Source organism: Oncorhynchus kisutch, linkage group LG17 (assembly GCF_002021735.2).
Source record: "Oncorhynchus kisutch isolate 150728-3 linkage group LG17, Okis_V2, whole genome shotgun sequence".
In the NCBI taxonomy this organism is placed as follows: Eukaryota; Metazoa; Chordata; class Actinopteri; order Salmoniformes; family Salmonidae; genus Oncorhynchus; species Oncorhynchus kisutch.
The window spans coordinates 29,638,581-29,777,379 of NC_034190.2; the positions used below are offsets into that span (position 1 = coordinate 29,638,581).

The following is a 138,799-nucleotide window of genomic DNA, read 5'->3' on the forward strand; positions in this document are numbered from 1 at the left end:
CCACTCCCATTTGAAATGCCTTTCAATTCTTCCCTGGGTAAACAGTGAGTATTTCTGTTTGTCTGGACTTATTTCATGAAGGGAATGTTTCCAAAGAATTGTGTTTATCCTTGTTCAGTTTTTAGGGCAGGGGAAGTTTTAACATCCAAGGCAGGGATTCAATCCGATCGTGGATTTAGACAATGCACCATTTAAATGTTATTTCCAATTGAGCAGACATATATAGAGTGGAACATGAATGTGGTCTCTGCGAATGCGGGAACATTGCTTTTAAAACGTGCATTGCAGACAAAGCGCAATCGGATTGAATCCCGGCCCAAGTATATATGCTTATTTATCGTGGACTCTAGAAAATCAATGTCTGTCATATCTGCAGCAAGGTTTTCTCTTAACTCAAAGCTACTCCATCCCCTATTTATTGATGGATATGGACTCTCTCCGTGTGAGATAAAGGCACTCAAGTAGTTATTGGGGTGTTTGGTTGCAACAAATTCTCAATCTTATGGTAACTTATGTCATTTTTTACAGTTAATTGACACTGATAATTTGAGAAATATTCACAACCAAATCTCACCCAAAGGGAAGACTTTTCTTGATGGGCAGCCCCATTTTCCTTTGATTTGCTTTAACCCTCCTGCTGTGTTCCGGTCGAATTGGACCGATTAACAAGTTTTCTCTCTGAAAAATGTAGTTCATTTAATCTGATTGTCATAAGGTTCCAATACTTTGTCCACACAGGGCATCTGAACCCACAAAATACATTTAGATGATTTTCATTACATTTTGGGTGTTTTATTTAACTTTTGTACACCTGTGGTGTTCCCAGTAAAAAATGACCGGCCATTAGTAATGAATGGATGAGACTACAACTAGTGTATAAAATTGAGTTCAGGCACATGCCCATTCTTCAGATAGACACACTTCCGCTCCCAGACTCCCAAATGTACTGTATGTGTGTTTGAGCACACACCTCACTCCACTTCTTGGCTTCCATGCCAACCCCCACGGGAACCTTTCCCCCATGGGAACCACACCTGTTGGCATTCTTACAAACAATCGCAACATTGTCTCAATAATATATAGAACTTTTCTCATAGCTCTGGTATATAAAACTTTTTTGAGGCCTTGCTCACAATTCATTCTGTGGCAGCACAATGACCAAACGATATACTGTATGTGAGGCTCTTGATCATATCTTTGACCATGACACTGGTGAGGAGAGGCCAGGAAACTGACAGTACAGATGCATTAGAGGAGGAAGTGTCAGATGTTGAAGACAACACAGAATATGATCCAGACCAAGAGACAACCGATGTGGAACAATCCAGTGATGGAGTGCCCTGCTGAGGTTGTTACATTCCGGTCAAAGAATGGGAATTTGTCCTGGTCTTCATCCCTACGAGAGGAGAGGTCAGCTGTCGGCTGAAAATGTTATCAGGATGATCTCAGGGCCAACGAGATACGCCATATCCCGGGTTGAGGACATCAAATTGTGCCACTATTTAATTTTTTAAAAATGGTTTCAAAACAAATGTTCGTTAAAACTTTGACACAAAGTAGTCTGTGATAAATGTTTGTTATAGTGTTTGTGTTTGTTATAGTCAAATGAATCCATTATGCTTTTTTAAAACAAGTTGTATGAGCTCAGGTCAATGAGGCTTACAAGCCATAAATAGCAAATAGAAGTTCAAAACTTGTAATGTTCACAAGAACTTAAGTTAAGATCTAACACAATCAGCTATAATGAATTAATAGGGGGGTTAAGGGTCACATTCTGTGCAAGGCATTAGGGCTCTACTCAATCCTCAGTTCTGAGCCTTTAGTTCTGATAGTCCCAATATTATGTTCATACTATCACAATAGTAGTTTGTGATTAAATGTGCCCAACTGTGGCTTGGCACTATTATTGCTTGGCTATACCGTGTAATGATTGTCATGTACCACATGATTTAGTGCAACTTTTTATTTATAGAAAACAGTCTCATACAAAAAAAATAATGTCCATTTACAATATGCACAAAATATAAAAGATGCATTGCATTCTCAGAGATCAATTTTACAACATTTATTCAGCTTAGGCATCCCACAGTGAAACGCTTTAAGAAACCCAAATATATTGTCAATATTATTTTCACACAAGGTGCATTTCCTCAATGTCTTATGCACAAAATACACCCGTTTGTCTTGTGATTCAGCCCTCATTTGAAATACAAAACTATTTGAGCCCTTGCTGTTGTGATACCACAACAATATATCGGTAGTTGAGTTGGAGACACACCCAACAAAACACGGGAGAAACAAATCTAAACCATGAGATCTCCTGTAGGAGGAGGTCAGAGCAAATTGAATACCTTAGTAGACACTGAATATAGGACTCTGCATGATTGTCCTTGGGAAGATATATTCAACATGTCCTAACATTGCTTGCTTTTATTTTAGAAGAAAGAATTAGGAAAAAATATGCTTCCTCAGATGAAATCCCACATTTGTGAAATACAGGAATTATATGGAATGACTAAACACCATGAAGAACACACCCAACAAGCAAAGAGCTTATTCATGATCAGTCAGGGACTTGTCAACAAATGCTTGGCCCCAGTGGGAAACTCATGGAGATCACATGGTTTATAGAAGGACTATAAGATCCCTCTTAATTTCTTAACATTCATCTCTTACGTATTCAGAACATACTAAGAACATTGAGGGTATTGGAAGGAGCAGCTTATTCACACCAAGACGTCGCAAACCATGAAGTCTGCAGTGTCATGCTCAGGTGCAGAAACCTGAACAGCAACAGTCCAGGAGGAAACAGAACCAGATCCGCTTAGGTGGTGCTGCAAAGATGGCCGACAGCGCCAGCACAAGAAAGGCCTCTTGCCCTTCACATCCTCGATGCAGGACCGGCTCCGATACGAGACACCACATCACTTCCCAAAGTCAGTCCAACACTAGTTTGGATATTCTGCTCCTTTTCAAGTGAGCTAAGTGCCAGAAGTGGCCCTTGTACAGTGGACCAGAGTTCTGGAAGCGCTGAGGTATTTCAGCAGACCTGCAGCATGCGAGTGTTGCCATTGAACTCCTCATCAACCTGAAACCGGCGAGAGACACTTGTGTTAGATCACCTGCGCATCAATTCAATCACAACGAACTAGTACCATCATGGAGATAGTTTATCTGCATTTATTTTCAAGACACTCACCTCAGAGTAGGCAGGCAGGGGTGGAAACTGGAAGGCTGAGGAGTGCATGAAGATGGGGCTGTCGTCGCCATCGTAGTCATTCAGCAGTGGCGTGAGGGGCTGATCCAGGCGGCAGTCGCGGGTGACATCGCAGTAGCTGGGGGGAGCAGAGGGCATGCGAAGGGACACCCAGCTGGCTGAGGCATTGCTGACCGAGCCGTCTGTGCTGCTCACGCTGTTGGTGCGGCTGCCCAGGCCGGCTGTGCCGATGACCAGTGGCAGCTCCAGGATCAGCTTCTCACTGCCTGGGATGTGCATGTAGATCTGGAGGAGAGGATAACAGTTAGAAACCAGACGTGCTGAGTGGCCATTTCAAACGGCTGCATGTCTAACTAGTGCGGACACTTGGCTCATCCTCTTATCTAATTGAAGTGGTGTCGGATTTAGAGTAATGAACATACTATTATAAGCACGTCTATGATAATAGCGACGAGTTAGTTTGAAGGTTGATAAACACTTCATTTCACCAATGAAAGGCCATTGCTACTAGAAATGGCTGCTTACCACAAACCCATTAGCACTATCATATTATGCTAATTTGAGGGGATCAAGATGCTCACCATGAGGGCGTACTCCACACGGATGATGTTGCAGCCCAGCATGGAGGGCTTGATCTTGGGCACACGGATGGTCTTGCCCTGCCAGGCGTCGCACATACCGGAGATGATGTGGTTGCCACGCACAGAGGAGAGCTTCTGACGGAAGACCTTTGTCCTGCCATTGGCCTGGTAGGTGTGCTTGGAGATGATGGCTGCCTTGGGCACCACAATACGTGAGCAGGTGTTCTCAAACTTCGCACAGATGCAGATGTCTTCGCCCTCACAGAACCCCTTGCGATCGATCTTGGCGTTGAGGGACACCTGGCCGTCGGGAATGAACATGCAGGTGACCTTCTTCTCCTTCATGCCGCCTGTAGGAGACTGAAGAGGGAGAGAAAGGAACTGGTTACACATGGGCTCACTTTAACAGATGTTTAACCATGCTTTTGAGATCTCTAATTCAATACATCTATTCCTTCATGTTCACAAATGCCAAGTTTTCTAAATTGTTTAAAGACTTCTAGGACCTATGACTTGAATTGCATGAGGTCAAATCTGTCCATGCTTTACAAGGAAGACTGCTGAGCAGGATGAGGCACAGGTGCCCAACCTGAAGCATCACATCTGGGCATGTCACAACTGTCATTCTAAAGGCTGGTTGAAGTTAACGCTCAAGGGAAACACCTGATACAGACTGCTCACTCTTAATGCTTTCAGATTGTCATCTGTTGTGTATCAGAAATACCATTAAAAGGTGAGTTTCCACAGAGTTCAGGTGGCTAGTTGGCTTGCACCTCAGCTATTTTTACTTTTGCAGTTCAGGCTTTGTGATAAGTGAGAGATGAACTCACCAGCAGATCTGGGGTGTTCACATCCAGGGGCTCCTCCACCTCAAAGTGCTTCTTGCACTCCAGGGCAGGCTGGGCAGGCCTCTCCATCAAGGCCTTGACAAAGTACTGGACATAGCCAAACTTGCCCTTGTAGGAAGACACAATCTGCCTGTGGGGAAACAAAAAGATAAGGCAGAGCCACATACAGAGGAAGCTTTATATTGTATTGACATACTAAAATACAGGCCAATACAAAGAGACTTACCCTTGCTGGGGGAGCTCAAATCCAAACATGTACTCGTACTTGTTTCCAGGTCTTAGGACAACTGATCCATCATGATCTGAAATTGTTAATAAAGTGTTTTAATAATGGTTTTTGCCGTATTAGTCGAAACTGCAAGATACAAGGTTGCTTAAAAAAAAAAAAAAAAAAAAAAAAAGACTATCAGCTATGTTAATTTCTAAAGCCTAGTGTTGGAGGTTTGCCAAGAACACCATGCTACCCTCAGCCTAGTACTGTGAAACATAGATGTTTTTGACACCGCAGAATGGGATTCCCTGTATACACTCCACATATACTGCTCAGCCACTGCTGCCAGCAGCTTTTGCATAGGCCAGTCATTCATTCCATGGAATTAAACTCTGAAGTCAATGACTACTGAAGTAGGAGACACTTTCAGTTAAAACAGCTCATAACTGCTAGGTAAACTAACTTGATACTTCACATGAATCTGTAATTCGAAACTTACAGCGACAGTCACATTTGAAATGCATGTAATAATCACAAACTGATCGTCTACTATGCGTATCTACATGGCTAACGTTACACTTGAAAATAAGTTATCATATTGATTTTACGGAATAATTCAATGAGGATCTTACCAGCTGGGTGGTCAACAAGCTGAACAACTTCTTCGTATCTCAAGTACTCATTCTGCTCTCTGCATTTCTGCTTTCCTTTGGCATATTCCACTTTGGCGCATCCAACTCCGAGTACCCTCATAGCCGAGACTCTGGTCACCTCCCCTACTTCCACCACGATCCTCCCGGCTACTTTGTCTCCACTGCAGTAGAAAGCCTTGCTAGCATCGCTGAAAATGACCTCGAAAGTCTTCACTCTCTTCGGCATAGCAACCATGTTTGCTATTTAGTCGATATCCAAGTCTAATAGTTACACTGCAAGAAGTTCAGAGTTATTCCAACTCCAAATCAATGTTTTGTTGTTCAATAAGACGGCCAATATAATTAATTGATTGAGGTTTAATGAACTACGACTGTGAAGCAGCGCAAAAAGATTGCTTTGGTGTAAGCCTATCCACAAGTATCTCCAACCTACTGTCAAGTTAACTTTAGGAGCTACAAACAAAGGAGGAAGGCGCAGCTTTTATATGAGGAGGCCAGCCAGTGATTCACCAGCGTTGTTGATCACTTCAGCTGAGCATGTGGAAGCAGAATGCACAGCATGGCTCAGCGCATGAACATCGATGTTTGTGTCGTCTGCAACCAATCAGCGCCCGGGAACGGCGCGTGGACACCTCGTGGCTGAGAGGATAGAGCGAGTGCTCAGCAGCTGTCACAGAGGAAGGGCTTATGGAGGAGTGGCTAGATTCTTGTTTGTAGCTTTTTACAGTCTGTGGTCTTTTGGAGAGCGAAATTAACTTCACAAGCCTGGGACAGGAAGGATAACTCTTAAATATATTAATTAGTAAAAAAAATTCAGCCCCGTCGAGGTACATTTTGTTCAGATTTGACTCTCCTGGGAGTGGATAAAGAAGTGTCATGGCACTACAAACTACACTGAGTGTACAAACAATTAGGAACACCTGCTCTTTCCATGACATAGACCAGTGGTTCCCATCTTTTTTCAGTTATTGTACCACCAACGGAATTCTGCTCTGCCCAGAGTACCCCTGAAGTATCCCCTCATGTGCATTTTACCAGTAGGCCTATGGTCTCATGAGTCTTCTCAAGTACGCCCTGTGGATAGACTAAGTACCCCTGGTTGGGAAACATTGACATAGACTGACCAAGTGAAGGCTATGATCCCTTAATGATGTCACCTGTTATTAAATCCACCTCAAGCAGTGTAGATGAATGGAGGAGAGAGGTTAAAGATGGATTTTTAAGCCTTGAGAGGAAACAAAATCAAATATTATAGGTCGCATACACGTTTAGCATTAGTTATTAATGGTGTTGCGATATGCTTGTGTTCCTAGCTCCGACATGTTGACAACTGCTCGGCAAACACATCATTCCAAAATGATGGGCATTAATATGGAGTTGGCCTCTCTTTTGCTGCTATAACAGCCTCCACTAGATGTTGGAACTTTGCTACTGGGACTTGCTTCCATTCAACCACAAAGAGCATTACGCCTCGATCACACCGAAAGTGTCATTGCATGTTGGTACACCAGAAGTGTTTTCATTTTCATTGGAACGCTGTGTTTGCATTGCAGCCATGCTTTGCAGAGGCAGTTGCAGTGCGTTCTTTGTGGTGCATGCATTGGATTTATCGAACGTATGTATCAAACTGTATGTGTAGACTGCTTGACAGAAATGGTAGCAGAAGGTGAATGTTGAACTTTTGTTGCACACATGTCCAGATGATGATGCAAACCATTTTGCGCAATGACGCTGTCGGTGTGATCAAGGTGTTTGTGAGGTCGGGCACTGATGTTGGGCAATTAGGAATGGCTCACCCCAAAGGTGTTCGATGGGGTTGAGGTCAGGGCTCTGTGCAGGCCAGTCAAGTTCTTCACACCGATCTCAACCACCCATTTCTGTATGGACCTCACTTTGTGCACAAGGGGCATTGTCATGCTGAAACAGGAAAGGGCCTTCCCCAAACTGTTGCCACAAAGTAGAAACACAACATTGTCTAGAATGTCATTGTATGCTGTAGTGTTAAGATTTCCCTTCACTGGAGCTAAGGGGCCTAGTCCGAACCATGAAAAACAGCCACAGACCATTATTCCTCCTCCACCAAACTTTACAGTTGGCATTATGCATTCAGGCAGAGAGCGTTCTCCTGGGATCCACCAAGCCCAGGTTCGTCAGTCAGACTGCCAGCTGGTGAAACATGATTCATCACTCCAGAGAATGTGTTTCTGCTGCTCCAGAGTCCAATGGTGGCAAGCTTTACACCACTCCATCCAATGCTTGGCATTGCGCATTGTGATCTTAGGCTTGTGTGCGGCTACTGGCCATGGAAACCCATTTCATGAAGCTCTCGACGAACAGTTCTTGTGCTGACATTGCTTCCAGAGGCAGTTTGAAACACAGTGGTGAATGTTGCAACTGAGGACAGATGATCTTTACGCACTACTCTCTTCAGCACTAAATGGTCCTGTTCTGTGAGCTTGTGTGGCCTACCACTTTGCAGCTGAGCCATTATTGCTCCTAGACGTTTCCACTTCACAATAACAGCACTTACAGTTGACCAGGGAAGCTCTAGCAGGGCAGAAGTTGGACTTGTTGGAAAGATGGCATCCTATGAAGGTGCTACGTTGAAAGTCAATAAGCTCTTTTCAGTTAGGCCATTCTAGTGGCAATGTTTGTCTATGGAGATTGCATGGCTGTGTGCTCGATTTTATACACCTGTCAACAACGAGTGTGGCTGAAATAGCCGAATCCACTAATTTCAAGGGATGTCCACATACTTTTGTATATAAAGTCTATGTACATCAATAGTTGAATTGCATAGCCTTGACTAGAATACACTATATACATATGAAGTAGGTAAAACAGTAAGTAAACATTATTAAAGTGACCAGTGTTCCATGTCTACTGTATGTACATAGGGCAGCAGCCTCTAAGGTGCATGGATGAGTAACTTGGTGGTAGCCAGCTAGTGACAGTGACTAAGTTCAGGAAAGGGGACTGGGTGAAGGCTGGCTAGTGATGGCTATTTAACAGTCTGATGGCCTTGAGATTGAAGTTGTTTTTCAGTCTCTCGGTCCCAGCTTTGATGCACCTGCTCTGACCTCGCCTTCTGGATGATAACGTTGTGAACGGGCCGTGGCTTGGGTCCTTGATGATCTTCTTTGCCTTCCTGTGACACCGGGTGCTTTAGATGTCCTGAATGAGACATGGATTGTGTATGTGTGCCATTCAGAGGGTGAATGAGCATGACAAAATATTTAAGTGACTTTGAACAGGGTATGGTAGTAGGTGCCAGGTGTCAAGAACTGCAACACTGCTGGGTTTTTCACGCTAAACAGTTTCCCGTGTGTATCAACAATGGTCCACCACCCAAAGGACATCCAGCCAACTTGACACAACTGAGGGAAGCATTGGAGTCAAATGGGCCAGCATTCCTGTCGAATGCTTTCGACACCATGTAGAGTCCATGCCCCAATGAATTAAAGCTGTTCTGAGGGCAAAATGAAGCTGTTCCTAAAGTTTTGTACACTCAGTGTATGTCAGACGTGTTGGGCAAACCAAAAGTTGTTTGCGGGTAAGCTTGATTTTGAAATATTTTTTGTTAAACCATTTGGTCATGTTTCTACGTAGGCTTGCCCATGCCTACAGTTAGTGGACTAAACTCCACTCCATGTTGATACTTCAAAACATTTATGAAAACGCCCAGCTTGTATCTATGTTTGTCCTCTGTAGTTGTGTGCCTTTCTTTGTTTGCTGGAATCCATACCTTTTCAATAAACGTTAATGAAATACCACCAACGACTGTTTCCTTGTTGAGATTCAATTGGAACATCCACATTTGCACGGAGCTGCCATCTTAGAGCAACAGCAACGAGTAAACAGTCGGTGGTTGTATTTTATTAATGTTTTTGGAAAACTCTATCAGATACTAGGTGCACCCTCTAGTGAGATACCGTAGCATGACATAAAAAAAAAAAGTTAAACACCAAACATGAGTCTAACTAATGTTGGGTTGAAGACAGACTTGGTAAACAATTTCAGGATAAAGAAGGGTCACACACATAGCTCATTCTTGAACTTTTTTGGAATATCCATTGCAAAACCACAGCTGGTTTCGTGCCAATTACATAATGTGTGAGTAAAGTTTGAAGAGACGTCGACTGCTGATGCTTTTGCTTTGACAGCGGTTGTTTATGAATATGCCAGGTGCTTTCTTGGAAGTAGGAAAACAGCAGACTCAAGCAATGTCAAAGTTTGACTGCTGGCTTCCTATAGGTAATACTCATACTGTAAGTTTGACCTATTAATTAATATGACCCACAATATAGAGTTCCAAATAGTTATGGATTCTTAAGTTATAAAATGTATATAACTGGGCTTTACCTACATACCTTGCTTTCATTTAAATGCTAAAAAGTTATCAAGACTTCAAGTGTTCCCCGTCTGCCCTAAAATCTGAGACATTAGATTGTTTGATTAGATGTCATTACTCATATTGTACCCAGATAGCACACATATTTCTCACCAACGTTAGCATGATGTTTACATGATACATCGGGAAGATGTAGTATGGAGAGCGTTTGGTAATTGGCAAGATCTCAGTGAGACGTATGTGTGCTATCTGGGTATTGAATGGTCTAAATTGGTCAAATTGCACCAGATAATCTGCTTCACCCACATTTTACTGGTGGTTGAACTTGAAGGTGAATCAGAAGTGCAGAGAAAGTTGTTTCCCATGTTGTTTCCCCTGTCACCACTAAAACTGTGATCACATTGCACCATCTAGAGGCAAAAGTGAGCCTGCTATATCTTATGTCAAACCCTGCATTTTATTTTATTTATTTTACCTTTATTTAACCAGGTAGGCAAGTTGAGAACAAGTTCTCATTTACAATTGCGACCTGGCATACCAACTGGTCAAAAGCATAGTTTATACCTGCGGTATATTCATTACGTCTTGCAACAGAAAACACTTCCCATTTAATAACCTAACAGAAACAAACAGAGCAAATGGAATGAAGGGACCTACCTGTTCAATAGAAACTCTTGTTTTCGTTGCAAAATATTTTCCGTTTATACACCCCTGGTTCTAACATGGATCCTGTGTCCTGATCTTACCCATATTCTGATTGTGCCCACATTTTCAGGCGTGTCTGTACGTGGTATTTTATTTCCAGCCACTGTCTCATCTCATTCTTCACATTGTGACCAGATTTCCTGGTCCTGTATGACGCATATTGAAGCCCTAAGTCAATGTTGTCAGCTGTAAATGATTTTAGAGGGCGGTATAATGATGATTTAAATCAAATAGTATTTTATTTGTCACATGCGCCAAATACAGTTGAAGACTTCACTGTGAAAAGCTTACTTACCAGCCCTTTCCCAACAATGCTGAGTTAAAAAGTACGAAAGACTTGTAACACAATAAAAAAACAATAAGGAAGTGCATGTGAAGAATGTGGGAGTGTGAAATTATGTCTATGTGTGAGTGTGTGTGGCGTCAATATGCATGTGTGTGTGTTTTGTTTGTGTTAGAGTATGTAGTGTGTGTATGTGCGTGTTGGTGTGTCACAGGACCAGTGTTATGGGCGGGCCTTACGAGGCCTGGCCCACCCTACCACTCCTCGCCCATCCAAATAAAATGTTGAAATATTGATCATTTATTTGACCGAGACCCACGCTGACAGAAAGACGAGTTAATCTCAGAACGAGCTAAACAGTGCCCCGTTGTCTTAGTAGGTGTAGACCATGTGTCTGATGCTGTCTGGACAAAAAGTGTATAGCATCTCATACTATTTCTGGAGAGACAGCATCAGATACAGGACTACATATAGTAAGACAAAGGGGTGCTGTTTCGCTCATCAGATGCTTTCTCTGGTGAGAGAGATTCTGCAGAGAGAAAGAGGCGAAGCGAAAGCGCTTACTCTCGCCATAGTCTGTCCAGAATAAGCCCGATGCATTTATATGGGCATAATATGCAGACTTAAGCTTGAGCTTAAGCTCGACCTACTGTCGTGCCTTTGGGACAATAACTCACATTGTTAGGGCGGAGACATGAGCATCTCCTCATTATTTACAGAACTCTGATTTCAGCCTCTGGCAAATCGGAAAGGAATGTTGGCTGGCGTGTGCACAGTGCACTATTAGGATGGTGGCTTCCCCTAACGTATACAATGCACTCCCCCGACCTCCTTTCGGTAAATCTGACCACGACTCCATTTTGTTCCTCCTGACCTTATAGGCAGAAACTCAAACAAGATGTACCTGTGACAAGAACTATTCAGCGCTGGTCTGAATCCATGTGTCAAGATTGGTTTGATCACACGGACTGGGATATGTTAAGGGTAGCCTCAGAGAATAATACTGATGTATACTCTGATTGGGTGAGAGAGTTTATAAGGAAGTGCATTGGAGATGTTGTACCCACTGTGACTATTAAAACCTACTGTCGTGTCTTTACTATCATTAATTAAATGAGGACTTTTAGTTTTTATGAAAGATTCCCTGTAATTATTATTACGCGATTAAACTGATTAATCATGTAACTGTAATGCAAGTGGGAACACTCGGAGTGTGGTGTCAGGAAAACAACCTCTCACTCAATGTCAACAAAACAAAGGAGATGATCGGGGACTTCAAGAAACAGCAGAGGGAACACCCCCTTATCCACATTAACGGACAGCTGTGGAGAAGGTGGAAAGTTTTAAGTTCCTCGGCGTACACATCAGGGACAAACTGAAATGATCCACCCACACAGACAGTGTGGTGAAGAAGGCGCAACAGCGCAACAGCGCCTCTTCAACCTCAGGAGGCTGAAGAAATTTGTCTTGTCACCTAAAACCCTCCCAAACCTTTACAGATGCACAATTGAGAACAACCTGTCGGCTGTATCACTGCCTGGAATGGCAACTGCACCGCCCACAACCAAAGGGTTTGAGGGTGGTGCGGTCTGCACAACGCATCACTGGGGGAAAACTACCTGCCCTCTAGGACACCTACAGCACCTGTTGTCACAGAGAGGCCAAAAAGATCATCAAGGACAACAACCACCCGCTACCATCCAGAAGGCGAGGTCAGTACAGGTGCATCAAAACTGGAACCGAGAGACAGAAGTTACTTTTCAATCTAAATGCCATCAGACTGTTAAACAGCTGTCGCTAACACAGAGGCTGCTGCCTACATAAGACTTGAAATCATTGGCCACTTTAATACTGCTACTTTAATAATGTTTACATATCTTGCATTACTCATCCCATATGTACTGTATTTTTATACCATCTATTGCATCTTGCCTATGCCACTCGAACATTGCTCAGCCATATGTTTATATGTATATATTCTTATTCCATCCCTTTACTTAGATTTGTGTGTATTAGGTAGTTGTTGTGGAATTGTTAGACTACTTGTTAGATATTACTGCACTGTCAGAACTACAAGCCCAAGCATTTTGCTACACTCGCAATAACATCTGCTAACCATGTGTATGTGACCAACACAATTTGTTTTGAGATATTCATATGTTAGTCACAGATACAGTTGAAGTCAGAAGTTTACATACACCTTAGCCAAATACATTTAAACTCAGTTTTTCACAATTCCTGACATTCCTAGTAAAAATGGTCTTAGGTCAGTTAGGATCACCACTTTATTTTAAGAATGTGAACTGTCAGAATAATAGTAGAGAGAATGATTTATTTTAGATTTTATTTCTTTCATCACATTCCCAGTGGGTCAGAAGGTTACATACACTCAATTAGTATTTGGTAGCATTGCCTTGAAATTGAGTCAAACGTTTCGGGTAGCCTTCCACAAGCTTCCCACAATAAGTTGGGTGAATTTTGGCCCATTCCTCCTGACAAAGCTGGTATAACTGAGTCAGGTTTGTAGGACTCCTAGCTCGCACACAATTTTTCAGTTCTGCCCACACATTTTCTATAGGATTGAGGTCAGGGCTTTGTGATGGCCACTCCAATACCTTTACTTTGTTGTCCTTAAGCCATTTGCCACAACTTTGGAAGTATGCTTGGGGTCATTGTCCATTTGCGACCAAGATTTAACTTCCTGACTGATGCCTTGATATGTTGCTTCAATATATCCACATAATTTTCCTCCCTCATGATGCCATCTATTTTGTGAAGTGCACCAGTCCCTCCTGCAGCAAAGCACCTCCATAACATGATGCTGCCACCCCTTGCTTCACGGTTAGGATGGTGTTCTTTGGCTTGCAAGCCTCCCCCTTTCCCTCCAAACATAAGGATGGTCCTTATGGCCTAACAGTTCTATTTTTATTTCATCAGACCAGAGGACATTTCTCCAAAAAGTACGATATTTCTCCCCATGTGCAGTTGCAAACCGTAGTCTGGCTTTTGTATGGCGGTTTTGGAGCAGTGGCTTCTTCCTTGCTGAGTGGCCTTTCAGGTTGTGTCTATATAGGACTCGTTTTACTGTGGATATAGATACTTTTGTACCTTTTTCCTCCAGAATCTTCACAAGGTCATTTGCTGTTGTTCTGGGATTGATTTGCACATTTTGCACCAAAGTACGTTCATGTCTAGGAGACATAATGCGTCTCCTTCCTGAGCGGTATGGCGGCTGCATGGTCCCATGTTGTTTATACTTGCGTACTATTGTTTGTACAGATGAACGTGGTACCTTCAGGCGTGCGGAAATTGCTCCCAAGGATGAACCAGACTTTTTTTTCTGAGGTCTTGGCTGATTTCTTTTGATTTTCCCATGATGTCAAGCAAAGAGGCACTGAGTTTGAAGGTAGGCCTTGAAATACATCCACAGGTACACCTCAAATTGACTCAAATGATTTCAAGTAGCCTATCAGAAGCTTCTAAAACCATGACATAATTTTCTGGAATTTTCCAAGCTGTTTAAAGGCACAGTGTCACGCCCTGACCATAGAGAGCTGTTTATTCTCTGTTGGTTGGGGTGTGATAGTGACTAGGGTGGGTCATCTAGGTGATTAATGGTTTATGTTGGCCTGGTATGGTTCCCAATCAGAGACAGCTGTTTATCATTGTCTCTGATAGGGGATCAGATTTAGGCAGCCATTTCCCCTTTGTGGGATCTTGTCTACAGATAGTTGCCTGTGTGCACACCAGTGGCTTCACATTTAGTTTGTGCTTGTTTGTTTGTTTGTTTTGCTTGGTGAGTTTCTATTTATTCAAATATGTGGAACTCTATGCACGCTGTGCCTTGGTCCAATCATTTTGATGAGCGTGACACACAGTCAACTTAGTGTATGTAAACTTCTGGAATTGTGATACAGTGAATTTTAAGTGGAATAATCTGTCTAAACAGCTGTTGGAAATATTACTTGTCATGCACAAAGTAAATGTCCTATCCGACTTGCCAAAACTATAGTTTGTTAACAAGAAATTTGTGGAGTGGTTGAAGAACAAGTTTTAATGACTCCAACTTAAGTGTATGTGAACTTCCGACTTCCAACTGTACCTTTAAAAGGTAGGAGCGTGGATCAGAAAACCAGTCCGTATCTGGTGTGACCACCATTTTCCTCATGCAGAGTTCCATGTCTCCTTCACATAGAGTTGTATCAGTGTCACGTTCGTTATAATGAGTGGACCAAAGCGCAGCGTGAGTAGAGTTCCACAGGTGAAACTTCAAACAACAAATAAATAAATTAATGTGCAGTTTGTAGCGCACATAGCACTAAACAAAAACAATATCCCACCACGCAGGTGGGAAAAGGACCACACTAGGTATGATCCCCAATTAGAGGCAATGATCATCAGCTTCCTCCAATTGGGAACCATACTCACACCGACATAGAAATTAAAGACTAGAACACCCCCTAGTCACACCCTGACCTAAATCACCATAGAGAACCCCGAGGGCTCTCTATGGTCAGAGTGTGACAATCAGGCTGTTGATTGTGGCCTGTGGAATGTTCTCCCACTCCTCTTCAATGACTGTGCAAAGTTGCTGAATATTGGCGGGAACTGGAAAACGCTGTTGTCCCCGGCGATCCAGAGCATCCAAAACATGCTCAATTAGTGACATGTCTGGTGAATGTGAAGGCCATGGAAGAACAGGGAAATTTTCAGCTTCCAGTAATTGTGTACAGATCCTTGAGTCATGCATTATCATGCTGAAACATGAGGTGATAGCGGCGGGTGAATGGCACGATAATAGACCTCAGGATCTCATCACGGTACCTCTGTGGATTGAAATTTCCATCGATAAAATGCAATTGTGTTCCTTGTTCCGTAACTTATGCCTGCCCGTACCATAACCCCACCTCCACCATGGGGCACTGTGTACGCTGACATCAGCAAACTGCTTGCATACACAATGCCATTCATGCTGTCTGCCATCTGCCTGGTACAGTTGAAACCAGGATTCATCCGTGAAGAGCACACTTCTCTTATTTCAGCTCATGAAACATAGGAACAACAATTTACGTGTTACATTTTTTGTTCAGTATAAATGTAAGTTTTGCCAAAATTATATAATTACACCTGTCTAAATAAAAATAATCTAAATACTTCACCAGAGAGCATGACTTAGCCACAGATGATCATTGGCCCAGATCATTAGCTCAGCAGCCACAAGAGGCTGCTTAGGGGAGAACAGATACATGATAATGGCCGCAATGGCGCAAATGGAATGTCATCAAACACCTGGAAACCATGTGTTTGATGTATTTTATACCATTCCACTCATTACCACGTGCCCATTCTCCCCAATTAATGTGCCACCATCCTCCTGTGGTGTAGGCTTATGCCTATTTAGGAATCCTGCAATTTGGGCAGCACGCTTATAGCTGATTGAGTTGCGGCTGTCAGTGAAATCTAAAATGTGTGTGTCTTGAGTATAATTGAAAAAGTTCCAACCAAAAGAAGAGGAGGGGTGGGTAGCTATGATGAGGCGTGTAGAGGAGACCGGGGATGGGTGTAACACATTTCACCTTTTCATTAGTTTCTCAGAGATCGTTTATGGTAGTGTATTCAAAACTTGATACAAACAACCTACATCTGTCCTTTACAACTTGGTGTCGTTACTATATATGTAAATCAAACTGCAAATGCACGGTGTTGTCTTAAATACAAGGAGTGAAGTGTAACAATTTACCCCATAGTCTGGGTTAGTTGTAACAGTGCTTGTGGTGAATTGTAACAGAATGAAAAAAGTGAGTAAATCATGACATTCAACTAATTATTGAACACCTTAATTGAGACCATGGGAGCCGACCGGCGTACATGATGAGACGGTCCTGAAGGTTCGACCTCGGGGCAGGGATTTCCAGTACCTGGTTGAGTGGGAGGGTTATGGCCTGGAGGAGAGGATCATCTCTGAGTTCCAATGCTGACACCCTCCCAGGACAACCAGGTGGCGTCCCTAGAGGAGGGGGGGGGGGGGCCCTGATCTGTTTCACCTGTCTTTGTGATTGTCTCCATCCCCCTCAAGGTGTCACCCATCTTCCCCATTATCCCCTGTGTATTTATACCTGTGTTCTCTGTTTGTCTGCTGCCAGTATGTCTTCTTTGTCCAGTCAACCAGCATTTTGTCTCAGCTCCTGCTTTTCCCCAGTCTCTCTTTTTCTCGCCCTCCTGTGTAAATGTAGCCAATGAACCTTATGCATATGTTGGGTTGGCGAGATCTAGTATTATGGTTTACATGCAACCACTCAGTAAAAAAAACAATATATATATATATATATATATATATATATATATTTGGATGTTTATTACCATGCAATTGGTTTCTCACAGGCTTCCACATAGGTCTGTCTCGATGATCCTCATAAAAATAACAATTATAAAATGCCTTATAAACTCAGCCTTGGGTTAAGTTAACCCTTCATCATGACAAATATTGTACAATTGAACAGTGGATTCAGTGGTGTGTAATGTGACGTCAACTGTGAGTCTGAAACCTTTATGATGCTCAGTTTAAGTCTAAGAGTAGGATTTGACACTTTTCAAACATATGTATTTAATTTTCCCTTATACACAGTCATGTACCTTAGGATTTCACGATCCTAATTCCTTAAAAGTAGCTTTCATTCATCATTTTATATAATAATAATAAATACAAGCTTTTATGTTGTCAAACAATCTTAAACTCTTGACTTGACCAACCTGTAAGGTCGTTGTGGGGGCTAAAGACAGAAAGTGCCCCACATTAAAGTAAATGTACCTTAAAACACACACACACACAACCATACACACACACACAAGATACAGCGAAGGCACAGGTGATGTTGTGTATCTGCACAGATGCTGTGCTAGGCTCAGTCACACCCTGATGTGCATCTGCTTGCGGTAGAACTCATAGTCCTCTGGTACAGTATCTGATGGAAAAAGATAGAAAGAAATATTATAACGTAGCCAGGTTAAATTCAAATTCAAGAAAATGATATTCTGAGAGCGTTGACGTACCGTTGCAGCGATAGCCCAGGTTGGACCAGATGATTTGCTCCTGGGAGAAGCAGAAGACGCCCAGCCTCCCGCCCCTCATTGAGGTGTCCACCACCACGCCAGAGTCTGCCACCAATGTCATGCCTTCATACAGCCTCACCCTGTGACATGGGTATACACAATGATCTCTCTATACACTGAGTGTACAAACCACCTGCTCTTTCCCTGATATAGGTTGACCAGGTGAATCTAGGTGAAAGCTATGATCCCTTATTGATGTCATCTTTTAGAGGGTGAATGATCAAGACAAAAGATTGCCTTTGAAACGGTTATGGTAGTAGGTGCCAGACGCACTGGTTTGAGTATGTCAAGAACTGCAACGCTGCTGGGTTTTTCACTCTCAACAGTTTCCTGTGTGTATCAAGGATGGTTCACCACCCAAAGGACATCCAGGCAACGACAAGTCATTTATTAAAGAGGACAAAGGAGGCTGACACAAATTGTGCAATAGACGGGCTACAGTCCAGTATAACATTGGTGCCCAAAGACCCATTAAAGAATTTGTCGTACCTTGACACGAATGGTGTATGGCAACCAACGACCTTACAGAGTTCCACTTCTTTCAGAAAAAGACAATAAACTGCGGTTGCAGTGGGCTAAGGAACAAAAACACTGGACAATGGAGAATCCCAGTTCCTGTTGTTTCACGCTGATGGACTAGGGCTAGGACTAGGACTAGGGTATGGAGAAAACCAGTACATGTTTCCATCATGGCTCGTGTCAACATTGCAGGCTGGTGGTGGTAATGTGGTTGTGTGGGGTGTGTTTTCATGGCACACATTGGGCCCCTAGATACAAGTGGAGCAACATTTGAATGCCACATGATATCTGAACATCCTTGACCATCAGATTCATCCCTTAATAGCAGGAGAGTGTCCATCTGTGAATGGATTTCTTTAGCAGGATAATGTCCCATGCCACAAGGATAGGATTGTCCAGAAATAGTTCCACAAAGGTGACAGTGAATTCAGCTTACTGCAGTGGCCTGCCCAGTCACCAGATCTCTGTGGGATGAGATGGATCAAGATATTCGGAGTAGAGATCCAGCCAGCTTGACACAACTGTGGGAAGCATTGGAGTCAACATGGGCCAGTATCCCTGTGGAACGCTTTCGGCACCTTGTAAAGTCCATGCCCCGACGAATAGAGGCTGTTCTGATGGGAAAGGGGGTGCAACTCAATATGAGGATAGATATGAGGATAGTGTTCCTAATGCTTTGTACATTCAGTGCATAATCTGAATTATATACAGATAGCCATAAAGAGCTATAGATCTATCTCTATACAGAAAACGTCTCAATTAAACAGTGATGAACATTTGTGATGATGAAGTGCATTGGCAGGAGAATACAACTAGGAGTAGAGCATTTGTGGCTGTAATGCCCTTTGATGTTTTGCTCACCTGATGTAGCCCACCTGCGGGCGGTGGCTGAGGTGCCAACGGTAAGATGTCTTGTCCCTCCAGCCCACATTCCTGGCGTCCTTCCACAGCAGTGTGACTTCACCCGGGGTGTCGCCCGTGTGCCACAGGGCATTGCGGAGGTATTCACCGGGACCCGTACGTGACTTAACTGCCTGTAGAGCAGAACGAGTAAAGTCAAGTGTTTGGCTGTGGTAATCTAATATCTATTACATTTGAAGTTGAGGCATGTAGCTGGAACAACACAACATGATGGAGGTGGGATGTGTACTCCTATTGATATAAGACAACTTTGAAGGTCTGAAAACATCTGACACACGTTTGATGTTGGAGTGTAATGTCCCTTTAAAGCCAACAGATGCAATTTTCTGTGTCCCCCACCTTCAGTTGCAGGCCTGGCTGGGCCATGGCCCTAAAAGGCAGTGACTGCCAGTAGGTCTGCTCCATCTGTTTCCACATGACCACGTAGAAGCTGGACGAGTCCTGGTAGCTGAAGATGAAGCCCACATAGTCATCGTCCGTGGCCGTGTTGATGTGGAACGTCCCCTCAAAGTCTACCCCGTTAAAGGCTGTGACGCCTGGTGGGGATCAGGTGGAGGGAGAGAGAGATACTTGACTTGTCATGCTCTTTATTGATACAGCTTCATTTAAAACTGAGAGAAAGTGGGATAAAGACAGGGGGAGGAAAGAAAGACAGACATAAAGATACACAGAGCGACAGAAGGAGGTTTACAGACTTACCTATGGCCAAACCAGGGTCGCTGTTCATGGTTTGAACAATTTCCATACCCTAAAACAAAATTCCAGAACAATTCTTAATGAATTAAAGTACATACAATGTAATGTTTGTTTTCTATCTAGGAATATTCCAAATGGTCACCCGATTGAGCACTATCCAGTTGGGGTCGATTTGGGCTTCGCCCTCCTGGTCCAGGATGACCGTCTGATAGGCTCTGAAGTCGGTCATTGTGACCTCAGCGCTCTCTGGACACACGTCAATCAAGTCTATCACTGAGTCATTATCAAAGTCATTCTCGCACATGTCACCAATGCCATTTCCTGATTGGACAAGGGGGACAGAGGGAGAGATCAAAACACAAAATATACCACTCTGAGAACACCGATGGGGATGGGAGTATAGAGAGAAATAGGTTACTCTGGTATGACATGCAGTATATTTTAGGACAAACATACATAGGTCCCTGTGGTACCTTGTCAGCAGGCCAATAAAATTCCAAAACATTTAAAACAGAATATGAAATTCTAATCTAACTTTAATTTCCAGTAAAAAGTGCCCCCCTCTCTCTGCCTGTCTGGAAAGTAAAGTAACAGATTGGGCCTTTAATCCTGTTAAGACTGGGCTACAAAGCATTTATTTCACCGTGACTCCTTCCATACTGTCAGTGTCTGTCTGGCTGGGGTTGGGGATGAGCCGGCAGTTATCCGGCCCGGGAGGTCCAGTATCTGGAATGCCATCGTTGTCGTCGTCATCGTCGCATTCGTCGCCGATGCCGTCGTTGTCTGAGTCCAGCTGAGAGCTGTTAGGGACGTCTGGACAGTTGTCCCTGGAGTCCTGGTGGCCGTCCCCATCCCTTGACACATGAGGACAAGACAGGGACATTAGAAACAGGCTCATTGACCTAGCAGGCAAGACTGGTTGAAATGATGTCAGCCTGACGTATTTTTCAACGTCATGGTCTTTCTTTTTCCCAACACAGTTAAACCAAAACCACGCCCCGTTATTCAGAGGGGCGTTCTACTACACTCCCATTGGCTAGCTAGCATTGTCTCACTCACAGGCGATCAACGCAGAGACAGTGACCTTCCAAGGGAAGGAAAGTGTAATTGAAAAATTAGCTGCCTACCGTAATGCAGGCCTATTATTATCATGTTTGGTAACATTTGCCAATGTATTTATTTTCAGAGTTTCAATGAGTTGTAAAAATGTCTCAATTGAAGGTAAGCTAAGTTAACCTAGGCTACTTAACGTTACTAGCTCTGTATTTGAAGTTGTTACATGATTAGTAGTAGTCTATTATCAGGTAAAAGCATATGCTTATTGTTCATAATTTCTCAAATATTTATTAGCTAATCATTCTGTCGAATACGCTATGCTACAGCCATTGAATCTGTCATGGAGCGTTAAGGGACGTCAGTGGCTAGCTCGGTCCCATGACATTATCTTATTAGATTTTTCAATCTTGAAGTGCACGGGCAAATGTTATTAATCAGTGACTGAAATTTTGCGCTACGTGATATTCACTTCCAGACTTGGAGACTTGGAGAGAGCTCAAAGCGTTGTAGAACGCCCCTCTGAATAACGGGGTGTGGTTTAGGCTTAACTGCATTGAGAAGAAGAAAGACGCGTCATGGTCAGTTTATATACTTGTAAAATGATGTATTTTATACATATCTTTTTAATGACAACAAAAATACAGCTTTACCTGGTTCAGCCTGGTTGTCATCTGGAGATATAACCAGATAACAACCAGGTAAAGGGGTCATTTTTGGGTTGTTATCTGGTTCTGAAGCCCCCTAAACCAGAAAACTAGTAGGATCACTCACATATCCTGGTTGGTGTCACACACATCTCCCACCAGGTCATTGTCCATGTCAGACTGAATGGAGAAAAGACATTTCAAAGATTTCCTCAATAAACTATATTTTTTATTTCAGCTCTAAGAACTGTATTCTTGACCTCTGACCTGCAAGGGGTCGTTGACTTCTGGGCAGCTGTCACATGCGTCTCCCACTCCATCCCCGTCACGGTCCGTCTGCATAGGGTTGGGCATCTTGGGACAGTTGTCCAGCACGTTTGGGATACCTGGCGAGAGGATGAGAAGGAGGAAGGTGAGCGATTGAATTGCGGTCTTGGGTCCGTATTCACAAAGCGTCTCAGAGTAAAAGTGCTGATGATCTAGGATTAAATCCTCCCTGTTCATATACTCTTATTCATTATGATCTGAAAGACAAATGTCACGTTCTGACCTTTATTTCCTTTGTTTCGTATTCATTATTTAGTATGGTCAGGGCGTGAGTTGGGGTGGGCAGTCTATGTTTGATTTTCTATTATTTGGGGATTTCTATGTTTCGGCCTAGTATGGTTCTCAATCAGAGGCAGGTGTCATTAGTTGTCTCTGATTGAGAATCATACTTAGGTAGCCTGGGTTGCACTGTTTGTTTGTGGGTGATTGTCTATGTTGATTGCTTGTTTCAGCACAGTTCTTATTAGCTTCACGGTTGTTATTTTGTTTATTGTTTTTGTATAGTGTTTCAGTGTTCAGTGTTTTCTTTATTAAAATTAATGATGAACACATACCACGCCGCATTTTGGTCCTCCGATCCTTCTCGCCTCTCCTCTTCAGATGAAGAAGAGGACGACCGTGACAACAAAAGTGATCCTATATTAGCAATGCTACCCTGGAGGACTGAAACACTTAGGTTTTCCATTCTCTCCCTCTAATCAGGAACTAAATCAGACAAGGAACACAATCAATACAATGAATCAATCAATTAACTACCAGGTGGGGGGGAAAAACAGCAGTAATTTGGTCCTTGTGGGACAGTAATTGAATAGCCCTGTCATAAGCGATCCATAGCCTACCATCCCCATCAATGTCATTGTCACAGGTGTCTCCAGCCCCGTTTCCGTCGGTGTCCTTCTGGCTGCCATTGGGAACATTGGGGCAGTTGTCACACGCATCCCCATATGAGTCTGTATCAGAGTTCTGTTGGTCCTTGTTGGGGACCAGACGGCAGTTGTCCTAGAAAAACAAAGAGGAAACACAAAATGGTGGGAAGTGGAGTCAGGGAGATTCCGTTTTGCTTAGTGAACATTACCCCACACTGACAGAATACAAGGCTAGACTGACCTCCACGTTCTGGATTCCATCTCCGTCCGCATCTTCGTCACACTGGTCACCTATACCGTCTCCGTCTGCGTCTTCCTGGCCAGAGTTGGGTGTGTTCACACAATTGTCCTGCACAGGGAACACAACACATCATTTTTAGGGCAAGTAAGACATTTTGTGTGTGTGTGTGTGTGTGTGTGTGTGTGTGTGTTTGGAACAGGCTTACAGCTCGACAGTGATAGTCATTGTCTATGCAGGGGAGAGGCTGGTCGGGGTAGCCATCGCTGTCTGTGTCTGGACCACACGTATACCCATTTCCTGCCCAGCCCACATTACACTGGAAGAGATATTCAGAGAGAATATACTAAGTAGTAAAAAAATGGAACATGATTTCTTAATGATGTGATACTGTATAGCCAGATTACAACCAACTGGTTTCTGTTACAATCAGATAAAGACGTCTTTTCCATGACAGTGCATTTAGGGAAATATGTCATATTTTGGTGATTTGTCTAGTTGCTAAAAAGATATTGAAGAGATAGTTCACTCAAATAAAAAAATGGTATTTTGGTTTCCTTACCCTTTAAACAGTGTATGGACAAGGTATGACAGCAATCCATGCTTTGGTTTAGTTTCCCTGGTACTAAAACATTAGCATGTGGAAACAGTGCTAGGGAACTAAACCAAAGCATACACTATCCATACACTTACAGGGTAAGGAAACCAATGTGTCATTTTGTAATTTGGGTGAACTATCGCTTCAACAACTTCCTTTTTTTTTGCCTATTGAGATGTGCTATATGTGTCTTACCTTGCAGGAGACCTTGGCAGCACCCTTTATGACACAGTGGCCGTTGACGTCGCAGGGGTTGAAGCCCAGTGTGGCGCAGGACCTCCGCAGGAAACAGCCCACCGTCTGGTTGCCCACAAAGCTCTCCTTACACAGACCACACCTGAACGAGCCCTGAGGGGGGAGAGGGACAGGAGGGTAAAGGGGGGAGGGAGAGAGAGGAAGGGTGAGAGGGAGAGATGGAGGAGGGAGTTGGGGGAGACAGAAGGGGAGAGAGAGGGAGACAGAGAAAGACACAAAGAGAGAGAGAGGCAGAGAGAGAGAAAATTGTGTATTTCTTTAAGTGGTAAATCTTTACTTTAGAAACCTCTGACTCCCTTTCCTCTACTGACCTCTGTGTTGATGCAGACTGAGTTGGGGACGCAGGTGTTGGAGAGGTCAGCACACTCATCCACATCTGTGCACTCCTACAGAGACAGACAAAACACAACAATTTAAGGACAATACATCATGGCCATAAAGGCAATCACTTTGGCACGGTGCACATCCATACAGTGGGTGAGAAGAGGTGTCAATAGTGATGCTGTGTGTGCATGGCATGCATGTGCAAGGCTCCCGTGTGTGTGTATGTGTGTGTGTGTGTGTGTGTGTGCGCACAATGTTTACATTTGTATGTGGGTGTGTGTGAGAAGCAGGGGGTCTTATGTTGGTCAGACCTGCTTGTGGCTCTTGGCAAACTCCACCCCAACCCCACTGAGGAGGGATCCTGAGAAGCCGACGGGACAGGATTCACAGGTGAAGCCCTTGGCCGTGTTTACGCACCCCTCGGGCGAGAAACAGGGCCGGGCTACGGCACACTTAGACATAGAGACAGAGAGAAACAGAACGTAACAATACAAATGTCATTGTATTTGTGTTATTTTCGCACTGCAAAGTGCTTCACTTAATGAAGGCTGGCCGCCAAACATCAATTTACTAATTGTTATTCTCTTGCAACTGGGTTGTCGAGAGAAATCATGTGCCACCTTAGCTACAAAGTTTTTGGGAATCTAACCCAAGAATGTTAAGGAAATATCATGCTATCATTTTTTGGTGCTCAAGAAATAGAACCCTTAGAATACCTCGTCAATGTCCTGGCAGTGGGTGCCATTCCCCGTCATGCCTTCTGGGCAGGCACCACAACGGTAGCCTGGGTACTCCCGGGTCTCTGTACAGGGAACGCCCTTATAGCAGAGGTTGGGCTCGCAGCGAGAGTGGGGCTCGTGGAAGCCTGGTTAACAAAGTCATAGAACATACCAGACCAGCCTTCAAAATAGGATTAGACATTTTTCAGCATGCCTTCGAGCCTGCACAGAGTGCCATACGGGCAGGGTTTTCATTTTTTTTTACGTATAAATGAATGATTATGTACCCATTGATTCTTGAAGAATAGCCCTTATAAATGCCTCGTAAGCTTAGTTCAACTGTCGTATTCCATCAGAACCCATAAGCTTGTGTTACTCCAATGTTTGTAAACAAAGTAAATGTTTAAAAAAACTGTAGCCTCAAAATATAATTAAAACTATAATTTTGACATCATGGATGGTCAGTCCTTCCATCCATAGCTCTGTCTATGAATTTGAGAGTGGTTACATTTCTCCAGCCCCATCGCTCAGCTTATTACTGAAACAGTGGCGGGGAGCTCTCCTTTTTTACAGTTAATTTTTACAGTGAACTTTTCCATTGGTCTTGCCTGGCGCAATGCAACCAATCAAACACAGCTAAAGTATTTCATAGATTTCAATATAGCTCTCTGTTGATTTCCTGTGCTTCTCGTCTATTTTTGTTGACCCTTTCTTGACTTTATCCCCTCTGTTTCATACACTAAGTCCCAGCCTTAGTATAGTGCTGCTCTTCAAGCACTCACCACACGCTTGGCACTCCAGAATGGTGTTCCTAATCAGAGACATCTCCTTCACCTGTGAAGATCACAAACATACATCAGTCACCAGAAATGTCTCATTTTTTAAACTGTATTTGTACGTATACTGTAGTTACTCTGGAGAACAAGGGTATTTGTCCATTTTTATTTATTTATTTTTCAGTGGAAAATGTCACGTTTATTTAATGAATAAAGCAAATATTTTTTTATGACATACCTACAGTAGAAAAGGGGATAATGCAGTATCTTTTTTCTAATAATGTAAACTTTATTTCTCAACTCCTAATATTGACCAATTACACTTAATGGGGTATCTGACTTAGGCTTTGATAAACTATCTAGCAAATCTATTCATTTTAAAATGTTGATTACTTTCCCTTGCCATTATCATTCACCTGATGATAAGACAATACGTGAATCACTGTCACTTCCTCCTGTCCCCCCCCCCCCCCCCCCCCCCTCACTCTCTTACCTGTTCCCTGATGTCCTCTCGGAGTTCACCCAGGATCTGGTTGAAGATGATCAGCTGGCCAATCAAAGCCTTGGTATGGTCACCTGACACAGAGATGTCCAACCATTAGAACATAAGCACAGGGAAGCATTTAAAGTAAATTATAGCATTATACCGGTAGCTATAACTGTTACTTAGTATTTGGGTAGGGGAAGGTTGATAAACCAGAATTTTTCTGATTGATACTCACCCAGAATGGCATTGACATCGGCACCAGCTATGGAGACAGAAAAGTCCACTTTAATCACAACACAACACAGTCTAGTTATCTTGATATGCTATTCCTAACAATGCCTCTCACATACATGAACTACTACCTGTAAACATCCCTGGCATTCAAATGGTCATGCTGAAAATACACCAACTTGTAATGAGATGACAAAAGAACAACCAGTATGACATTTCTATGTTATTTATGTTGCCTCACCACTAGAGGGGGTTAAAGTGATAAGAATACAGGTTCTATTAATCCAATGAGTCCGTACGGTTCGCACGTTTCGGAAACATACTGTGGGACATTGTGTGTTTGAGCTACAGACTTCTGGGGTGGATCCCAAAGGGGACCGGGACCTGGATCTTTTATAAAAAAGTCTGAATGGTTTGAGCTACAAACTATTAAAAGCTATTTATGAAAATCTGAGACTCTCACGAACACGTACGTTCTGCTCTATGACGCCCACAAACTACACACGAGTCATTAGAAGGTAAGGGGTTCTTCTACATAAGAAGATCATTGGAAATTCCAGGACATAGTGTCTATAATACTGTAATAAGCTTACATAGTTGCTGTCACAAACTCAAAACACACAGTTGTCACTGACTAGTTGAATATTAATTTCCCAGTGAGCAAACAAGTTCTGTACTGACAGCATTTGTATACATTTATTTTGATCAGGTTTTTGCTTTGGCAAACCTTATTTCTTTATTGACATGTCAATAAAACTCATGAATGCAACTGTTTATGTCAAATGTCGTGTTCTACTTTATTGTGAGCTTTTCAGATAAATGAAAAGCCTATTTTTGCTGGGCTCTCCGGACTGACAGAGTTAACTGACCAACCACCTAAGGAGGATGTGGATGGGCATATATATCAGCAGATATCAAAGGTAACAGTCTCTCTATATAGATGGGTTGCCTCCCAAAATGTACCGATGTTCCAGCTTACACATCTGTAAGTAATACATGTCAATTTGGCAGAGAGGAAAGGGCAGAGTTGGGACTTCTGGCTTTCCTACATCACTGCCTTATGTACCTGTTGCCCTAGCTTGAACATCCCCCGGACACAAAGTAGTACAGTAGCTAGCAAGATAGAGATCACGGAGGTCATTTTTTATGAGTGCATTTCCCAAGTGCCTCATCTGAAACAACTACCTTCAATAAAACCACTACAAAGGTTTTGCCTGCAAACGTCTTCCTTGGGATTTGTTTGGAGAGTTGTCTGTCTGAAGAGGACCTTCCCCGGAACATTTTTTACCCCTTTTCAAATCCGTCATTAATCCCAGACCTAGTGCTGTTGCTCCTAGGTCTGCGTTTCCGAGGCTGAAGTGAACACAACATTATTTTTTATTTATTTAACCTTTATTTAACCAGGTAGGCTAGTTGAGAACAAGTTTTCATTTGCAACTACGACCTGGCCAAGATAAAGCGTAGCAATTCGACACATACAACAACACAGAGTTACACATGGAATAAACAAAACACAGTCAATAATACAGTAGAACAAAATAAAACAAAAAGTCTATATACAGTGGCATTATATACATTATAATAAATTTGTATGAGGATCATTTGCATGTGTTTATGGTTGTATACCTTAAACACATGGAGTGGCAGGTAGCCTAGTGGTTAGAGAGTTGGACTAGTAACCGGAATGTTAGAAGATCAAATCCCTGAGCTGACAAGGTGAAAATATTTTGTTCTGCCCCTGAACAAGGCAGCTAACCCACTGTTCCTAGGGTGTCATTGAAAATAATAATTTGTTCTTAACTGACTTACCTAGGCAAAATAAAGGTATATTGTACCTGAATTTTGAAAATATGTATCACCCTGAAATGGACAATCGGTCAAGATTCCTGCTTTGGCTATGGAGCCACCCAGAGCCATTTTCAGAGAGTCCACTGAGCCCTGAAACACACACATGCACACAGTGCAGTTAAAGATGCACTATAGAAAACTCATTTAATGGTTGTTAAAATTCTATTAGTTTGCCTTATTTCAGTTTATGTGACAAAACAAGCAAGTATAGTGTAAGTATAGTTGTACCATCTAAACCGCTGTGAAATACATTTTCCATAACTAAAAATATTGTATTTTAAGCTGTTTGAACACAGATAGAACAATGAGCAAGATATTTCTTCCAGTGGAGGCTGCTGACGGGAGGATGGCTCATAATAAGGGCTGGAACAGTGTTTGATACCATTCCACCTATTCGCTCCAGCCATAACCATGAGCCTGTTCTCCCCAATGATGGTGCCACCAACCTCCTGTGATTTCACAGGATGTATAAATGTGAAGCATCAGGTTGGAGTTTCCGCTCACTACCAAATATGGTGACGAGACGAAGCCCAATGACTGGCAGTGGCATATTGTTCTGCCCAACAGGATTAGTTGCACATGCAAACCGGCACATGATTCATTTGCTCCCATTGGAAACGACAGTCTCTGGTCTGTCTTGGGTTAGTTATCAAAATCTTTGGTGCGCGTGTGCAATAACTCAATTCGCCCTTGAACTCCTCCTAAACAATGCAAAATGTTTTACTTTGGCAAAGGGTAAAGTCTACATAACGCAGTCCACTCTGTTTCAGATTCTAGTTTTGGAAACAGAAAATTGAATATTCTGTACAGACCAAATGTTAAATTGATGAGAAAATTTGCAGAAAGTCAAAATCCATCTTGCTTCATCTTCTCACAGTGCCGGTGTTGTGCCGAAAATCCCCCCCTGACAGAATCCCCCCCCCCCCCTTTGCATTCTTCATGCTGCGACTTGCTTGCTAGTTAAGATTTCTGCTCTTCACTCCTTTGTCAGTTAAGCCTACATTGATTTACTGATTTTAGTAACAGAAAGCATTTTTGTTTTCGGTTTGCGGTTTGGCTATTTGTTTCAAGTGTAGCTTGTATGGCACCCTGGGTGAACCCCCCCCTTCAGTGGGGGGGCGGTGAATGCCGCCATGGGCAGCTGGCCATGTCGCCCGTACCTAAATCTGCTATTGATTTTTGTATCATCTACCTATGATGAAAATTACAGGCCTCTCTCATCTTTTTAAGTGGGAGAACTTGCACAATTGGTGGCTGACTAAATACTTTTTTTGCCCCACTGTATATAGCACAAATAGAACAGATCTACCACTACTTAGACTTGCTTTCAATGAGAATGACAGATCTATATCTCACATGTTAATGTGAATTTGGTTGGGTTGCCAAGAAAGTTACATATTGCAGCTTTAAATTGTGTGCGCAGTCTTATTGAACTCTCTCACACACAAAGCGGCATGGTAAGTGGAAATTCATGCTAATTTGTATTTGGAGTGAACTACCACTTTAAATCAATGTCTAGGCCTAAGACTATGATTATGCAACCAACCCAGGCAATGTTCTCTACAGATCCCCTGACTGCAGCTCCTCCAAGACTAAAAGTGTCTGCTAAATGGCATATACTGCCGCAAAGAAGAAATACCAGCCTGTTCAGAGAAGCACAAGATTGAACTTCACTTTTTAGAGTTTTCCCCCGTTAGTTAACACTATCAACATTTCCATCTACTGTGGGAATTGTGATCGAATCAACGTCACATTAGCCCCTTTCAATGCAACATGACAATCACGGTCGGGAGTACATGCGCTTGTTTTGAGATCAAGGCTAGAGCTGTATCCATATGTGTACATTTGTTTATCTTCTTTGCTAGTTAGTGTGTTATTTAGCCCAGTTATAGCAAATGTCTTGTCTGAAATGGGAGAGTGATTACTTCCTACAAGAGCACAAAATGTGTACATTTCTAGCCATCTTTGAAAAATGAGTCAGGTAAAGAGCTTTTTTATGTCTTAAAGCGGCATTGTTGTATTTTGAGACAGGCTTGAATAATCAAATAAGTAGCCAATAGGCAGAGGGTAGAATACATTTTTGTCTGATTCTCTTTAATAATAATAATGCATTTGATTTTGTAAAGTGTTTTTTTGCATCAAACACAATATAACATGTTCTGTCACCTCCTTGTCTGAAGTTGGCTGCTACTGTAGGCTGAATGATACAACAGCTATTTCCATGTTAAAATGTTATGGGATGCATTTTCTCCCCAAAATTGCTTATGGTAGGCCACTCCGGTACAGTAGGTCTACATTATGATCAAATAGACATTGTAGCCTACCTGGCCACTTTTAAAATTGTAACTTAAAGATGGTACAGCCTCAGTGTTCACAGTAAACACATGAAGGAAGTTCAGCAGACCTGTAATTTGCTCAGTGTCCGAAAACAATTAGAGGGAGCAATGACTCCAGGTCTTACTTAGACATATTGAGGCACATGCTCTGGGTTGTGTTCAGTGGGGCACACTGTGGCAAAAAAATTATCAAAACGTTGTGAGACGGAAAACAACTGTTTCTTATTGGACAAGTTCTGATAGTACCTCCCCTGTTTCACTCCCCTTCCGACAGTTCCTTCTGTTTTATGGCTAGTGAACATGATCCTGGTCAGAAGCCGTGTACACTTGCATGCATATCACCTGAGTGGCCCATTCAAGATAAGAGACACAAGCTAGGAACAATAGCTGCAGTGTACCCTCTCCTTTTAGATCTTTCCTTCCTCCCTCCCTTTCTCTCTCTTTCATCCATCCCGACACAGCCCTCTCTTTGTCCACAGCGAGTGTGGCACCTATCAGACAGATAGTCATACATGTTGACAGCACCACATGGTTACAGCTAACTAGTTCTCCATTTAAGCTTCGGCATGAGCCATAGACATGTAGCTGGTAGATAGGATGTGCAGCTCAGCTCTGTTCCATGTAATGGATGAAAAGGTGCTCATAGGAAAGTAGACATTTAACTGCTCACAAAACTTGAAGTTGCCTGTGAAAGCTAATGTCTACAACATCATATTAGCCATGCAAAATCTATGCAATTTGCTCAAGTGGCATAGATGTCAGCTGTGGATAGAAGATTAGGCATGTAAAACAACTATAAATGAGCAACACTCGTAAAATGAAGAATTTGTCTATCATCGTGGGCAGGCTGGGTTTGTCTTTCATGTACGGTATAGCCAAATGAATGACCTAATCACATGATTTCTATGGGGATCCGGAATACTCCCTGTATTTGCTTTAGTCTTAAAGTAGGGTAGTAAAAATGGTTACGTTAGGAAGTACGATTAGAGACATTCTGAGTCTGAGAGCATTCTCTGAAACGTGCTCTGAAGAAATAGAGGTAGACTAAGCAATATGACAATTTGCAGCCGTGTCGCTTTCTGCTTCACAAAAACTATTGGCTCTTCCCAATTATTGCAGGCATGCCCACATTGAGGCATGCCCACATTGGGACGAGCCAATAGTGGAAAACATAGGGCAGATTAAAATGTTGTTGTTGTTGCTTTCTGTTTGCAGGATACCGCACTGTGTATGATAACTTCTTATTTCTGAGTCTACCTTTAACTTCAGTCTAGGACTGCTGGGAATTTAGGAAAAAAGAAAATTGTGTTTTATCACCTGTAGCCTGGCATAGGCCTTCTGCCCATTTCGTATCTCCACAGACTCCGCCTCTGATGGAAGCTGGACAAATGACGGCAGGACCTGTGCTGAGTCGGCCAATCGGCAGTTAACATAGAGTTCCATGTGGAGGTGGTTTCGTCGGAGCCCACCCACGTGGAGGATGAGTGACTGGGTGCGTCCGTCGGAGAGGCCGGGGTTCTGGAGGTTCACTGTGTGGAGTTTACCATCCTCACGTACATAGCGCACCAGAACTGAGAAATATAAAGGATAAAAAAATCTGGTAATCTCTTGTCAACAGATCCACGGAATTATACCTGGTACCATAGAATTTGTCTGGAAGTAATGGAATGTGAGGGATAAAGAGCAGCAGTAGTTCCTGTGTTCGGATTTTTCGTTATTTGGACAAATCACGATTTCGCAGGTGTTAGCATCTTTCGAATTTTGGAAGTGGAGGGGACATTTGGCAAATAGACTTTCCCCTAATATCTATTGGACAGTAGTTGCTAGTTTTGGGTTTTCATGTTCCATAGCCACAAAGTCAAAATTGGCTGTACTGTAAAAATTTATGAAAACAAAAAAAGAGATTTTTGCTCAAGATTAACACGGTTGAAATTAGCAGAAGGGAGGGGTTTGGCAGAGAGTTTCTGTTTGAAAGGGGGAGGAGACTTCGCTTTCTACAAAGGCAATCACAATTGTTAACTATTGTTAATGGAATCCCCCCCATTTTTGTTACAAACTTTCGAGAGATAATTTGACTTCTAGGTAACTGAGATGAACTTGCCCGTAAATTGCAAAGAAATAGGGTGGAGCTCCATGTTCCGGTTCCACTCCTCGTTCTAAGATATCTTAATCCCTTCCCTTAACATGTATGGACCCAGAATTTAGAGATCGGGCAACCCCGAGCATCATTGAAGCTAGCCTACATAGAACAGTTTGTAGAACGAGAGCACCATATGAAAAAACAACAACATGCATATTGGTCATTGTTTTCCAAGTGTCAATGGGGTATGGCTAGGGGTCGATTGGGGAATCCCACTATTGGGATTGGGTGACGGTGTCTTAGGTATAGGCCTTGAAGAAAATCAATTTAGGCTACACCAAAATATCTATCTACCACACTTCCCTCCCAATCCCCTCTACTGACAATGCCCTACCTTTGTTGACCTTGCCCATGAGGGCCACCTCCAGGTACTTCCTGTTGTCGTCTTTGTTGTAGACGCCCAGCAGCACTCCTCCCAGTTTGGGCGGCAGTCGCAGAGTGGACACCAGGTACAAATCCGACACGAAGCCCAGAGCCCCCGACATCTTCCCCACCGCGGACGCACTCTGCTTGGCGTCGTGCAGCTCCAGCATGTCAATCACTGAAAGATGGTGGTCCAGTTTGAATACTTTGGAAATGTATCCGTCGACCCCTTTTCTGCAGTCAAATTACCATGGCCTCATAGGTGGAAAAGCCACAGAAAATCCAGTGTTTCTATATCAAAGGTTTTTGTTAAATTTTAGTCTTCTGTGATGTATGTAAAGTATAATATTGGGATGCAAACTCAAAATTGAATACTCAGCTCTATATCTGACATGTTACAGGTGTCTTCTTTTTCGAAAGCCTGTAACCATGTTTGTGAGGTGTATACTTTTGTTTCAAAGTAGATTTGTTTCAGACTACTAAGAAACACTGTGTGACCCTGATTTAGCCCACTTAAGTGGGCACATGTGTAGGGTGTGAAAAAAAGGAGGGATGGATAGTGATGTAAAGGGTAGAACAATAGGGATATTGCAATAGAGAGAAAATAGGCATACACAAGAGAAAGAAGGCGAAAACAGGCGACGCAACAAAAAAAAATTGATATGGGAGAGAGTCAGAGAGATGCAGAGAGAGAAGAAGAGAAAGGATTCATTTTTTGACCGTGGGGGATTCATCCTTTTGAGTTTAATGCCACTTTGGAAGGTTTATTGTCTTCATCGTTCTGGTCTATTGCCCCTGCCACAAAATTAACACATCTCACAGAAAATACCAGCCTTTGCAGTCACTGTCGGTAGCAGAATTTATGTCTGTCGGTGAACCGGGTGCTGCTGGAATCTTTTCTTTACGAGATGTTTCTCCATTTAGGGTGACATTTATTGGTCTTATAAACATATGTTAATGGCCAGGGTTTAGCAATCACGCCTGATGTGGGGCTGCAATATACAGTACGTTCCTTTGCTCCTTCTAGGTGTCTGAACGCAGTGGAAACACTTTGAGAGGTTAGAAATACTGTAGGGAGAAACCAACTGGAGTGCAGATGACAGGGAAAGTCTTAAAATGCTTGTAGCTTCATGAGTTGCAAATGTGTGCAGCAAACAAAAACTGAAATGTATAAGTTCTCACTTGTAAAGTAACAAGTGCTGTATGTACAAGGCCTAGATAAATGAGAAACTTTCCCCTATGAGTGTTTTGCCTGTTCTCTCGTCCAGGTGTGTGTGTGTGTGTGTGTGTGTGTGTGTGTGTGTGTGTGTGTGTGTGTGTGTGTGTGTGTGTGTGTGTGTGTGTGTGTGTGTGTGTGTGTGTGTGTGTGTGTGTGTGTGTGAGTGAGATGAAAGAGATGGCAGAATAATCCGACAGACATACCAGCCTCTTTCTAATCGTTGTCTTGCCTCCCTAGTGGCTGCAAATTCAGCACTCTGCATGACACTAAAGCCATAGACATCAGGGGTGCCTCTAACCACCAATTCTCCCCTTGTGGGTGCCGTTCTCTGCATACCTTCCCTGCTTATAGTACAGGTCAACACTGTAAGACTTTTACGTAATTTCAACAGTAAAACACTAGAATACACAGTAAAATACCTTAAATGTGTTTTACAGAATTAATGCTGTAGTTTGCACTGCATTATGGGTAAAATGCTGAAAAATACTGCTATTAACTGTAATTGTAAGCCTCCTGTTGAAATTACTCTAACTTAATGTTTTTCTTTACAGTAGTACCCGAACACTACTGTAGTTGGCAGCGCCAAACGGTCTGTGGTGTGTGTGTGTGAGAGCGAGAAAGAGAGCTGTATCTCATACTTCTCAGTGCAGGTCTGCCAGTATTGACTAGCAGAAGTTAGCAGGTTCCGACAATTAATGCAGCGGATTACGATAATTAGGCTAAAGTTAGGGAACGCAAAAAATGCTAACAATGTCCCCATCATGACTCGAACCTATCTACAACCAGGCCTGCCCTGAGAACAGAATTGATTTCCACTAATGCGATGCTCCGCGCCAAATGGTTAAAGTCAGAGGTTTACATACACTTAGGTTGGAGTCATTAAAACTTGTTTTTTAACCACTCCACAAATTTCTTGTTAACAAACTATAGTTTTGGCAAGTCGGTTCGGACATCTACTTTCTGCATGACACAAGTCATTTTGTCTAAATATGGATCCCAATCAGAGACAACGATAAGCACCTGCCTCTGATTGAGAATCACTCCAGACAGCCATAGACTTTGCTAGAAAACCCCACTAGCTACAATCCCAAATATATACACACCAAAACCCCAAGACAAAACACACCACAATACAAAAACTCCATGCCACACCCTGGCCTGACCCAATACATGAAGAAAAAACACAAAATACTTAGACCAGGGCGTGACAATAATTCACTGTATCACAATTCCAGTGGGCTTACTAAGTTGACTGTGCCTTTAAACAGCGTGGAAAATTCCAGAAAATGATGACATGGCTTTAGAAGCTTCTGATAGGCTATTTGATATCTTTTGAGTCAATCGGAGGTGTACCTGTGGATGTATTTCAAGGCCTACCTTCAAACTCAGCGCCTCTTTGCTTGACATCATGGGGAAATCTTAAAAATCAGCCTTGGTAGCAATTTCCAAATGCCTGAAGGTGCCACATTCATCTGTACAAACAATAGTACGCAAGTTTAAACACCACGGGACCACGCAGCCGTCATACCGCTCAGGAAGGAGACGCGTTCTGTCTCCTAGAGATGAACGTACTTTGGTGCGAAAAGTACAAATCAATCCCAGAACAACAGCAAAGGACCTTGTGAAGATGCTGGAGGAAACAGGTACAAAAGTATTTATATCCACAGTAAAATGAGTCCTATATCGACAGCAAGGAAGAAGCCACTGCTCCAAAACCGCCATAAAAAAAAGCCAGACTACGGTTTGCGACTGCACATGGGGACAAAGATCGTATTTTTTGGAGAAATGTCCTCTGGTCTGATTAAATAAAAATATAACTGTTTGGCCATAATGACAATCGTTATGTTTGGAGGAAATAGGGGGAGGCTTGCAAGCCGAAGAACACCCTGCCAACTGTGAAGCACAGGGGTGGGATCATCATGTTATGGGGGTGCTTTGCTGCAGGAGGGACTGGTGCACTTCACAAAATAGATGGCATCATGAGGGAGGAAAATGATGTGGATATTTTGAAGCAACATCTCAAGACATCAGTCAGGAAGTTAAAGCTTGGTCGCAAATGGGTCTTTCAGATGGACAATGACCCCAAGCATACTTCCAAAGTTGTGGCAAAAGTCCTGACCTCAAACCTATCGAAAATGTGTGGGCAGAACTGAAAAAACTTGTGCAAGCAAGGAGGCCGACAAACCTGACTCAGTTACACCAGTTCTGTCAGGAGGAATGGGCCAAAATTCACCAACTTATTGCGGGAAACTTGTGGAAGGCTACCCGAGATGTTCGACCCAAGATAAACAATTTAAAGGCAATACTACCAAATACTAATTGGGTGTATGTAAACTTCTGACCTACTGGGAATGTGATGAAAGAAATAAAAGCTGAAATAAATAATTGTCTCTACTATTATTCTGACATTTCATGTTCTTAAAATAAAGTGGTGAGCCTAACTGATCTAAGACAGGGAATTTTTGCTAGGATTAAATGTCAGAAATTGTGAAAAACTGTGTTTAAATGTATTTGGCTAAGGTGTATGTAAACTTCCAACTTCAACTGTATGTACTAATACTTCTATATACCTACTGCAGGTTTCCTTAACTAATCTACTAACTAGCTAGCTAACGTTAGCTTGTTTGGATTGTGTTCGCTAACAGTATAGCCAAGATGACATGTCGTTCTGTTGCGTTGATCTTCCTTGCTGGTAAAATAATCTGTGATATTGTAGCTATAGAGCAAATAATTTTAGTATTAACAACGTGCAGAAATCCATATGTGTGTTTCTTTGGATAGGCTACTTAACCGGTGGGTGCATGACATGGGTGACAGGGTGCTAACGCTATGGTATTAGTGCAAAGTGGTCGTAGGCTTCACCAGACAAAAATACAGTTCGTCTAGGGAGGGAGCGAGAGTTTAGCTATGTCGAAATACACATTTAGTTTGTCAGCAGGCACAGATTGACATTTTGCCTTGGGATGTATACTTTTTGGGTGATTCTGTAGTTGCAATGAGAGGAATGGAACTCTCAGATGAAAGGGGAATGGTGCTTGCTAACGTTAGCTATAGCTAGGAGATGGCGAACTCCATTGGACACCTTTCTCTAAATATCTCTGGTTAAAGTTAGCTCTATTCAGTCTCGGGGTGCGTGTGATTTAGCAAAAGTGTAGTGGAATATTCCGCCTATGCTTTTGTTATCCTTATTAGTCCATTAAATTAATAAATTCAGCAACAACAGGCACAGACTGATATTTTACCCTGCAGGATATTAAAGTTATCTTTTATTTTCTTCAGATTGTGTGGTTAGCTTGCTAGCATTATTCAGGGCGATGGTCGTAGCATTTTTTCCACGTGAGTTGAGTTATCCTCGTGCTTCGCTAATCTTTCAGAAGTGATCCTTATCAACCATTAATTAGGCAACGTTAAATGAATGATATCGGAAACATCAGGCACAGACTGATATTTGATTTAGCCTTGTAGTCTATAATTATTTTGTTTAGATTGTGTGGTTGGCATAAATTGCATATTAATATATAGCTTGATAGCTCTTTTGGTGTGTGCATGCAATTTGGTGGCTGCGGGGTAGTGTAATTTTTATATTGCAGGCTGACTGGTAGCTGGAAGTAGGTTTATTGGGAATGTTCAGGTATAAATCCTGCAATTTCTGTTTCCTAAATATTAAAGCATTCATTAAACATGCAAAAAAACATAGAAATGTCGTGAACGACAGTTTTGCTCGTGGGGTAGAGTGCCCTTCCATCACTACTTGTTACACTACCCCGACCTCATCCTGCAATTTGGGCGACTCATTCTTTTGTGGGCCCCCGAGGTTTGAGAGCAAGCTCTCCTACTTCAAGGAGTGTGCCAGAAAACTTGTCTGAGAGCCACCAGTTACTCCAAGCAGCAGCCAATTGTCATGGAAGAAAATGATGACGGACACACATTTGGAAAGATCTCACTGATTCTGGTCACAGAATCACAGGTCCTTTTAATTGTTGGGGTGAATCAGTCTGTGTCACCGGTCGATCTCGGGGTTCATTTTATACCAGATTCTCGGATGAATTATGTGTGTGTTATTAAAGATAGATTGAGGCATTATTACCCACTACCAGTTTATGAAGTGTCAAGTTTCTATGTTGTTTCCCTGCATCACTCAGTGTGTTCTCCTTAAACCAGTGTAGGCATGGAGGGTCTTCAAGATGCAATTCAACACCAATTGCCCGAGTTGGAGACCGAGATGGTGAGATCTTTGTTGGAGCATCTGAGGGCAAATGTCAGCGTGGAGAATATTAACGACCTTGAATATGTTCAGCCGGAGGACATAAAATACCATTTGACACCAATATAGTGCTGGGAATAGCTTCAGTCCTTCAACCAAAGATGTGAGATCTTGATTGATAAATGTAACATATGTATGTAATTGTTATGAAAAAAGGTGCTATCTAGAACCTAAAATGGTTATTTGGCTGTCCCCATAGGATAACCCTTTGAAGATCCCTTTTTGATTCCAGGTACATGTATAACCCTTTTGGTTCCAGGTAGAACTCTTCTGGGTTCCATGTAGAACCCTTTCCACAGATGGTTCTACATGGAACCCAAAAGGGTTCTACCTGGAACCAAACAGGGTTCTCCTATGGGGACAGCCAAAGAACCCTTTCGGAACCCTTTTTCTCAGAGTGTAAACACAGACACATACAGTTAAAAAGGTTCTGTAAATAATTTGTTTGTTTGCCAGCAAAATAAATGGTTTATGCTATGATGGAGCGAGGCATATGCAATAAAAGGGACGGAAATGACAAAAATACATAAAAGTACACAAATATACAAATGTTTCTGTAAATTGTTTGTTTGTCCTCTTGTGCTGGTATGGAGTGCAGCTTTTCTTTGTATTTTTTTTGGAAGAAAATTAAGAATGGATAGGATCTGTAACAATGGATATGACACTTGTCCTCCTCCAAGCCTCAGTGACCTCCAGGAACACTGACCTTTCCTTTTCACCAAGTTATTGCTCTGCGGCCACTTCACTACCCTCACTGGCATCGTGATTGACAGTTGCCTGACTCAAACTCTCCTGAACAAGGGTAAGAGAATGGTCAACTTTTTCAAAAGCCAAAAGACCAGGTTGAGAAGAGAGATCCAGTGCCTGCTGAATGAAATCGACGATTACATCAAAGGCAGTGGCGATCTAACAGCCACTGCTCCCATTCTTTTGACCCACTTCAGAGAGAAGGACAAATCTCTGCTTCTCTTGGCAGATGTAAGGAATAGTGTTTTTAGACTTATAACGTTTATATGATTAATGGTGTTTATACTGTACTATTACGCATGATTTTAATATTTTTATGTATGCTTAGTGATTTTAGGTCACGGCAACTCTGGTTGATGTTGAGACGCAAATTCCTTGGTCAGACACACCAAGGCTGATCATGCTTGGTAATACATTTATTTGATTTAAGGTGGAACAGAAATATATAGTATTGTGGTAGCTATCTAGAGATGTCTAGTAAGTATACACTAACACCCTTACTTTTGTGTATTTCAGGAAACACTCTATTGGGTTCCTCAAAATGGATGGTGTCTATCGAGGGGAGAGTGGTCTGTGTTATGGACAGTGAGTCTAACTTTGCTGCTGCCCTCTCTGTGCTCTTCAGCACTTCACCAGGAGTCGACCTCTGCAGCCTTGGAGCTGATACAGAGGTAAGCATTGAACATTCATTGATCCAACACCTACATTTAGCATTTGTTAGTTCCATTTCAATTATATTTCTTATTGTTATTTTTTCAATGCCTCAACTGATTAAATATGTTTTATGTTGGGTTGTGCATGTTCCTGGTTCGAATAAACCCTGAAGGAAACAAATGCACAGCGAAAGCAGAAGTGAGCCGCAAGACCGGAAAGGTCGTTCAGAGGAAGCCAATGCCAATTGACCTACATGTTACACGCTTTCTCACAGACCTGAAGGAGTTTGAGTGGAAAAACTCCAACATGTAAGTACACAAACAGACACACCTGATGACCATACACTTTATTTGTCAGTTGTCATCTGCCTTTTTACCCAGCGAGTAATAGTAGTAGTAGTAGTAGTCATAGCATTAGTTATAGTAATAGTAGTAGTAGTAGTAGTAGTAGTAGTAGTAGTAGTAGTAGTAGTAGCATTAGTTATAGTAATATTAGTAGTAGTAGTAGTAGTAGTAGTAGTAGTAGTAGTAGTAGTAGTAGTAGCATTAGTTATAGTAATAGTAGTAGTAGTAGTAGTAGCATTAGTTATAGTAATAGTAGTAGTAGTAGTAGTAGAAGTAGTAGTAGTAGTAGCATTAGTTATAGTAATAGTAGTAGTAGTAGTAGTAGTAGTAGTAGCATTAGTTATAGTAATAGTAGTAGTAGTAGTCATAGCATTAGTTATAGTAATAGTAGTAGTAGTAACATTAGTTATAGTAGTAGTAGTCATAGCATTAGTTATAGTAATAGTAGTAGTAGTAGTAGTAGTAGTAGTAGTAGTAGTAGTAGTAGTAGTCATAGCATTAGTTATTGTAATAGTAGTAGTAGTAGTAGTAGTAGTCATAGCATTAGTTATAGTAATAGTAGTAGTAGTAGTAGTAGTAGTAGTCATAGCATTAGTTATAGTAATAGTAGTAGTAGTAGTAGTCATAGCATTAGTTATAGTAATAGTAGTAGTAGTAGTAGTAGTCATAGCATTAGTTATAGTAATAGTAGTAGTAGTAGTAGTCATAGCATTAGTTATAGTAATAGTAGTAGTAGTCATAGCATTAGTTATAGTAGTAGTAGTAGTAGTAGTCATAGCATTAGTTATAGTAATAGTAGTAGTAGTAGTAGTAGTAGTCATAGCATTAGTTATAGTAGTAGTAGTAGTAGTCATAGCATTAGTTATAGTAATAGTAGTAGTAGTAGTCATAGCATTAGTTATAGTAATAGTAGTAGTAGTAGTAGTAGTAGTAGTAGTAGTCATAGCATTAGTTATAGTAGTAGTAGTAGTAGTAGTCATAGCATTAGTTATAGTAATAGTAGTAGTAGTAGTAGTAGTCATAGCATTAGTTATAGTAATAGTAGTAGTAGTAGTAGTCATAGCAATAGTTATAGTAATAGTAGTAGTAGTAGTAGTAGTAGTAGTAGTAGTAGTAGTAGTAGTAGTCATAGCATTAGTTATAGTAATAGTAGTAGTAGTAGTAGTCATAGCATTAGTTATAGTAATAGTAGTAGTAGTAGTCATAGCATTAGTTATAGTAATAGTAGTAGTAGTAGTAGTAGTCATAGCATTAGTTATAGTAATAGTAATAGTAGTAGTAGTCATAGCATTAGTTATAGTAATAGTAGTAGTAGTAGTAGTCATAGCATTAGTTATAGTAATAGTAGTAGTAGTAGTAGTAGTAGTCATAGCATTAGTTATAGTAATAGTAGTAGTAGTAGTAGTCATAGCATTAGTTATAGTAATAGTAGTAGTAGTAGTAGTAGTAGTAGTCATAGCATTAGTTATCAAATAAAATAAAATAAAATAAAAAAATTATTTGTCACATACACATGGTTAGCAGATGTTAATGCGAGTGTAGCGAAATGCTTGTGCTTCTAGTTCCGACAATGCAGTAATAACCAACAAGTAATCTAGCTAACAATTCCAAAACTACTACCTTATAGACACAAGTGTAAGGGGATAAAGAATATGTACATAAAGATATATGAGTGAGTGATGGTACAGAGCGGCATAGGCAAGATACAGTAGATGGTATTGAGTGCAGTATATACATATGAGATGAGTATGTAAACAAAGTGGCATAGTTAAAGTGGCTAGTGATACATGTATTACATAAAGATGCAGTAGATGATATAGAGTACAGTATATACATATACATATGAGATGAATAATGTAGGGTATGTAAACATTATATTAGGTAGCATTGTTTAATGTGGCTAGTGATATACTAGTAGTAGTAGTAGTAGTAGTAGTCATAGCATTAGTTATAGTAGTAGTAGTAGTAGTAGTCATAGCATTAGTTATAGTAATAGTAGTAGTAGTAGTAGTAGTAGTCATAACATTAGTTATAGTAATAGTAGTAGTAGTAGTAGTAGTCATAGCATTAGTTATAGTAGTAGTAGTAGTAGTCATAGCATTAGTTATAGTAATAGTAGTAGTAGTAGTAGTAGTAGTCATAACATTAGTTATAGTAATAGTAGTAGTAGTAGTAGTCATAACATTAGTTATAGTAATAGTAGTAGTAGTAGTAGTAGTCATAGCATTAGTTATAGTAGTAGTAGTAGTAGTAGTCATAGCATTAGTTATAGTAATAGTAGTAGTAGTAGTAGTAGTAGTCATAACATTAGTTATAGTAATAGTAGTAGTAGTAGTAGTAGTAGTCATAACATTAGTTATAGTAGTAGTAGTAGTAGTCATAGCATTAGTTATAGTAATAGTAGTAGTAGTAGTCATAGCATTAGTTATAGTAATAGTAGTAGTAGTAGTAGTAGTCATAGCATTAGTTATAGTAATAGTAGTAGTAGTAGTAGTAGTAGTAGTAGTAGTAGTAGTAGTCATATCATTAGTTATAGTAATAGTAGTAGTAGTAGTAGTAGTAGTCATAGCAATAGTTATAGTAATAGTAGTAGTAGTAGTCATAGCATTAGTTATAGTAATAGTAGTAGTAGTAGTAGTAGTAGTAGTCATAGCATTAGTTATAGTAATAGTAGTAGTAGTAGTAGTAGTCATAGCATTAGTTATAGTAATAGTAGTAGTAGTAGTCATAGCATTAGTTATAGTAATAGTAGTAGTAGTAGTAGTAGTAGTCATAGCATTAGTTATAGTAATAGTAATAGTAATAGTAGTAGTAGTCATAGCATTAGTTATAGTAATAGTAGTAGTAGTAGTAGTAGTAGTCATAGCATTAGCTATAGTAATAGTAGTAGTAGTAGTAGTAGTAGTAGTAGTAGTCATAGCATTAGTTATCAAATCAAATCAAATCAAATTTTTATTTGTCACATACACATGGTTAGCAGATGTTAATGCGAGTGTAGCGAAATGCTTGTGCTTCTAGTTCCGACAATGCAGTAATAACCAACAAGTAATCTAGCTAACAATTCCAAAACTACTACCTTATAGACACAAGTGTACGGGGATAAAGAATATGTACATAAAAATATATGAGTGAGTGATGGTACAGAGCAGCATAGGCAAGATACAGTAGATGGTATTGAGTGCAGTATATACATATGAGATGAGTATGTAAACAAAGTGGCATAGTTAAAGTGGCTAGTGATACATGTATTACATAAAGATGCAGTAGATGATATAGAGTACAGTATATACATATACATATGAGATGAATAATGTAGGGTATGTAAACATTATATTAGGTAGCATTGTTTAAAGTGGCTAGTGATATACTAGTAGTAGTAGTAGTAGTAGTAGTCATAGTCATAATCATAGTAATAGTTGTAGTAGTACAACTATTAATAGTAGTAGTAGTCATAGCATTAGTTATAGTAATAGTAGTAGTAATAGTAGTAGTAGTAGTAGTAGTACTAGCATTAGTTATAGTAATAGTAGTAGTAGTAGTAGTAGTCATAGCATTAGTTATAGTAATAGTAGTAGTAGTAGTAGTAGTAGCAATAGTCATAGCATTAGTTATAGTAATAGTAGTAGTAGTAGTAGTAGTAGTAGTAGTAGTAGTAGTAGTAGTCATAGTCATAGTCATAATCATAGTAATAGTTGTAGTAGTAGTAGTAGTCATAGTCATAGTCATAATCATAGTAATAGTAGTAGTAGTAGTAGTAGTCATAGCATTAGTTATAGTAATAGTAGTAGTAGTAGTAGTAGTAATAGTCATAGCATTAGTTATAGTAATAGTAGTAGTAGTAGTAGTAGTAGTAGTAGTAGTAGTAGTAGTAGTCATAGTCATAATCATAGTAATAGTTGTAGTAGTAGTAGTAGTAGTAGTAGTCATAGTCATAATCATAGTAATAGTTGTAGTAGTAGTAGTCATAGTCATAATCATAGTAATAGTAGTAGTAGTAGTAGTAGTCATAGTCATAATCATAGTAATAGTTGTAGTAGTAGTAGTAGTCATAGTCATAATCCTAGTAATAGTTGTAGTAGTAGTAGTAGTAGTAGTAGTAGTAGTAGTCATAGTCATAATCATAGTAATAGTTGTAGTAGTAGTAGTAGTAGTAGTAGTAGTAGTAGTCATAGTCATAATCATAGTAATAGTTGTAGTAGTAGTAGTAGTAGTAGTAGTCATAGTCATAATCATAGTAATAGTTGTAGTAGTAGTAGTAGTCATAGTAATAGCAATTTCTTTCTTTCTATTCTTTCTATTTCCATGTTTGTCCTAGTTGACGTATCAGAGCTAAGGAGGATCAGAGTTTCAAAGATTGGGGTGATAATCTGCATACCACCGAGATTTATTCGAGACTTTATTCGAGCATCACTCATTCTCTCAGAAATCCTGCCCAACGAAATCCTGCCATGACGGTTGGGTCAACAAATGATCTGCTTGCTCCATCCCGGAGCCTGTTTTGACTTGCGGTAGCGTGCTTCTCTGGCTCCAGTCTATCCCTGCTTGCTTCTCTCTATCATCCTTCTCTCTCAGCCCCTTTCTCTCTCGTTCTCTCTCATTTCTCTCTCAAAGACAGGCAGGCAAGCAGTTCTTGCTATAGTTTTTTGGAAAAATGTCTCCCTTTTGTTTTCCTATTTTTCATTGATCTGTTTAGATTAGATTTTTTCTTACATGATCCTGTATTTTCAAGAATGACCTATTCTGATGTTTTGGTTTGTGTATGGTGAAGTACATTATTGGCCAGTGTTTGTCAATGTTCTTATCACTGTATCTCTCTCTCTCTCTCTCTCTCTCTCTCTTTCTCTCCCCTACTATCTGGAGTTGTAATGTTGCTCTATTCAAATGGTGTTCTTTATGGTTAAATTGCAATTCATGTGAAATTAATGTTATGAATTTGAATAAATATATTTGTACACGTATTTGTTTTTCTTACAATATTACATTTCAGGGATGTGTCTTCTAAAGACAACCTGCAATGCTTTTAGTATTGTAAAATAATTGTATATTACTGTAGGTATTTCCCTGTAAATTTACAGCATTATACAGACACCACAGTTGCCAGTTTAATACTGTAATTTTGCTTTACAGCAGTGATGCTGTAATATAGTTTACAGTATGATTTTTACTTACTGTAAAACCTATTACAGCATCCCTGCTGTAAATTTACAAACCCAGTTCTTCTGTGCACCAGAAGAATAGCCAACTAAGCTAAAACATTCAGGTGTCAGGCAGTTACAGTACTTATCTCTGCATGGTTTACCAAATCAACAGTTAGTAATGATGATTCCTAGGCTTTAGTTCAGCGGGTTAACACAGTGTCGTGGTGTGTAGGAGAACCGGGTTCTAAAAAAATATGTATATAAACCCTGGATTACTGGTACTATGTATTGGCCAATGAGAGGCTTTGAAGCCACCAGTCATTCATATTGGCACTCCTCAGAAGAAGCAGTCCTCCATATGAATGAATGGAATTCGACAGTATTTCAATTAAATGTTACAAGGACAAAAATACACGTATTTCAGTAGTTTGTTGTTGTAGTGGGGGCAGTAACATTAGAACTTTCAATAAAAAATACTTGGATGTATTTTTTATCTTTATGTTTAGCTCACATAATATACAGTGCATTCGGAAAGTATTCAGATCACATTTTGTTGTTACAGCCTTAGTCAAAAATGGATTAAATGTTTCTCATCAATCTACACAATACCCCATTATGACAAAGCAAAAACTGGTTTTTAGACATTTTTACAAATATATAAAATAAAAAACAGTAATAGCTTATTAAGTACTCAGATAAGGTGATTGCGCGCGGGTGCATCCTGTTTCAATTTATCATCTTTGAGATGTTTCTACAACTTGATTGGATTCCACCTGTGTTATATTCAATTGACATGACTTGGAAAGGCACACACCTGTCTATATAAGGTCCCATAGTTGACATTGCAAGTCAGAGCAAAAACCAAGCCATGAGATCGAAGGAATTGTCTGCAGAGCTCCGAGACGGGATTGTGTCAAGGCACAGATCTGGGAAAGGGTACCCAAACATTTCTGCAAGAACACAGTGGCCTCCATCATTCTTAAATGGAAGAAGTTTTGAGCCACCAAGACTCTTTCTATAGCTGGCCACCTGTCCAAACTGAGCAATCGGGAGAAGGGCCTTGGTCAGGGAGGTGATCAAGAACTCCAGAGCAAAGCTGTCATCAAGGCAAAGGGTGGCTACTTTGAAGAATCTTAAAATATATATATAATATTTGTTTAACTCTTTTTTAGTTACTACATGATTCCATATGTGTTATTTCATAGTTTTGATGGCTTCACTATTATTCTACAATGTAGAACATTGTAAAAAATAAAATAAAAACTTGACTGGTAATGTATATATATATATATATATATATATATATATATATATATATATATTCTTTTTTTAATCATCCTCTACATTGTGATCCTTACCAAAAGATCTCCTTCTGGACACCCTCTTCATTCCCCTATCCCCAACTTTAAGAACACTGTTAAATAACTGCTACTGAGTGGGGTGGGCTTGATTAGTAGACCAGAATGCTGAGCACTGCAGATAGAAATGCACCGTATAGTACAGATTCTCAATTGTATAGGTGAAGAGTGAGTCCAGTCTATATAGAGTGAGTAGTCTATACCTACCATTTCTAGCTACATCATTCTGAATGTTCAGTCCCACTGAAAGCAGCCCTTGTGAATGGAAAGGCAGAGCAGCAATGACCCTAGGGGTTAAGAATGTGTGAGCTGGTTCTTCTCTTTAAAATGACTGTTGTATGGGCCAGTACCCATTAGAAATCAGTATGATGGACAGGTGTATTTAGAATATCTCAACTATCTCCTCACTCTCAGTGGGTCATAGTTGACGTTTACACAGACACACACACATTTCTTGAGAGGGCATCCATTCGATCGCTGCATCATCATTGTGGGCAGGTCCTTGTGAAAAATTATGCCCATCATCTATTGTTTGGCTCCATTGCACCATATGGTTCAGCAACCACCTACTAGTGGGAGGTGGACCCATGAGTGCTTATTGTTTCACTGGTGGAATCTTATTGCTATCTTAACAGCAATTAGCAGACATCTGGTCATCTATTTTGTCTTGTATAGAGACAGCAGCCATTGTATCCTAAATTAAGTTTAAAAAAATAATAGGCTATAGTTGTTTACCATTTCAAGTTTAGGAGCTCTTTATAAAGCAAATGTATGCTTAATATGTGTCATTTACAGTGCAATCATAAAGTATTCAGACCCCTTGACTTTTCCCACATTTCATTGCGTTACAGCATTATTCTAAAATGGATTAAATTGTTAGATTTAACGGTGTGTAGATTGATGAGGGAAAAAAATAAATGTTATTCATTTTAGAAAAAGGCTGTGAGGTAACCAAATGTGGAAAAGTCAAGATGTCTGAATACTTTCTGAATGCACTGTGTTATTCACATGACATTGCAATGTAAAATGATAGAGATTATCTAGGACGCAAAAAGCAACTGGGGCGTTTTTGTGGTGTGGTCCTTCAATTTGCATGACCCCAAATATTGAACGAGGTGATGAGCGATTGCAAGCAGTTCAGAAAAGCGCACATTTCGCGTCCGGCACAGAAGTGTCAATTTGGGGATTTTTTACACTCGAGTCTATAATTTGGACAATTGAATGTAGCCTAATTAGAATGCCTCAACACCGCTTTCATTCAAAATTCTAGTGAATTTGATAGGAATTACAGCAGTAATCATGAACCTTTTTTTTACTATTGAATTATTCTACAGAAGTTGTGGAACACAGTCAGTGAACGATGCAGAGGGGCTTCACTAACATTGCAATGAAAACTAACATCAGAATAATACTTTGTCAAAGCATGCGTAATATTTTTTAATTACCTTGCATTTCTGAAGACCTGCTGAAGCCCAAGAGAAGCGACGCGCTCACAAGTAGAACATTTTGCATAAGCCTCCCCATATCCATCGTAAAGGCACAACCTTCATGAACGTTCCCCAAATAACCTAATATCTAACTTTTCAACTGTGACTCCACCGAAGTAAAGAAACGCGAGTGGAACTGTGTGAAGACTCCTCGACCGGCACGCTGACCAGCGCGGATGGGTTGTCAAGAAATGTTGTCTCGCACGGTCGCACTCCGCGCGCCAGGCAAAAGAATGCTTCGGGTGAAGGTGAACGATGTCAGCGGGTCTCACTCGTGATCCGAGCAGCTTGGGGTGTGCTGCGCCGAACACTTTCCTCATCTCCCAAATGAGAAACATGAGATGGGCTGCGAGCTATTACAGACAGTGAACAGGGCAATATAACGATGCTTGTCAATCAAATAAAAGTTTTACTACCTCTGTGCGCTCACTGTCTCCAGCTTGCATAGCCTAATGATAAACTGACAATTATAAGACTGCTTACTTGTACATGACTGCAATCACACTGCATTATTTATTATGGTGCAATGAGTCAGTTTCATTTGTGTGCCTAAGACTTGTTTCCTTCCCTTACCAAAAAAATATGTTTTGAAACTGCAGTAAAAGTGCAGTAATTTTCAGTGGACTCTGCAGTGGTATTTTGGACATACTGCATTCTAACTGCAGTTATACTGCACTCTGACTGCAATCTTTTTTGTAAGGGTTAAGCTCTCATAAATAAGGGATATTCATTTAACAACAGCACCATTTTATAAAAAAAGATTCCCACAGGATTGAATTGACAATCCTACTAGACCAGAGCTAACAGCCACATTTGACCCTTGACAACATCTGGTATGACCTGCCAGCGTCTTCCAGAATGATCTTATGTATTTATGAACGTTTGTTTTTATTGTCTCTTGGCCTAAGTACCACTGCTGAGATTATGTCATGGCTTTGGGTTTATGCCTTCAGATTATACTTTTCTTTTCTGAAATAAAGTGGTTGCAGATTGATTCTTGAGAGACTGTTTAACCTAAAGTATAATTAGTGTGATTGATCTAATCCATATATGTCTCATTGGCAATGTTTTGGCCTGCATTGTACAACATGGCAACACAGACAGGTCAGAAGGTTCCTGTCGAGACAAAACATATGGTGGAAATAATATCCCGCTCCTCGTAGTAGTTGCCTCAAATGTAGATCATCATAGAACACACAAACATTGTTGGCAGTTGGAGACATTTATCAGCATATTATTGAGTGTATGTATTTCATTGTTTATATGCAACCTCAGAAGAGCAAGAACCAGGGCTTGTTCAGGAGAGTGTAACGTAACATAACATAACATTCAGATAGAAATGTTTTGTGGAGACAATATATGATTGTCTGCCCTGTAGACTATGACGCATTGTGTCTGATGCTCTATTTATGACTTTTCTATACTACATGAACAAAAGTATGTGGACAACTGCTCGTCGAACATCTCATTCCAAAATCATGGGCATTAATTAGTGAGGTCGGGCATTAATATGGAGTTAGTCCCCCCTTTGCCTCCACTCTTCTGGGAAGGCTTTTTTTAGATGTTGGAACATTGCTGTGGGGACTTGCTTCCATTCAGCCACAAGAGCATCGATCTTGACAAACCTTTTCTGTACGGACCTCACTTTGTTCACTGGGGCATGGTCATGCTGAACCAGGAAAGGGCGTTCCCCAAATTGTTCCCACAAAGTTGGAAGCACAGAATTGTCTAGCATGTCATTGTATGCTGTGTGTAAAGATTACCCTTCACTGGAACTAAGAAGCCTGAACCTTGAAAAACAGCTCCAGACCATTATTCCCCCTCCACCAAATTTTACAGTTGGCCCTATGCATTCTGGAAGGTAGCGTTCTCCTGGCATCCGCCAAACCCGATTGGTCCTTTGGACTGCCAGATGGTGAAGCGTGACTCATCACTCCAGAGAGCGCGTTTCCACTGCTCCAGAGTCCAATGGCGGCAAACTTTACACCACTCCAGCTGACGCTTGGCATTGCACATGATGATCTTAGGCTTGTGTGTGTGCGGCTGCTCGGCCATGGAAACCCATTTCATGAAGCTCCTGACAAACAGTTCTTGTGCTGGCCTTGCTTCCAGAGGCAGTTTGGAACTTGGTAGTGAGTGATGCAACCGAGGACAGACCATGTTTATACGCTACGCGTTTCAACACTCAGCGGTCCCGTTCTGTGAGCTTGTGTGGCCTACCACTTAGCAGCTGAGCTGTTGTTGCTCCGAGATGTTTCCACTTCACAAGAACAGCACTTACAGTTGACTGGGGCAGCTCTAGCAGGGCAGACATTTGACAAATTGACTTGTTGGAAAGGTGGAATCCTGAGCTCTTCAGTCATGCAATTCTACTGCCAATGTTTTCCTATGGAGATTGCAAGGATGTGTGCTCGACCTGTCAGGAACGGGTGTGGCTGTAATAGCCAAATCCACTCATTTGAAGGGTGTCCACATACTTTTGTTGTGTAGTGTATCTATAATAGATGCGTAAAAGAGTTCAATTGAACACAGACTGTGGGTTATAGAAGGACGCCAGATTGGCGCACACTGAACAAATCTGATCTAACAAAGTGAATATTCATCAAATCCGTCATGATTTATGTATTGTAACAGGCCCACATTGTGTATACTAAAGTCAGATTTTGATATATTTGGATGTTTTCGCTGCATAACATTAATAGAAGTAGTCCCTTTTCAGGTTTAGAAGAAGTGACTGCTAAATGCTAACTCCCGTTCATATAAACTGGTAGCATAGCTAGCATAGACAAATCGGTGATGGTATTCAAAGTCGTTTTTAACTGTAATGCAGTTGTTTGGTCATGATGACATGAACATATATTGGGGTTGACATCCATACAAGCATTGTACTTCGATTTTTACCTCAACATAGTGCAATATACCATAAACAATAGCCTAAATGTAGGCTAATTTTGCTGGGGGCAATGAGGAGATTTGGGATCTTTACCCCACGGCATCTTTCCCCCATGTTTTTCCATGGCATTTCCATTGTTTTGATGCGTTCTATTGACCTCTTTACCACATCTATGTTCTGTACGTTTTATGCCACTGAAAACTCAGAGTGATCCGTTCTCACAGAAAGGAGAATTCTGACAAGAATTCTGACATGATTGTTGAGTGGTAAAGAAAGACTAGCATGGGTGCCGCAAAAGAGCATATATATATATATTTGTTTTAAATCACAGGAAAGGAAGAGGGACAGCATTCTGTTCCACTCAGTGCTCTTCCATCTTACAGTCTACTAGTTAATTCCATAGTGCTGGGAAGCAGAGCTGTACAGCATCATCATTTCTCAATACCAAACCGTATGCATGTTTTCTATAAGTCACCTTTCTTTGGGTGATCGATAAAAATAATACTGCGTTCGTGAGACAGAAAATTCTCTGTGTTACCTTAAAGTCCCCTTGGAAAGATCTCAAACAATAACTTCCAGGTAATATATCTGCTCTACTGCATAATTCTGTTGAATATGTTTTCCATTGTGATTTTAGGGGTTAAAAAAGGAAAGGCATAGTTTCTTCATAATTCTTCAATTATATTAAAACTCACTTGAAGATTCTGAGACAAGAAAAGGTATGCCTTCCTGGGATGTCAAGAAAACAAAAATCAAGCCCCAATAAAGGAGACAGCCCAACTTGGCATGTTAGTGGATGCCAAGAGGGGTCTGGCCTGACAAAGGATTATCGTGAATTGTGGGGGATTGAGATTTTTGAGGAATGTAATCCCAGTTCCCTTATTGCAGTACACAGAATAAATCAGAGAATGTCCATTTTCCCTTCACAACGTCTCCTTGCCCCTAGTCCCATACAGAGCCAGTACTGCTCATTCCTCTTCTTCCTCCTTGATGTGGTGGGGTCCCACTAGCGCTGCCTGCGGTCAGACGTGCTGGATGCTGACGATCCCCATCAAAATGGCATAGCCCAGCATGGAGCCCATGGCGAACAGGATTTGGTTGCGTTGTTTATGGGGCTCGTTGTCAAAGTCACTACCATCAGAATAGACTGACACCTGGGATGAGTGTCAAAAGAGAAGAAAGCATGAAGTCTCTGCACATAGCGTATCATAACAAAACCAGTTTTTGCAATTGATTGTTAATACAGTTAGAGTTTTCAGTGTTTTGGAGTTGAGTATCACACTGCTAGACTAGGTACTCAAGATCAGTACGTCTCAACTCTGGTTCTCGAGTATCCCAAACAGTCCAGCTTTTTGATACAACCAGTCAACCAATCACCCACTTGACAAGTTAAAATCAGGTGTGTTTGCCCTGTGCTACAACAAAAGTGACTGTACTGTTGGGGATACTACTCAAAGAACGGAGTTGAGAAATAATACTCCAGGGAACTTACCTCCGCCCTCTGAGGGGAAATAGAGGACCAGGCCGTTGGTGCAGTAGTGCCGCAGGTTGTCCTGGGAGTTGAGGTGTTGGTGGAGTTTCCCATTAGGCAGCTTCACCTTCAGCAGGGGGGTAGGCTTCCAAAGAGGATGGGCTGGGGAGACAATGCACAAGGTTGCTCCATCACGGCAGTATGGCTTTTGAACTTAGCCGAAGTTCACATAATTTGCTTCGCATGCAATTTAGCAAAAACATTTAACATAATTTGCATTTTCTGCACAGCAGCCACTTACGAATCCCTAAAGAAGAACTTGTGTAAGCCCAGGCGGTGAGAGAGCAGGTTCATGCACTCCAGCACATCATGGTAAAGCTGTGGAGGGGATCCAAAGCACCCAGACAACCGTCAGCATGGACATACAGAAGCATTCTCAGCCTGAACAGCTGTATTTGCATTTATGAAAAAGGTCATCAGCAAGCAAGTGCACATGGAGCTTATTTATGACCCATCCCTCAATGAAGCCAGAACATGGTTATGTGTACAGTTAGTTAAACCAGGGATGGGCAACTCCGGTTCCCCCGAAGGACCGGAGTTGCCCATCCCCCAGTTACAAACCGAGTCAATGCACATGTTGATATAGCATAACAAATCAAATCAAAAATATTTTAGGGTGGGATCTTTGAGAACAATACCCTTTTATTATTAACCCCCCCCCCCCAGAACTACCTCACAAATTATTCCTGAACGTGGTTTCCATGGAGATGAACCGCCTGACCCAATTACCACGTGTTGTGAAAACACAGACTGTTTTGGCTTTTTTCAATTACCATGAACTACCCTCTCCACGTCAGGGTACCAAAGAGGCAATCCAGGGGCCTCTCTCTGGTAATCGCTAGCTGCTATTTACAATGTGGACTACTTTGATGATAGTCCATCCATAGACTTGGCCGTATAACCCTTATCATTTCACATCTTATTATCATCTCATGTTTCACCTCCTTTCTCTGTGCTTCTCAAGACACTCTTTCATCACTCCCCTCCATCTCTTATTTCTCACTGTCTGAATGATCAACTCTTTGTTCCTCTCTTTTGCATCACCCTCCTCTTCTTTACCTTTCATCTCCTCCCTCCACCTGTTACCTGGCCATTTGCCAAATCAAATTGTGTCAATTCACACTCAGTCTTATCTTCTCCAACAATATGTATTTTACACCCTCAACCGTCCCTTCTCACCTTCTCCAGCTGATGCCCAGGCTCCAGTGTGGGGTCTCTCCTCACCAGCCTCAGCCTCTCCAGTTGCTGGTTGTGAATGTGGTTGGGCAGCAGAAAGTTGTGGGAAGGTGATGTTCTAGCGTTCCAGCGCCGCGTCACATCCACTGCTCCCAATTTGTTAATCTAGGTCCAAAAGGCTCCATAAAAGCTTCTACCCCCAAGCTTAAGATTGCTGAACAATTAATACAATGACCACCCGGACTATTTGCATTGACAACCCCCCCCCCCCCCAGTGGTTTAGTATCTATGCATAGTCACTTTACCCCTACCTACATGTACAAATTACCTCGACTAACACATGCCTCTGCACATTGGCTCGGTACCGGTACCCCAGGTATATAGCCCCGTTAATGTTATTTTATTTTTTAACTTTTTTAAAATTTAGTTTATTTAGTAAATATTTTCATAATTATATTTTCTTTAAACCGCATTGTTGTTTAAGGGCTTGTAAGTAAGCATTTCACAGTAAGGTGTTGTATTCGGTGCATGTGACAAATTAAATTTGATTTGATTCCAGCAGACACTGGGAGATGAATTCACCTTTCAGCAGGACAACAACCTAAAACACAAGGCCAAATCCACACTGGAGTCGCTTACCAAGAAGATAGTGAATATTCTTGACTGGGCAAGTTACAGTTTTGACTTAAATCTGCTTGAAAGTCTATGACAAGACTTAAAAATAGTTGTCTAACAACAGTAAACAACCAATTTGACAGATATTGAAAGAATTTGGAAAATAATAAAACAGGCAAATGTTGTTGAATCCAGGTGTGCAAAGCTCTTAGATACATACCCAGAAAGACTCATATTTTTATTTATTTGAACTTTTACCCCCTTTTCTCAGTCTTGTCCCATCGCTGCAACTCCCCTATGGACTTGATCGAGAGCCATGCATCCTAAACACAACCGTGCCTAGCCGCACTGCTTCTTTAACCCGGAAGTCAGCCACACCAATGTGTCAGCTTGCAGACCCCCAGCCCGCCACAACGATTCATTAGAGTGCGATGGGACAAGGAAAGCACGCCTGGCCAAACCGTTCTCTATCCCGGACAACGCTGGGATAATTGTGTGCCGCCTCATGGGTCTCCCGATCACGGCCAGCTGTGACACATCGAACCCAGGATCGAACCAGGTCTCTATGCAAGCACAATTGCTTGCACTGTGATGCAGTGCCTTAGACCGCTGTGCCACACGGGAGGCTCTATGCTTTTAATTTTCAATACATTTGTAAAAAAATCTAAAATATGTTTTCACTTTGTCATTATTGTGTGTAGATGGGTGACAATTTTTTTTAATCCATTTTGAATTCAGGCTGTAACAACAAACTGTAGAATAAGTCAAGGGATATGAATACTTTATGAAGGCACTTTAGATGGATGGAGGGGAATAGAGGGGGAATACAGTACTCGCTTGAGCAGTGGTCACCAACTGGTGATCACGATCGATTGGTCGATCACCAAGGCATTTTCTATTTCTTATTTGTTTCGGGTGAGAGGCAGCCTCACTGCTGCTCCCTCCCTCCCCCCAGACTGACCATCAGATGCAGGCCATCAGTCAAGTAAAACAAATAAGTTAATTATTATGCTCACTTAGCTGTGCCTCAATTAATACAAAAAATGATCTATTACCAGTGTGATCATATGCCACAATTGTTGAACTATAATTTCAACATTGACAGGTAATTCAAGCACAACCAATATGCTAATAGGCTAATAGGCTAATTGTGTGCCGCCTCATGGGTCTCCCGATCACGGCCGATATAATGTATTGGGCCTATAAGAAAATCTGTGCGGTAGATCTCAGCTTGCATTTTGACTCAGAAAGTGATCTTGACTCAGAAAAGGTTGGTGACCACTGGCTAGAGCAACTAGATACAACAAATGATGATCAAAAGGCACTTCATAGATCCAACACAACAATGAAGGTCAAATGCACCTTTTTTCGAACCATGCCTTTGAATTAAGAGGACAAGACCACCCTGACTCTCCAACAGTTGATCCTTTTGTTGAAAATAACTTTAATTGCTAGGACTGCTCTTTTGAAATCGAGATGTTTGACGACATGATGCATGCAATTGAACTAGGGGCACAACAGTATTTAACCTGACCATCTTGGGGTCCCATTTCCCTAATCGTAAGGCCATACTGTTGCTTTATTCCCAGAGGCTCGGTGCAGATGCAAGGGGTCACCCCAGGTGTCGTCAAAGATACCTGAGACTCTTCTGCTTGTTTCTAGATGCAACTCTATCCACCCTGAGACACAATGTCTGTCGCCCGTTTCATTACTGCCCTCTTTTACACAGGATGCCAGATGCTTTTATACACGAAATGCGGCACAGGTTGGTCATGGTAAACTTATGAGGATTCTCCACCGGGCCCAAAGAGAAAACACAGGCAAGCCATGTCCGTCCCTGAGCCTTGTTCCAATGTTCATACTAGCCTACTTCTAAGAATACATGCCCGATATATTGCTGCACACTAAGTGCTATGCTAGAATGGAAATTGGAACATGGCCAGTAAGCTTGGTACTATAGCTGCTAATCAATGCTCAATTAAGCATCAAAAGTTTTGAAGGCTTCAAAGGCTTTGACGATGAATGCCTACTTCCCCTTTAACCTTAAGCTAAGTAGAAGTCAAATATTTCACAGTTCTAAAGAATATTTCACAATAGCTTACTTTTCTTGTAATGTTGAGAGAGAAACTGCATTACCAAGACAGAACCTAGCGTTTAACCTTGCCCATGGAAGGTCATGCCAGGCGAAAGCATTTAGAATGCATATCTATTAGGAGTGGGTCAGACAGAGTTTCTTTTAGCTTTTTCAATGACTTGAAAGCGTTCCTGAATCCACAGGGGTATCTGATCCGACTCCTCCCCCTGGCACAGACTAAAAGAGCAGAAACCTTTGATATTTTTTTAAATCATCAACCTCCACCGAAAGGCGATAATGGGAATGTTAAAATGTGGGGATGTTTTTTATGTGTCTGTGTGTGTGTTAGGGTTAGGGTACTTTAGCATGATCTGCTACACCATAGCCACCCTTTTAATTCTCTCTTCTTTTTCTCTGTTCTACATTGTATGTGAAAAGAGAAAAATAATCCATTAACTGCCTTCTTTTTCGTTCCTCCATCGCCCTCTCCACAGGCAGAAGTTATCTCACCAATGCAGGCAGCAGTTTCTCCTCCAGTAGGAGCCAGAGTGTCTGCCCCTTCCTTGGCTGAGAGGTCATAGTCAGCATTGTATTTCTGAAAGACAGGACAGTCAGCCACTTAGTTTAGATATTGGGATATCAGGTCCTAGATGAGAGCATGGATGAATAGTCCCCCTTACAAAAGAGTCAATAGAATTCACTAGGAAAAAAGGCATTGCAAAAGTTAAACTTCTGGTGAAAAGGCCTTTACAAAGCTCAAAGAGTTTGAAGAATGTGCTCAACATCCACTGAAGCAGATAGCAAGTTTACTAGATAGCTACAGTAGAGTGGAGGCTGCTGAGGGGAAGGTGGATCATAAGAATGGCTGGAACGGAGCCTATGGAACGGCATCAAACATGTTTGATACCATTTCACTCATGCTGCTCCAGCCATTACCACAAGCCTGTCCTCCCCAATTAAGGTGCCACCAACCGCCGGGGCTCCAGTAGTTGCCTTGGTAACCAAAAGAACAGACTTGCTAGTTCAGCTAGCCAAACCATCAGTCCTAGCTTGCCATAATGAAAATCAAATTCAACAATGTCAATAAGGTTTTCAACTTGGCTTTTGAAAGTACAGAAGCTCAATAGAACATGCAATAATGAACTAGAGCCATTGAATTCTACCGTGCTGATACACCATGCGTCATAGGGAAATAATGCACGCTCTAGAATGCCCTTCAAGCTAATCAGAAACAAGTATTCAACAATGCCATGGTATAAGAAGTTTTAAAACAGTAAAAACCTACTGTAATCTTTAAGAGAAAAGTGCTGCCAGCTTATTCTGTAGTGTAAATTTGAGCACTAAAGTTTGAGCACTGTTGTCAACACAAAGCAACCACAAACCATCTATTAAAAACCTTGTTACCAAAAGAAAGACCATGGCAATCATCAGTGTCAATAAATGGAAGGATCCTAGAATGACACCTTAACTTACCCCTCATCGTTTGTCCACTTCCTCTACACATGGACCCTTTGCCAGGACTCATTAACCATAAACCTCTTTGCCAAGACGCATAACTGTCAAACCGCTTCCGTAAGCCACAATAACTATTAAACACTTTGCCAAGATCCTGACTTGCACACTCATTTCCAATGAAGTTTTATATTGTCAGTGTCCAAAGAAAAGTATAATGAAAGCAATTGAAAGCAGTCATTAATTTATAAATACTGTGAATACTAAGGCCAATATAAGTGTTTGAAAACACCATTTTAATTTGAACGCTGGCCTTTTCCTATGGTGAAATATCTTCTCTTTTTTTGTTGTTGTGAAAAAACAAGCTTTTCTTAGGACTCCAATGAGACGGTCCCAATTCAATCCCTACCCCTCCACCTTGGCCCTAACCTCTCAATCTGTAAGGTGGAAGCAATATGGTGGACGCTTACCACAACACTGCTAAACTGTTGCACAATCTGAGAGATATAATACAAAGCAGGATCAATGAGTTAACTTTGATAAAGAACCAGAAATAACTATTGATTTATTTCTGAAAGCTAAACTTAGATGTGTTTTGTTGAGTTCACCCTCCCCCAGGGTGCACATTTTTGGTTTTCACCCTAGCACCACACAGCTGATTCAAATAACCAATTCATCATCAAGCTTTGATTAATTGAATCAGCTGTGTAGTACAAAGATATGCACCGCGGGGGTGGGGGGGATGGACCGAGTTTGGGAAACTCTGAATTAGACCATGTCCATTTCAAGCTTATCTCCCTAAAATATTATATTAAGGCATGTTAGCTGGCTAACTCATTGATCCTGATTTGTAGTATACCCTCCGGTGACTTTATGAGAGACCCCTCTAATCTATGCATAGAGTTTATGATCTATGATTTCTACACCTGAGGCTCATAACCCAGCCTAAAACACTAAATTAAGCCTAGTGAATCAATATGCCAAGACGTTCTACCAATACAAGTCAATGTTCATAGCCAGTTAACCTCAACTTATAGCCAGTTAACCTCTACCCCAAGACTCACTGTCCATGATCAATAAACCACCAGTTCCCTAGACACTAATATATAAGGGCCTCCAGTTTGCCTACCATCTTCCTTTTGCATACCAGTAGTATCAGTATGGCACAAGTGAAATAAACCTCACACTGATGCAGGTGTCCCTTCTTAATATGTTTCTTAACCATACTTCTTAATATGGTTGGTATTCTGACCAGTTGCATCACTGCCTGGTACGGCAATTGCTCGGCCTCCGACCGCAAAGCACTTCAGAGGGTAGTGCCTACGGCCCAGTACATCACTGGGGCAAAGCTGCCTGCCATCCAGGACCTCTACACCAGGCGGTGTCAGAGGAAGGCCCTGAAAATTGTAAAAGACCCCAGCCACCCCAGTCATAGACTGTTCTCTCGACTACCGCATGGCAAGCGGTACCGGAGAGCCAAGTCTAGGACAAAAAGGCTTCTCAACAGTTTTTACCTCCAAGCCATAAGATTCCTGAACATTTAACCAAATGGTTACCCGGACTATTTGCATTGTGTTCCCCCCCCAACCCCTCTTTTGCGCTGCTGCTACTCTCTGTTTATCTTATATACACAGTCACTTTAACTATACATTCATGTACATACTACCTCAATTGGCCCGACCAACCAGTGCTCCCGCACATTGGCTAACCTGACTATCTGCATTGTGTCCCGCCCACCACCCACCAACCCCTCTTTTAAAATACTGCTACTCACTGTTCATCATATATGCATAGTCACTTTAACCATACCCACATGTACATACTACCTCAATAAGCCTGCGGTGTCTGTATATAGCCTTGCTACTCTTATTTTCAAATGTCTTTTTACTGTTGTTTTATTTCTTTACTTACCAACACACACACACACACACACACTTTTTTCCCCCTTTTTTAAATTATTTATATATACATTTATTTATTTAATTTTTCTCCGCACTATTGGTTAGAGCCTGTAAGTAAGCATTTCACTGTAAGGTCTACACCTTTTGCATTCGGCGAACGTGACAAACAAACTTTGATTTGATTTGATTTCAGGTGAACACAACAACTAAATAACTAGTACCCAACCCAACTATAGATGATTCATCATTACCATGTAGTCACTGGAGCTCAAGAAAACCCTTCTGAAACCAAGTTGTGCCTTGGCAAAATAGGATTTATTCTGCATGCCCAGAATATATAACCAAGAGAAAATCCCTTGGGGCCAAAAGATCCCTACAAATGGCTCTGGATATCAGTCACCTGTTTCTTAGAACAGTTTTGTCTTACATAAACACACATCTGTTTCCTACAGAACAGCTCCTAATTTGGAAGGGCATGGTTACCCACATGTTTCCTGTGTAAAGGGATGGGGGGGGTAGGGAGATGCTGTCTTTCACCTGTTTAGTATTAATCTCCCCTGTGGGAAGGGGAAGAGACATGGTGGGAATAGGACTCACCTGTTTTATAAGTTGAATGATGACATTACTGGGTTTGGAAAGACTACCAATACTTTCCTCTGTGGTCTTCAGTGCCGGCGAGGTACCTGAAATGAGGGACCAGAACAGTCAGCCCAAAGGGCGCTTTCAAGATTGTCTTTATTGCATTCGTGCTGAGCAGATTATCAGACCTCACAACGCCTGGAAAAGTGTTTAACATCTCAGCAACCACATTAATATGATATAGAGATCTTCTAAGATGCGTAGCGAGATTGCAAAGAAAACGACCAAAACCGTAACCATTATAACCACAGACTCGTCTGAACCCCCTGTGGCGTGAAGAAGACAGGAGGCTACAGCCAAAATGGTCTGGAACACAAAGGAGGTTGTATTGGGAGAATTAAGAATGGCAGGTGCTTGCGAACCTTTTGGTGCTTGCAGACGTTTTGTTACCCCACGACCTGTGAACCCTGTTCTACTCTAGTGAGAAGAGGGGGAAAGTGAGAGCTTCCTGTCCTCATATATCAAACCATCGCTCTCTATGTTTCTCAGGGTGAGTGAATGCAGACTGTGAAGTAAAGCTATGTTCTACTCAGGTGATGTGTGACCCAGTGACTGTATGACCTGTGACCCTTTACTGAGTTCAGTGAGGAGGGAAAGGTCTGATTTCCTTTTCTTCTCCCCCTTATCTCAGAAGAGTGTAAAGTCGGGTTCACAGAGGGCAAGTTCATTCCAAAAAAAGGCATGGTGAGTACAAGGGCTGGGAATTGCCAGGGACCTTACAATACGGTATTGTGATTCTCCTGATTCTATAGTATTGCGATTCGATTGCCATTTCATGTTCCAAACATATTGCTCACTGCTGCAGAGAGACGAGAGAGGATGAGAAAATTACTTTAGATCTGTCATGGAAATAAAAGTGATGAAAACATGTTGGCTCACTATTTAAAGAAGATGGAGAACAAGCTGAAAAGGATGACAAATAGTGGCATTTTGGCGTAGCGCTAGCTAACTCTACCTAGCAGAAAAAATGTCAATGTATTGACATGATATCATCCAAAATAATACTGTGAATTGTAACTGTATACATTTTTTCCCCCATTACTGGTGAGTACCTATATCAGAACATAACATAGCAGTTCCCTGGATTGGAATTACCTGTGGGATTTCTCCAGAGGTTGGTGATCTTGTGGACTTTGAGTGGAGCGCCAGGAAACTTGGCATAGGCCTAAAAGAAAGAAAAAGATATGGATGAGAAACGGATGAGAAAACAGTTTCCAATAAAGGTGTCATGACTCCATATAATAATAATATATGCCATTTAGCAGACACTTTTATCCAAAGCGACTTACAGTAATGCGTGCATACATTTTACATATTGGTGGCCTCAGGAATCAAAACCATAACCCTGGCGGTGGAAGCGCCATGCTCTACCAACCCGAGCCATACAGGACCACAATAATATTTTGGTGACTCCTACTTTATGACAGCAAAACGCCTCGTTTACCACAGAGATTCTTATCCAGCAAGAAAATCACCAGATCGCACTGACGGAAATTACATGTCTTTGGAACTGAAGAGAGGTGCTTGACTCTTTTCCTGCCAAATAACTCATTACCTTCTGAAAAGTCAGTGAGTGATAAAACAACACAATGGCTCCTTCAAAGACAGATATTTTTAGGAAGACTCAAAAGGTAGGAATATCCAGGATTATCCTGCCTTAACAAGACAAATGTGTACTGGCCTTATGCTGACAGGGGAAGTGTCTGAATTTTTCTATTTTTACTACATTTGAAGTTAAACCCTGGGATATGTCAGGCCAACAAAATGAAACAACCAACCTGTGCTCCCTAAATTATGCCTACGTGTAGGCCTAGGCTAGGCCTCTTGAAAGTTGAGGAGGGGGGGAATACATTCAATATATGAAAACAAAGACATCAATCATCGCTTTGGCACGAAGTAGGCTAAAATTAGTTGCCCTTACTGGGCTAAATTACATGCAGCTTGTTGGTGGTGGTAGTGGTAGGGGGGGAAGAGAAAGGAGAGGGGTGACGAGGCACTAGGTTGTCTTTCTGAGTTTCAAACCCCCCATTTTCGGAACCTGCCAGAAAACAGCAGTTAAAAAACATTAAACGCAGATACCCTCACCCGGGACTGTTTGCAAATTCCGCTGAGGATTAAGGCATTCTGTGGCGAGACGAGGGACAAGCTCGGAGCGCTTTATAAATCATCCTCATTTTTGGGTGTCTGCAGGAATGGAGTGGAACGCATAGCCTATTTAAAATAGAGAGGGCATTAAAAACCTACAGAACAATAAACAAACAAAATACAAGCCAAGTACGCTAGCCTCAACTTGGCCCAAATTTCAAATTTATTTTCAAATTCATCTTGGAAACGTTCAAAGCAAGGGCCTGAACATGGCCAACAGCATACTCCAAATAGCCTAGTTTGATCCAGAATTTAGTTACTGGAAGGAGCTAGCCTAGAGTAGGATATACAAAAAAGTATGTCAACATTAAAGGTAGGCTATGCCTGGATAATAACAAAATCATTGACTTTACCAAAATTCCTGGGTTTTACATAAATCTTGGTTGTCATATTCCTGGAATCAGGAGAGAAAATAAGTACAAAACCTGGGAATTTTAGGAAGGTTACTGGAATGTTGCAACCTTATATACTTTTATTGTTAAGTAAAAAACAAGTCACTGGAAAGTCAAAGAATGAAGACAGCAGCTAGACCAGAACATTGGTACTCAGCCAGATGGATGTGTATACAAGAAAAGGACCTTTAACCCTCCCACAAGAGCATTAGCTGTAGTGCACCCCTCCCTCCCTCAGAATAGGCCATGGCCTCTGTGTGTGAGTGTAGTTGTAATAGTAGAGAAGGCTCAGGGCATTGTGGCTACTACCATACGTTAGAAACCATACTTCACCCCTCTCGGGTGTGGGTTCAGTAATGGGAGACCCCACTTTGTTCTAGACGAGAATGAAAACCATTACATTATTTTCCTGCCACAGGAAAAATAATTTGAGTGTTTCCTTCCCTCTGTGGGTTTTGCAAAATGCTTTTACATCCCCTTTCCTGTAGGCAAATGCTATTTAGGTTTTCCAGCTGAAGCGTGTCTGGCTAGAGGGACACGAAAGAAACGTTCAGGTTTAGATCACTAACCTAGTTACCTAAGTGATTAAACAGAAGCTGACATGAACACTGTTCATGAAAATGGTTTGAACTACTTTGGATTATGCCATAGCTGCTCGAGATAGAGAGAGAGAGATGAGATCGTCATCTGTGGTCTGTGCTGTTTAGATACAAATCATGGAAGTTGAGAAAGCTTGACAAGGTTTTTAGACCCCCTAAAAAAAAACGAACATATCAAGGAGGGAGCCACAGTAATTGTGAGAGGCCTTTATGGGTTGGCAGGACATTTCTTTGTGGCTCCCAATCACATCTACTCATTTTTTGGTTTGAATTTATGCACTGGTGCCATGGCAACCAAGTAGGTGTGGGGCATGTTATGAAGATAACTCTAGTAAGGACTTTTACCCAGTGTTGTAGTACTCAAGACCAGTCTTGAGTCCGGTCTCGAGACCACGTATTGAGCACATATTGAGTCTCTCGGTCCTGATACATTTGTTACTCAGTCTTGACTGAGACCATAATTTCTTCCCCGAGACCAGCGGGAGTAAAAAATAAATTGGATAATCATTCCATTCAGACATCGCATAAAAGTGCTTTTCGCCAGGCCAAACACTGTATATACATTCTTGAAACATGAGTATATCTTATCGCCTACTGATTGAAACCTGTGATTCCTACTTTACTCATAACATTACCGTCCTTTACTTTCATGAAAAAATATCCTGAAAACTTTGCGCAATTTCCTTGACTCGCTGGTAGGGAAGAGTGGGGGAAATTGTTTGAAAGTTGTGCGCTCACTATTAGTAAAGGTCAGACTGGGAAATTGTAATTGTATATGAATTTATTATAGAGACATGTTTGGGCAGTTGCAAACCTATTGGACCTAGGCCTCCAGTGTGTGTCAGGCTTGTGATGCTGAAAGGACAGCAACCGTAATACCAGCGAACTCATGTCGGAGAGTGCAATTTTTACTTACAAAAAAACATTGTAGTCAGAGTGCAGTATAACTGAAATACTGCATCTAAATATTTATGTTATCTTCCCCTTTCTTGGCTTTGCTCAAGTTTCTTTGAACCCCTCTCGTGGTGGTGATGGTTGCACGCTGTTTAGACAGCTGCACTGGGCAGTGAGATAATCCATGCTGGGGTAATTGAAAACAGGCCAGCCAGGGTCCAAAGCAAGTCCCTATAACACCAACAAAAGTGGGAGCCGGTCCCTTTCCATGTGCCACCATTCACAATGACATCAGCATTAATTGTGTGTTAGATGAGCAGACATTGAATTAGGATTTAGAATAATTTAATAGGATCTCTATGTTAACAGCCCTCTGATGCTCACTGCGGTAATTAACCATATGAATTACCCTATGCCAAATACAGAGCAAACACTAGGCTAACCCCTTAATGGTTTAAACAGTCAATGATCTTAAACAAACACCATCTGGTAATCATGGTCACTTAATAATACCCTAGTGTTTACTCTGTCCATAAATATTTTAGTGTATGACCTCAGATAATTGTATTTTTAGTTAGTAGTAATAAATGAATCTAAACAATAAGTCAACGCTATTTTAAATCATGTTAATATTTCACTTCACAAATGAATGCATAATGTGGACTGGATATTGCAGTGGCCACTGATCAGCCAATATATTCTCATTCGGTGAGGTTTTAATGGCAGTTGGCATCCAATATGTTGCATTACCGCTACCAACTGAACGGGAGTATAAATCCATTATACGTTGTGATACAAAATTGAAAAAGGAAAAAATAATTAGTCTGCCAACCCAATGTCCCCTCAAAAACATGTTGACACTGAGCAAATTTCAGGTCTGCTAAGCGTAAACTTGAACGTTGTGAAAATTCTGTGCAACTTCCAGCGTGCGTTTACTGGGAACACTGAGGCTGTACCTGCTTTAAGTTACAGTTTTAACAGTGGCCATGTAGGCTATTGTGGTTATTGGATTATAATGTAGGTCTACCAGAGTGGCCTACCATCAAAAACAATTGAGTAAATGGATCCCATAACATTTCAACATGGAAATAGCTGTTCTATCATTCAGCCTACAGTAGCAGCCAATGTGTGGTGTTCAATGTAGGCCTATATTCCAGGAGACTTTTGAAAGAAAAACGTGCAGCGCTTGATATTAGCCTGTTCATCATTCAGAAAAGATGTGTGATGTAAGAAAACACTTTACAACATAAAATGCATTATTATTCCCATTATTACAGAGAATCAGACAAATTATGCTACCCTCTGCCTGTTGGCTACTCAAAATACAACACTGCCCCTTTAAGACAAAAAAAATATTATTTACCTGACTCGCTTTCCAATGATGTCTAGAAATGTACACATTTTGTGCTCTTGTGGGAAGCAAACACCCCCTATTACTGACAACAAATGATCTATAACTAAGCTAATAACTCACTAACTAGCGAAGGATATGAACAAAATGTGCACATGTCTACATGCAGCTCTCGCTGTGATCTCAAACCAAGTGCATCCATTTCCGACTGCTCATGCTGTAAACACAGTCCAGTTCAAAGTAAATGGCACAGATCCATATATGGCAAAGGTCTATTTGCGTATAGGCCTACTGCAGCTCTGATTGTTTATGCCGCACTGGTCTGTGTAGAGTATGGGCTGAGTATCAAGAGACAATGCAATAGATGCATTCTGCCTACAACAACATTTCTTAAATAGTTTGTTTTGTTTTGGTATTTTGCATTGAAAGTGGTTAAAACCTGTTTGGGATAGGGGGCAGCATTTTCACGTTTGGATGAAAAGCGTGCCCAGAGTAAACTGCCTGCTACTCAGTCCCAGTTACTAATATATGTATATCATTAGTAGATTTGGATAGAATACACTCTGAAGTTTCTAAAACTGTTTGAATTATGTCTGTGAGTATAACAGAACTCATACGGCAGGCAAAAACCTGAGAAAAATCCAACCAGGAAGTGGGAAATCTGAGGTTTGTAGTTTTTCAACTCATTGCCGATCCAATATACAGTGTCTATAGGGTCAAATTGCACTTCCTAAGGCTTCCACTAGATGTCAACAGTCTTTAGAACCTTGTTTGATGCTTCTACTGTGAAGGAGGGGGGAATGGGAGCTGAATGAGTCAGAGGTCTGCCAGAGTGGCATGAGCTGATCACGCGCGTTCACGTGAGAGGTAGCTTGCGTTCCATTGCAATTCTTCCAGACAAAGGAATTCTCCGGTTGGAACATTATTGAATTATTGAAGATTTGTGATAAAACATCCTAAAGATTGATTCTACACTTCGTTTGACATGTTTCTGTGAACTGTAATATGACTTTTCTTCTGATCTTTCGCCTGGACTTGCCCGCGCATTGTGAGTTTGGATTTGTGAGCTGAACACGCTAACAAAAGGAGGTATTTGGACATAAATGATGGACTTTATCGAACAAATCAAACATTCCTGGGAGTGAATTCTGATGAAGATCATCAAAGGTAAGTGAATATTTATAATGCTATTTCTGACTTTGTTGACTCCACAACATGGCGGATATCTGTATGGCTTGTTTTGTTGTCTGAGTGTTGTACTCAGATTATTGCATGGTTTGCTTTTTCCATAAAGTTTTTTTGAAATCTGTCACAACGGTTGCATTAAGGAGAAGTATATCTCTAATTCTGTGCATAACACTTGTATCTTATATTAAAGTTTATGATGACTATTTCTGTAAATTGATGTGGCTCTCTGCAAAATCACCGAATGTTTTTGGATATAAATATTTATCGAACAAAACATACATGTATTGTGTAACATGAAGTCCTATGAGTGTCATCTGATGAAGATCATCAAAGGTTAGTGATTCATTTAATCTCTATTTCTGCTTTTTGTGACTCCTCTCTTTGGCTGGAAAATGGATGTATGTGTTTTTGTGAATAGGCTCTGACCTAAAATAATCATATGTTGTGCTTTTGCTGTAAAGCCTTTTTTGAAATCGGACACGATGGGTAGATTAACAAGACGTTAAGCTTTAATTTGGGGTATTGCACTTGTGAATGTATGAAAGTTAAATATTTCAAAAAAATATTTTTGAATTTCACATGCTACCTTTTCAGCGGAATGTTGTTGAGGGGTTCTGCTAGCCATAAGAGTTATTGTGTTGATTCGATCACAACTACCACAGTAAAGGGAAATGTTGATAGTGTTAACAGGGAAAACCCTAGAACAGTGGTCACCAACCTTTTTCTGAGTCAAGATCACTTTGATTCAAAATGCAAGCTGAGATCTACCACTCAGATATTTTTTAACATGACTGAAAACATTAACATGAACCATTAATCAAATAAAAACAGTACTGTAGCAATGAGGTTTGTTCAGTAAGCTATAGGCCCAATACATTATCAACACATATTGGCTTTGCTTGAATTGCCCTGCCAATGCATTGTTGTTAGAGCCATTTAAAAATATATATATTTCCAAATTAGAGGTAGGATATATGAACACATCCTTAACAGATCCATTGTTGTATTACTTGTGAAGCACAGCTGAGTGAGCATACATTTAAATCATTTGCTTTTTATTTGTATTTTACTGGGCTGATGGTGCCTGTATCTGATGGTCAGTCTCAGTGGAGGGAGAGAGCAGCGGACTGAGGGTCTGCCTCTCAACATCCTCCGCTCTCCCTTTCCTCCACTTACACTGACCAAAATGAACACATCTTCATGATGATTTTGAAACTCAAGTCGCACCGCATAATTTATGCCATGTGCACAAATTCATGTTTTTTACTCCTATGAACAGTGAAAGTGAAATATTCCTCGATATTAAAAAAGACTAAAGCCACTAATAATAACAACGCAAGCCTATAGATACACTTTCCTACTCATTCATTACTACTGCAGTGCTTGTTGTAGCGCTGGGTGGAAATAGGAACAACGTGCATTTTATGGCTTATAAAAGTGTTGAATACAAAGTGTTGACAGTGCTGAGTAAGAACTTAAACATGAACTCACTCATAAAAACAGCATCTCTTTGCTGTATTCGTTGACAGTCTCTATAGTCATGATTTTAAATATTTTGAAATCTCACAGTATCAAATTTGATGTAGCTTTCTTTTATGTCTGCTGCGTTACTGCAGACATGGTTATCTGAGACATCCGATTGACCAGCGGCACTTGATTTGCTCTCTGTACCTTTTAGACACATGAAATGGTTCATGTGTCTGAAATGGTTCAAAATAGCAACAGTTTACCTAAGTGACGCACAGGGCAGCTGAATTGGGTGCACCTACCGCCAACAGCCAGAGACCAAAAAATATTTTAAAGGAACACAAGGCTTTTGTTGTTTGGCGATCGGCTAGGATCGCCTTGGAGATTGACACCTGTGGTAAATGCAATTGATTGGACATGATATGGAAAGGCACACACCTGTCTATATAAGGTCCCACAGTTGACAGTGCATGTCAAATCAAATCAAATCAGAGAAAAAACGAAGCCATGGTCCGTAGAGCTCCAAGACAGGATTGTGTCGAGGCACAGATCTGGAGAAGGGTACCAAAAAATGCCTGCTGCATTCTCAATCAGGGACAGCTGTCTATCGTTGTCTCTGATTGGGAATCATACTCAGGTAGCCCTTTTTCCCTCCTTTCTTTGTGGGTAGTTGACTTTGTGAGAGGCTTCATAGCCATGTTAAGCTTCATTCTAATAAAAAGGAATATGTACGCTCCACACGCTGCACCTTGGTCCGCTTCTTACGATGCCCGTGACAGTTAGTATGTGTGTGCACAACTGAAAGCTTGTAGGAAGTGACTGAAAGTGTAACTGATTGAAGTCCTTGGTCCAAAAGAGCCCTTATCCTAACGGGCAGATGAGCTGTTGCTGGAGGATCTCAGTAAAAGGCAGCAGGGGCTCCTGGGTGGCGCAGTGGTTAAGGGTGCTGTACTGCAGTGCCAGCTGTGCCACCAGAGACTCTGGGTTCGCGCTCTGTCGTAACCGGTCGTAACCGGTCGTAACCGGTCGTAACCGGTCGTAACCGGCCGTAACCGACCGGGAGGTCCGTGTGGGCACAATTTGCATAGCTTCGTCTGGGTTAGGGAGTGCTTGGCCGGTAGGGATATCCTTGTCTCATCGCGCACCAGCGACTCCTGTGGCGGGCCGGGCACAGTGCGCACTAACCAAGGTTGCCAGGTGCACGGTGTTTCCTCTGACACATTGGTGCAGCTGGCTTCCGGGTTGGATGCGTGCTGTGTTAAGAAGCAGTGCGGCTTGGTTGGGTTGTGTATTGGAGGACACATGACTTTCAACCTTTGTCTCTCCCGAGCTCATACAGGAGTTGTAGCGATGAGACAAGATAGTAGCTACTAACAATTGGATACCATGAAATTGGGGAGAAAAAGGGAGTAGAATTTTAAAAAGTAAAGGGCAGCAGATCAGATAGATGTTATGCTGATGCATAACACCCTTTTCTTAATTCCAACAGATAATTGTCTGACAGCCACATTAAAGTCTGGCCAAAGGGCTGTATTCACAGGAGACAATGACACCGACCTGTATTGTCAAGTGGACGATCTACTGGTACAGACACAGCCAAGACTCTGATCCACTACACTCGCAGCCGAGTCAGTGTCTCAGATGGAGGGCAGTACTGGTGCATAGAACTGGGAGAGAGGACCCTGCCTATTACACCCCGTACAGTGATCCAATCCAGATAAACGTTACTGGTGAGTCTGAAAAAAAAACGATATTTCCCACCTAAACATGAATGGATAATTCATTTGAGTGAATATTCCGTGTAGAGATTGGCACTATTAGATGGAAGAGACACAAACTGAGATTATGAGTGGTATAAGGACAGGAAGGATTTTAAGCATATTTTTGTTTATTGAGTTGTGGTTGAATCATGGTTTGATTGTGTTGAACTATAGACTGCTTGTGCCTCAGTTTACATTTTTTTGTGGTCTGAGAGGCATTTGAGAGGTAGTCAGTGACAGTTCATATGATGTTTGATGTTGTCAAATGTTGTGTGGAAGGCTGATGACTCCTGGTTAGTTGCCTTTGACATGGGCACTTGCCAATACCCCATATAGAGGTTGGGTGAGGAACTTAGCAGTGCACAATAAGCTTAATAAGATCATTCATTCTGAGCAGAATGGATGAGGTCAGGTAGAGGTCAAATGTTGAAATGGAGGTTTGCATCCTGATATCCATACAAACCTAGGCATGATGTGTAGTGTTTTGTTTCAGTCTTTTTTTACATACATTTTTTACATAACCTCAACCTTTTCAGGGTTCTTGTGTCATTGAAGTAAAAATTTGACATTTAAGGCAGATAACATTTAACATCTGCGTTAAGCAGGATAGATGTCAAATAACATCATGATTGATTAGTTCATGTTGCTCTTCCATAAAAAAAACACTGAAAACACTGCAGATGGCACTTCATGGACCACGGTATAGGTAAATAGCAGACAAGGCAAAATTAGGTCAAATATGAATCATTATACCACTGGGTGGCACTAACCACATACAGACAGCCAACAGATTGCAGGCAGTCAGAATGCAAACAGTTTTGTTTTTTATAGTTGAAAATCCACAGAAATTCTGGACCCAATGTCTCACCAGCCTGTATGTGATATGATGTTAATTTGGTCATACATTGGTAAAGACAATCCCAGCCTTGAAAAATGTTGTGACCATGGAAGAAAATGCAAGAAAACAGGTACTGTACCTCGTGTTGTTGATTATTTGTGTTGTGTTGGATTGTCAATCGGGCAGCTCAGTCATAGCCTAGGTGCAGTATATATAGCCTATATTGTGAGTCTTATGCATGGTTGGTTAAATTACTTTGGGAATGTTATAGATTAAAGTTACTAGTTACCTATCCAAAATTGCAATCAGTAATGTAACTTTTGGATGAACCCAACTCGGCAACATAAAATGATTACTTACAGTTACTTTTGGATTACTTGCGCTTTTAAAATGCATTAGAAAACAAAAGGATCCATCAAACGCATTTAGTGTTTTATCATTGTGGTCTCTGACTTGTGGCCAGGTGGAACAAACTTAAACTTGTGCTAGTTCTCAATGCTGAATTGAATGTCATTGCAATAACAAAAGTGTCAAAGTGTTTTTTACTTTAAACATACTTTCTGAATTTAAAATTAATCCAAGTATTTTTTTTTTTTTTTAAGTATGTGCAATCTGATTACAATATTGATTACAAGGTAACTGAATAGCTTGTTTAAAAAAGATAAAATCAGATTCCATGTAATCAGTTACTGCCCAACCCTGGTCTTATTCATAGTTTTATTTGTGGTTGATAAACGTTTGCCATTCCACAACAGTGTGTTAATTGTTCCAACATGACAAGTCATTTGGTTGGATACAAGGACTTAATAATAGTAAGCAAAGGTGTTCCCTACTCCAAGGCTGTGAGACATCAAATACAACCTATTTATATATGGATTAAAAAGCCAAGCTACATACGTCAAACTATTTTCTTTGTGACCTCCTTTGACACACCCTCCCTTTTGAAGGACGATTGTAGGAATAGGTTAGTCAAAAAGCTAAAGTCAAGGTGATGTTTTGTTCGTGTATAAACAGGTCCTCATCAATGATGAAATTTGAAATTGAGTTATCAATAAGTTTAAATTCATTATAAAATAGCTTTTTGATCGAGCTAATGAAAATGCTGATTTAGTCTGAGAAAACACAAAGTCAGAGTACAGTGTATTGGAAAAACTTCTATTTGGTTAGCCCCCTCAAGTCTCAATTGCATGCCTTCCTCTCTCATCAGTCTAAAATTGTATTTAATAGTGTTGTCCAGGAGCTAATACAACTATTAAGCCATTTCCCATTGTATTATTAAGTTAATGCAGCCCAGCCGATGTTTTACACAAGTGTCAGGACATGAACCCTCGCCCAAATAAAGATATTCAGTTTTTTCCGATCCAAATGGGTTCAGCTCATGAATCACCAAAGCAATCAAAGTTGTGATTCACATCTCACAATTTCTTTTAGCACGGCCCAGCCTCAGAATCACGCGGCTCCTGTCGAGTCACACCTGACGTAGGTGGCCCCAGATAAAAGACTGGTACCTCACCCTGCAGATGACAAACTACATCTCACCATTAAACTCCATACTTGAGAAGTTAAATAGTTTGTATCATACATTTGGTTGAATTTGTTTAAATAGCCAGATTTTACCCATCAAGATGGTACTACCTTCAGCTAACCATTTGAGGATTACACAATGCATCTTAATATTTGCCATCTCAGGTAAGAAAATGCATCCAGTTTAACTGCATTAAGTAGGTGCAACATTATTTTTGCTTTATGGAAAAAGGAGAAATATTTCTGAGGCTTGATGTTGGAGGAATTGTAACTATTTGGTAATGTACATATTATCAATAATACATATATATATATAATATTGTATACCTTAGTATTAAGAAATTATATCGATTTGCAATCTCTTTCAAAAACCTGATGCACACTATATGAGTACTTGGGTAGTACTTAAATGACAGGAAAATCACATTTTGTGAGATGTTTAAGTGTCTTACAGACTGATTTTGAAGTAATCAATCCCTTCAATTATAGTTATTTAATATGTTTGTCTATCAATTTCAATATACTGTACCACTATTATACAGCTGAAGTCGGAAGTTTACATACACCTTAGCCAAATACATTTAAACTCAGTTTTTCACCCCTCAAAAATTCACAAGCCTAGTACAAATTCCCTGTCTTAGGTCCGTTAGGATCACCACTTTATTTTAAGAATGTGAAATGTCAGAATAGTAGTAGAGAGAATGATTTATCTCAGCTTTTATTTCTTTCATCACATTCCCAGTGAGTCAGAAGTTTACATACACTCAATTAGTATTTGTCAGCATTGCCTTTAAATTGTTTAACTTGGGTCAAACATTTTGGGTAGCCTTCCACAAGCTTCCCAAAATAAGTTGGGTGACTTTTGGCCCATTCCTCCTGACAGAGCTGGTGTAACTGAGTCAGGTTTGTAGGCCTCCTTGCTTGCACACACTTTTTCAGTTCTGCCCAGACATTTGCTATGGGATTGAGGTCGGGGCTTTGTGATAGCCACTCCAGTACCTTGACTTTGTTGTCCTTAGGCCATTTTGCCACAACTTTGGAAGTATGCTTGGGGTCATTGTTCATTTGGAAGACCCATTTGCGACCAAGCTTTAACTTCCTGACTGATGTCTTGATGTCTTGAGATGTTGCTTCAATATATCCACATACTTTTCTTCATGATGCATCTATTTTGTGAAGTGCACCAGTCCCTCCTGCAGCAAAGCACACCCACAACATGATGCTGCCACCCCCGTGCTTCACGGTTGGGATGGTGTTCTTCGGTTTGCAAGCCTCCCCCTTTTTCTCCTAACATAAGGATGGTCATTATGGCCAAACAGTTCTATTTTTGTTTCATCAGACCAGAGGACATTTCTCCAGAAAGTGCGATCTTTGTCCCCATGTGCAGGTGCAAAGTGTTATGTTTGTTCCTTATATAATGACAAACCGGGGCATAGGTTTAACTACTTTCAATGAACATATACTTCAGCTAGAATCAAATAAAAGTTGATTTGTCACGTGCGCCGAATACAACAACTTTACAGTGTAATGCATGGCTAAACAAGGAGAGAACTCCTTCTTTAGCCATGCAAGGCATTCTTCAACTACCATAGCCTGCTGCGTAATTGTCTATGTAACTACACGTCACATCGCATTTGTTTACTCAACCTGCGTAACACGCAATTTTCGCAAATTCACGCAATTTTCCCCCAATTGTTTGTTTTTCCCCAATTGTTTGTTTTTGCTTAAGAGGAAATAAACATATTCTGATATTTTTATAATTTTTTTAACTAAATATAGTCTGCCCAACAATACTCTATTGTCTATCAACGATCGGAATCCGGAACTTGAGAACTGCAGGCCATTGTCCGAGTACAGTTCAGACGCAACCCCATGTCTAGCAAAGACTGATTTCAGGTAGGTGATTACAGCTTTGCTGGAGGTAGGTGGCAGTGTTGCTACTTCAGGGTAGTTTGAGTAGTAGTTGGTAACAACAATGTGACTTTTGTAATTGCAGTCAAAAAGGTCAACTCCAACTTTGTAGTATTGTCTGTTGGGTGCTGGATGAGGCATTAGCGGCTCTGCTTGCTGCTTTGGCCTGTAGGTCAAACACAGTTCACATGAAGCAGTGGTCTGGCTGATTTCCTGGTTCATTCTTGGCCAGTACATTACTTCTCATGCTCGTTGTTTACATTTTTCCTCACCCAAGTGGCCCTCGTATTTTCTGTAGCATTTCTTTGCATAGTGTCATGGGAATGACACTCTTGTTTCCTTTGAACACTGTGCCATCCACAACAGTGAGCTCTGCTCTGCACATCCAGTAATCCTGTATTCTCCTTGGACAGTTGTTTTTCTCTGCGGGCCATCCCATCAGTGTTGTTTCTTTCAACTCTATCATTGTTTGGTCCGCTGCGGTCTCTCCTTTGATCTGATCCATTCTCTCAGAAGACACAGGAAGTGATGCTACGATAATGTCGACGTAGGCCTAAATCTCAGTGTTTTTCTGTGTGCTGAAGCTCTCTTTCTTGTCGACTGCTCGAGAAAGAGTGTCGGTGACAAACATTAACTTTCCCGGGGTATAGATCATCTTCACATCATACTTTTGCAGTCTGATCAAGATTCTCTGGATTCTCATTGGACAATCATTCAGTGGCTTAGACATGATTGACACCAATGGTTTGTGGTCGGTTTCTACTTCGAAGTCTCTTCCGTAGATGCATTGGTGAACACTTTCGCAAGCGTATGTACTCGCCAGTAGTTCTTTCTCTATTTGTGCATACCTTGTCTCTGCGCCTGTCAAGGCTCTGGAAGCATAAGCGATGGGTTGCCATGTGTCGTCATGCTGTTGCAGAAGAACTGCTCCCAGGCCAAACTGTGAAGTGTCTGCAGAAATCCTTGTGCTTTTCTCTGGATCATAGAACCTGAGCACTGGCTCTTCTGTGATTGTCTTTAGGTTTTTGAAGCGGTTATCCTGTTCATGGGACCATTCACATTCATTTTTCTGTTCCAGAAGACATCTGAGTGGAGTGGACTGTGCTGACAGTTGAGGTATGAACATTGCAAGGTAGGGGTTCATGCCCTTGAAGCGTCTCATGTTGTCCTTGTTGGCTGATGGCTGATGTTTTCCTCGGGTCTGGTTTGATTCCATCCTCTGAAAGTACGTCTCCCACGAAGGTAAGTATTTTCACACCAAATTCGCATTTGTTCTTTTCTTTCGTTTTAGGTTGACTTTCCGTGTCAGGTCCAGCACTTGTCTCACTCTCACGTCGTGTTCTTCTTTTGTGGACCGCCAGACAATGATGTCATCCATCATGGTCTCCACTCCAGGAATGTACTCGAAGGTCATGTGGATTGTCTTGTGGTAGACCTCTGGTGCAGAGAGAATCCTATATGGTAGACAAAGAAATCTGTACCTGCCCTCAGGTGTGTTGAATGTGCATAGCCTTGAGCTTGCATCGTCTAGCTTCATATGCCAGAATCCTGATGAGGCATCAAGCTTACTGAACCACTTTGTTCCAGCAAATTGCGACATTATCTCTTATCTGGTTGGCAACTTGAAATGCTCTCTCTTGATTGCTTTGTTGAGATCTTTCACCACAATAACCAGTGAGCTTACCCAGTCTGTAGGTCCATCCATTTTTGTGATGACGTCTATCTTTTCCATGCATCAGAGTTCCTCCTTGAGCTTTTTCCTCAGTGCAAATGGAACTTTTCTGCATGCATGCACAACTGGAGTAATTTTGTCATCAGTACATATTTTGTGTTCTCCTGGTAAACATCAAAGACCCTCAAACACATCCTCATACTCAGCCAGTAGCGATTCTTGGTCATTTTCAGCCTGTGATGTCACTACATACACTCTTTTCAACAAATTGAGCTTTTCACATGCATTGATTCCTAGAATAGGCTGTACACTCTTTTCAAGGATCAGCACCTCCGCTCTGAACTGTTTTCCTTTGTGCTGTAAAGTAACTATGCAGCTTCCTTTGACTGGTACGTTCTACCCAGTATAACCAATAACCTTAATTTTCACAGAGTGTATTTTGTTCTTCACTTTCAGTGTTCTGTAGTCATCCAGCGACAACAGGTTTACCTGTGCTCCAGTATCAAGCTTGAATGGCATTATAGTTTCATTCACAGTCAATGGCACAATCCATTCAGCTTTTACTGCATTGCATATTTCCAGAATCAACAAAATTCTTCAATCTCCTCCTTGTCTGTGTGAACCTTTTTCTTTGTAGCCTAAGCTTTGCAGCATTTTGAGAAATTATTATTTTTCCCACAGTTGTTACATGATTTGTCATATGCAGGGCAATTTTTTAGCTTGTGGATGAATCCACATTTTCCACGTAGTGGTTTGATTTCTCTCTTTCGCTTATTTTTGTTTTGTTAGGCATTGTGTGTGGTGCTCCTCTTTTTATTGCATGCACTGACACCTCATCCCTGCGCAGCTCTTTCGCTTGTGCTCTGGTGGTTTCAGCTGCTCGACACATTCACTGCTTTATCCAAAGTTAAATCTTGCTCACACAGCAATCTCTCATTGAGTCCATTATCAAGTATGCCACAGACAGGATAGTCTTTCACTAGTGAGTCTTTTTTGTCCATTTCTCTTACTTCAGTATGTTGTTCATCAACTTGCTCGTCAACAGATTCCAATGCAGCCTCGCTCTCGCTGCTGTCACTCTCGCTCATGCAACCTAGCATCTTAACCTACTCACGTCACTTGTCTTAGAATGTTAAATTTTTGTCTTGGAAATTTGCAGTTACTCCTTTCTTTTATCTGTCTCGTCATAGCAACCTCCAATCTGACACCATGTTATGATTGTTACTTATATAATGACAAACCGGGGCGTAGGTATAACTATTTTAATGAACATATACTTCAGCTAGAAAACTCCTTGTTTAGCCATGCAAGGCATTCTTCAACCAAATGCCCAATACCCGCATAGCCTGCTGGGTAATATAGTCTAAATGTTATTAACACACAAACCATAGTCTGTTTTTTTATGGCGGTTTTGGAGCAGTGGCTTCTTCCTTACTGAGAGGCCTTTCAGGTTATGTTGATCTAGGACTCGTTTTACTGGGGATATTGTCACAACTTCCGCCAACAAACCGGTCATGTATTTAACCCTCTGTTTCCCCAATGTCTTTATGTGTGATTGTTTATTGTTCAGGTCGGTACATTTCCGGCTGTTTTTTTCCAGGTGCTGTTTTCACCCGTGCTTTGTGGCAACCGTTATTTTGTTTGCACATTGGTATTGTTACTTGTGCTATTTCTTAGGTAAAGTGCATTGTTCACTCATCTCTGCTCTCCTGCGCCTGACTTCATGCACCAGCTACACCCACCGCCTGACATATAGATACTTTTGTAACTGTTTCCTCCAGCATCCAGCATCAGCAAAGAACAAGGATATTTGCTGATGTTCCGGCATTGATTTGCACATTACGCGCCAAAGTACGTTCATCTCTAGGAGACAACATGTCTCCTTCCTGAGCAGTATGACGGCTGTGTGGTCTCATAGTGTTCATACTTGCGTACTATTGAGGCACTGAGTTTGAAGGTAGGCCTTGAAATACATCCATAGGTACACCGCCAATTGACTCAAATGATGTCAATTAGCCTATCAGAAGCTTCTAAAGCCATGACGTCATTTTCTGGAATTTTCCAAGCTGTTTAAAGGCACAGCCAACTTAATGTATGTAAACTTCTGACCAACTGAAATGGTGATACAGTGAAATAATCTGTGTAACCAATTGCTGGAAAAATTACTTGTGTCAGGCACAAAGTAGATATGCTTATCAACTTGCCAAAACTATAGTTTGTTAATAAGAAATTTGTGGAGTGGACTCCAACCTAAGTGTATGAAAACTTCTGACTTCAACTGTATATTATTTTATATATTAGCGTATGATATATAAAAGTATATCTATCTGTACACATTTTGTATAGTATGCCTATAATGTTATTAATAATATATCTGCTTGATTCAGTAAACCACCTTCCTTCACTGTCTATTTTTGAAGACTGTGTATTCAATGGCACTTACCGACATTCAGAAAGACCAGCAGATCAAATTATTGTGTCCCTTGCGCCAACTCAAAGCACAAGTATATATTGCGATGACTATGAAATGTCTATTAGACAACAAAGTAGACAGGCTATAATTTGACCCAACTGGTGATTCAGGTGTACTTGATGGATTTTGAGTGGGAAAAGATGCCCTACTTTCTGTGACATGATAATACTATTATTTTGAAATATATCCATAATTCAACTCGCTCTACTTTGGTTTGACTAATTTGAGCTGAAAGGACAATGGACATTGTATACTGGGTTTCCAACCCTAAATGGCTTGTATAATAATGACAGTTATGGAATCGCTCAAGAGTATTCTCTACGGTCAGAACTCCATGAGTGTCCTGCAACAACTAATTAGCAAAGTGTTAACACTTTTGAGAGGGGTATTGTACTTCAATTGATGTCTGATGTGGATAGAGTAATCTAAAGCTAAAGAGTAAACCAAATTAATACCACACCTTTATGAGTAGCTGATACTCCATTATGATTGTTATGTTTCCTAATGGGCCACCAGATTTGCTCACTGTATTACTTTTATATACACTCTCAAACCTAGCCTGAAGACCCGATATTGAATTGAATTCTACATTGGGCATAAATGATGATTTGAAGCAGGAGTATAAAGATTTCACTCACAACCTCTACAAGCCAGAATGTTAAATAAAATTAGATTTGAATTTACTTTACACGGACAACAGGTAAAGTAAGTTAAAATATAGTTGTATTTATCATTCTGGCTTGTAAAGGTCTTGAGAGGAATCTTTTCTAATCATAACACTCATTTATACCCGACGTTGAATCCAGTGGAATCTCCAACTATACAGCCAACAGCTCTGTGTGTGCTACAGAGATAGGATATTAATTTGATCACTCTTTTGCTGCTGACAATTTTCCTGCACGGCAGGAAATGCACATTTGTCGTGAATTTTCCAGGTTTAAAAAGGCTTCTAAAGTTACTAATTTCCCTTTATGTCAGACCTGATTTGCCATAATGAAAAATGTATCAACTCTTATAGAAATTGTCAATTGGTTATAATCCACATAATTCACATTTTCTGTTGCTGCAGATTTTCCTGCTGTAGAAAACTGGCTCAAATGAAGATCCTACATCTGTTAGTACTTTAGGCTACCTCAAAAATCCTCTGATTCCCAAGATGAAAGCTATAGAAGTCCATGTTACACTCATAGCCTTAAATGATCCACTTGAGTAAGGTGAATATTTTTGCTTGCCACAGGTTCCCTGTGGTCAGTCACTCCAGCAGGTATGAGAACCACCCCAACAAACAAAATGGTATTCCAGATGGGCATAAAGATCACCAATCGGGTCTTCAATGACTCCCTATTGAATCCCAATTCCGAGGACTACAAGAAATTGTATGACGAGGTCAGCCAATTGGTAAGATTGAGAACAATGCCTTGATTTGAACAACACCACTATATAAACTATACCACAGCACGGGCCTATGTGCTGTTCTGGCTCAGAAAAGGCTTACTTACTTACTTACAATGTTATCACAGCAGGAATTATCTCTATAAGTGGTCTCATGACAATGATGAAAATTGTGACATAATTTTGTATTTTTCAGCTTGCTGATGTCTACAAGTCTCCTACATCCGGAACAGCATCCATTTATGAGGGCGTTGCAACAATGACTTTCAGGTACAGTAAGCTTGACTAAGTCACCTGGATCCTTTAGATCAGCTTTTGAGAGGATGTGTAACTAAAGTATAAACTCACTCCATTTAAATCTGTCCTTGACAGACCGAAACATGGAATTATGAATTGGAATGACTTGCCTCGTCTAAACTATGTAAACTTGTCAAAATTATAGCTTCAATGTCGAAAGAACCTTTAGGTTAAGTTTTGGTGGGTTGTGGTAGTGTTTTAAACAGCCATATCAAACTTTTAAACAAAATAAAAACATGAAAATGGCTGTGATCTTCTGGTTTACAAGACGTGCTTAATGCCCACCTCCACCTGGTCAAGGTTGGGTGAGGATATGTTATTATACTGTATCATCTAACATTCTTAATTTTCTGAATCTTGTCTTTTACAGAAATGGATCAGTGATAGCAAACACTGACATAGTTTTCAACACAACGTCTATCAATGGAAATGTGGTCAAGTTTGAATTCCTGAATCATATCGAAGCCAATCCTTCTGCCTCTCTCCATATAGATACAAATTATACTGAATGTAAGACATACAAATATACTAATTGCATTTTTCCATAATGTAATATTACATCATTACTCAGATTTTTTTTTACCTGAGTGATTTCCCCCTTTCTCTTTTCAGCAGAAACAGTTAGGGCTCCAACCTCAACCATAACCACCCCCACCTCAACCATAACCACCCCCACCACACCTACTACAACAATAACTCACATGACTGCAACCACTACTAACCCACCAACAACCACACCATTGGCTACAAATACAACTATGAAAATTCCAACAACTTCCACCCTATTGGCTCCAAATACAACTATGAAAATTCTTACAACTTCTACCTCATTGGCTCCAAATATAACTGCGACAATTCCAACCACAACCACCCTGTTGGTTACAAATACAACTATGAAAATTCCAACAACTTCCACCACATTGGCTCTAAATACAACTATTAACATTCCTACAAATTCAACTCCATTGGTTCTAACTACTTCTACGAATATTTCTACAAATTCCACTCCATTGGCTCTAACTACAACTATAAACATTCCTACAAAATTCACCTCATTGGCTCCAAATATAACTGCGACAAATACAACTATGAAAATTCCAACAAATTCCACCACATTGGCTCTAAATACAACTATTAACATTCCTACAAATTCAACTCCATTGGTTCTAACTACTTCTACGAATATTTCTACAAATTCCACTCCATTGGCTCTAACTACAACTATAAACATTCCTACAAAATTCACCTCATTGGCTCCAAATATAACTGCGACAAATACAACTAGGAAAATTCCAACAAATTCCACCCCACTGGCTCCAGCTACAACTACCAAAATTCCAACAACCCCATTGGCTTCAACTACAACAATGAAATTTCCAACAACTTCCACCCCATTGGCTCCATCTACAATTACGAAAGATCCCTCTTTTGACAAAACCACACAAGATCCAATTACCGTAGTAACCTTCTCTTCCACTAAAGGCAGCGGAAAGAGAAACAATAGTGTACTCCCTACATCCAGTCCTACAAATATGTCATCTTCAATGACAACTGGTGGTTCAGGAGGACACTACAAGACTAATACAATTCATCCACCCACCACAAGTCATGGTGCCAGTCCTTCACCTGGGACGGTGGACCCAGAAAAAAACAGTAAGAGACCAAACATCTCCCCATCTGGTGGTTTAACCAACCGTCCCCTGAAGCCTTCCATCGGGCCTCAGTCAAGCACAACAACTAAATCTAGCACAACTGCCAACGCAGCATCCAGGGATAACCGTGGTGGTTTCAGTGACTGGGTACCGGGATGGGCCATTGCGCTGTTGGTGTTAGCCGCTGTCATCCTGCTGCTCCTCATTATCATCTTCATCATGATGGTGAGTAACCTGCATGGTAGTTTGTGTACATTCTAAAAATATACATTTTGTGACACTTGAACGGCAACAGTTTTCCTCACTGTCTGATAGCTTTCTTATACGTTACTTTCTCAACAGGTGGTGCGCTGGTGCTGTAAAAGGTCAGATGGTCCATACGCTCATGAAAAAAAGAGCACCCCCAACATGGACTCTTTCCCCACATATGTCCCCCAAGCCCCTGTACAGGAGCAACCCAATGGCAAGACCATTGAGACTATCGTAAGAATACCTCTAAACATGAAGTCTGATCATCTGACCAGATACTTATAGTGGTATACCTCAACATAGCCTTTTTCTGGCATTGGCTCTGGAAATGTTGAATGTAGCTGCTAATATTACTAATACAATATTTAGTGTAATACAATACAACTTTATTAAATGTACCTGGCCCCCTCAGTACTTTTGAAAATACTTATCTTGAGCAATAACATAAGAATATGAACAATATTGATTTTGATTTTGATCATTCAGCTTCCTCTGTCATCTCGGAGGCCTTCCTTTTGGCTTTGGCCTTCCTATCTGCGAGTAAAGTTTGTTATCAAAGTACTTTAGTTTTCCAGATGTAAGAACTCAAGTGCAACTTTTTGTCAAAAGCTGGTGCTTATCTGCATTAGCCACAGATGGAAATACCCATATAGTGGGGAAAACATTGTGGCTGGGTACAGAACCACATCAATGCAACAGCTGCAAACTGAGAAGACAGAGTGAAACACTTTAAGCCAAATATTTTAGTACTGGGAGTGTTAAGTATATTGGATTAGCAATTAAATTTGTCTGTACCATTTTTGCATACGTTTAGTGTAGCTGGGATGATCTGACAGTAGACATTTTAGGAAGGGGTGTTTAAATGGTAATCTCTGAAATTAATGCATCTGTCTGATACTGAGTTACATCTCTCAGCAGGATGACCCACGAAAGAAGAAAAAAACAGGCATGTACATAGTGAACCCCTGAGCAGGAAGATGTGGAGGTGACATACCAACAGGTACCTAAACCCAACACAGCTCCTGATTGGTGGTTTTAACACACCCACAATGTAAGACCATTCTGGATTGGTTGTGAATGTTGTCACTCTAAAATAAAGCTAAAAAATATAATTGACCTGTGACATAGAAATAACATATTGCTATTGTTAGTAATACATATCAATTCAACCACATAATACTCGTCTACAATTACTTTTACAATTATTTATGTCAAAATGCAAGAATTATATACACTGCTCAAAAAAATAAAGGGAACACTTAAACAACACAATGTAACTCCAAGTCAATCACTCTTCTGTGAAATCAAACTGTCCACTTAGGAAGCAACACTGATTGACAATAAATGTCACATGCTGTTGTGCAAATGGAATAGACAACAGGTGGAAATTATAGGCAATTAGCAAGACACCCCCAATAAAGGAGTGGCTCTGCAGGTGATAACCACAGACCATTTCTCAGTTCCTATGCTTCCTGGCTGATGTTTTGGTCACTTTGGAATGCTGGCGGTGCTTTCACTCTAGTGGTAGCATGAGACGGAGTCTACAACCAACACAAGTGGTTCAGGTAGTGCAGCTCATCCAGGATGGCACATCAATGCGAGCTGTGGCAAGAAGGTTTGCTGTGTCTGTCAGCGTAGTGTCCAGAGCATGCAGGTGCTACCAGGAGACAGGCCAGTACATCAGGAGACGTGGAGGAGGTCGTAGGAGGGCAACAACCCAGCAGCAGGACCGCTACCTCCGCCTTTGTGCAAGGAGGAGCAGGAGGAGCACTGCCAGAGCCCTGCAAAATGACCTCCAGCAGGCCACAAATGTGCATGTGTCTGCTCAAACGGTCATAAACAGACTCCATGAGGGTGGTCTGAGGGCCCAAAGTCCACAGGTGGGGGTTGTGCTTACAGCCCAACACCGTGCAGGACGTTTGGCATTTGCCCGAGAACACCAAGATTGGCAAATTCGCCACTGGCACCCTGTGCTCTTCACAGATGAAAGCAGGTTCACACTGAGCATATGTGACAGACGTGACAGTCTGGAGACGGCGTGGAGAACATTCTGCTGCCTGCAACATCCTCCAGCATGACCTGTTTGGCGGTGGGTCAGTCATGGTGTGGGGTGGCATTTCTTTGGGGAGCTGCACAGCCCTCCATGTGCTCGCCAGAGGTAGCCTGACTGCCATTAGGTACCGAGATGAGATCCTCAGACCCCTTGTGAGACCATATGCTGGTGCGGTTGGCCCTGGGTTCCTCCTAATGCAAGACAATGCTAGACCTCATGTGGTTGGAGTGTGTCAGCAGTTCCTGCAAGAGGAAGGCATTGATGCTATGGACTGGCCCGCCCGTTCCCCAGACCTGAATCCAATTGAGCACATCTGGGACATCATGTCTCGCTCCATCCACCAACGCCACGTTGCACCACAGCCTCATCAGGAGCATGCCCAGGCGTTGTAGGGAGGTCATACAGGCACGTGGAGGCCACACACACTACTGAGCCTCTTTTTGACTTGTTTTAAGGACATTACATCAAAGTTGGATCAGCCTGTAGTGTGGTTTCCCACTTTAAGTTTGAGTGTGACTCCAAATCCAGACCTCCATGGGTTGATACATTTGATTTCCATTGATCATTTTTGTGTGATTTTGTTGTCAGCACATTCACTATGTAAAGAAAAAAGTATTTAATAAGAATATTTCATTCATTCATATCTAGGATGTGTTATTTTAGTGTTCCCTTATTTTTTTTAGCAGTATATATATATACAGAGAACTTTCAACTGACTTTTTGATCATTTAAAATGTCCTGGTCCTGTACAGAGGTTTAATTCGTTTGCAGCAGATTACATACAAGCAGAGCAAAAACAAACATCAAACTTTTCAAAATGCACAACACAGTGGAATGAGTTAAAGGAAACAGTCAGGTAATCACATTGCAGGAATTTATGCAAATCATTTGCAACACAATCATGGCTAAGATATATTTGAGGTTAAGAATGAAATAGATATGGCTTCAATGTGTTAAGTGTCATCCAAACGCCCTGCTGTGGGCAGAGGATATTTCCAGTTAAAAACATTTAAAACAGTTTGTTTTAGCTATTTAATATCAGATTATATTGGATCAATACACAGAATGCCCATTCACATCAAAGCTCTACAATCTTTCATTGATTCTAAATACCACTGTATGTCACTCTTACAAAGGCTTATATGGGATACTTCCTGGGAATGATACCCGGCACATTGTTTTTATGGTGATTTATACGACTGTATTTACTTTGGTAGTAAAGGTGGCAGATTGACTCACACCTGCATTCTAGTGGCCCTGCCCAGTGCATTTAAATCATATTGATAATAGCCTCAAATGTTATGGCTCAATATTGTATGGGAAGAGGCCTATACAATGCTGCCTCTCCGCACTTCAGATTGTGGGTAATTCATTGAGCAATCTGTTCCCATTTGAGGCTCAATCAAAATGTGTCATTATTTTTGACGAATGGCAAAAACAGGCTTGTCGTGTGTGTGTGTGTGTGTGGTTTGAATCACTTGAAGAAGCAATTTCAACTTTGGGATATTTATGTTTAGGGCTGTTAAAGCCCACAGGACCTAAACCCAGACAAACCCACATGAAACATATTAACATGCTTGATCAAGAAAATAAGTATCTATATGATAGATATTAATGAACATCTTTAGTAAATTTATGTTTATTTAACTGATAATCTTTATTTATTTTTCCAGGCAAACTCTTGTCTGCAGAACAAGATCTGACAAAGATGAGCTACAAGCAAAACCATGTCACAACCTCTGTAGAAACTGTATAGTTTGTCAGGAATTTAGCATGTTATATTGGATGAAAATGATCTGAATGATTTCATATGTTTGTATTTATTCCACAAATCTTGCGCATAAATTTTGGGCAACCTTGCTAGTATTTTTGAACTGTATCTGATGTCGTCATATTTGACCCTGTTATGAACACAACCAGCGTCAAGGTGATATATTTTTTCAGTCTGTTATATTCTGGCACAAATATCTCAGATGTTTTGCTTTGCATCATGTTCAACTGCTCAATTGTATAATGCTGAAGAGGAATGTTAAATCAAATATGAAAATCAAGAGTTCCTTAATTGGTCAGATATTTGAATCGGGAGTTTACAGCAATGATGTATATGAGCCCTGGATTGCAGATGCTATGTGTTTGCCATTGACAGGCTTTGAAGCCACCAGTCGGCCATTTTGGCACTCCCCAGGTGGAACAGTCCTTCATAGGAATACATGGAATTCTACAGTATTTCAATTAAATGTTTCAGGGACAAAATGACATGTATTTAAATATTTGTTTATTGTTGGGCCAGTAACATTGGTGATCTCAAAAAAATATACTCTAAATGTTTTTCTATATTTTATTTGTATGTTTAGCTCACATAATGCAATGTAAAAGAACACAATAAGGTGTCTGAAATAGAATAGTTGTGGCAAAAACCAATTTAGAAATTAATAAATTCATTTCTGTAGCTTCCAAAATATATATTTTTTACGTTGAGGGAGTGCCAAGATGGAGGCATGGTGGCTTCAATAGAGCCGCCAAAACAGTATTCTAGTGTATATATAAATCATTGGCTAACAACATGTGCAGTAATAATGTGACATCTTGTGAAATGGAAATAGATGGAGGTCTGAATCCTAACTTGACTTGAGTGCCCATTGATGTCAATGGAAGATTTTCAAAAACTCCAGTTTACACGCACAGATCTCAAGTTAGGATTTGGGACTTGAGAATTACACATGTAAATAGGAGTACATTTCTGAGTACTGAGTTTGGATCATGTTATGTACAATTTAATGGAAGACTTGTAAATAAATGCTGAGAACCAAGACCTCTTCTTCATGGAAGTATCCTCATTAAACTGACAGTTCACTCCCAACATCGAAGTTGGTATTTCTAGACATTAAAAGTAGTTTAATGAAGAAATATACAAAAGTATGTGTGAATTTGGCTATTCAAGCCACACCCATTACTGACTGGTGTATAAAATCGAGCTCACACCCATGCAATCTCCATATACAAACATTGGCAGTAGAATGTCCATACTGAAGAGCTCAGTGACTTTCAACGTGGCAAGTCAGTTGGTCAAATTTCTTCCCTGCTAGAGCTGCCCCTGTCAGCTGTAAATGTTGTTATAATCTTGTTTGTTCAAGTCAATCAGCATTTTGTCTCAGCTCCTGCTTTTTCCAGTCTCTTTTCTCGCCCTCACAGTTTTGACCCTTGCCTGTCCTGACTCCGAGCCCGCCTGCCTGACCACTCTGCCTATCCCTGACCTTGAGCATGCCTGCCCAACCTGTACCTTTGCCCCCTCTGAATTACCGACCTCTGCCTTACCCTGACCCCTTCCTATCGTCCGGTACCATTTACCCACCTCTAGTTTTCTGACCCCTGCCTGAACTGACCTGTCAATTGCCTGCCCTTGTTGGAACATTAAACTATTGTTTATTCGACATGGTCTGCATCATTAAAGAAATGGATCAATGATAGCAAACACTATTATAGTATTCAACACAAATCATATCTGATTAATAAAATTATTATTATTATTAAATAATTTAAACGGCTTACTAAATATTGTGGCATGTTTTGTTTTATGTTGCATTAAAAAAAGGAAACTCCAATAAATATATGAAGACCACAAACTCAGCAAAAAAAGAAACGCCCCTATTTCAGGACCCTGTCTTTCAAAGATAATTCGTAAATATCCAAATAACTCCAGATCTTCATTGTAAAGGGTTTTAACATTGTTTCCCATTCTTGTTCAATGAACCATGAACAATTTATGACCATGCAGCTGTCGAACGATCGCTAAAACACTAACAGCTTACAGATGGTAGGCAATTAAAGTCACAGTTATGAAACTTAGGACACTAAAGAGGTCTTTCTACGGACTCTGAAAAACGGCAAAATAAAGATGCCCAGGGTCCCTGCTCATCTGTGTGAACGTGCCTTAGGAATGCTGCAAGGAGGCATGAGGACTGCAGATGCTGCAGATTGACTGTTAATTTTGATTTTGACCCCCCCCCCCCCCCCCCCCTTTGTTCAGGGACACATTATTCAATTTCTGTTAGTCATGTCTGTGGAACTTGTTCAGTTTGTCTCTTCAAAACCAGGTTCAAACCAAGTTGCTACCACCAATGTATGTAAATATCCGGAATAAGAAGGATACATTTACAGATGCCTGTGAAAAAATGTACAACCATGAACAGCAAATCCACATTGTGTTTGTGCGTTATGAGTTCGAAAGTACAGGGTCAATACACAATTGAGAAAGTCAACCATCTACAGAATAAAATTGTCTTTCAGGCCGTAATCCCACTAAGGTTTACACAAATGGTTTACACAAATACTCTTATGTTCTCTTGAGCAATACCAGTGTGCTACCAGTGTGATTGTAATGAGATGGCTTTGAGAAAACCTTGTACTTTTCCTGCAAAACACCCTCACTCAGAACCGTGTAATCCATTGACTATACAGTAATACCATTCCATTTCTAGTTGACTTGCCTCGTTTAAACTATATGAGCTTGTCAAAATAAATAAATCAAATGTATTTATAAAACCCTTCTTACATCAGCTGATATTACAAAGTGCTGTACAGAAACCCAGCCTAAAACCCCAAACAACAAGCAATGCAGGTGTATAAGCAGGGTGGCTAGGAAACCTAGGAAGAAGCCTAGAGAGGAACCAGGCTATGAGGGGTGGCCAGTCCTCTTCTGGCTGTGTCGGCTGGAGATTATAACAGAACATGGTCAAGATGTTCAAATGTTCATAGATGACCAGCACGGTCAAATAATAAAAATGACAGTGGATGTAGAGAGTGCAACAGGTCAGCACCTCAAGAGTAAATGTCAGTAGGCTTTTTATAGCCGTTCATTCAGAGTATCTCTACTGCTCCTGCTGCCTCTAGAGAGTTGAAAACAGCAGGTCTGGGACAAGGTAGCACGTCCGGTGAACAGGTCAGGGTTCCATTGCCGCAGGCAGAAGAGTTGAAACTGGAGCAGCAGCACGACCAGGTGGACTGGGGACAGCAAGAAGTCATCAGGCCAGGTAGTCCTGAGGCATGGTCCTAGGGCTCAGGTCCTCAGAGAGAGAGAAAAAAGATAGAGAGAGCATCCTTAAATTTACACCGGATAAGACGGGAGAAATACTCCAGATTTAACAGACTGACCCTAGCCCCCCGACACAAACGATTGAAGCATAAATACTTGAGGCTGAGACAGGAGGGGTCTGGAGACACTGTGGCCCTGTCTGACGATACCCATGGACAGGGCCAAACAAGCAGGATATAACCCCCCCACTTTGCCAAAGCACAGCCCCCACACCACTAGAGGGATATCTTCAACCATCAACTTACTATCCTGAGACAAGGCTGAATATAGCCCATGAAGATCTCCGCCACTGCACGGATCCAAGGGGGGCGCCAACCTGGACAGGAAGATCACATCAGTGACTCAACCCACTCTAGTGATGCACCCCTCCTAGGGAAGGTATGGAAGAGCACCAGTAAGCCAGTGACTCAGCCCCTGTAATAGGGTTTGAGGCAGAGAATCCCAGTGGAAAGAGGGGAACCGACCAGGCAGAGACATCGAGGGCGGTTCGTTGCTCCAGTTCCTTTCCGTTCACCTTCACACTCCTGGGCCAGACTACACTCAATCATAGGAACTACTGAATAGTCTTCAATAAAGACTTAAAGGTCGAGACCGAGTCTGCATCTCTCACATGGATAGGCAGACCATTCCATAAAAATTTAGCTCTATAGGAGAAAACCCTGCCTGCAGCTGTTAGCTAGGAAATTCTAGGGACAGTAAGGAGGCCTGCGTCTTGTGACCATAGCGTACGTGTAGGTATGTACGGCAGGACCAAATTGGAAAGATAGGTAGGAGCAAGCCCATGTAATGCTTTGTAGGTTAGCAGTAAAACCTTGAAATCAGCCCTAGTCTTAACAGGAAGCCAGTATAGTGGCTAGCACTGGAGTAATATGATCACATTTTTGGGGGTTCTAGTCAAGATTCTACCAGCCGTGTTTACCACAAACTAAAGTTTATTTAGTGTTTTCTCTGGGTAGCTGGAAAGTAGAGCATTGCAGTAGACTAACCTACTGCAATGTGTCAATGTCGCAAGAAACTTTTTTGGGGTTTGGTTAGTGTTTGAAACAGACATATCAATCTTTGAAACAAAATAAAACACGATCTTCTGGTTTACAAGACGTGTTTAATGCCCGCCTCCACCTGGTAAAGGTTGGGTGAGGATACGTTATTATACTGTATCATCTTTAACATTCTTCATTTTCTGAATCTTGATCTTTTAAAGAAATGGATCAATGATAGCAAACACTATTATAGTATTCAACACAAAGGCTATCAATCGATGGGTGGTCAAGTTTGTCATTTGAATCATTGCAGCACAATCATGGCTAAGATATATTTGAGGTTAAGAATGAAAAAGATATGGTTCCATTGTGTCGAGTGTCAATGTGCAGAGTGATGGAATGATGGAACACATTCAATCTAAGTTGCATCCTGTAGTTGAGTTTTCTTGACATCCAGTAGGCCTGCTATGGGCAGAGAGGATTTTTACAGTTATGTCCCTTTAAAACATTTTGTCTTTCCTACTTGATATCAGATTATATTGGATCAATACCAAGCTTGCCCATTCACAGCAATGCCCTACAATCTTTCATTGATTCACTCGTACGAAGGCTTATATAGCTATCTGAGCAGCTAACCGATTGCTGCAGCTGTACATAGTCCATCTGTAAATAGCCCACCCAATCTACCTACCTCATCCCCATATTGTTTTTATTTACTTTTCTGCTATTTTGCACACCAGTATCACTGCTTGCACATCCTCATCTGCTCATCTATCACTCCAGTGTTAATCTGCTAAATTGTAATTACTTCACTACTATGGCCTATTTATTGCCTCCTCACGCCATTTGTACACACTGTATATAGACATTTTTTTTCTTCTATTGTGTTATTGACTGTACGCTTGTTTATTCCATGTGTAACTCTGTGTTGTTGTTTGTGTCGCACAGCTTTGCTTTATCTTGGCAAGGTCACAGTTGTAAATGAGAACTTGTTCTCAACTAGCTTACCTGGTTAAATAAAGGTTAAATACTTTTTTTTAAATATAAGGGATACTTCCTGGGAATGGCACCCGGCACATTGTTTTTATGGTGACTGATACCACTGTATTTACTTTGGTAGTAAATGTGGCAGATATACTCACACCTGCATTCTAGTGGCCCTGCCCAGTGCAATTATATCATATTGATAATAGCCTCAAATGTAATGGCTCAATATTCTATGGAAGGAGGCCTATACAATGTTGCCTCTCCCCACTTCAGATTGTGGGTAATTCATTGAGCGATCTGTTCCCATTTGAGGCTCAATCAAAATGTGTCATTATTTTTGACGAATGGCAAAGAAACAGGCTTGTCCACTGTGTGTGTGTGTGTGTGTGTGTGTGTGTGTGTGTGTGTGTGTGTGTGTGTGTGTGTGTGTGTGTGTGTGTGTGTGTGTGTGTGTGTGTGTGTGTGTGTGTGTGTGTGTGTGTGTGGTTTGAATTACCTGATTGGTGGTTTTAACAGACCCTCAATGTAAGACCGTTCTGGATTGGTTGTGAATGTTATGTCACTCTATAATAAGGCTTAAAATATCATTGACCTGTGACATAGAAATAACATATTGCTATTGTTAGTAATACATATCAATTCAACCACATAATACTGATTGTTGTCCTATGGCTCAATATTGTATGAGGCTCGGCCTTGTCTCAGGATGGTAAGTTGGTGGTTGAAGATAGCCCTCTAGTGGTGTGGGGGCTGTGCTTTGGCAAAGTGGGTGGGGTTATATCCTTCCTGTTTGGCCCTGTCCGGGGGTGTCCTCGGATGGGGCCACAGTGTCTCCTGACCCCTCCTGTCTCAGCCTCCAGTATTTATGCTGCAGTAGTTTATGTGTCGGGGGGCTAGGGTCAGTTTGTTATATCTGGAGTACCTCTCCTGTCCTATTCGGTGTCCTGTGTGAATCTAAGTGTGCGTTCTCTAATTCTCTCCTTCTCTCTTTCTTTTTCTCTCTCGGAGGACCTGAGCCCTAGGACCATGCCCCAGGACTACCTGGCATGATGACTCCTTGCTGTCCCCAGTCCACCTGGCCGTGCTGCTGCTCCAGTTTCAACTGTTCTACCTTATTATTATTCGACCATGCTGGTCATTTATGAACATTTGAACATCTTGGCCATGTTCTGTTAAAATCTCCACCCGGCACAGCCAGAAGAGGATTGGCCACCCCACATATGCTCTCTCTAATTCTCTCTTTCTTTCTCTCTCTCGGAGGACCTGAGCCCTAGGACCGTGCCCCCGGACTACCTGACATGATGACTCCTTGCTGTCCCCAGTCCATCTGACCGTGCTGCTGCTCCAGTTTCAACTGTTCTGCCTTATTATTATACGACCATGCTGGTCATTTATGAACATTTGAACATCTTGGCCATGTTCTGTTATAATCTCCACCCGGCACAGCCAGAAGAGGACTGGCCACCCCACATAGCCTGGTTCCTCTCTAGGTTTCTTCCTATGTTTTGGCCTTTCTAGGGAGTTTTTCCTAGCCACCATTGCTGCATTGGCACTGCATTGCTTGCTGTTTGGGGTTTTAGGCTGGGTTTCTGTACAGCACTTTGAGATATCAGCTGATGTACGAAGGGCTATATAAATACATTTGATTTGAAGAGGCCTATACAATGCTGTCTTTCCCCACTTCCCATTGTGGGTAATTCATTAAGCGATCTTTTCCCATTTGAGGCTCAATCAAAATGAGTAATTATTTTTGACAAATGGCAAAGAAACAGGCTTGTCCACCTTGTGTGTGTTTGTGGTTTGAATCACTTGTAATTTTCAGTCTAAATTACCAGTAAATGGGTTCAAACAGAATATGTAATATTGGCATGAACAAGCAATTTCACTTTTGGTTGAAACCAACAGTAGTTCCATACTCTGGGTGAGGATCTTTATGTATAGGTCTGGTCAAGCCGACAGGACCTAAAGCAAGACAAACATGAAACATATTATTATGCTTGATCAAGAAAATAAGAATCTATCTGATATGTTAGATATTCATGAACATCTTAATTAAATGTATGTTAATTTATCTGATCATCTTTGTTTATTTTTCCAGTCAAGCAAGATCGGACAAAGATGAGCTACAAGCAAAACCAAGTCACCGCCTCTGCAGATACTGTACATTTAGTCAGGAATTTAGTATGTTATATATCAAGGATGCAAATGATCCGAATGAATGGTTTCATATGTTTGTATTTATTACACAATGTTTGAGCATGAATTTTGGGCAACCTTGATAGTATTTTTGTACTGTATTTGATGTCTTCTTTGACCCTGTTATGAACACAATCAGCGTCAACCTGATATATCTTTTCTGTCTGTTATATTCTGACTTTTCATTGGTACAAATATCTCAGTTTTGCTTTGCATCGTGTTCAACTGTTCAATTTAAAAATTTAATATTTATTAAATATTAAATATGAAAATCAAGAGTTCCTTAATTGGTCAGATATATAAATCCTGGATTGTCGATGCTATATTTTGGCCATTGACAGACTTTGAGGCCACCGGTCGACCAAAATTTGCACTCACCGGTTAGGAGCACTACTCCATTGGAAAGAGTAGAATTCTACTGTATTTCAATTAAAAGGACAAAATTACATCTATTTAAGTTTTTTTTAAATTGTAGTTGGAACAGTAGCATTTGTAATCTAAAAAAGTTATTTTTGAAGGAAAATATTTGTATGTATTTGTATTTTTTATTTCTACGTTTAGCTCACATAATATAATGTAAAAGTATGCAATAAGGTGTCTGTAATAGAAGACGTGTCAAAAACAAATGTAGAAATTAATAAATGCATCTCTAAAGCGTCCAAAATATTTGTCACGGCGGATTTCCTCCTCTCCTCTGAAGAGGTGAAACAAGGATCGGACCAAAATGCAGCGTTGTAAGTGTCCATGGTTTTAATAGGAAACTCAACATGAACACAACTAAAAAAAACAAGAACCTTGAAAAACCGAAACCAGTCCCCTGTGGCACAAACACTGACACAGGAAACAATCACCCACAAAATATGCAAAGAATATGGCTGCCTAAATATGGTTCCCAATCAGAGACAACGATAGACAGCTGCCTCTAATTGAGAACCAATCTAGGCAACCATTGACATACAATTATCTAGAACGGTCACAGCCCCATAAACTTACAAACCCCTAGAAAGGGTACAGCCCCATAACCATACAAAACTACATAGAAAGGAAACAGCCCCATAAACATACAAAACCCCTAGACAAGCCAAAACACATAAATCCCCCATGTCACACCCTGACCTAACCAAAATAATAAAGAAAACAAAGATAACTAAGGCCAGGGCGTGACAATATTTTTTCAACGGTGAGGGAATGCCAAGATGGAGGCATTGCGGCTTCAACACAGCGCCGCCAAATGGTCATCTAGTGTATATACATATTATTGGCTTACAACATGTGCAGTAATAATGTGACATCTTGCAAAATGCAAATAAATGTAAGTCTGAATCCTAACTTCACTTGAGAGATCATTGATGTCAATGGAAGATTTGCAAAAACTCAAGTTACTCTGCACAACAAATTTCCCAATTGGAACAATAAAGATAACTTGAATTTGAACAAATATCAAGTTAGGATTAGGGACTTGAGCACTACACATGTAAATAGGAGCACATTTCTGTGTATTGAGTTTGTATTGCATCACGTTATGCACAATTTAATGGAAGACTTCTACTGTAAATAAAGAGAATAATAATGGAGAATCAAGAACCTTTTCTTCATTGATGTATTGTCATTAAAATGACAGTTCACACCAACGTCAAAGTTGGTATTTTTAGACCTTAAAAGTAGTTAAATGAATGACTATATATACAAAAGTATGTCGACACACCTTTAAATTAGTGGTTTTGGCTATTTCAGGCCACACCGGTTGCTGACAGGTGTATAAAATACATTTGGTCATGTAGGGAAGTACATGCTTCAAGTCATCTGATCTGAAGTCATTCAAAATGCATTCAATCCCAAATGTCCTTTGATTTACATGACATTTGGTTGGGGCTGTAATGAGTCATAGAGAAAGGATGTGGGCGGGTACAAAATAAACTCATGAATGAAAATTCACTCAACCGCTTACCTCTGTCTATGTAATCTACAGAGTACAAAAAAAGGATATTCCTTTTAATTGCCAAATTCATACCCATTTGAGCCAATTGAAATACCATTGGCATTTCGTAAGCAGACAGGTTGTTTAGCATGTGTGGTATATGAGTAATATGTGAATGGCACAATGCTGCAAGAAACTTATAAATCTCTCTCCATCCATCTCACTGTAAGATGGAGGTATGCAGGTACAAAATTTGATATGTCTATTTTGTCCCATTCAATGTGAATTATTCAATCTAACTTTTTTGTGCATTCCTTATTGGTGACTATGCTGTTTGGAACTCCTTTGGAACCAGAAATGTAATGAAACCTTTCCATGGATCATACAGGCCTCCCACAATCACTGGATGTGTTGTTTTTATATGTTATGTGGCAGACCAGGGGGTTTGGTCAAGACGTTTACACAGATCAGACACGGACAGACTTGGATTAGCTCGGTTTCAAGGGTGTTCATTTAAAAAAACAACCGAAAAGAAGAGACTAGGAGACCTCCTCCGGGATACCGTCTTCTGGGCTCCGCGTTCTTGCTGTATCCTGGGGGGAACAAAACTCCCTCCATTACCTCTGGAACTGAGCACGACTATACGGGAGTAACCTCTCTGCCCCCAGTCCCCTCCCTTGTGTGCTGCCCTTCTGGCAGCTTTATGGGACTCATCCAGCTGGTGAGCAATCATCCCCTTGATTACTCACCAAGCACAATCAACCCCAGTTAGTCCTGGCCGGAGGGCCTATCGAGACCTGGCACGTCCAGCAGAGGGAGCCATCGCCTCGTGATGTAGACTCCACCTGTTACCAAGCCTCGACAAGTCTCCTCCTGGTGGCTAAGCTGCTGTATGCCACACACCACCCCCCCTTAACTCTGTCGGGGAGGGAAATTATTAAAGCGGTACAGGCTACCGTCTGTTTTGGGTACCAACACCATGGGGCTGCACCATGCACTGTGGGACTCTTTGATGACCCCCATCCTCAGCATAGCCTCCACTTCCTGCTTCAAGGCCTTCCTTCGGAATCTGATATGGCCTCTTTCCTACTGTTTTCCTACTGTTTCCAGGGCCAGGTGCGGACGTTGTGTTCAATCAGGGTCGTGCGGCCAGGCTTCTCGGAGAACACCGCCGTGTTCCGATTGACAAGTTTCCGCAGCGCTTGCCTCTGGACCGGGTCGAGGTCTTCATTGCTCGGGACCACCACCGGTACAGTTGGCGTCCTGGGTCCCGCCATAACACGACCAAGTCTGTCCTCTTTATCCCCTTACACTGTGTATAAGACAGTAGTTTTGGAATTGTTAGTTAGATTACTTGTTGGTTATTACTGCATTGTCGGAACTAGAAGCACAAGCATTTCGCTACACTCGCATTAACATCTGCTAACCATGTGTATGTGACAAATAAAATTTAATTTAATTTTATTTGATATCATGCCACTTCTTCAATAGGCTCACGTGGTAAATCTGTTGGGGTTTCTGTCTCCCCGGCTGCCATACGTGGTAATTGACAGGTCCCCGCTTCTCTACCCCCTCGTACGGCCTGTGCCATGTTGCCAGGAATTGACTTTCTGTCCTGGGGATTAAGACCAACACCTTCTCTGCCACCTAGAATTTTTGAGGCTGGGTTCCCAGATTGTAGACCTGGGCTTGGGCGACTTGGGCCTTCTCCATATGTTCCCTTAACTGGCCATATGGCTGTCTTCTGCTCCTTCATCTTCTCCACATGTTCTACCACGCTGCGTAAAGGTGTCTGTTGGGCTTCCCACACCTCCTTGGCGAGGTCCAGTAGGCCACGTGGCCTCCTCCCGTAGAGGAGTTCGAAAGGGGAAAACCCAGTGGAAGCCCATCTGTCTCTGGGTGAAAGACGGAGGTCCGGATCAGCTTGATCTGCAGGAGAGCACACAACTCTTTCATTAGGTGGGACATAAACTCAGTACCGTGGTCTGTCAGGATCTTTTTCGGGATGCCTACCCGGCTAAAGAGGTGGAACAGCTCCCGGGCGATTTCCTTGGATACCACCACCCGTAGGGGAATGGCCTTGGGATACCGGGAGGCATAATCTACTATTTCCAGGATGTATTGGTGTCCTCATGCTGTTTTTACCAGGGGTTCCACTATGACCATGGCGATGCGCAGCTGCGACATTAGTCTTCCACGGCCCTCCTTATCCTGAGCCAGTGGAACTGGAACCTGGCGGTGATCCATTCCCAGGTCTTATCCATTCCCAGGTGCTCCCCCAACAGGTGGGTGTGGGCCAGCTGAAGAACGGTTCCCACAGTACCTCTCAATATTCCCCCTGTTGGCACGACACCTGATACAAAAGGTTATTCTTCATTTGGAAATGGGTGTATCGCCAGTCACTCACCCCCGGAAGTAGTTGTCCATCTATCACTATCACTTGGGCTTCGGCAGCTTTCAAATTGTCCTCTCAGTTGGCTCCCAACGAGTGTCTCAGCTGGTCCCTCGAAATCAATGAAGAGGAGGATGGGCTCCTCTGGCCATGACTCCGGACCCGTAGATACGGTTATTCCACCGCTTGCTTCCAGTCGAGGTCGTCCTCGCTCTCGTCTTCGGCAAGCTCGTATCTTTGTCCTTGGCTCGTGCCTCCACAGTGCTGCAAACAGTGGTCAATCTCTTCCCACGAGGAGGGGTACCGGCGACTCCGGTATGGCATCCACCATTATCTGGCAACTCCCTTGTGGCGTCATGATATTGGCTTGTATGGTTGGATACCACTTTGTGTCACTGTGGACACAGGAAATGGACAACTCCTTACCACGTTCGGTCCCCTGGTCCAGCAGGCTCGTGGCTACTTGCGTAACATACACTCCCAGAGTCTACTAGAGCTTTCATGTCGTGTCCGTCGACCTTGACCAGGAACATGGGTGCCCCCAACAGGAGGTGACGTAGTTCACTGCGTGGCCCACCTCGTCTCCGTGGCTGGCTGATGGCATCGACTCCTCTCGAGATGGGAAATTCCAGGTAAGGTCCCCCTGGGCGCCACATTCAAAACACCTCCTTTGGTCTCCATCTACCTGGGGTTGTCGGCAGCGGGTCGGCTCTCCCCCAGCTGTCTCTCCATGGGTCTGCAGTCCTTTGGCCCTGCCGACTATCGGATTGAGGTATACAGCGGTGGGGCTGTCCTTCCATCCCCTCGTATGGTATCCCGACTCCTCAGCAGAGCCTCAGTGTTCTGATGCGTCTCCACTGCTCCCAGGAGGCCCTCCAAGGTCTGGGGCGCACATTGACTCGCTGCCCTCTTCATATCATGGGGTGGCGACCATAAGAAGCAATCCAGGACCACTTTGTCTAGGATGCAGAGGGTGGCTACATCAGTTATGAGCCATGCCCTGGTGATGCGCAGTAGGTCGCTCATCTGGGCCTCGGCCATGAAGGTTCGTGGAACAGTTGAACCCGATGGGCCAGGCTGTACCCATAGTTGCTGAGTATCTTCCTTCTGAGTATATCCCGTTAGCCGCCTGTTTGTTGTTAAGGTCCCTATATGCCTTTTGTGCGTTCCCAGAGAGGAACAGGGCCAGCAGACTTTCCCACTTCGGCCTTGGCCATCCTTCCTGTAGCGCTATCCGTTCAAACGTGCTGAGGTATGTTTCGATGGTGTCGTCTTCCGTTAGCTTGATGCGATTCAGTAGCTCCTTGTAGCTTCCTGATTTCCTCAATGAGGTGGACATTTTGTAGCCGCTATTCCTCCAGAGTTCGTTCCTGAACCGCCTGTTGTGCTTGTTGGGCCCGGACGAACTGAGCTATCAACTCGTCCATGTGGATGCTGCATAAACGTCAACCCTGATCCGACCACGTATCAGAATCTCCACCACTTGTGGCAGACCAGGGGGTTTGGTTAAGACGTTTACATAGATCAGATAAAGACAGAGTTGGATTAGCTCAGTTTCAAGGGTGTTTATTTAAATAACATCCGAAAAGAAAAGACTAGGTCTTTTACCTCCTCCGGGAAACTGGGCTCCGTCTTCTGGGCTCCGTGGTCTTCAGTGCTCCGTGGTCTGACTGTATCCTGGGGAGAACAAAACTGAGCTCCCTCTGTTACTCTGGGACTGACCACGACGAGTCTCCCCCTGGTGGCTGACCTGCTGTACGCCACTGTTAGTTAGACAGCTAACAAAGACAGCCAACTAACAAGACAACTTAATACGATCCATTTTAAGAGATTTTATTTATTTTTCATTGACTGACACTGAGTACTGTTGTTTTCCTGCACATTGTTTCTTTAACATTGTTTCTGTTTATATATACAAACATATGTGGTCACCCCTTCAAATGAGTGTATTCAGATTTTCAGCCAAGCCAGTTGTTGAGAGGTGGATAACATCGAGCACACAGCCATGCAATCTCTGTAGACAAACATTGGCAGTAGAATGGTATTACTGAAGAGTTCAGTGACTTTCAACTTGCCACCATCATAGGATGCCGCCTTTCCAACAAGTCAGTTTGTCAAATTTCTGCACTGCTAGAGCTGCCCTGGTCAACTGTAAGTGCTGTTATTTTGAAGTGGAAACGTCTAGGAGCAGCAACGGCTAAGCCGCAAAGTGGTAGGCTACACCAGCTCCCAGAGCAGGACAATCAAATGCTGAAGTGCTAACTTCCTAGTTCCAAACTGACTCTGGAAGCAACGTCTGCACAATAACATTTTGTCGGGAGTTTCATGAAATGGGTTTCCATGGCTGAGCAGCCACACACAAGCCTAAGATCACGATGTGCAATGCCAAGTGTCGGCTGTAGTGGTGTAAAGCTCTTCGCCATTGGACTCTAGAGAAGTGGAATCGTGTTCTCTAGAGTGATGAATCACACTTCACCATCTTTTAGTCCAATGGGCGAATCTGGGTTTGGCGGATGAATGGATAACACTACCAGCACGGATGCATAGTGCCGACTGAAAAGTTTGGTGGAGGAGGAAAGGAATAAGGGTCTGGGGCTGTTTTTCATTGTTCGGGGTAGGCCCCTTTGTTCCAGTGAAGGGACATTTTAATGTTGCAGCATACAATGACATTCTAGACGATTCTGTGCTTCCAACATTGTGGCAACAATTTGGAGAACGTCCGTTCCTGTTTCAGCATGACAAAGCCTCCATGCAAAAAACAAGGTCCATACAGAAATAGTTTATTGAGATTGGTGTGGATGAACTTGACTGGCCTGCACAGAGCCATGACCTCAACCCCATCGAACGTGTTTGGGATAAATTGGAATGCCGACTGTGAGCCAGGCCTAATAGTCTAACATCAGTCCCCACAACAAAGTTCCAGCATCTAGTGGAAAGCCTTCCCAGAAGAATAGAGGCTGTGATAGCGGAAAAGGGGGGGGGAAATCCATATTAATGCCCATGATATTGGAATGAGGTGTTAGACAAGCAGGTGTCCACATACTTTTTTGTCATAGTTTAAACAAAGCATTTCTTCGTAAGCTACAGTATTTGACTGGACTGATCTGATGCTGACAATGTCAGTCATTTATTGCCCATTGTTTCTATGAGCATACAGCATTACAATAGTGGGCAGTAACTTCTATTTAAAACTTTACATTCAATTATTTCAATGAACACTGTAGCAATACTCGATTGGTCTTAAATATCTGATTGTCACGTCACTGGTCAATATGATAAGACACTAATCAGCTACGGCAAACTGTTTAACACAGAGTTATTCTTACTGATGATAGCCTGACGATAGAGTGTTTGAAGGCAGTACTTCGGGTCCATTTGCATGATGATTAATTGGCACTCCATTGAGTACATAGGGTCGAAAGTTGAATTGGAGATAATGAGATTGAAAAGGCCACATACACAATGCAGGGTGTAACCAAGTTCAATGCCAATGTGGCCATAAGAATGTGCCTACACTTAGAAAATGAGACACATGCACACCTACACTTGTCTTTAAAATCCTTGTTTTAGTATACAAAAATAAATTCACACATCATGCACACTCAACATGGGCTCAGATTTGCATCACATTCTAGGGTGTTGAGTGTCTTACAACTGTGTAATGCAAAGGGGTTTAATTACAGGATGAGGAAATTGAAATAATTACATTATTTACTGTACCATGTTAACAATTCATGATTAGATAGTACTAGCTTCCCCGAACCAAAAGCTAATTGAATTTTTGGAGAGAATGAAAGCCTGGTTTTAAAAACTTTGGAATGTTTTAGCTTTTTTTGGTTTCCTGTCAATGAACTCTATGTTTTTATACAACTGGTGGGTCTAATCCTGAATGCTGATTGGTTAAAACCGCATTCCAGACGGTGTCTATTCCATAACTTGCCACCGGCTAAATCTAGGATGTTAAAATGCCTATTTCCATCAATCCACTGTCTCATCAGCCCAGCCAGGAAACTTGATCTCCACTATAAAATGCATCTAGACATGATCTCACATTTCTTTTTAGACTAACGTTTTGTTTTCAACAGCGGAGATTTGTATAAACCTTGCTCTCAAGAACGTTGCCAGCCAGTATGGCAATGCAACATTTAGAACGAACGACTTAGTCGCATACATAGATACAGAACAATAAGACTGAATGATTGGGTCGCGTCTCTAGCAACCCTAGATTTGTGTCGGGACTATATCTTGTGGAAGGATTAAATAGTATTAATACATTAATAGAAATAACGATTTAATGAAAATATGTCAATCATTATTTGAATATGTTGGTAACCCGTTGTATATTATATATCGGCACTGTTTGCCGGCCCTCGACGAACAACACCTCTGACAATATGTCCTCCAAACACCGGCTTCTCTGGCATTATCAATTAAATAGATACTGTATGCCATAAAGAACACTTGCGTCTGTGATTATCATATTTGCAGTGTTTGACCTTTTGACTTTACTTTGTCATTACCCCCATCAAGTCTAGTGAACCCAGTTATGTTTTGTAAATAGATGGATATTAAATGTACAAATCTGCAGTGTACTACTGTACTACTTCTGTTCAGAACATTTGATTGTGCATTCACACATCTTTTTCCCGAGTCATTCATGCAAAATCAAACATTTCCTTGGAATAAAGTTATATTATATATATATATATATATATACAATAAATACACATATACATACACAATATATATATATATATATATATATATATATATATATATATATATATATATATATATATATATGATGAACTAGATTTGTGGAGGTCTAAAAATGTTTTTCTGAGGTCTTGGCTGATTTCTTTAGATTTTCCCATGAGTTTGAAGGTAGGCCATGAAATACATTCACATGTACACCTCCAATTGACTCAAATTATGTCAATTAGCCTGTCAGAAGCTTCTAAAGCCATGACATCATTTTCTGGAATTTTCCACACTGTTAAAAGGCACAGTCAACTTAGTGTATGTAAACTTCTGACCCACTGGAATTGTGATAGTCAATTATAAGTGAAGTTATCTGTCTGTAAACAATTGTTGGAAAATTTACTTGTCATGCACAAAGTGGATGTCCTAAACAACTTGCCAAAACTATAGTTTGCTAACAAGAAATTTGTGGAGTGGTTGAAAAACAATTTTTAATGACTCCAACCTAAGTGTATGTAAACTTCCGACTTCAACTGTAGGCAACATTACCTTCTCCACACTGATCCTCAACGTGGGCTCCTCAGTCCCCTCCTGTACTCCCTGTATACCCCCAACCGCGTGGCCTCAGTTCCATCATCAAGTTGGCTGATGACACGACAGTACTAGGCCTAATTACCAACACAACGAGACGGCCTACAGGGAGGATGTAGGCACTCTGACGGTATGGTGCCAGGTAAACAACCTCTCCCTCAACTTCAGCAAAACAAAAGAGTTGATTGTGGACTTCAGGAGGAACCAGCCTGGGCACGCCCCCATCCTCATCAATGTGGTTGCCATGGAGATGGTCAAAAACGTCAAGTTATTCTGCGTACACGTCTCCGAGGAGCTGAAATTGTGAAACCACACACTATCGTGAAGAAGGCACAACAACAACTCTTTAACCTCAGGACACTGAATAAATTTGGACTGTTCCTGAGGGCCCTCACGGTGTTCTAAAAGATCACCATCGGGACATGCTAACGGGGCTGCATCACAGCCTGGTATGGCAACTCCACTGCCGCTGTCCGCAAGGCACTACAGAGGGTGGTACGCTCAGCCGAACGCACCATTGGGTGGACACTGCCTGCCCTCCAGGACATCTACAACACCACGTGCCACAGGAAGGCCAAGAAGATCTCGAGGGACCTCAGCCACCCGAGCCACGGCCAGTTTTAACCCATATTATAATACAGTTTTAACCCATAAGAGTCTAAGCCATGTCTAAGCCGGGGAGGGGGGTTCTACTAAGCTATGTGGAATTGTTTTAAGAAGATAATTCCAAGGAAAATGTTGCTATTTGATTTGGAATTTTAAAGACACCTTGAAGTATAAAGTATATATTAAAATAAAATTTGATTACAATTTGTTTTGGGCTTTATTGCTGTTAGTCCATACAAATGCATTGAATAACAGATTCACAACATGGAACAACAGATAGTCCCCCAAAAAATAATCAAAACAAGTTTGTTCTGAGAGATTTAAGAAAGATCAGGAAATATATATATATATTTATGTGTATTTAACCCCTTCTTTTTGGTACTAATCATTCCCCATGTATACAGTACCAGTCAAAAGTTTGGACACACCTACTCATTCAAGGGTTTTTCTTTGTTTTTACTATTTTCTACATTGTAGAATAATAGTGAAGACATCAAAACTATGAAAGAACATATATGTAATCATGTAGTAACCAAAAAAGTGTTAAAGAAATCAAAATATATTTTAGATTCTTCAGTCACCCTTGATGACAGATTTGCACACTTGTTTAGTGTTCTACGTATCGTAGACTCGTCAACAGATGTTAGCATGTTCCAAAGATGTCTGTCTTCAGCTGACACTTAAGTCTTCAGCTGACACTAGAATTCTTCTTAACTTCATTGGGCATTCTGCACTCTACTCTTGCAGTCATCTTTGCAGGACAGACACTCCTAGGGAGAGTAGCAACAATGCTGAACTTTCTCCATTTATTGACAATTTGTCTTACCGTGGACATCAAGGCTTTTATAGATACTTTTGTAACCCTTTCCAGCTTTATGCTAGTCAACAATTCTTAACCTTAGGTCTTCTGAGATCTCTTTTGTTCAAGGCATGATTCACATCAGGCAATGCAAACTCAAATGTTGTCTGTTTTTTATAGGGCAGAGCAACTCTGACAAACATCTCATTGACTGGACTCCAGGTTTTTAATATATATTTTAATCAAGTTGACTGAGAACACATTATAATTTACAGCAACAACTGGGGGAATAGTTACAGGAGAGAGGGGAAGAATGAGCCAATTGTAAGCTGGGGATGCTGAGTTGACAAAGGCCAGATTGGAAATTTAGCCAGGACACCAGGGTTAACTACCCTACTCTTACAATAAGTGCTATGGGATCTTTAGTGACCACAGAGTGCCAGGACACCTGTTTAAAGTCAGTAGTGAGATTCAGGGTGGTATGCTGCTGACTCCTGACTCCACTTTTGGAGAAGTCATTAGCCTTGGGGTTCACCAACTTTTTCCAATCTTCACTGTGAATGATTAAATGATTTGTTTCAATATATACAAGAAAAATACAATAATTTGTGTGTTAATTCGTTTAAGCACACTGTGTTTGTCTATTGTTGTGACTTAGATGAAGATCAGATCAAATGTTATGACCAATTGATGTAGAAATCCAGGTAATTCCAAAGGGTTCACATACTTTTTCTTGCAACTGTAATTTGCGTACACATTACTCTTACATAATTTCCACGTGGGCGAGGATATTGGACATTTAATCAAAGCTGCTAGATGGCAACTTGTTTTTAACCAAGACAGAAGAATGTATGATTGACGTTTTCCTACATAACATAGGTACAGCAGATATCCTCATTGCATGGGACACTTTCAAATGTGCCAGTAGAGGCCATGCAATTAAATACTCATCTTTAAAACAGAAACAATTGAGGTCAAATGAGTTCATATTAACAAAGGAAATTGAGGAACTAACAGTACAGATAAATAGCAATAAAAGAGAGAGAAAAGAGAGGTACAGAATAAGTTAGAGGAAAAACAAAAAAATTGAGGAACTTATTCAAAAAAGGTCGACCCTGCAAAAATACTTTACTAATGATTAGTCAGTGCTTTATAAGGGCCTATATTAAACATCTTATTAATGATCTTACGCATAATTTAAACATTGTTTATACATTTGTGACTAACTAGCTTACTAACATTTACAAATGTGGGAGTAATGATTTAATACATGATCAGCAACATTTTTGCAAATGCCTTATACGTGGTTTATTACTGAATGTTATTATAACATTTTACCAAAGAGTTTGCTTTATTGATAGCACAACTGTGTAAAGACAACTTGTGGTTAATTTTGATATGTTTAACGGTTGGTTTCTAAGGTAAAACATTGGCAAAGGCCACCACCACTTCACCTAGATCTACAGTATCTACAGAAGATTACTTGCGTCAGAAGGTGAGAGGTGGGCAGAACAAAGGCCTTATTTTTGGATAATATATCAACAGGCCTTTCCATTAAATGGCAATCATTATTCATCATATTGGAGAAACGCCCAAAGTGCTTGAACAGAGATATCAGATTGTAACACATGCACACATGCACACGCACACACACACACAAAGTGAGGACCGAGGTACTGAATATTCTATATTGTACACCTGGACAGGTAATTATGAGTACAGTTAAGAATTATTGGCAGCGTATGGAGAAAGCGGGTGTCGATATCATCCTGATATCAATCAAATCAAATAATCTCTTTGACATCGTAAATTATGATAATCGCGGATGCTTACATCAGTATAATTGTTTCTCTCTCCCAATTACAGTTTGACTTCCAATAAAAGCAAAGAGGACCTGTAGTTAAAAAAAAAAAATAATAACTGAATGGAAATGGTGACTTTAAAACAGTTACAGACTTTAACAGCTGTTATAGGAGAGAACTGTGGATCAACAACACTGTAGACACCACAATACTATCCTAATTTAGAGTGAAAATAAGAAAGCCTGTATAGAATAAAAGTATTCCAAAACATGCATCCTGTTTGCAACAAAGCACTAAAATAATAGTGCAAAAAATGTGGCAATTAACTTTTTGTCCTGAAAATAAATGTTTTGTTTGGGAGAAAATCCAATACTACACATCACCGAGTACCACTCTGCATATACTCAAGCATAGTGCTGGCTGCATCATGTTATGGGTATGTTTGTAATTGTTAAGGACTGGGGCAGTTTTCAGGATAAACAAGAAACGTAATGGAGCTAAACACAGGCAAAATCCTAGAGGAAAACCTGGTTAAGTCTGCTTTCTACCAGACACTGGGAAATTAATTCACCTTTCAGCAGGACAATAACCTCTAACACAAGGCCAAATATGCTGGAGATGCTTACCAAGAAGACAGGGAATGTTCCTAAGTGGCTGAGTTACAGTTTTGAATTAAATCTGATTGAAAATCTATGGCTAGACCTGAAAATGGTTGTCAAGCTAAGATCATCAACCAATTTGACAGAGCTTGTAGAATAAAAAAATAAAATAATGGGTAAATGTTGCACAATCCAGGTGTGGAAAGCTCAGAGACTTATCCAGAAAGACTCATAGCTCTAATGGCTACCAAAGGTGCTTCTACAAGCTTATTGACTAAATACTTATGTGAATGAGACACGCCATCCCAGGCCCACACATTTCATTTTCAAAACATTTGCAAACATTTCTTAAAACATGTCATTATGGGGTATTGTGTGTAGATGAGTGAAAAAAAAATCGAATTAACCAATTTTGAATTCAGGCTGTAAAAAAACCATGTGCAGTAATTCAAGGGGTATGAAGACTCATGAACAGCACAGTCAAACACATCGTCAATAATCAAAAATGAGACATTTAGAACATCAACACATTCACCACTGCTGCCCTCTAGTGAGGATAAGGCATCAGTGGACCATGCACAAATATTACGGTAAAAACAGTTACTTTATTGACAATGAAAACATGTGGAGGGTGGTCGACAAGTGCTAGAATGTCACAAAAGGAAGAACTTCAAAAGTTAGTTCAGTGGTCCACAAGGGCTGGAATGACACAAAAACAAGGACAGCAATGTCAGTTAGCTTTTGACTAAATGTCAAATGGACAGACATTTGATTATTTTAAGGGCAGTCCAGAATATTCTTGCTGTTTGAGTAATTTATTATATCTGGAATATTAGAGCATAAACCAAAGACTCAGACGCTTTGTTAGAGTCAATTGTTAAATGAAAAAACAAGTCATCAATAATCAAATAAAGAAAGCAGATATTGAAACAAATGACAGGTTTCTTTCTTATGATGGAATCATAACTCCCAAGGAAAAGGTTAGGCTATGGTAGGGGTCAATTATATATTCTGTATGTTGATTGTGACACAACAGTATTTGCTGCTTTTTACTGTGTTCATCAGTGTTCATCTACAACTATTCTACCTTCTAACATGATACAATCCTCTCAATGAGCACTACAGTACATTGCGTGCATTTAGCAAAATGTTAAAAATGACACGACCTAACAGTATTAACCTCATAACTTTACTGACAAAACAAGTTCTCTGGTGACACATAGTTGTCTACTTTGTACAGCATGTTGCTATCAGGCTAATGGTAGCCAAGCCCAGATGAAAATGTTTTGTTGCTGCTCAAACAAACTGCCTGGGCTCACATACTTTTAGCCTCACCTAAGCCTAAATTAATCTACACTGAACAAAAAAAATGACGCAACACACAAAAATTTCAAAGATTTTACTGAGTTACAGTTCATATAAGGAAATCAGTCAATTTAAATAAATGCAATAGGCCCTAATCTATAGATTTCACATGACTGGGCAGGGGCACAGCCATGGGTGAGCCTGGGAGGGCATAGACCCATCCACTTGGGAGCCAAAGCCATCCACTGAGGAGACAGGCCCTGCCAATCAGAATGAGTTTTCCTCCACAAAAGTGCTTGATAACCAACATAAATACTCCGCAGCACCCCTAGCACCCTCAGACGATCTCGCAGGTGAAGAAGTCGGATGTGGAGGTCCTGGGCTGGCGTGGTTACACATGGTCTGCGGTTGTGAGGCCGGTTGGATATATTGCCAAATTCTCTAAAATGACGTTGGAGGCAGCTTATGGTAGAGAAATGAACAGTCAATTATCTGGCAACAGCTCTGGTGGACATTCCTGCCGTCAGCATGCCAATTGCACACTCCCTCAAAATGTGAGAAAACTGCACATTTTAGAGTGGCCCTTTATTGTCCCCAGCACAAGGTGCACCTGTGTAATGATCATGACCTTGACATGCCACACCTGTCAGGTGGATTGATTATCTTGGCAAAGGAGAAATGCTTACGAATAGGGATGTAAACAAATTTGTGCACAACAGTTTTGAGAAACAAGCTTTTTGTGAGTATGTGTCACGATCGTTATAAGGAGTGGACCAAGGCGCAGCATGATTAGAGTTCCACATATCTTAATAAAACGATCTCACCAAACAAAACAATAAGGCACAAACGAAACGTGAAGCTACTGGTGTGCACACAGGCAACTATCTGTAGATGAGATCCCACAAAGCACAATGAGGAAATGGCTACCTAAAAATGATCCCCAATCAGAGACAACGATAAACAGCTGTTTCTGATTGGGAACCATACCAGGCCAACATAAATCATTAATAATCACCTAGATGACCCACCCTAGTCACTATCACGCCTCAACCAACACAGAGAATAAACAGCTCTCTATGGTCAGGGCGTGACAGTATGGAACATTTCTGTGATTTTTAATTTCAGCTCATGAAACATGGGATTGTAAATAAGAATTTGTTCTTAACTGACTTGCCTAGTTAAATAAAGTTAAAACATAAAAAAAAAAAAAAAATGGGACAATTTACATGGTGTTTATACATATTTAGATATGTTGTTGCTGTTGAGCTTTGATTAAAAACATATATGTAAACATACATTGCTCAATAGACAGGTTTAACAGAACCAGAACCGGCCCAGTACATCACAGTACATCACTGGGGCAAAGCTGCCTGCCATCCAGGACCTCTACACCAGGCGGTGTCAGAGAAAGGCCCTAAAAATTGTCAATGACCCCAGCCACCCCAGTCATAGACTGTTCTCTCTATTACCGCATGGCAAGCGGTACCGAAGTGCCAAGCCTAAGACAAAAAGGCTTCTCAACAGGTAATCAAATGGCTACCCGTTCTATTTGCATTGTGTGCCCCCACAACCCCTATTTTTACGCTGCTGCAACTCTCTGTTTATTGTATATGCATAGTCACTTTAACAATACATTCAAGTACATACTACCTCAATTGGGCCGACTAACCAGTGCTCCCGCATATTGGCTAACTGGGCTATCTGCATTGTGTCCCGCAACCCCTCTTTTAAGCTACTGCTACTCTCTGTTCATCATATGTGCATAGTCACTTTAACCATATCTACATGTACATACTACCTCAATCAGCCTGACTAACCGGTGTCTGTATGTAGAATTGCTACTTTTACAGCCTCGCTACTGTATATAGCCTGTCTTTTTACTGTTTTATTTCTTTACCTAGCTATTGTTCACCTTATACCTTTTTGCACTATTGGTTAGAGCCTGTAAGTAAGCATTTCACTGTAAGGTTTACACCTCTTGTATTCGGCGCACGTGACAAATACACTTTCATTTGATTTGTTACTTTTATTTTGGCAATTACCTGTATACTTTCCATGCAGATCAGGGAACGCAATCATAAGGGTTTGATGGCGTGTAATATCATTGGTTGGTTAGCTTGGTAAGTGATTAGAGTTGTGATGTCATTCACTTAAATACATTTATTTGCAAAACTAGACAACAAAAAAACCTAACAAATTGATATTGGTTACAACTTATATTTTCTTCCCATTTCTATAGTTGAATAATTACTGAGGCAATAAAGGTTTGTGTGCCTCCATTTAGGGCAAAATAGTTATGTCATTCATGGGAGTTTGACCTGCTGGTCACTACCACATTTAGCTAAATATTTGAATTTTAAATCAACCCCCTGCCCCTATACCCCTTGACATTCCTATAGATCTGTATAAGATTGTAACAGTATGTAAGCCTCCTGGTAGGCTGGGTAAATTTCTACCACCTACCTATCTAATTGTTTGATCTATAGAGGAGCCTACGGAGATAGGGGCTAGGGCTCGATTTGGAATTCAGAATAAGACCCACACTCTTGCCCATATAATCTGCCCCAAGTGGCTAGAGTGAAGGGTGAAGGGGTTTTGGTTTAGGGCTTGGCCGCCTCGATGGGCTCCACCTGGGGGTCAGTGGGGGAGTGGGGACCTCCTCTACCTGGTTGGAATCAGGCTCAGTGACAACAGCTGCCACCTGCTCAAGGAGCGAGAGAGGAAGACGGAGAAAGAAACAGGTATAATATTGACATGTAATGTTTGAATCTATCTACTGCTTGATATTACATCAAGGCAATCAGACCTCAAGAGATTCACAGTAAATGGCAGCCAACAGTGCTAAAGGGAGAAGCCATTTTAAGCTGGCACTCTATGGTAAACTAACCCCTTCGGGCTAGCTACGTTCTACCTGAGATGCTGCAACCTGTACAGCAGGGGACCTGCCAGGGGGCGAGTCTGGGGTAGGCTGGGTGTTGAGTTCCATCGGATGACTAGAGAGAGAGAGGAAGAAAGAGGAAGTTAAAGGGAGAACAAGACATAAAAATGTGATGTTGAGTAAGTGTATGCAATAGTAGAGGGTTCACCATGCCATTTTATATGCATGAAGGGTGTCATTTTGTTTTCTTAAAAAAGGCACAATATGCTCTGAAAAAACACACTCCTGTCACAACTTCCGCCGAAGTCGGCTCCTCTCCTTGTTCGGGCGGCGGTCGACGTCACCGGCTTTCTAGCCATCACCGCTCCATTTATCATGTATCCATTTGTTTTGTCTTGTTCCCTGCACACCTGGTTTTCATTCCCCAATCGGTCCATATGTATTTATTCCTCTGTTCCCCATCATGTCTTTTATTCCTCTGTTTCCCATCATGTCTTTGTGTAAGATTGTTTGTGTTACGTGTATTTTGGAATTGTGGATATTGTTACGCGCATTACTTTTTGCCTATGTACCGTGTTTGGGCACATTTTTTTCCACAGATTCTCGATGAGATTTAGGTCGGGGCTCTGACTGCACTAGGCCACTCAAGGACATTCACCTTCTTGTCCTTCAGCCACTGTACGGTTGCTTTAGCCGTGTGCTTTGGGTCATTGTCATGTTGAAACGTGAACCATCTTCCCATTTTCAACTTCCTGGCAGAGGGCAGCAGGTTCTCCTCAAGAATCTGTCGGTATTTTCCACTGTTCATTTTCCCTTCTATCCTGACAAGTGCTCCAGTCCCTGCTGAAGAGAAACACCGGCACAACAGGATGCTGCCATCGCCGTACTTTACTGTAGGCATGGTGTTCTTTGGGTGGAAAGATGCATTGTTTTTTTGCCAGACATATCGTTTGCGTTCAGGCCAAAAAGTTCAATTTTGTTCTCATCTGACCACAGCACCTCTTGCCACCCTCCCTAGAGGCCAGATTTATTGGAGCACTTGTGATATTATGGTCACATCCACACAATGACCAGTCATTGGCCATAAAGGCCTGATGCTCTGGAGCACCTTCAAAGTTGTCTTTGGCTTCTTAGTAGCCTCTCTGATCAGTCTCCTCCTTGCCCGGTCATCCAGTTTGGAGGGATGGCCTGATCTATGTAGGGTCTGGGTAGTGCCATAAGCCTTCCACTTCTTAATAATGGTCTTAACTACAGTTGGGCAAAAAAGTATTTAGTCAGCCACCAATTGTGCATGTTCTCCCACTTAAAAAGATGAGAGAGGCCTGTAATTTTCATCATAGGTACACTTCAACTATGACAGACAAAATGAGAAAAAAAATCCAGAAAATCACATTGTAGGATTTTTAATGAATTGATTTGCAAATTATGGTGGAAAATAAGTATTTGGTCAATAACAAAAGTTTATCTCAATACTTTGTTATATACCCTTTGTTGGCAATGACAGAGGTTAAACGTTTTCTGTAAGTCTTCACAAGGTTTTCACACACTGTTGCTGGTATTTTGGCCCATTCCTCCTTGCAGATCTCCTCTAGAGCAGTGATGTTTTGGGGCTGTTTCTGGGCAACACGGACTTTCAACTCCCTCCAAAGATTTTCTATGGGTTTGAGATCTGGAGACTGGCTAGGCCACTCCAGGACCTTGAAATGCTTCTTACGAAGCCACTCCTTCGTTGCCCGGGCGGTGTGTTTGGGATCATTGTCATGCTGAAAGACCCAGCCACGTTTCATCTTCAATGCCCTTGCTGATGGAAGGAGGTTTTCACTCAAAATCTCACGATACATGGCTCCATTCATTCTTTCCTTTACACGGATCAGTCGTCCTGGTCCCTTTGCAGAAAAACTGCCCCAAAGCATGATGTTTCCACCCCCATGCTTCACAGTAAGTATGGTGTGCTTTGGATGCAACTCAGCATTCTTTGTACTCCAAACACGACGAGTTGAGTTTTTACCAAAACATTATATTTTGGTATCATCTGACCATATGACATTCTCCCAATCTTCTTCTGGATCATCCAAATGCTCTCTAGCAAACTTCAGACGGGCCTGGACATGTACTGGCTTAAGCAGGGGGACACGTCTGGTACTGCAGGATTTGAGTCCCTGGCGGCCTAGTGTGTTACTGATGGTATGCTTTGTTACTTTGGTCCCAGCTCTCTGCAGGTCATTCACTAGGTCCCCCCGTGTGGTTCTGGGATTTTTGCCCACCGTTCTTGTGATAATTTTGACCCCACGGGGTGAGATCTTGCGTGGAGCCCCAGATCGAGGGAGATTATCAGTGGTCTTGTATGTCTTCCATTTCCTAATAATTGCTCCCACAGTTGATTTCTTCAAACCAAGCTGCTTACCTATTGCAGATTCAGTCTTCCCAGCCTGGTGCAGATCTACAATTTTGTTTCTGGTGTCCTTTGACAGCTCTTTGGTCTTGGCCATAGTGGAGTTTGGAGTGTGACTGTTTGAGGTTGTGGACAGGTGTCTTTTATACTGATAACAAGTTCAAACAGGTGCCATTAATATAGGAAACGCGTGGAGGACAGAGGAGCCTCTTAAAGAAGAAGTTACAGGTCTGTGAGAGCCAGAAATCTTGCTTGTTTGTAGGTGACCAAATACTTATTTTCCACCATAATTTGCAAATAAATGTAAGTGTACCTATGATGAAAATTACAAGCCTCTCTCATCTTTTTAAGTGGGAGAATGTGCACAATTGGTGGCTGACTAAATACTTTTTTGCCCCACTGTATGCTCCTTGGCATAGACAAAGCTTTTGAAATAGTTTTATATCCATCCCTTGACTTGTGCCTTTCCACAACTTCATATCTGTCATGGATTTCTTCATCTGAACGAGAGGCGGACCAAAGCGCAGCGTGGTTGTTTTGATTCATGTTTTAATAAATCCCTTCACATGAACAAACTAACAAAAACAAGATATGTGAAAACTCAAAACAGTCCTATCTGGTGCAAACACAGAGACAGGAACAATCACCCACAAACACACAGTGAAACCCAGGCTACCTAAGTATGATTCTCAATCAGAGACAACCAATGACACCTGCCTCTGATTGAGAACCATACTAGGCCGAAACATAGAAATACCCAAATCATAGAAAACAAACATAGACTGCCCACCCAACTCACGCCCTGACCATACTAAATAATGACAAAACAAAGGAAATAAAGGTCAGAATGTGACAATATCGTAGATCTTAGTGGATTCTTTGCTTTGAATTGCACTATATATATATATTTATTTTTTTACTTGTATATTGTGGGTTAATGTGTGTAAATAAAGCCAGAAAAGGTTAGATTTATATGTGTTTTCATTTCAGGCTGTAAGGCAACAAAATGAACATTTTGAAAGGGGGTGGTGACTTTCTATACCCACTGTACATATTAGATGAGTTGTGCAAAATATTTAAACATTATTAAAGTGACAAGTGTTTCAATGAATAAAGTGGCCAGTGATTTCAAGTCTGTGTATATAGGGCAGCAGCCCTTAAGGTGCTGGTGATGGCTATTTAACAGTCTGATGGCCTTTAGATAGAAGCTGTTTTTCACTCTCTCAGTCCATGCTTTGATGCACCTGTACTGACCTCGACTTCTGGATGATAGCGGGGTGAACAGGCAGTGGCTCGGGTGGTTGTTGTCGTTGATGATCTTTTTGGCCTTTTTGTGACATCGGGTGCTGTAGGTGTCCTGGAGGGCAGGTAGTTTGCCCTGGTGATGCGTTGGGCAGACTGCACCACCCTCTGGAGAGCCCTTTCCACCTTCTCCACCGCGGTCCCGTCAATGTTGATAAGGGGGTGCTCCCTCTGCTGTTTCCTGAAATCAACAATCAGCTCCTTTGTTTTGTTGATGTTGGATGAGAAATTATTTTCCTGGCACCACACTCCCAGGGCCCTCACCTCCTCCCTGTGGGCTGTGTTGTCATTGTTTGTAATCAGACCTACTACTGTTGTGCCGCCTGCAAACTTGATGATTGAGTTGGAGGCGTGCATGGCCACGCAGTCATGGGTGAACAGGGAGTACACGAGGGGGCTGAGCACGCACCCCTGTGGGGTCCCTGTGTTGAGAATCAGCAAAGTGGAGGTGTTGTTTCCTACCTTCACCACCTGGAAGCGGCCCGCCAGGAAGTCCAGGATCCAGTTGCACAGGGCGGGGTTCAGACCCAAGCTTAATGATGAGCTTGGAGGGTACTATGGTGTTGAATGCTGAGCTGTAGTCAATGAACAGCATTCTTACATAGGTATTCCTGTTGTCCAGATGGGATAGGGCAGTGTGCAGTGTGATGGCGATTGCATCGTCTGTGGATCTATTGGGGGCAGTAAGCAAATTGAAGTGGGTCTAGGGTGTCAGGTAAAGTAGAGGTGCTTTGATCCTTGACTAGTCTCTCAAAGCACTTCATGATGACAGAAGTGAGTGCTACGGGGGAATAGTCATTTAGTTCAGTTATCTCTGCTTTCTTGGGTAGAGGAACAATGGTGGACGTCTTGAAGCATATGGGGACAGCAGACAGGGAGAGATTGAATATGTCCGTAAAGACTCCAGCCAGCTGGTCTGCGCATGTGGCTAGGGATGCCATCTGGCCCTGCAGCCTTGCGAGGGTTAACTTGTTTAAATGTCTTACTCGCGTCAGCGACGGAGAAGGAGAGCCCACAGTCCTTGGTAGCTGGCCACGTCAGTGGCACTGTGCTATCCTCAAAGCGGTCGAAAAAGGTGTTTAGCTCATCTAGAAGCAAGACGTCAGTGTCCGAGACGTGGCTGGTTTTCCCTATGTAGTCCGTGATTGTCTGTAGACCCTGCCACATACGTCTCGTGTTTAAGCCATGGAATTGCGACTCCACTTTGTCTCTGTGCTAAAGTACTGCCTGTTTGTCATGTTGGTATAAACGGATCGGGAGACAGGCGCAGGAATGTGTAATAGGGTTTTTTATTTACCCAAATTACAGCATGCCATGTAAAGGCACGGGGACGAAGACCAAACTCACCTGTACAAAACACAGGGTTGAAACCCAAACAAAAGATCGAGGAGTACCTCAAATACACAGAGGCGAGACCCGTAACATACACGCACACAATGATACCACACGGGACGAGACCCGTAAACATTTGCGCAATACAAGCAGCACAAAAGCCAAAACACAGCACAGGTACTCACACGACCAACAGACAGTGGAACAATAATCGACAGCCCAATGGAAACAAAAGAGCACATCTATACAATTACAATCAGGGAAATGGGGACCAGGTGTGTGTAATGACACAGTTCCGGAGGGATCTGTGACAGTACCTCCTGACACGCTGCACTAGCAGCACAACAATACTGGCCCCGAGGAACGCAGAGCGGGTCGATCAGGACCCGATTCAGCTGCCGAAGTTGCTTCGTTGTCGGATGGCATCAGAATGCAGTGGCATCGGAATGACCTGTTGTGGTGCGTCGGACAGGCCAGTTGCGGCTGCTGAAGTTGTCGTCTGATGGAGCCATTGTGTTGACGTCGGACGGCCCAGTTGAAGCTGCTGAAGTTGCGGCGACGCCGGACGAACTAGCCTCGGCGGAACCGGATGGACCATTCCCGCTGTCTACCTTAATGATCGGTTATTCTGTCACGTAGGTATAAAGGGATAGGGAGACAGGCGCAGGAATGCGCAATAGGGTTTTTTATTTACCCACATTACAGCATGCCATGTAAAGGCGCGGGGATGAAGACCAAACAAATACGTATACAAAACACAGGGTTAAGACCCAAATAAAAGAGCGAGGAGCACCTCAAATAAATGCACAAGCACAAAATGATACCACACTGGACAAGACCTGTAATCACCTGCGCAATACACGAGGCACGAAAGCCAAAACAATACAGCACAGGTACTCGCACGACCACCGGACATTGGAACAATAATCAACAGCCCAATGGAAACCAAAGTGCACATTTATACAATTACAATCAGGGAATTGGGGACCAGGTGTGCGTAATGACACACGTTCTGGAGGGATCTGTGACAGTTTGATAGCTTTGCGGAGGGAATAACTATACTGTTTGCATTTAGCCATATTCCCAGTCGCTTTGCCATGTTTAAATGCGGTGTTTCGCGCATTCAGTTTTGCGCGAATGCTGCCATCTATCCACGGTTTCTGGTTTGGGTAGGTTTTAACAGTCACAGTGGGTACAACATCTCCTATACATTTCCTGATAAGCTCTGTCACCGTGCCGTGTATTCGTCAATATCATTGTCAGAAGCTACTCAGAACTTATCCCAGTCCACGTGATCAAAACAATCTTGAAGCATGGATTCCGATTGGTCAGACCAGCGTTGAATAGTCCGTAGCACAGGTAATCCTGTTTGAGTTTCTGCCTATAGGAAGGGAGAAGCAAAATGGAGTCGTGATCAGATTTGCAGAAGGGAGGGTGGGGGAGGGCTTTGTAGCCATTTCGAAAAGCTGAGTAACAATGGTCCAATGTTTTCTCAGAGCGAGTGCTACAGTCAATGTGTTGGTAGAACTTCTGTAGCGTTTCCCTCAGATTAGCTCTGTTAACATCCCCCGCTACAATAATTGCGGCCTCAGGATATGTGGTTTCCAGTATGCATGGAGTCCAGTGTAGTTCTTTGAGGGCCGTCGTTGTATCAGCTTGAGGGGGAATATACACGGCTGTGACATTAAGATAATTATCTTGGGAGGTAATACGAACAGCATTTGATTGTGAGGTATTCCAGGTCGGGTGAACAAAAGGACTTGAGTTTCTGTATGTTATCACAATCACACCATGATTAGTTAATCATGAAATATACCCCCCCGCCCTTCTTCTTCTCTGAGAGATCTTTATTCCTGTCAGCGCGATGAACTGGGAACCCAACTGGCTGTACGGACTCAGACAGTATATCCCGAGAGAGCCATGTTTTCGTGAAACAGAGTATGTTACAATCCCTGATGTCTCTCTGGAAGGGAATCTTTGCCCTGAGCATGTCAACTTTATTATCCAGAGCCTGAGCATTAGCGAGTAATATACTCGGAAGCAGTGGGTGATGTGCACACCTTCTGAGTCGGACTAGGAGTCCACTCCAAATACAGCCTCTGGAATCAGTTCAATTGCCCTGGGGGTACGAACAAAGGATACTTTTGGGAAAGTCGTATTCCTGGTTGTAATTCTGGTAATGCTGGTGAGTTACCGGCGCTCTAATATCCAAAAGTTATTTCCAGTTGTACGTAATAACACATAAAAGATTCTGGGCTAATAATGTAAGAAATAACACATAAAAAAACTAAATACTGCAAAGTTGCTTAGGAGTTAGAAGCACAGCTACTCTATCTTTCGGCACCAGATGGTCAATGGTCAACCCTTATTGTTACAGTTTTCTCTATATTTTGATGCCATTCATTCATTGATCCCTAACATTCTGAACCCGTTCTCTCGCTACATTATAGTGAGTCTGTAGAGAAAATTCTAATTAAAAGGTACACCGTATTTAAAGGGATGGCTTTATATAACTATAAACAGCAGTTTAATTAAAACTACTCAGTGCACATAAGAGAGCCACTCCCAAAGCACTTGTTGGGCACCTGCAAAAAGTAAGTCTGAATACCGAATACTGAGAAGTGTTTAAATGAAAAAGCAAAGGAAAGGCCAACATGGTCTCAGAGCATTTCCTATTGTTCTGTACGTAAATCCGAGTCACTCCATTTAGTATGATATCTTATGTTTTGTATGGTATGTATTCATTTGTGGATGTCCATCATCCAATTTGTATGATACGTTACAAATTGCACTTCGTACAATATGTTATGGTGTCTAACATTACCTCTAGGGGTTAGGGTCAGGAGTTAAGGTTAGGGGTTAGGTTAAAGAGTTAAGGTTAGCTAACATGCTAAGTAGTTGCAAAGCTAAAAAGTAGTAAGTACTTGCAAAGTTTCTAATTAGCTAAAAATGTACCTTCATGTTGCTAGACGTTTGCGTTATACGCTTACCCATCCATCCATACATCTATCCATTCATTCATGTCCAACCACGCTTCTTTCATTGTTGCCTTATGGAACCTATCTTATGGAACCATAGCAAACATAACATATCATACCAATTTGAGTGTCGCGGATTTACATTTACTGTGTTACTTCTAGTCTATGAGTCCAGTCTGGAAATTTCTTAAGTCTGAATATAAAATGAATAGATCAAAATAAACTTTCACATGAAGCAAACACGAACTGCAGGTTTTCTAAATACAGGTTTTTATCGCAATACCCGGGCAGCGCTACATGCGTAAAATGGTGTCACGCCCTGACCGTAGATTGCTTTGTATGTTTCTATTTTTGTTTGGTCAGTGTGTGATGTGGGTGGCCATTCTATGTTTGTATGTCTAGGTTGTGTATTTCTGTTTTGGCCGGGTATGGTTCTCAATCAGGGACAGCTGTCTTTCGTTGTCTCTGATTGAGAACCATACTTAGGTAGCATGTTTTCCCACTGTTAGTTGTGGGTGGTTATTTTCCATTTAGTGTTTTCACCTTGCAGGACTGTTTTCGGTTATTACTTTTGTTATTTTGTATTTAGTGTTCAGTTCAGTATATTAAAGATGAACACGTACCACGCTGCATTTTGGTCTGATGATTCCTCTTCTTCTTCCGATGAATGCCGTGACAGAACCACCCACCACCAAAGGACCAAGCAGAGTGGTAAGGAGGTGCAGCGCTATCTAGAGAAACGGAAGGGACCCTGGAGACAGGCTGGGGAATATCGCCGCCCCAAAGAAGAACTGGAGGCAGCTAAAGCTGAGCGGCGGCGATGAGGTAAGGCAGCGCAACAGGCACGAGAGGCAGCCCCCCAATTATTTGGGGGGGGGAGGCACACGGGGAGATTGGCGGAGTCAGGCGAGAGACCTGAGCCACCTCCCTGTGGTTACCGGAAGCAGCATGATACTTGTCAGACACCGTGTTATGCGATGAAGCGCAAGGTGTCGCCAGTGCGCGCTCATAGCCCGGAGGGCTATATGCCAGCCCCCCGCAAGTGCATTACGAGAGTGGGCATCCAGCCAGGGCGGAGTGTGCCAGCTCAGCGAGTTTGGTCTCCGGTGCGCCATTTCGGTCCAGGGTACCCTGCGCCGGCTCTGCTTACTGTGTCTCCGGGGCGTTGGGAGGGTGCAGTTCGCACCAATGCCTGCACTCCGCCCATGCCGGGCGAATGTGGGCATTGAGCCTAAGGGAGAGGTGCGAGTGGTATGCACCAGATCTCCAGTGCTCCCCCACAGCCCGGTTCGACCTGTGCCTGCACTCTGGAGGGTCCGGGCTAAAGTGGTCATTCAGCCTGGAGGAGTGGTGCCAAGGCTGCGCACCAGAGCTCCAGTGTACCCCCATAGCCCAGTCCATCTGGTGCCTCCTCCACGCATCAGGCCTCCTGTATGTCTCCCCAGCCTGGTGGGCCCTATGGCAGCCCCACTCACCAGGCTGTCTCTCCGTCTCCTCCCTCCAGGTTCTCCCTCCAGTTCGGAGCCGCCAGAGCCGCCCTCCTGTCCGGAGCCGCCAGAGCCCTCCTGTCTAGAGCCGCCAGATCCGCCCTCTTGTCCGGAGCCGCCAGAGCCGCCCGTCAGTCCAGAGGCGCCAGAGCCGCCCGTCAGTCCAGAGTCGCCACTCACTCCAGAATCGACCATCAGTCCAGTGGCGTCCTCTAGTCCGGGGTCGGTGGTGAGGGTTCCCGCTCCAGAGGCATTACTAAAGTGGGCCGAGCCAGAAGTGGGGCGGGGTCCACGTCCCTCACCAGAACCGCCACCGCGGAGTAATGCCCACCCAGACCCTCCCCTATAGGTTCAGGTTTTGCGGCCGGACCTTTTGGCCTTTCTGTGACATCGGGTGCTGTATGTGTCCCGCAGGGCAAGTAGTTTGCCCGCGGTGATGCGTTGTGCAGACCGCACTACACTCTGGAGAGCCTTGCGGACCCTACCTACTACACCCCGTACAGTGATCCAATCCAGATAAACGTTACTGGTGAGTCTGAAAGAAAAAGTATTCCCCACCTAAACATGAATGGATAATTAATTTTTGTGAATTGTATTGTCAACACGATCCATTTACAGTTCCTATTATAACTACAAACTTTTTGTCATGAGTATCAATTAATACATTCCGAATTTTAAAACTGAGTGTGTTGTGTTGTGTGTGTTGTGTTTTGTACAGACCAACCCAACGCGGTTCTGACCCTGCAGACTGTCTGGCCAGTGGAGAGATTGGCACTATTAGATGTAAGACACACAAACTGGGAGCATGAGTGGTGTAAAGACAGGAAGGATTTTAAGGATATTTTTGTTTATTGAGTTGTGGTTGACTCATGGTTTTATTGTGTTGAACTATAGACTGCTTGTTCCTCAGTTTACATTTTTTGTGGTCTGAGAGGCATTTGAGAGGTAGTCAGTGACAGTTCATATGATGTTTGATGTTGTCAAATGTTGTGTGGAAGGCTGATGACTCCTGGTTTGTTGCCTTTGACAATAACACTTGCCAATACCCCTTACAGAGGACAGATGAGGTACTTAGCAGTGCACAATAAGCTTAATTTTATTTTACTAGGCAAGTTAGTTAAGAATAAATTATCATTTTCAATGACGGCCTAGGAACAGTGGGTTAACTGCCTGTTCAGGGGCAGAATGAAAGACTTGTACCTTGTGGATTTGACCTTTCAACCTTTTGGTTACTAGTCTAACACTCTAACCACTAGGATATCCTGCCACCCCAGCAGATGATAATAATAATAACAATATCATCCATTCTGAGCAGCATAGGGTCGAGGTCAAATGTTGAAATGGAGGTTTGCATCCTGATATCCATACAAACCTAGGCATGATGTGTAGTGTTTTGTTTCAGTCTTTTTTACATTTATTTAATTTATTTTTTACCTAAACTCAACCGTTTTCGGGGTTCTTGCATCATTGAAATCAAAATTAGACATTTATGGCAGATAACATTTAACATCTGCAGTAAGCAGGATAGATGTCAAATAACATCATGATTGATTAGTTCATGTTGCTCTTCCATAAAAAAACACTGAAAACCCTGTAGATGGCACTTCATGGACCACGGTATAGGTAAATAGCAGACAAGGCATAATTAGGTCAAATATGAATCATTATACCGCTGGGTGGCACTAACCACATACAGACAGCCAACAGATTGCAGGCAGCCAGAATGCAAACATTTTAATTTTTTATAGTTGAAAATCCACAGAAAGTCTGCACCCAATGTCTCACCAGCCTGAAGCTGACATGATGTTAATTTGGTTTTACATTGGTAAAGACAATCCCAGACTTGAAAAATGTTGTGGCCATGGAAGATGTTGTTTATTATTTGTGTTATGTTGGATTGTCAATTGGGCAACTCAGTCATAGCCTAGGTGCAGTATATATAGCCTACATCATGAGTCTTATGCATGGTGGGGTAAATTACTTTGAATGTAATCTGTTAAAGTTACTAGTTACCTGTCCAAAATTGTAATCAGTAACGTAACTTTTGGATTAACCCAACTCAGTAACATAACATGATTACTTTCAGTTTCTTTTTGTTTACTCGCGCCTTTAAAAGGAATTCGAAGAAGACAAAAAGGATCCATCAAATGCATTTGGTGTTTTATCTTTGTTGTCTCTGACTTGTGGCCAGGTGCAACAACCATTTTCAATGCTGAATTGAATGTCATTGCGAAAACAAAAGTGTCAATGTATTTTTTCTGCAAACATCCTTTCTGAATTTAAAAATAATCCAAGTATTTCATTTTTTGTAATATTTCTGTAATCTGATTACAATAAGGTAACTGAATAGTGCTGGTAAGGTAACTGAATAGTTTAAAAAATAATCAGATTACATGTAATCAGTTACTGCCCAACCCTGGTCTTATTCACATCCCACAGTGTTTGCCATTCCACAACAGTGAGTCAACTTTTGGTTGGAAACTTAATAATAGTAAGCAAATGTGTTCCCTACTCCAAGGCTGTGAGACATCAAATACAACCTATTATATATGGATTAAAAAGCCAAGCTACATACATCAAACAATTTTCTTTGTGTCCTCCTTTGACTCACCCTCCTTTTTGAAGGACGATTGTAGGAATAGGTTAGTCAAAAAGCTAAAATCAATGTGATGTTTTGTTCGTGTATAAACAGGTCCTAATCCATTATGAAATTTGAAATTGAGTTATCAATAAGTTTAAATTCATTATAAAATAGCGTTTTGATCAGCTACAGAAAATGCTGATTTAGTCTGAGAAAACACAGTCAAGAGTACAGTGTATTGGAACAACTTACATTTGGTTAGCACTCGCAAGTCTCAATTCATTTCCTTCCGCTCTCTTCAGTCTAAAATTGTATTTAATAGTGTTATCCAGGAGCTAATACAACTATTAAGCCATTTCCCATTGTATTATTAAGTTAATGCAGCCCAGCCAAGGGTTTACACATGTCAGGACATGAACCCTTGCCCAAATAAAGATGTTCAGTTTTTTCAGATCCACATGGGTTCAGCTCAGGAATCACCGAAGTAGTCAGAGTTGAGGTGTGATACACATGTCTCACCATTTTTTTTTAGCACCGCCCAGCCTCAGACCCACGTGGCTCCTGTCGAGTCACACCTGACGTAGGTGGTCCCAGATAAAAGACTGGTACCTCACCCTGCAGATGACAAACTACACCTCATCATTGAAAACTCCATACTTGAGAAGTTAAATCGTTTGTATCATATATTTGGTTGAATTCGTTTAAATAGCCAGATTTTACCCATCAAGATGGTACTACCTTTAACTAGCCTGTTGAGGATTACACAATGCATCTTCATATTTGCCATCTCAGGTAAGAAAATGCATCCAGTTAGGTAGGTACAACATTATTGTTGCTTTATGGAAAAAGGAAGGACACATTTTTCTGAGGCTTGAAGTTGGATTGTGTGAGATGTTTAAGTGTCTAGACTGATTTTGAAGTAATCAATACCTATAATTATGGTTAATTAAGATGTTTGTCTGATATCAATTTTAATATACTGTACCCTAATATATATTAGGATATTATATATAAAAGTATATCTATCTGTACACATTTTGTATAGTATGAAAAAAACATTCTTAATATCATATGTTTGATTCAGTAAACCATCTACCTTCACTGTTTATTTTCAAAGACTGTATTCAATGGCACTTACTGGCACTCAAAAAGACCAGCAGATCAAATTATTGTGTCCCTAGCGTCAACTCAAAGCACAAATATATATTGTGATGACTATGAAATGGCTATTGGATATCAAAGTAGACTGGCTATTATTTGGCCCAACTGCGATTGTCTTTGCGTTGATTCAGGTGTACTTGGCTGATTTTGAGTGGGAAAAGATGCCTGAAATATATCCATAATTTAACTCAATCTACATTGGTTTGTCTCATTTGAGCTAAAAGGACAATGGGCCTTGTATACTAAAGTCCCATCCCTAAATGGCTTGCATAATAATGACAGTTATGGAATCGCTCAAGAGTATTCTCTACAGTCAGAACTCCATGAGTGTCCTGCAACAACTAATTAGCAAAGTCAATCTAAGTGTTAACACATTTGAGAGGGGTATTGTACTTCAATTGATTTCTGAAGTGGATAGAGTAATCTAAAGCTAAAGAGTAAACCAAATTAATACCACACCTAAATGAGTAGCTGATACTCCATTATGGATGTTATGTTTCCTGATGGGTCACCAGATTTGCTCACTGCATTACTTTTAAATACACTCTCAAACGTAGCCTGAAGACCCAATATTGAATTGCATTGAATTCTACGTCGGGCATAAATGGATAAGGAAAGTTTCCACTGACAACCTCTACAAGCCAGAATGTTAAATAAAATGAGATTTGAATTTTCTTTACACTGACAACAGGTAAAGTAATTTCAAGTATAATTATACTCAACATTCTGGCTTGTAAAGGTCGTGAGAGGAAATTTTCCTGATCTTAACACAAATTTATACCCGACGTTGGAATCTCAAACTATACAGCCAACAGCTCTCTGTGTGTGCTACAGATGTAGGATCTTCTTTTGATCACTCTTTTGTAACTGAGAATTCCTGCACACCAGAAAATGCACACTTGTAGTATATTTTCCAGGTTTAAAAAGGCTTCTAAAGTTAGTAATTTCCCTTTAACATGCCTCCACAACCTCCACAAAAATTGTCAATTTATTATAATCCACATAATTCTTATTTCCTGTTGATGCAGATGACTTTCCTGCCATAGCAAACTGGCTCAAATGAAGATCCTACATCTGTTAGTACTTTAGGCTACCTCAAAAATCCTCAAATTCCCAAGATGAAGGCTATAGAAGTCCATGTTGTACTCATAGCCTTAAATGATCCACTTGAATAAGGTGTAATATTTTTGCTTGCCACAGGTTCCCTGTCAGTGCCCTACTCAGTCACTCCAGCAGTTATGAGCACCACCCCAACAAACAAAATGGTATTCCAGATGGGCATAAAGATCACCAACCGGGTCTTCAATGACTCCCTATTGAATCCCAATTCTGAGGACTACAACAAATTGTATGGCGAGGTCAGCCAACTGGTAAGATTGAGAACAATGCCTTGATTTGAACAACACCACTATATAAACTATACCACAGCACGGGCCTATGTGCCGTTCTGGCTCAGAAAAGGCTTACTTACTTACTTACAATATTATCACAGCAGGAATTATCTCTAAAAGTGATGGTCTCGTGTCAATGATGAAAATTGTGACATAATTGAGTATTTTTCAGCTTGCTGATGCCTACAAGTCTCCTACATCCGGAACAGCATCCACTTATGAGGGCGTTGCAACAATGACTTTCAGGTACTGTAAGCTTGACTAAGTCACCTGGATCCTTTAGATGAGCTTTTGAGAGGATGTGTAACTAAATTATAAACTCACTGCATTTATATCGGTCCTTGACAGACTGAAACATGAAATTATGAATTGGAATGACTTGCCTCGTCTAAACTATGTAAACTTGTCAAATGTATAGCTTCAATGTCGAAAGAACTTTAAGGTTACGTTTTGGTGGGTTGTGGTTGTGTTTTAAACAGCCATATCAAACTTTGAAACAAAATGAAAACGCTGAAAATGGCTGTGATCTTCTTGTTTACAAGACGTGTTTAATGCCCACCTCCACCTGGTCAAGGTTGAGTGAGGATATGTTATTATACTGTATCATCTAACATTCTTAATTTTCTGAATCTTATCTTTTACAGAAAAGGATCAGTGATAGCAAACACTATCATAGTTTTCAACACAACGTTTATCAATGGATTTGTGGTCAAGTTTGTTTTCCTGAGTCATATCAAAGCCAATCCTTCTGCCCTTCTCCAGATAAATGCAAATTCTATTGAATGTAAGACATACAAATATACCAATATTGTATTTTTCCATAATGTAATATTGATTCATTACTCAGATTTTTTACTTGAGTGAATTCCCACTTTCTGTTTTCACCAGTACCCGTTGTGGTTCCAAATATAACCATAACCAACCCCACCACACCTACTACAACAATAAATACAACTCACATGACTGCAACCACTACTAACCCACCAAAAACCACACCATTTTCTACAAATACAACTAAGAAAATTCCAACAACTTCCACCCCATTGGCTCCAAATACAAAAATTCCTACAACTTTCACCTCATTGGCTCCAAATACATCTACTAAAATTCCTACAACTTCCACCCCATTGGCTCCAAATACATCTACGAAAATTCCTACAACTTCCACCTCATTGGCTCCAAATACAACTACTGAAATTCCAAAAACTTCCACCTAATTGTCTCCAAATATAAATGCAAAAATTCCAAAAGCAACCACCCCGTTGGCTACAAGTACAGCTATGAAAATTCCAACAACTTCCACACCATTGGCTCCAACTACAACTACCAAAATTCCAACAATCCAATTGGCTTCAACTACAACGACATTTCCAACATCTTCCACCTCATTGGCTCCAAATATAGCGGTGAAATATATATAATATAAATGCATATAAAATATGAATGTATAATATGATATACCTCATATACCATATAGTATTGAGACGTTTTATGAATTTTACAATGCAATCTCTATCAAAACCTGGTGCATACTGTATGGGTACTTGGGTAGCACTTAAATTACAGGAAAATCGAATGTTGTGAGATGTGAGTCTTACAGACTGATTTTGAAGCAATCAGTCCCTTCTATTATGGTTATGTAAGACCTTTGTCTGATATCAATTTCAATATACTGTCCCACTATATATATTATTTTATATATTAGGGTAAGATATATAAAAGTATATCTATCTGTACACATTTTGTATAGTATGCCTAAAATATTATTAATATTTTATATGTTTGATTCAGTAAACCATCTACCTTCACTGTTTATTTTCAAAGACTGTGTATTCAATGGCACTTACTGGCATTCAGAAAGACAATCAGATCAAATTATTGTGTCCCTAGCGCCAACTCAAAGCACAAATATATATTTTGATGACTATGAAATGTCTATTAGATAACAAAGTAGACTGCTATTATTTGGCCCAACTGGTGATTGTCTTTGCATTGATTCAGGTGTACTTGGCTGATTTTGAGTGGGAAAAGATGCCTAAAATATATCCATAATTTAACTCAATCTACATTGGTTTGTCTCATTTGAACTAAAAGGACAATGGTCCTTGTATACTAAAGTTCCAACCCTAAATTGCTTTTATAATAATGACAGTTATGGAATCGCTCAAGAGTATTCTCTACAGTCAGAAATCCATGAGAGTCCTGCAACAACTAATTAGCAAAGTCAATCTAAGTGTTAAAACCTCTACTGACTCCCCATCCCGCATGCGGGAGCGTAATCATCGCCTGACACTAATTAGCATAACGCAACGGACATAAATATCCCTAGAAAATATTCCTATTCATGAAAATCACAAATGAAATATATTGAGACACAGCTTAGCCTTTTGTTAATTACCCTTTCATCTCAGATTTTCAAAATATGCTTTACAGCCAAAGCTAGACAAGCATTTGTGTAAATGTATCGATAGCCTAGCATAGCATTTTGTCCAGCTAGCAGCAGGTAACTTGCTCACGGAAATCAGAAAAGCAATCAAATTAAATAGTTTACCTTTGATGAGCTTCGGATGTTTTCTCTCACGAGACTCCCAGTTAGATAGCAAATGTTCCTTTTTTCCAAAAATATTATTTTTGTAGGCGAAATAGCTCCGTTTGTTCTTCACGTTTGGCTGAGAAATCGCCAGGAAATTGCTGTCACGAAAACGGCTAAAAATATTCCAAATTAGCTCCATAATATCGACAGAAACATGGCAAAAGTTGTTTATAATCAATTCCTCAAGGTGTTTTTCAAATATCTATTCGATAATATATCCATCTGGACAATTCGTTTTTCAGTAGGAGAGAATCTCTCTGGGGGCATCAGGTGACCATTTGCGCAATGTAGCCGCCTACGGCTATTCTTCAACATAAATGCGTAAAACTACGTCACAATTCTGTAGACACCTTGGGGAATACGTGGAAAGCGTAATCTGGTTGATGCCCCATTCACAGCTCAATAGGGACTCAATGGAACGCAGCGCTTTCAAAATATGGGGCACTTCCGGATTGGATTTTTCTCAGGCTTTCGCCTGCAACATCAGTTCTGTTATACTCACAGACAACAGTTTTGGAAACGTTAGAGTGTTTTCTATCCTAAGCTGTCAATTATATGCATATTCTAGCATCTTGTCCTGACAAAATATCCCGTTTTCCACGAGAACATTTTTTTTCCAATGATGAAAATACTGCCCCCGAGTCACAACAGGTTTTAACACATTTGAGAGGGGTATTGTACTTCAATTGATGTCTGATGTGGATAGAGTAATCTAAAGCTAAAGAGTAATCCAAATTAATACCACACCTTTATGAGTAGCTGATACTCCATTATGGATGTTATGTTTCCTAATGGGCCACCAGATTTGCTCACTGCATTACTTTTAAATACACTCTCAAACCTAGCCTGAAGACCCGATATTGAATTGAATTTATACCCGACGTTGGAATCTCAAACTATACAGCCAACAGCTCTCTGTGTGTGCTACAGATGTAGGATCTTATTTTGATCACTCTTTTGTAACTGAGAATTCCTGCACACCAGAAAATGCACACTTGTAGTATATTTTCCAGGTTTTAAAAGGCTTCTAAAGTTATTAATTTCCCTTTAACATGCCTCCACAACCTCCACAAAAATGGTCCATTTATTATAATCCACAAATTCTTATTTCCTGTTGATGCAGATGACTTTCCTGCCATAGCAAACTGGCTCAAATGAAGATCCTACATCTGTTAGTACTTTAGGCTACCTCAAAAATCCTCAAATTCCCAAGATGAAGGCTATAGAAGTCCATGTTGTACTCATAGCCTTAAATGATCCACTTGAATAAGGTGTATATTTTTGCTTGCCACAGGTTCCCTGTCAGTGCCCTACTCAGTCACTCCAGCAGTTATGAGCACCACCCCAACAAACAAAATGGTATTCCAGATGGGCATAAAGATCACCAACCGGGTCTTCAATGACTCCTTATTGAATCCCAATTCCGAGGACTACAAGAAAATGTATGACGAGGTCAGCCAACTGGTAAGATTGAGAACAATGCCTTGATTTGAACAACACCACTATATAAACTATACCACAGCACGAGCCTATGTGCTGTTCTGGCTCAGAAAAGGCTTACTTACTTATTTACAATATTATCACAGCAGGAATTATCTCTATAAGTGGTCTCATGACAATGATGAAAATTGTGACAATTTTGTATTTTCAGCTTGCTGATGTTTACAAGTCTCCTACATCCGGAACAGCATCCACTTATGAGGGTGTTGCAACAATGACTTTCAGGTACAGTAGCCTTGACTAAGTCACCTGGATCCTTTAGATAAAAATGGCTGTGATCTTCTGGTTTACAAGACGTGTTTAATGCCCACCTCCACCCGGTCAAGGTTGGGTGGGAATATTTTATTATACTGTATCATCTAACATTCTTAATTTTCTGAATCTTGTCTTTTACAGAAATGGATCAGTGATCGCAAACGCTGACATAGTTTTCAACACAAATAATATCAATGGATTTGTGGTCAAGTTTGAATTCCTGAATCATATCGATGCCAATCCTTCTGCCTCTCTCCAGATAGATACAAATTATATTGAATGTAAGACATACAAATATACAAATTTTATTTTTCCATCATGTAATATTGATTCATTAGTCAGTGAACCTACGTTAAATAACCTGGCAGTAGACATTATAGGAAAGGGTGCTTAAATGGGAATCTCTGAAATTAATGCCTCTGTCTGATACTGAGTTATATCTCTCAACAGGATGACCCACGGAAGAAGAAAAAACAGGTATGTACATAGTGAACCCCTGAGCAGGAAGATGTGGAGGTTACAAACCAACAGGTACCTAAACACAGCTCCTGATTGGTGGTTTTAACAGACCCTCAATGTAAGACCATTCTGGATTGGTTGTGAATGTTATGTCACTCTATAATAAGGCTTAAAATTTCATTGACCTGTGACATAGAAATAACATATTGCTATTGTTAGTAATACATATCAATTCAACCACATAATACTGTTCTACAATGACTTTTACAATTATTTAAGTCAAAATGCTAGAATTAAATATATATATATATATATATATATACAGAGAACGTTTGACTGAATGTCCTGGTCCTGTACAGAAGTTTAATTAGTTTGCAGCAGATTACATACAAGCAGAGCAAAAACATACGTCAAACTTTTCAAAATACGCAACACAGTGGAATGAGTTAAAGGAAACAGTCAGGTAATCACATTGCAGGAATTTACGCAAATCATTTGCAGCACAATCATGGCTAAGATATATTTGAGGTTAAGAATTAAATAGATATGGCAACATTGTGTTTAGTGTCAATGTGCACAGTGATGGAATGATGGAACACATTCAATCTCATTCGCAACCTGTAGTTTAGATTTCTTGACAACCAAACAGCCTGCTGTGGGCAGAGAGGATTCTCACAGTTAAAAACATTGAAAACAGTTTGTCTTAGCTATTTAATATCAGATTATATTGGATCAATACCCAGCATGCCCATTCACAGAAAAGCTCTACAATCTTTCATTGATTCTTAATACCACTGTATGTCACTCTTACAAAGGCGTATATGGGATACTTCCTGGGAATGATACCCGGCACATTGTTTTTATGGTGATTGATACCACTGTATTTACTTTGGTAGTAAAGGTGGCAGATATACTCACACCTGCATTCTAGTGGCCCTGCCCAGTGCAATTAAATCATATTGATCGTAGCCTCAAATGTTATTGCTCAATATTGTATGGGAAGAGGCCTATACAATGTTACTTTTCCCCACTTCCCATTGTGGGTAATTCATTGAGCAATCTTTTCCCAATGAGTCATTCTTTTTGACAAATGGCAAAGAAACAGGCTTGTCCACCCTGTGTGTGTGTGTGGTTTGAATCACTTGTAATTTTCAGTCTAAATTACCAGTAAATGGGTTCAAACAGAATATGTAATATTGGAATGAAGAAGCAATTTCACTATTGGGAAAATCAACAGTAGTTCCATACTATGGGTGAGGATCTTTATGTTTAGGGCTGGTAAAGCCCACAGGTCCTAATTCAAGACAAACCCACATGAAACATTAACATGCTTGATTAAGAAAATAAGAATCTCTGATATGATAGATATTAATGAACATCTTTGGTAAATTGATGTTTAATTAACTGATCATCTTTATTTATTTTTCCAGGCAAACTCTTGTCTGCAGAACAAGATCTGACAAAGATGAGCTACAAGCAAAACCAAGTCACAGCCTCTGTAGATACTGTATTGTTTGTCAGGAATTTAGCATGTTATATTGGATGAAAATGATTGGAATGAGTGATTTCATACATTTGTATTTATTCCACAAATTTTGTGCATAAATTTTGGGCAACCTTGCTAGTATTTTTGAACTGTATCTGATGTCGTCATATTTGACCCTGTTATGAACCACCCTGTTTTGCGTTGCATCATGTTCAACTGCTCAATTGTATAATGCTAAAGATGAATGTTAAATAAAATAATAAAATCAAAGAGTTCCTTAATTGGGCAGATATTTAAATTTGGAGTTTACAGTAATGATGTATACAAGCCCTGGATTGCTAATGGTATGTATTGGCCATTGACAGGCTTTGAAGACACCGGTCGGCCATTTTGGCACTCCCCAGTAGGAGCAGTCCTTCACAAGAGTACATTGAATTCTACAGTATTTCAATTAAATGTTTCAAGGACAAAATTACATGTATTTAAATATTTGTTTATTGTTGGGACAGTAAAAGTCATCTCAAAAAAACTATACTGTAAGGAAACATTTTTATATAATTTTTATTTGTATGTTTAGCTCACATAATACAATGTAAAAGTGTGCAATATAATAGAATAAATGTGGCTAAAACAAATGTAGAAATAAAAATGATAATTTCTATAGCTTCCAAAATAAAATAAAATAATGGTGAGGGATTGCCAAGATGGAGGTATGGTGGCTTCAATAGAGCCCCCCAAATAGTAATCTAGTTTATATATAAATCATTGGCTAACAACATGTGCAGTAATAATGTGACATCTTGTGAAATGGAAATAGATGGAGGTCTGAATCCTAACTTGACTTGAGTGCCCATTGATGTCAATGGAAGATTTTAAAAGTAACTCCAGTTACACGCACAGATCTCAAGTTAGGATTTGGGACTTGAGCATTACACACGTAAATAGGAGTATATTTCTGAGTTTTGAGTTTGTATCACATCATACAATTTAATGGAAGACTTGTAAATAAATGTTGAGAATCAAGAACCTCTTCTTCATGGAAGTATCCTCATTAAACTGACAGTTCACTCCAACATCAAAGTTGGTATTTTCAGACATTAAAAGTAGTTTAATGAAGAAATATACTATATATACAAAAGTTTTTGAAACTTTTTAAATGAGTGGATTCTGCTATTTCAGCCTCACCCATTACTGATTGGTGTGTAAAATCAACCTCACATCCACACAATCTCCATAGTCAAACATTGGCAATAGAATATCCTTACTGAAGAGCTCAATGCCTTTCAATATGGCAAGTCAATTTGTCAAATTTCTTCCCTGCTAGAGCTGCCCCGGTCACCTGTATATTTTGTTATCGTCTTGTTTGTTCAAGTCAACCAACGTTTTGTGTCTCAGCTCCTGCTTTTTCCAGTCTCTTTTCTCACCCTCCCGGTTTTGACCCTTGCCTCTCCTGACTCCGGGCTAGCCTGCCTGACCACTCTGCCTGAACCTGAGCCTGCCTGCCGACCTGTACCTTTTCCCCCTCTGGATTACCGACCTCCGACCTCCGCCTTACCCTGACCCTGAGTCCGCCTATCATTCGGTACCATTGGCCCACCTCTGGTTTTCTGACCCCTGCCTGCCTTGACCTGTCTATTCCCTGCCCCTGTTGAAACGAGAAACAATTGTTTATTCGACATGGTCTGCACCTGGGTCTTAACTTCATACCTGATCATTTATTTTTTAATTTTTTTAATATATTAAGTAATTTAAATGCCTTATTAAATAATGTGGCATGTTTTGTTTTATCTTGCAATAAAAAAAGGAAAAAACTCCAATAAATATATAAAAACCAAATGTGTATTCATTCGTTCAAAACCAGGTTCAAACCCAGTTGGAATAAGAAGGATAAATATACAGATGCCTGTGAAAGTCCTATTTTACAACCATGACCAGAAAATCCACATTGTGTTTGTACATTATGAGTTCAAAAGTACAGGGGCAATACACAATCAGGAAAGTCAACAGTCTACAGAATAAAATAGTCTTTCAGGCCGTAATCCCACTAAGCTTTACACAAACACTCAGTTATGTTCACTTGAGCTCTTCCTGCCGTACGTGCGACCAGTGTGATTGTTATGAGAGGGCTTTGAGAAAACCTTTTGGTGCAAAACACCTTCACCCAGAACCGTGTAATCCATTGACTATACAGTATTTCCATTCCATTTCTAGTTGACTTGCCTTGTTTAAACTATATAAGCATGTAAAAATCAATCAATCAAATTAGTTGTAAAACAAATGATAGTCCCACGAAGCTCAAACCAGATGGGATGGTGTATCGTAGCAGAATGGTGTGGTAGCCATGCTGGTGTCACCAGCAAATCACCTCCACACCATAACACCTCCCCCTCCATTCTTTACGGTGGGAAATACACATGCGGAGATTATCCGTTCACCCACATCGCTGCCAACTGTACCTGCCAATATCTTTTGGTCAGGTCGAGGGTGCTGATGTGCCGGGCCTTTCCCAATCGGTCGATAAGCTTGTCCACCCTCGGCATGAGGTAGGTGTCTAACAAGCTGATGTCATTCACACCCCGGAAATCATTACAGAAGCGCAGGCTACCGTCTGGTTTGGGCACCAATACAATGGGGCTGTACCATGCACAATGCCATGTTGCAAGGAACTTACTTTCAGCCGTGGGGATTAAGACCAACACCTTGTCTGCCACCGGGAATTCTTGGGGCTGGGTTCCCAGATTGTAGATCTGGGCTTGGGCGCATTGTGCCTTCTCCATATGTTCCATTACCAATGGCCATATGGCAGTCATCCGCTCCCTCATCGTCTCCACATGTTCTACCACGCTGTGTAAGGGGGTTGGTTGGGCTTCCCATACCTCCTTGGCGAGGTCCAGTAGGCCGCGTGGACTCCTCCCATAGAGAAATTCTACAGGGGGAAAACCCGGTGGATGACTGGGGTACTTCTCGGATCGAGAACGTTAGGTGGGGTAGTAGCTGGTCCCAGTTCTTCCCGTCCTGCTCGATGACCTTCCACAGCATTTGTTTGAGCGTTTTATTGAACCACTCGATGAGCCGATCCATCTACGGGTGAAAGATGGAGGTCTGGATCTCTTTGATCTGCAGGAGAGCACACAAATCTTTCATTAGGCAGGACTTAAACTCAGTACCTTGGTCTGTTAGGATCTCGTTCGGGATGCCCAAGTGGCAATTCCCTTTGATACAGCCGTCCATAGGGGAATGGCCTCGTGATACCGGGTGGCATAATCTACTATTAACTTATTTGGGAAAGGTGGGACACTAGCTCCCCATCTCGACAACATCTGGTGAAATTGCAGAGCACGAAATTAAAAATACAAAAATCGTAATATTAAACATTCATGAAAATACAACTGTCATACATCATTTAAAAGCTTAACTTCCTGTTAATCCAGCTGCTGTCACGTTCGTTGATGGAAGAATCAGACCAAGGTGCAGCATGGTAAGCGTACATCATTTTATTTTGATGAACACGAAAAAACAAATTACAGCCGACCGTGAAGCTACATGCAGTGCAGAAAGCAACTACACACAAACAAGATCCCACAAACTAAAGGTGGAAAAAAGGCTGCCTAAGTATGTCCCCCAATCAGAGACAACGATAGACAGCTGCCTCTGATGGAACCATACCCGGCCAACAAAGAAATAGAAAAACTAGAATGCCCACCCAAATCACACCCTGACCTAACCAAATAGAGAAGTAAAAAGGCTCTCTAAGGTCAGGGCGTGACAGCCGCTTTGTCAGATTTCAAAAAGGCTTTACTACGAAAGCATACCATGCGTGGATCTGAGGACAGTGCCCAGCATACAAAAGCATTACAATTATTTTCCAAACCAGCAGAGGCATCACAAAAGTCAGAAATAGCGATAAAATAAATCACTCACCTTTGAAGATCCTCCTCGGTTTGCAATCCCAAGGGTCCCAGCTACACAACAAACGGTCGTTTTGTTTGATAAAGTCCTTTTTATATCCCCAAAAAGTCAGTTTAGTTGGCGTTCTTGATTCAGTAATCCACCTGTTCCACTCGTTCAAAATGCATACAAAGGAATCCCAAAAGTTACCAATAAACTTCATCCAAACAAGTCAAACAATGTTTCTAATCAATCCTCAGGTACCCTAATATGTAAATAAACAATATATTTTAAGACGGAGAATAGTGTGTTCAATACCGGAATTGCATTCTGGAAGGATTTCCTTTCAATTTCCCATAGGCAAGCATTTCAATGGGTGGTCACCTCAACAACAACAAAAATTACGGATGGATTCTCCTTGTGTTTTCCCCTGCCATATCAGTTCTGTTATACTCATAGACATTATTTTAACAGTTTCAGAAACTTCAGAGAGTGTTTTCTATCCAATACTACATATTATATGCATATCCTAGCTTCTGGGCCTGAGAAACAGTTTACTTTGGGCACGTCAGTCATCCGAACTTCCGAATACTGCCCCCTATCCCTAAGAAGTTTTAACAGGACGTACCGGTGTCCTCATGCTTTTTTTTAAACCAGGGGTCCCACTATGGGTTCAAAGGGTACCCCGGTCATTGGTAGGGGGACCAGTGGGTTTCGGAAGTGTGCTTTTGGGGCAGTGATTTGACACTACGGGTAGCTGTGACAATAGTCTTCCACAGCCCTCTTCATCCCGGGCCAGTGGAACCGGGCGGAGATCCGTTCCAGGGTCTTCTCCAACAGGTGGGTGTGGCCCAACTGAAGAATGGTTCCCACAGTACCTCTCGAAGTTCCCCCTGTTTGTGCAATACCTTATATAAAAGGTTATTTTAGACTTGGAAATTGGGGTATCGCCAGGCACTCACCCCCGGAAGTAGCTGTCCAACCACCGCTATCTATTGGGCTGCGGCGGCTTTCAAGTTCAGATCCTTCCACTGAACTGTCCCGACTTGTCCCCTCAGTGTGCCCCCAGCGAGTGTCTCGGCTGGTCCATCGAAATCGATGAAGGGGAGGATAGGCTCCTCCTCCAGTTGTTCACCAGGGGGTTGAACAGCGGTCAATCTCATCCCATGAGGAGGGGTACCGGCAACTCCGGTATGGCACCTACCATCATCCGGCAGCTCCCTTGTGACGTCACGATACTGGCCTGTAAAGGTTGGATACTGCTTTGTGTCACTGTGGACACAGGAAACGGACATCTCCCTACCACGTTCGGTCCCTTGGCCCAGCAGGCTCATTGCTACGAGCATAACCACACTCCTGGAGTCTAATAGAGGTTCTGTGTCGTGTCCGTCAACCTTCACCGGGCCAATTAGTGCCGTTGGTTCCAGGTGCGCACAACAGGAGGTGACGTAGTGCACTGCGCGGCCCACCTCACCTCAAGGGCTGGCTGATGGCATCGACTCCTCTCTAGACAGGCAATTCCAGGCAAGGTGCCCCTGGGCGCCAAACTCAAAACACATACTTTGGTCTCCATTTACCTGGGGTCGTCGGCAGCGGGTCTGCTCTCCCCCAGTTGTCTCTCCATGGGTCTGCGGCCCTTTGGCCCTGCCGACTGTCGATTCCGGCAGCAGTGAGGTTGTCCTTCCGTCAGCTCGGACAGGTCCTCGGCTCGGCTCCCCCTCAGCAGGGCCTCAGTGTCCTGATGTGTCTCCACTGCTTCCAGGAGGCCCTCCAAGATCTGGGGAATGCATAGACACTCTGCCTTCATAACATCATGGGGTATCCAGGCCCACTTTGGCTAGAATGGAGAGGGTGGCTATGTCAGTTATGAGTCATGCCCTGGTGATGCACAGTAGGTCACTCATCTGGGCTTGGGGAGAGGAGTTGTCCACGAATCTCCAGTTGGGGAACAGTTGGGCCCGATGGGCCAGGCTGTACCCATAGCGGCTGAGTATCTCCTGTTTGAGACAGTCGTAGTTAGCCACCTCTTTGTTGTTATGGTCCCAATACGCCTGTTGGGCGTTCCCAGAGAGGAACAGGGACTGCAGACTTGCCCACTTCAGCCTTGGCCATCTTTGCCGTAGCACTGTCCGTTCAAACATGCAGAGGTATGTTTTGATGTCTTCATCTTCGTTAGCTTAATTAAAAACTGGTTTGGATGCGATTCAGGAGGCACTCCTCCTTGTAGCTTACTCAACGAGGTGGGCATTTTGTAGCCGCTGTTCCTCCAGAGTTCGTTCCTGAACCATCTGTTGTGCTTGTTGGACCCGGGCGAACTGAGCTATCAACTCGTTCATGCTGATGCTATGTGAACGTCAACCCTGATCTGACCAGGTAATCAGAATGCCCTCATTCTACACCACTTGTGGCAGACCAGGGGGTTTGGTCAAGACATTTACATAGATCAGATAAAGACAGAGTTGGATTAGCTCAGTTTCAAGGGTGTTTATTTAAATA

The 138,799-nt window shown here is 41.4% G+C and overlaps 4 protein-coding genes, 1 long non-coding RNA gene and 1 pseudogene across 7 annotated transcripts; 2 read left to right on the plus strand and 4 right to left on the minus strand.

Annotated features, from left to right (window-relative positions):
- Positions 1-1,948: 1,948 nt before the first annotated feature.
- Positions 1,949-6,064, minus strand: LOC109907422 (thioredoxin-interacting protein). Its single transcript, XM_020505381.2, has 6 exons — positions 5,490-6,064; positions 4,873-4,948; positions 4,629-4,776; positions 3,799-4,158; positions 3,200-3,502; positions 1,949-3,088 (listed from the first exon to the last, which is right to left on the minus strand). Exons 1-6 carry the CDS (start codon positions 5,743-5,745, stop codon positions 3,041-3,043), a joined length of 1,191 nt encoding a protein of 396 aa, XP_020360970.1. The 5' UTR covers positions 5,746-6,064; the 3' UTR covers positions 1,949-3,040.
- Positions 6,065-17,433: 11,369 nt separating this feature from the next.
- Positions 17,434-48,854, minus strand: LOC109908443 (thrombospondin-3b). Its single transcript, XM_020507079.2, has 23 exons — positions 48,473-48,854; positions 33,275-33,481; positions 32,118-32,371; positions 28,452-28,554; positions 26,621-26,647; positions 26,392-26,474; positions 25,905-25,956; positions 25,120-25,268; positions 24,715-24,855; positions 24,391-24,465; positions 24,020-24,172; positions 23,435-23,545; positions 23,230-23,337; positions 22,962-23,121; positions 22,063-22,181; positions 21,923-21,975; positions 20,756-20,949; positions 20,238-20,416; positions 20,099-20,147; positions 19,739-19,935; positions 19,340-19,512; positions 17,900-18,039; positions 17,434-17,811 (listed from the first exon to the last, which is right to left on the minus strand). The coding sequence occupies exons 1-23, from the start codon at positions 48,555-48,557 to the stop codon at positions 17,756-17,758; spliced, it is 2,868 nt and encodes a 955-aa protein (XP_020362668.1). The 5' UTR covers positions 48,558-48,854; the 3' UTR covers positions 17,434-17,755.
- Positions 48,855-52,429: 3,575 nt separating this feature from the next.
- LOC109906908 (metaxin-1-like) lies at positions 52,430-62,179 on the minus strand (annotated as a pseudogene).
- A 10,788-nt stretch (positions 62,180-72,967) lies between these two features.
- Positions 72,968-87,475, plus strand: LOC116354383 (mucin-5AC-like). 3 transcript variants are annotated; one of them, XM_031793526.1, is made up of 9 exons: positions 72,968-73,118; positions 80,247-80,407; positions 80,598-80,671; positions 81,069-81,208; positions 81,311-81,617; positions 81,813-82,575; positions 82,693-82,833; positions 83,515-83,599; positions 86,326-87,475. In XM_031793526.1, exons 1-8 carry the CDS (start codon positions 73,055-73,057, stop codon positions 83,566-83,568), a joined length of 1,704 nt encoding a protein of 567 aa, XP_031649386.1. In that variant the 5' UTR covers positions 72,968-73,054; the 3' UTR covers positions 83,569-83,599; positions 86,326-87,475. The 3 variants fall into 3 exon arrangements, with proteins under 3 accessions (XP_031649386.1, XP_031649384.1, XP_031649385.1); XM_031793524.1 differs by having other exon boundaries at positions 81,311-82,575; XM_031793525.1 differs by having other exon boundaries at positions 81,311-82,575; positions 83,518-83,599.
- Positions 87,476-110,631: 23,156 nt separating this feature from the next.
- On the minus strand, positions 110,632-124,064 carry LOC116354515 (uncharacterized). The gene is made up of 3 exons (XR_004203844.1): positions 123,823-124,064; positions 111,532-111,613; positions 110,632-111,321 (listed from the first exon to the last, which is right to left on the minus strand). It is a non-coding gene; the product is annotated as an uncharacterized LOC116354515 (long non-coding RNA).
- Positions 124,065-124,186: 122 nt separating this feature from the next.
- Positions 124,187-132,696, plus strand: LOC116354385 (uncharacterized). The gene is made up of 9 exons (XM_031793527.1): positions 124,187-124,362; positions 125,932-126,101; positions 126,295-126,368; positions 126,767-126,906; positions 130,010-130,179; positions 130,367-130,440; positions 130,612-130,751; positions 130,921-130,947; positions 132,360-132,696. Coding segments are annotated over exons 1-8 (834 nt in total). The 5' UTR covers positions 124,187-124,298; the 3' UTR covers positions 130,923-130,947; positions 132,360-132,696.
- Positions 132,697-138,799: the final 6,103 nt, after the last annotated feature.

Bases quoted from the DNA above. Each gene is read 5' to 3' on its own strand.
- LOC109907422 (XM_020505381.2), bottom strand. From the start codon at position 5,745: ATGGTTGCTATGCCGAAGAGAGTGAAGACTTTCGAGGTCATTTTCAGC. The intron at 4,159-4,628 runs GTGAGTTCATCT...CTCCCTCTTCAG, and splicing joins TGAACACCCCAGATCTGCTG to TCTCCTACAGGCGGCATGAA. The intron at 3,503-3,798 runs GTGAGCATCTTG...CCTCTCCTCCAG, and splicing joins GTGTGGAGTACGCCCTCATG to ATCTACATGCACATCCCAGG.
- LOC109908443 (XM_020507079.2), bottom strand. From the start codon at position 48,557: ATGGATATGGGGAGGCTTATGCAAAATGTTCTACTTGTGAGCGCGTCG. The intron at 25,957-26,391 runs GTAAGAGAGTGA...TGATCTTCACAG, and splicing joins GAGAGGACATCAGGGAACAG to GTGAAGGAGATGTCTCTGAT. The intron at 24,466-24,714 runs GTCTGACCAACA...CTGTCTCTGTAG, and splicing joins TTGCCAAGAGCCACAAGCAG to GAGTGCACAGATGTGGATGA.
- LOC116354383 (XM_031793524.1), top strand. From the start codon at position 73,055: ATGGTACTACCTTCAGCTAACCATTTGAGGATTACACAATGCATCTTA. The intron at 80,408-80,597 runs GTAAGATTGAGA...TGTATTTTTCAG, and splicing joins ATGACGAGGTCAGCCAATTG to CTTGCTGATGTCTACAAGTC. The intron at 81,209-81,310 runs GTAAGACATACA...TTCTCTTTTCAG, and splicing joins AGATACAAATTATACTGAAT to CAGAAACAGTTAGGGCTCCA.
- LOC116354385 (XM_031793527.1), top strand. From the start codon at position 124,299: ATGGTACTACCTTTAACTAGCCTGTTGAGGATTACACAATGCATCTTC. The intron at 126,102-126,294 runs GTAAGATTGAGA...AGTATTTTTCAG, and splicing joins ATGGCGAGGTCAGCCAACTG to CTTGCTGATGCCTACAAGTC. The intron at 126,907-130,009 runs GTAAGACATACA...TGCTTGCCACAG, and splicing joins AAATGCAAATTCTATTGAAT to GTTCCCTGTCAGTGCCCTAC.